General features: G+C 32.5%; 4 protein-coding genes and 1 non-coding gene across 6 annotated transcripts in view; 3 read left to right on the top strand and 2 right to left on the bottom strand.

Moving 5' to 3' along the window:
* The window catches only part of LOC119834704 (ATP-binding cassette sub-family G member 4), a 36,528-nt gene extending 34,546 nt beyond the window's left edge, over window positions 1-1,982 (top strand). The window contains exon 12 of one of the 2 annotated variants that reach the window (XM_038359162.1): window positions 1-1,982. This exon is cut by the window's left edge and continues 47 nt beyond it. In XM_038359162.1, the coding sequence (XP_038215090.1) occupies window positions 1-112 (112 nt within the window). In that variant the 3' untranslated portion in view covers window positions 113-1,982. The other variant, XM_038359163.1, reaches the window with a different exon arrangement.
* Window positions 1,983-4,382: 2,400 nt separating this feature from the next.
* On the bottom strand, window positions 4,383-6,603 carry LOC119834284. Its single transcript, XM_038358620.1, has 3 exons — window positions 6,588-6,603; window positions 4,987-6,347; window positions 4,383-4,424 (listed from the first exon to the last, which is right to left on the bottom strand). The coding sequence occupies exons 1-3, from the start codon at window positions 6,601-6,603 to the stop codon at window positions 4,383-4,385; spliced, it is 1,419 nt and encodes a 472-aa protein (XP_038214548.1).
* A 7,063-nt stretch (window positions 6,604-13,666) lies between these two features.
* LOC119834418 (ATP-binding cassette sub-family G member 1-like) lies at window positions 13,667-46,642 on the top strand. Its single transcript, XM_038358775.1, has 11 exons — window positions 13,667-13,826; window positions 22,927-23,081; window positions 32,973-33,090; window positions 38,089-38,278; window positions 40,717-40,862; window positions 41,783-42,021; window positions 42,466-42,707; window positions 43,221-43,389; window positions 43,775-44,031; window positions 44,894-45,117; window positions 45,516-46,642. The coding sequence occupies exons 2-11, from the start codon at window positions 22,967-22,969 to the stop codon at window positions 45,706-45,708; spliced, it is 1,893 nt and encodes a 630-aa protein (XP_038214703.1). The 5' UTR covers window positions 13,667-13,826; window positions 22,927-22,966; the 3' UTR covers window positions 45,709-46,642.
* Window positions 46,643-49,768: 3,126 nt separating this feature from the next.
* Window positions 49,769-106,747, bottom strand: LOC119834457 (polypeptide N-acetylgalactosaminyltransferase 2-like). Its single transcript, XM_038358823.1, has 10 exons — window positions 106,655-106,747; window positions 69,690-69,925; window positions 68,411-68,509; window positions 67,082-67,149; window positions 64,542-64,729; window positions 53,984-54,097; window positions 53,370-53,548; window positions 51,643-51,849; window positions 50,582-50,751; window positions 49,769-50,173 (listed from the first exon to the last, which is right to left on the bottom strand). Exons 1-10 carry the CDS (start codon window positions 106,745-106,747, stop codon window positions 49,905-49,907), a joined length of 1,623 nt encoding a protein of 540 aa, XP_038214751.1. The 3' UTR covers window positions 49,769-49,904.
* A 36,514-nt stretch (window positions 106,748-143,261) lies between these two features.
* Window positions 143,262-143,345, top strand: Trnal-cag. The gene has a single exon. It is a non-coding gene; the product is annotated as a tRNA-Leu (tRNA).
* Window positions 143,346-144,179: the final 834 nt, after the last annotated feature.

The following is a 144,179-nucleotide window of genomic DNA, read 5'->3' as shown; positions in this document are numbered from 1 at the left end:
CATGACGGACGCGGACTTCACGCTCGACATCGCCGCGCTGTGCCTCATCTTCCTGCTCCTGCGCATATCTGCCTTCCTCTTCCTCCGCTGGAAGCTCAGGTCCACTAGATAGAGATGGATATATGGTAGCGTAGCGTAGACGTTGGGTACTAGACGCGTGATGTTAGCCGATTATTATTGTAGATATATTCCGACTATGGGCTTGCCGTCCGTATCGCGTGACGCTTTTGTAAAGTTCAATGTGTGGGAGAATGCGCACAATTATTTTAAGTGTTTTTTAGTGCTCAAAAAAAAAAAAAGACTCTTTGGGGGTATATTTTACTTAGCCCTTATGTCGTTCTAAATTATGAAAATATGACAAATACAGGACGATTGAACTTTACAAAATATCGTAGGTGTAACGTGTCGCTAAAGTGATTTAATTCAGTTGGCGACAGTCGGTGTTATTGTGATAAAAATGGATTCCAATGTGATCGTGAGAACAAGAGTTATTTCTTTGGACTGTAACGTACTCATAATTATATAAGTGATAATGTAATTATACGATTAATCGTCGGTGTTGTGCTCAATGTATTTTTTTTTTCGCATTTTCTAAATCACTTTCGGTACAGCAGTTTCGTCGTATCGTGACAATATTTGTTCTACTCTGAAGTGCCTTATTTAAAATCTGACGTAACTGGTATGGTGGCTAAAGATTTTTTTTTTCATGTTTTGTATATTATAGTCTTGCTTAGTGGCCTTTATCGTTGAATCACGAATTTATATTTAATATTTTATACATTATAAATATGTATTGAATTTTAAGTTTTACGAAAAAGTATACGAGTTGAAGTATATTAATTCAGATCTGAAGGTCACACAATTCGTAAGCTTATTCCAAAAAATAATTCGCTACATACATACGTAGGTAAATGTGTAAAAAGTTGAGACATTTTTATTATAATTTATGACAATTTAATTAACGTAATTTTAATTTATTACACTTGGTTTTAACCGTTTGAAATATTAATATCGTTTAATAGCTGAAATGAAACCTTATTACATGAATATCGAAAAATAACTTATAGACGAGTATTTTTTAAAGTTCCATTTTCTATCTAGTTTTTAAATTGAAATCTTTCTGAGGGCTTTAATTAACCAGCCTTGGTATGTTCAAAAAGATGTTAGTTTTAGATTTATTATTTAATTTGTTCATTGTTTACAAAAGGTCAAATGGAAATGTAAATAAAAACAGTTTTCATTTATAAAAATATTACAAACGGTTTTAACGTGTATCTTATTGCTCATTATTCATATATTATCTTGCCTCCAGCTTGCCTCTGGGTGAACCAATAGGCGATTTTGTGTAATGGTTATGCGATTTATTTTATATGCGGGTAGATTGATGTTTAGAAATTTATGTAAAAACTTACTGTGATTCTCCTCTGAACTTGAGCTATACTTGATTTATAGATCTTTAACTTATATTCAAGTTTATAAGTAACATTTTTTAAACAATTGACTATTGAGTGAAACATATTTAATAGCGAACTTGACTATAGTGTATAAAACTATATTTAAATATTTGCTGTAAATATGGACTTTGATATGATTTTTACAATGATTTTTAAGATTAAACAGTGGTTTTACTTGGACTTCGCTTGTTGGCGTAATCGGATTTAAGGTGTCTCGTTAATTTTTCAGACTGAAATTTTCAGTGTTAGTTTTGAGAATTGAATGATACGTGTAAGTGTGTCAAACATTTAAAAGTAGTCCAATTTTATATGTTGTTATAGGAAAATTTATTGAATATTTTATAACATGACAATGATATAACATAACCATTTACATGGGGGTAATTAAGTGTAAGTAAAACTTAATTAGGGATCACGGTTATATATAAAGTGTACTTAGTTAAGCAAATTTGTAGATTATGGTCCAATAATGTTATGGTTAAAAAGTATGTATGTTATTTTATATATTTTTGTAATAAATGGTTAAAAGTAAAGTTCTCGTTTTATTTGGTCGTTATCTTTAAACTGTTTACATCTTTATATCTCCGAAGGTAGGAAGAGATTAATAATTAAATTAATGTGTAATTATGTCATTTGATTTTATAGTAATTAATCAGGGGGCTTTGCAAAAAAAGTAATTTAAATTAACACCTTATTTCGTGGTGGTAATGTTTTTTATGAATCGTCTTCTATTTTCGCTACTAAAAATAGAAGGCTACCCATAGGTTATAATAGTAACAAATTCCGGTTAAGGATCACAACACATTATTCTTCAAAATAAATTATAAACTATGTGATTAACCGCAATGGTGGCTCAGTGGTGAGGACCTCGGACTTAAAATCGATAAGTCGATGGTTCGAGACCAGGCATGCGTGCAGGAAATAAATTGATTTTTCAATTTATCTGCGATGTGGATAATATCACTATATATAACGGTGAAGGAAAACATCGTGAGGAAACCGGCCTGTCCAAGAATCAAAAGTTCGTCGATATGTGACAACTCGCACATGGACAGCGTGGTGGATTATGGCCTAAACCCTCATAGGAGGCCCGTGTCCCAGTAGTGGGAACATGTATGGGCTGATGATGATGTGATTAAGATAAACGTACCATTAATTAATATTCGTGTGTGTGTGCGTGCGTTTGTGTGTGTGAAACTGTTTATTTAAATAACCGTCTACTGTAGATTAATTTGATACAAATGTATTTGTATTACTCTTTCTTTCTGCTTTCTACTTTCGGTTTCTTCACACTTTTGATACACAACAGTTTGTTTTTTACATTTGAGACATTGCTTATTTGAGAAATATCTAATGCAATAGCATAGTATTCAATTAAAGCAAACAAAGCAATAAAAATAGCAAGCGTTGCGTAGAGAGTGAGAAAGTAGGAATAAAGTCTTATTTATCCACGATTTTTTTTATTACCGAAACTAAGCCCGCGCGTTAGACTAGTTATACATTGTATGTTGTTCCGAAGGTGTATTGAACCTTGAGCTCTTGGCAAAATTAGTAAGGAATAAAGCATGTTATGGTTGAGATTTGTGGCATATTCAGAAATATCAAGTTTAATCGTCAACGTACCCAAACGCAGTCGTCGGACACACCAATCGCAAATTCAATTTCATACAAAATCAGTGATAAAAAGTACGTACGTTTTAAATCCTACTAATTCATGTGCGTAGAGTTAGTAGAGTAGAATTAATTTGATGCATATTGACCAGTTTAGGCCACCTTTTTTTTGATTTTGAGACGTTTTTTTTTAATATATCTTAAAGTAATGCTAATAAGCTCGATTATGGTGTAACGTTTGGTTCTTTCGATAGAATTAATTTGACGGACACATGTGAGGACAGTTTCAAGTTCGTTTTTGTACAGGTTTTTGTATGTAATTGTTTGTAGTGAACGAATTTTTAATGTATTATACTAGTTTATATTTTTTACTCAAGGTCTGCACGGGTATTCAAAAGTTGGCGTTTTATTTAAGCAATATTTAAATATGGCTAGATCTGGTGTTATGATCTTGGAATTTTCCAAATAATTATCTTTAATCAAACTTAGAAAAGTTTTGAAACAAGCTGCAGGCTGCAATCAATTTCCGTTTCCTGGTTTATTTTGCTTAGTCCTTAGTATTTTTCTTCTATTTAGACTTTTATTTAAAGTTGTAAAAATGCTATATTAAAATCATATACGCATTAACTTTTGCTTGCAATTTCTAATCCACATATATCAGTTATGAATTATGCCGAGAATTTTCTTTTCCCAAACATCCGTCAGGTCACAAGTGCAGGCAGGATTTTAAATCCAATCTAACCTGAACTAGTTAAATTAGTATGCCCATTCCACAATCTAATGAATTCACCTTTTTAGATTATTGTAATATACCTAAAGATAATGCGCTAATTAGTAACCAGTTCCAAATCTAGTCACAGATCACATTTGCCTGAATACTATCTCTCAGGACTGGACTAACGGTGTGTTCAAATTTACAGTGTCATATAAACTGATTAAAATTCGAGCTCTTGACGATTGTTCTCGGTAGAAGCGACATTCTAAATATTCATAACATTCGTAAGAAATCACATGAATAAAAAAGTTTAAGGATTTAGTGCGTGGTGACCAGTTTGACTGCAAGGCCGCTTTACAAATTATATAGTATGAAGTAGTGATTTATTTGTAGAATACTGTTGTTTATGTATTATATTGTATTTGTCATATGGTTGAGCAAATCTGAGTTGCGAATGTCAACAAATAACATATAATTATAAGAAATAACACGTGTGATTTCATCTAGTGTTTCTCAGTATGACTTAAGCCTTAGACTATACATATGTGCCAGAGATTTGAGATTCGTATTCATGGTAACATTTGTTCCGCAACACAGTTCAATCACTGTGTTGCGGAGTTGCTGGCGATATGCTGCTGGCAACACTGCGTTTTGTAGAGTTGATTACGCATGATGAAAGGTTCTCAATCGAGGAGTAAGTATGGGTAAATTATTGGCAAAATTAAATGACATTTGATCTTTATAATCTATATATCTTAGTCTAAATTCTAGACAATAGATATGTAAGTATACATTTAAAATATGGTTTTTAGTATATGTGTATAATTTATAATAAAACCCTGCACTGCATAATTATTATTCTTGCAGTGTGAAATAGGTATAATAATAGGTAGTATGGTTATTGTTGTAATAATAAGAATTGATATTCAAATTTTGAAATTTATTGTTTGCAAAAAATCTCTTCCATCAGACCTATATTTAACTGACCGAAGAAGATTGAAGAACGATATTTTGAACGTTATTTTACACAACTTATTATGTAAGGATAATTCCATTTCATTTATACTTACGCAGTAAAAAGTGTATAAATAATTCTATACTGAACACAGCAGATGCTAATAAGTTGCCCGTAATAAGGATGGACCACGGAATAAATATTTTCATAGGTTTGTTTTTCTTCCAAGCTCTAAATTTGTAGCGATTCACTCTCTCCGCCTGAAGTCTACTTAAATGATGAGACAGTAACCCAACCTCTCCAACGCGAAGGTAGTATTCCTGCAATTTGCTATGCATAGGGAACCCCTTGAACAGGTAAGTGGCATAGATAATCTTTGTGATCGGTGGCGAGATCGTGTATAATGTTGGTTTACCGTGTGCGTCGTATAAGTCAGTTTCGTAATACTTATACATGGATAACAGGGAAACAGTGAACTTGTTCCTCTCTCTACGGACTATTCTAATGCTCTCGAGCTCATCGTCACATTTCTTTTCATCTGCATTCGGATACGTGAAGTTAAGTATATTATAAACTATATGCCGTACTGACCGACTGATGCAGGGTTTTAAGTTATGGCTCTTGATGTCTTTATCGCTCGCTAACTGATATTCCAAAATCGGGTTGGTCATGAAGCTCACCAAATTCGATAGGTAGTAACAATTCATGAGATACGCGAACACGATCCAGAATATCAAGACGAATCGTGACTTATTGCCTCCTCTTATCTGGCTGCTCTGAAGTAGGAGATACCCAAACAGTTTAAGTAAAATGACACCTTTGCTTTCGTTTCTGTTTATTAATAAAAATAGTGCTGAGTAGAGCACGAAAACGAGAAGTAACGAAAGCCACACTATGCCGCGGAACTCGTCTAGAATATTGCTGAGTTCCCCGGCCTGTGCTCGAGCGACTTGAATAACAATGTAATCTATGGAAATGTAATTATCGCTGATATAGCTAAACACTCGCGATCTCGGGCCCGTTAGCAGCATAACTCCGACCACTACGTCGGTCTTGTTCGTCTGCAATGCCCTGAGAGGGCCAACGGCTATCGAACCATTGACAATTATTGAAAATTCATCAGCATTGTATTTATATGTATCATTTATAGTGAAATTCTCTTTGTCCGCTATTATCGAGAGTATGTATTGGTTCATGCCCGGTAACGAGAACTCGCTAGACGAAGGGTCGATAGCATGTGGTGGGAAATGGGTATACGTGACCCTGAATGTACATCGATTTAGGCCCGTTATCAATTTATTATAAAATAGATCCTTATCCTCCGACTGTCCGATGCATTGTCCAAATGCAATTATTCTGTCGTATTGTCTACCACATCTATAGTTTTCGTACGGGTTATATGTGAACAGATCGACGGTTGCTGTATCATTAAGTAGTAAAACATTGACCACGTGCAGTTCCAGAAGCAAATCGAAAATTTCCTTTATATCGCTATAACTGAGATATTTCATCACAATCACAATTTTCGCGTTTGGGTCCCATGATGTAGCTCTAGTTAATTTTATATAAGATCTGCTGAACGTCTTCGAATCCTTAGCAAAAATAATGTAACCTGAATAGGGATGATATGTAATTTTCTGAGCGGTCCTTGAAATTATAGCAACATGTTCCACCCCATGAATAGTTTCTATTAGATGTCTTTCATCGCTATTCAAATCAAGAACTGCTACGTCAGAACCCCGTTTATAATATTTCTCTAAAATATATGCAAGACAGGTAATAGATGAATTATCTTCAGTGTAAATGAAAAACTGTTTGGATAAAGCAATATTGCTTAGAAGAAGCAACACACGTGCTTTTAACACCATGGTGAAAAAGTATGTTTAATAATTGTCCCACGTTTAGAGACATTATTATACCTACTGTTTAACGATGTAAGTTAATTGCTAGGTTGTTAGACAATAAGACGAAACGAAATATTATTTTATCCATTATACCGAGAATATCTTTATTACATGGCACTGCAAAGTGTTATTTCTAAGAATTAAGCCATTTGTTTCTGCGTTATGTAAAGTTTTAAGAAAAAACATGTCGTGTCAACTTTGATGGTAAGTATGTTCAAATATAATGTATAAGCAGTCGAACATTCTCTATCTTTCACAGACAAATACCGACTGTCTGGAGTTGCTTGTCACCTTATCCTCATCACTCAACTTCGGACAGTTTATTGAATCCAAGGTTCATCTAGTCGCTAAAAAGCTCGGAGTTCTGAACAAGGTTAAGCAGTACTTCACACCGGGACAACTTCTTTATCTTTATCAAGCTCAAGTGCGTTCGTGTGTGGAGTATTGCAGTCACTTGTGGGCTGGCGCAGCTAAATGCCACCTTGGAGCTTTGGATTCAATTGAAAGACGTGCCAAACGTATTATTAACAACTTTTGCGTAGTCGAGTCTCGTCGCTTAAGCCTTGAGCACCGTCGTAAGGTGGCATGTCTTTCTGTGTTCTACAGGTTACATTTTGGTGAGTATGCACTAGGGCTGCACAGCTTAATCCCTTCATCCCCATTCCTCAATCGTACTTCGAGGCGTACCGAAGGATTCCATCCTTTTATTGTTGATATCCCACCTATTCGAACTCGTCGCTTCCAGTCTTCCTTCATCATTAATACAGCTAAGGAATGGAATTCCCTGCCTGCCACTATTTTTCCTAACCAATACAACGTGGAGCTCTTCAAAACCAAGGTGAATAAGCTCTTTCTAGGTAGACGTGCACCCACGTAGACCACATCTCCGCTTACTATCAGGTGGGATTGTGGTCAAACATCTTCCTATCGATTACAAAAAAAAAGACAAATTAAATTAAAATTATCAGCCTTCAACCTTCTTCTATATTCATGAACACAAATTAACCTTTATAAGCATATACCTGCTAATAGAACGAGCTTGATAATTAAACATACGTCTTTGAATAAATTCATTATAACATTGAAAATATTCCGCACTACGCCTATAACAAAATCCTTATCAGTATTACATTAACAAATAACAATAAAAAAACTTCCTAATAATCCGGTTTGTTTTATTTTCTGTCAGTTTAATAAATGACTTCATTTTATTCACGTCTTAAAAATTTATCACGTTTAATTATCTCTTATTTATTTTTCTGCGGCTCTTATGCTCTAAGTTTTTATGTATAAAAAGATTAATCTCACAGGTCATAACATTAATAACCTCTGCTCGCATCAATCATTGTTCTATGATCCATCATCGTTATTAACCTAATCCTCATTACCACTGATGAACATTATGGTTTAATGGATCGTGAAAGCTGAGTAAATTTTCTTGTTTCCATTTATTATTATCAATTTAGAATTAACTAATACATCATTTTTTAATAACTAAATATGCTATTTAATAACAATTTGTATAGTACACAGCAAAACCGACTAACACAAGAGTGGGCGATAGAGGTAGTTAAGACATGGAGTGAAAATTTTATTGAAATGTCTGTTTCTCGTAAGTAAATAATTCATTTAGGGGATAAAATATACTATTTTAGAGTTTAATAATGCCAAATTCACTATACTATACCTACTTTATGATGAATATTTAAAAACAGCAACTACAGTTTCTTGCCGGTTGTTCTCTGTAGAAACTGCTTTCCGAACCGGTGGTAAACTATACAACTGTGTAATATGACGATTTAAAAGTGCTACTATAAGAAGTCTAGTTGAATGAAATTTCAGTTTGAGTTTGAGATTATTATATACTAATATTATGAAGACGTAACGTTAGTGAATTTGTGACGTCTTACGGGTTATCACTTTTATCAATATCTTCTGAACCTATTTAAAACTCTTTTAACATTAGAAAGCTATGTTATCTGTGAGTGTCATAGGCTATATTTTATTTTGTTTTTATCTTGAGTGAACTCAAGCAGAACCGGGACCAGCGACTTGTTGTTATATGAAATTGACTTCAAAGTGGAGCAAAAGAATGTATTAGTCATTATTTGTTTTGTTATTTTGTTAAATCTCTTATTTGTATTAATATGTTTATTTTATATACGAAACTTGGAAGACTTCTTCCTACTTATATTATAAATGCGTAAGTGAGGATGGATGTATGCATGCAAAAGCTGCTGCACCGGTTGCAATGAAATTTAGTAGATAGCTAAGTACTAGTAAACTGGAATTACACATAAACAACTTTTTATCCAAAGGAATACGCACTTACGCGGGAGAAACCGCTAGGCGCAGCTAGTTATAGCCTTATATCTTTAAACGAGCAATTCTTGTATATATATATATATATATATATATATATATATACAAGAATTGGAATCTCGGAATCGGCTCCAACGATTTTCATGAAATTTAGTATATAGAGGGTTTCGGTGGCGATAAATCGATCTAGCTAGGAATCTTTTTTAGAAAATGTCATATTCGTGTTTTATTCGTGTTAAACTTACTTTATATCGACTTAAACTTACTTTTTTAACAAATAGGAGGCTACTCAAAGTAGTCCCAATTTATTATGAAAAATATTATTCATATTTATATTTCATCATTTCATTAGTATGTAATTCGTACTTAAATATAATTTCCAAAAAACACAATTTATAAAAACAAAAAAAAAAAATACCGAGAAAGCTCAGTCATCATATAAATATGAATTGCTCTTGTTTCGTATTTATGTTGTAATTTTATAACTGTGTGAAAAGTTAGGCGCAAGTATAGAATAAAAACAATTCTCAAGTTATAAAACTTATTTTATTTGCTTTTGACGAAAACACACGTCGGCTTAATTATTAATTAAATATAAGATATATACCTGTTGTATGTCAATATAAAAAATAACGCTTTTTTGCGAATATGTAGTCCAGAGTCCAATATCTTTTATTTATGTAACACAGCAAATAAATTATTGAAATAAATGCCATTTCATTGAAACTATGTAAAATAAACATTTATATATCCTCCATATTATGAGTTTTTTCATCTTATATATAAATATTCTATACAATATCTGAGAAATTCACAGAAGAGGATGGATGGATGGATGTACTTTCATGCAAAATCACTAAACGGATTTTGATGGTACTTGGCAGTGATGTAGTTTATGTACCAGCATAACACATAACCTATGGAAATATTTGTTTTACAGAACAGCTAGTATGCTAATAATTCTTAACCATGTAACCCTCTTGCGTTGAAGATTTTGGTCTGATTTATGAAATACGATTAGAATAAACAATTATTGACGACTAGCGGTCTGCCCCGACTTCGCCCGCGGTACATATAAATAGCCTATAGCCTAAAGTCTTCCTCAATAAATGGGCTATCTAAAACTGAAAGATTTTTTTCAAAACGGACGGAGTTCTTGAGATTAGTGCGTTCAAACAAACAAACAAACTCTTCAGCTTTATGATATTAGTATAGAAGTATAGATAAGGCACATACGTACATCACATCATACCTACAAAAATTGCTTATATCTTTTCCCGTATAATTATAGAAATATCAACAAAAAAGAGATTTAGATATAATGCAGAAGGATATATGCTACTTCTGGCACAATACCCGAAACTTTATTGCCAACTGCAAATTGTATCGTGCTTCAATAACTCAGAAACGTGACTAGTAACTGTGTGTTATAGATAAAAACATTTCTGCCGTGATTCTTTAACAACGACAACGGTATTTTTTGTGATCGTAGTTTTCTGCGCATGACTTGCTTAAATTCATGGTATCTAAACCATGGAGCGGTTATCGTAACCGATTATGTCTCGTTTGTTCCTTTTAGATAAGAGAATTGGTATTTACCGAAAGGACGTAAAATTAAATAGTCATTTATGCTGTGGAAGCAAAAGGTGGAGTTCCTTCATCGATTAAGGCAAGATTCTCTAGCAGCTTGCGGTTGGCCGGCCGGTAAGAACCCGAGAGAAGTTGACGGGAAGATGTATTTCTTCTGTCTGGTATTTTATATTTAATTTCACTTGCGCGCGACCTAGCCTTTCGCTTTTGCGTATGAAGTCTATATACCAAAGATTTCTATTTTTATTTTGAATCTTAAGACTTGAGTAACTTCGTACATTCATCTCCTTATGTGCATAAATTGATTTTTATCAATAGATTTCCTTATATCAGTTTTCAGCCAATTTTTATCAGCGTAATCATTTCCAAACTAGCATGTATGCCAGTGAATCAACGAACATCGTGACCGTCTATGGACCGGGTTAAAACGGTTCGTGTTTTTATAGCTTCAGGTCATTGTCTGTGTCAACTTTCTATCAAATTCATCATAACCATTGCGCAATCCGTGGTCGATTTGACTTTTAGCTATATCCGTTGTACGTAATATGGAACTTCACTTTTTATTATGTATAATAAGTCACGATACGTATAACGTAATAAAGCAGTTGTGGCTCAATATGAAATTTCGAGGGTTTGAAATAAATCTAGCGATAATCGATGAGGGAAAATACCGTGCTGAAACTGGCTAGTAAGAGTAATTGGGGTTACATTAACATATTAGTAATTTACGCAATACTTCTGGGAATATTATGATGCACATGGCATACTAATGCATGCATTCCCTCAAGACTCACACTTATTTTATTTGTAGGTAAGGTCTGCAAACGATCTTACGCCTCTGCAATTGTATATATGGGCGCTGGTTACGCTTGCCATCAGGCGACCCACCAGCTCCTTTGCCGACGATGAAATAAAAAAATATCGAAGTGACCTTGTTATGGAAATCGTATTAAATTATTAGATCAAATTTGATGAAAATTAGCAATAACTTCCTTAGAACTTCATACAAATGTTCATTACAGTAATTGTTTATTGAAATTTGGTCTAACGGACTTAAATGGTTGTCATATCTGTTGTATTTATATATAACTATACGTTTAAGGTTTAACATTAACTTGTCTGTATTGTTTTAAAGCGAAACAATAGCAGTAACATTAAAAAAATATTTAAAATATCAGAAATACTTCGCAGAGAAATGCTCTGAAGGTGTAATCCTAAACTTAAGTCAATAAAATTACTACAATATATGAATACTTTCGTTCTTTACCCAAAGGTTACCTTATGTTGCTATATAGTACAAACAATGTAGTATATACTATAGTCGAAGTTTTCAGAGATATTGTGCTTCTGTTGCCGCTATAACAAACAATAATAAAAAATCGAGGCTAAGCAACGGTTGGTCGGTCAAACTTCGGTCAAAATTTCGATGAGCGACCAATTTTTTTTGTAGATGAAGTTACTTGTGTGGGTGGGGAAGTCTAATCCGATTCGCACTTGACCGATTTTTCCTTTATGACTGTATTACTAGCTGCGCCCCGCGGTTTCACCCGCATAAGTCCGTAACCCGTAGGAATATCGGGATAAAAAATTGCTTATATGTTATTCCAGTTGTCCAGCTGTCTATTTTAGTACCAAATTTCATTGCCATTAGTTCAGCAGTTTTTTCGTGAAATAGCAACAAACACACACACATCCTTACAAACTTTCGCATTTATAATATTAGTATGATGATAAAGTATCTTATATTTACCAGGTTTCACGAAATTGTATAAACTGAATACGGCCAGACTCTAGTGTACTTGATTCTAATTTAAAATGTGACGAAATCTCGTCTTGCAAATATGTCAAATTAAACAACTTCCTTCATTAATATTATTGTTGGCTGATATTTACCTCTAGGTAAGGTTTGGTTAAGCAATTAAACGGTTGACGTCTCCTTTGTATTAATATTTGCTTATTCTATGTTTAACGGCAGGTGAGAAATATCAACATGGAATTCTAGGTATAGAATAGTTGTCCAGCTATCTACGTGCTAAATTTCATTGCTTTCGGTTCTGTAGTTTTTGCGTGAAAGAGCAACAAACACATACACATCCTTACAAACTTTCGCGTTTATAATATTAGTAGGATGAATTACCATTTATACGAATATTGTTTTGTATTTAATTATTTGCCTTACAAATGATTTGACTTTATATTACAGGATTTTCAAAAACTATATACTCTATGATAATAGCTACATAATACAAATAAAATTTTACATAATTCACCTTAAATTAGCAAGAGACTGTTAATTTTTGTGGAACATTAGACAATTTAAAGATATGTATAGAAACATATTATATAAATAAATACTACTCGCTGTGCGCCGTGTCGTACTTGTCCTCCTCCATAAATTGACTATATAACACTGAAAGAATTTTTTCAAATTGGACCAGTAAAACCGAAACCAGCACGTTCAAACAAACAAACTTTTCAGCTTTACACTATGAAGTATATATAACAATTCAATTCTAAGCCACGCTATTATTACGTATTTGCCTATAATTTTAAATTTTCAGTCGTAATATTCCCTTACATACAACAAACCGGTTTATAATTTATGATAAATGAATTGACTTATGTATATTTTATTCAAACAAATAAGAAATACAGTTAAAATAACTAACAAACTCGCTATAATAATAGATTCAAAGAAAATTGACTCACTTGCTCACAGAGTATACATATATGGAAATTTTTTAATTCTGTCGATCCTAATCAGAATAATAAGATAAACTCACAAAATTACTATATTGTTATTGATCCATTCATTATAAATGTACGCAGCTTGAATTAAAAAGTAGGTCAAAAATTAAAACCGAATACAAGGGAGTCGGTTATATACAAACATACGGGTATTGTACGAACTAGACGTATTATAAATTTAACCAGCATAGTTAACTGTACGTTTCCTTTCCACAATAAAAAAATCAACAAATCTCGTAATACGCATTCATCCCTTATATCTAAAAACCACAATACAGTAAAGCTCCCAAACACACGTAGTTTTCACACGTGAATGTGCAGCTTCACGAATCATTTCATAACCAGATGTATACATTTTACTACAGTTAGTTAAACACTACCGATCAGTTAGTCGGTACGGGTTGCAACGGGAGAGAGCCGTGCGTGCGCGTGCCGGTCCGGATTATTATATTTATAATATATAATATATAACTAAACATTTAATTAAAGGATATTTGTTGTTGTGTGTGTAGTGGTGTCTTTCTATCGTGAGTATAGAATATATTTCTTGTTAATTGGTTAGTCTTTTGTAGGATAATTCGTGGGTATTATGAATCAATTGAGAGCATTTCAATTGTTAGAACGTTTTTAAGATATAAAAATTGTACTTGTGGCATTATTTAATAAAAATATTTAAAAATTATATAAGGATAGAATGTAATCTATCTACTCATAATAAATATATTTAAATAATTATCTTTAAAACATTTGATATGACGACAAAAAAATATTTAATTTAATTAAATAAGTTCGATTCCGCAATATTAATATTCAGAAAATTTTTATTTAATTTTGACTTGTAAGTACGTTGTATAAAAAGTTGTTTCAATGAATTAATTAAATATTTTTCGAACTCAAATACTATTTATAAACAAACGTTTGTATAAAATCATGTATAAACTTCGAATTATTTAAAGAACGTATCTATAAAGAACCTTCTTCTGTATGTAAATAAAAAAAGGCATGGAAAAAATGACAAAATTAATAATTAAATTTTTCGTGAATTAGTAACGAGGTTAAGAATTCATGGTTACATTAATATGCCATAATGGTTTGTTTTTCATAGTTTTTCTAAATGCTTATTCAAGTAGGTAATTAAAATATAAATGTTCTAAATTTTATTGATAAGCATTTAAATTATGTTACCTTTATTAGGTCAAGGAATTATTGTTTTACTATAGACATACTAATTTGTATAGAACAACCGAACCAAAAATTGAAACCAATAAGATAATTAAAAGCACAATTTATTGCTATCTGTGTCGGCGATACTAAAATGAATATTTGCAAAAATACACATATTTATGATTTATTAACGGCCAATCTAATAAAAAAAATATTTTACCATGTATTAATTAAAATATACTTAATAAACATTGATTTTATGTACATAGTACATAAATATTATTTAGAATAATAACCAATGCTTGCTTTTCGCCCGTCAAACGTGATGGACATAACAACTGCTTTAAAACTACACTTAGAACACAATATAATAATGAAATTACACATTTCTTGCTTTATAACTCGATGACTAATATAATAAGGCACATCATAACTACGATAAAAAATAGTACTTCTGTTTTTATAAGCTATTCTTCATTTTTTATCTATCTTTAGGCACAGTAATTAACGTGTTTAAGGCTTCCGAATAATACGAGTGTTAGACAAATAGACGGTTAGACAAATAATAGGTACTTCCCGCGGCTTTTCTTGCTTGCACTTATTCTAACTTCATTTTATTTGTCATCCGATGTTCACATCAATTTCAATTGCTTATTTAGATTTATTTCCATATCGTTTTTTCAATCCAGTTTCGTTTTTGATGATATTTGTCTTTATCTAATATTCAGGGACAATTATTGCGTAATGTTATCCTATAAATGTCATATTATAAGTATCTTTATACATTTCATTGCACTCTTTTAAAAAGTTCCTCACACATGGAAATCATAACATTTATTAAAAATTACCATAGTTTCCTAATCTTACTATCCTATTATCCTACTAATCCTACTAATATTATAAATGCGAAAGTTTCTAAGGATTTGTGTGTGTTTGTTGCTCTTTCACGCAAAAACTACTGAACCGATTGCAATGAAATTTGGTACGTAGGCAGCTGGACAACTGGAATAACATATAGGCAAATTTTTATCCCGATATTCTTACGAGATACGGACTTACGCGGGTGAAACCGCGGGGCGCAGCAAGTAATTAATAGTGAAGGTACGCTTACATTATAACGATTATGAATATTGAAATAATTTCACATTCTATTATATATTAATTGGATTTCCAATTTTAAAGAGGACAAGCAATTTTCTACTATTTAGTTCACATATTTCATCTATTTTTTCCAACGAAACGCATTTTGCTAATCTCTTGAAAACAGATGATATAAATTCATATTATCGTATTTATATTATTGGCAATTTTGGCGGGAAGGTGTGGATAATGGTGATGTTATCTGTGAATACATTGAATTATAAGAACTTTTTACTCATTCCATCCTACACAAATATAATTCGTTGTAAAATGACTTCCGCAGATGTATTCAGTATTTTTAAATAGAGTTCATTGAAATGACGAATTTGCATAACGTGCTACTAATACAACGATTATGACATCGCGTGCGGATTTGCAAGCATAACGAAGTCCATTTCACTTTACATAAGAATTCGCACAAGCGAATGTTTGATTATTTAATATGAATAAAGCAATGTACATCCCCGTTTCCAACTGCACGGCAAAATTCGTAGATTTGCCTGCAAACAGAAAGGCGACGTACCGTATTCTAGTGGTGTTATGAGTTTAAATACTTTCTCTTTTTAACAGACGTTCCCAAAAACGAAGTAAACGCAGTAGGTTCTCTCTATTCGACTTTATTTTTTGGATTTGTTTAACACGTTTCGTGTGTTTTCAACATGATTTTATTGTTTGATAAGAAAATGTCATTTAGTCCCATTATAGAATCAGAGTTGACATCTCCCGCCGCAAGGGCATAAGTGATCTTTTTTGAGGAAAAGATTAATTTATTGCACAGTGCAGAATCTTATTTGTTTTTTTTTTTTGGATTTGTGATTACTTGTGACGAAAATAAGCTATACATACCTATTATTGTTTGCTTTAAAATTAAGCACATTAAAAGAAAATGAGATAAATAACTTGTTTATATCCTAATCTTCTTTCACGTAAATAAGAAAAAAATGCATAATGTACTTTTAAAAGTCATAATAACAAGTTATGTAAAACTTGTTATTGTAACATTCAGTATTAATACACTATTAATGTTTGTCCATCTGTTTGTGTTCGCTTAACCTCTGAAACTGCTGGTTCAGTTTTGATGGGACTTACGAAGAGCTAATGTTTTTCCAACTGCTTATTTTGGAAATAAAACTTAGCAGTAATGTTCTCTTAAAAAATAACTTGGTTAAAATATTAAAAGAAATGGTGTTCATGTGAGTTCGAGTGTTAATTGTTCACGTAAAAGCTTAATTAATTTTATTAAATAATTCTAAATATATTTCGACATAAATGAATAGATTTTTAATATATATTAACTTATATATTACATTAACTTATACATTTGCCATGCCACGTCCCTATAACTTCGTTATAATCAAATTCATCAGTGGCGCGTATCCAATAACCTATATACCATTTTCCTAATTACACTATAATATATGATCTTAAAATAATCAATAGACAATTGTGTATACAGTCGCCCTTGATCCCCAGTTCATAGGTGTAGGTTATTAGGCTATGTTGTAATTACAATTCCGACGGATTTACTCGCTCCCAATTTGCATTTGTGATACATGGAAGGAATGTTGTAGAAAATTTTGTAGTATAAAAAATGTATTTTTCAAATTAATTGTTCGTTTTTAGGATTTAAAACAAAGCTTTAAAAAATGTATTTTCTTTAATTTTCAGTTTTATACCATTTTATAGTAAGATAGGTAGATATAAGTATAGAAAAAATTGGATTACAAAAGAGTAAAAGCAAAATGAGACTGGATCACTGGTGGCCGACAGGTTTGGCAAAGAGACGGGTTCGAATCCCTCCTCGTCATTGAATTTTTTTCTATTTTTTTAAAAATTGCTCAACTGTTCAATCGTTTTTAAGCAGAATCATTCCTGTATTACTATGCCAATAGATAAAGTTACAAAGACGCCGTTTTTTTTTGTTCAAAGCCGGTCTTCTTATCAAACTATCACTTCCTTTTAATTCGTTTCAATGTACCTTATTTACATTAAATGCTTGATATATTATGTAAGTCGATATATTTCTCACTTCTTAGTATATTACACTTTTTTAAATATATAATATATACTAGTTTAGTTAATATTTATCACAAATCATTAATTATAATTTCATACATATTTTGAATAATAATAATCACATAATATAGATAACGCTGTGATAGGTTGGTTTACAATGTCGCGATTTTGTTAAATTCTACCCACAAATCCATAAAATAGAGGATGAAAGTTTATAATATGAAAATTAATTTTGACAAACGGATGAAGATGCGGGCTACAGCTAGTACTACTGAACGTAAAAGCACTGACTCAATTAGCATAGATAATTAAGCACGCCATTGTGTGAGTCTAGAAAATTCAACGAAAAGTTGTTTCATGTGTTGAGTATTATCAATTTAGGCCGTGTACCGTGATACCGCAGCTTCCTGGAGCATTTCACGATAGGGGACAGATGTACAAAATACAAATTACATCACTATATAATTTAGCTATTTGTCATTGTTGGTTTAGAAGCAAGTCCACAATTGATCTTTTTGAACTACAAATCTTGGTTATAGTTTAATTGCTCTGATTATAGAACAATTAAATCCAGTTAAAAATTAAACACTCATTTTGACTTATGTTGTGTAGAATACGGATTCAATTAAATATGCCTGAGTAAGTATGTATGTAGTCTTAGCGATGAATATTTAAGCTTAAAATACGTAATACTTTTTACTTCTAGGCAATAAAAAAATTCAATTTTCAATAAAATCAAAACATTAAATTATATTTCAAATTTGGAATCTAGACACGACAATCTTAAATACTCGAGCACGTCAATTTTATATTATCGGGCACAGATAACATAATACTATCCCAATATCGGGTTAATTACGATAAAGAAATTCAAACCGTCTACACGCATAAGTTACCTTTTTTTGTTAAATTTCTTATGACAAGTAAGCTTTAAAAATCATTATATATGTATTATAATTGGTTGAATTTGGCACGAAAAGGGCAATAATATGATGACTTAATTTATTCCAACAAGTTTCGAATTACGTGTCTATTAAAACGTTTTTTTTACAACAAATGACCATAATAATTACTTTTAAAGCTTGTTTAAATATTCACACGTAAAAATAAACTCTATTTAATAAACGTTATTTTTTACTTTGCATTTTAATTAAAATTTTCCATTTTATTGTGCTTGCTTAATTGTAATAGTAATTGAAATAATTTGTATTTTCATATAATTTTTTAATAACATTTAACATCTTTTCCAAGGTTGTGTATTTTTGGAAATATAGATAGATGTTGGGTACCAAGTGGATACTAAAATTAGATAATTTTTTGAACAAGTCTTATTCACGAGTACCTACTAGTAATGTACTAAAATATTAGATTAATTAAAGTTTCCATACACACATTTACCACTTTTATTTTCTTGATTGTCTATGTTTATTGTTTGAATATAATTACATATAAATAAATGTAATTAAAATGATAATTATTCGTTTGTGTGATAATTGCTTGTGGCGCACCTCTATACTCGACATTTTTCTTTATTTTCAACCGACTTAAAAAAAATGTAATACATCAATTCGACTGATAATTTTGTGGCTGTTTTCTCATAAATGTTTGCTCGGTGAACAGATTTTTTCGATTTTTAGCATCACTCTCAACAGCTCGGTTGTCCGCTACGATATAAAAAAGCTTATTACTTATTATATTTCTTAATCCTAATTATCACGATCTCTGTATTAATAATATTCAAAGAATTTAATATTCCGCTATGCAGAATACTTGATTTTTTAGTAAAACGAAAATCACGTGCTCGATGTTAAATTTTATTGGTTGCTACTCGTATTATGATTTATTGCAGTTTTTGTCCTAGGCGCTAACGATTGGTATTATGAAGCTATCGTGAGTAATGAAAGTGCAAATAAAAGAATAACCAATATATATATATAAAACGATACATTAACTACATGTAGAAGGATAAATTATTTCAATTTACTAAATAATTTATATAAATGATATTTAAATAGCGCGTCGAAACAAAGTCTAGATGAATAATTAATTTTCGAATTTTGTCATGTAAACCCGCGGTTTTAGCTTGTAAATAAACTACAAGCTTTTCACCCGCAACTTCGCCCGCGTTGAATTAGTTATAAGATATTCCCATATGAAGTTTTTATCCCGGAATTCCTACAGGAGCGGACACTAACCTACCTTTTTAGAGACACAAACTACTTACTTACTTTCGCATTTATAATATTAGTAGGGATAGTCATAGTTTTACATGTTAATGAGTTGCTTTCACCATGAAGCTGGCAACACTATGTACGTTACAGAGTGGATATCGACAGTTTCTAGCAGCATTATCAATCGACTGTTGTTCTTGTTGTTATTGTTGTTCAACAAATATTTACCATGAAGCGAGGCTTACCACAACATGATTCAAGCAATTATTTTGGAATTTCAACCGGTCTAGTGTTTAAATATAACGGGTAGTCCGACAGCTACAAATGAGTCTTGTCTATATTAGTATTTTCTTGTGTTTGATTTTACGCGAGTATTATACATTTAGGGAGAGTGGGAGACTGTCACCCCGTGACCACGCTCGCTGTAAAGTGTTCGAAACGTCGGGTTAATAATATAATGAATAAATCGCGTTTAGAATCCGTTTAAAAGTTTTAAATTTCTAATTGTCTATATTAGCTGCAATTAATGGCAGTGATTGTTGACGTTAAATGCTTCTTTTACTAATAATACAGAATCGGTTGTATGTAGATGTAGATGTGATTTATCGTTCGAGGACATTTTTAGATATTTTAACCGTCGTTTTCAAAAACGAAGAAGGTTCTGAAATTGACTGTATTTTTGTGGGTTTTCGTTACTCATTCGATAACTCTGGATTTTCTACTTTCTTGATTCTCTTTTTGTTAGGAAATGGTTTATTTCCTATCACATAATATATATAATCTGGAGTGTGTTATCCACCGTTGACCGTTAAAAGTCTTTAATTTCTAAACATTTTTTTCTATACAATTAAAGAAGCGAGTCGTCAATAATTTACAATAATAAAAGTAAATACTCATTGTTTTACCAAGTTGGGATATGACTGTGTTAGCCTAAACATTTAACTCAATCTCAAAACAAATAGTCAGCGTAGGTCTTGAAATCTAGGTCTTCCTCTTTTCGCAACTGAGGACGTACAATTACGTAACAGATAAACAGATAACACATACAATTATCTATACCTCTAACCTTGTACTTATATTATTGCCAAATAATTTTCGTTTATTTGTTTATTCGTTTCAACGCGCAAATCTAAGGAACTACTCAACGATTTTAAAAACAATGATTTCGCAAACAATTAAAAAAAAATTATCATCTTATAAAACTTAAAAAAGTGATTTATCATAACGAATCAATATTATTATTAGTATATGGATTTAATATACTAAATTGAAAGAAATGATTAAGAAATTTAAAAACAGCCTTCACCCTAATCACTTCAACACCCCCAATTTATCCTGGATCTCTTATCCCTCCCCTCTAGATCTACAGCGTCCACAAGGTATTTATAAAAGGGGGCGGTATCGCCCGCTTTGATAAATACTGCAATATACATGTACCATGGACGAAGTCGGGGCGGATTACCAGTTTCATATAAAACAAAAAAAATTATGTCAATCGGTTGATAACCCACGGAATTTTTGAGCTACTAACAAACAAAAAATTACAGTACGAATTAGGAACGTCCAACGGTTTTTAATTTTTTATTAAAAATGTAAGACTCATAATAATTCATTTATATGCGGAAATAGGTATATTTTAGCAAATTGATTTTTTACTTTAATTAAATTCGCTAAAATATATTATTAAATAGATAAATTATCATTATCGTTTATTTTGCAAATAGATTGGCGTTTTATTATCTAGGAATAGAAATAATATATATTTTATACATATATTCTATTTATATAAAATTTACATAGGCAGGTTCATCACGATTATCTAAACAGGTTTGCCAATAATAAATGTGAGCTAAATTTAAATACACTTGTAAATACTTTTAGTTTATTATACATTTTGACAATTGATAAATAATTTATATTCTCCATTTTCATTTAATAAAAACTTTCACACAACTTATTTCATTTGTTGTCAACACGTATGATAAAAATGTGATTGAAACTTAAACATTGCGGCTTTGCCCGCGTAAACGCAGGAAAGATAGAACCGGGATTTATCTCGCATGTTCCTATTCCCGTGGGATTTCTGGGAAAAGAACTATGTCCGTCTCCTGGTTCTAAGCTACCTCTGCACAAATTGTCAGCCAAATCGGTTAATCCGTTCGTGAGTTATAAAAAGTGTAACTAACACCACCTTCTTTTATATATATATAAAATTATTATGGAGGGTAAAAAATGTGCACAAGTTCACAAGTCGATTTCATGATGTTGCTTGTTCTCTTAGTTCATCTTTATGATGTTATGATTTGTTTATAACGTTTTTGTACATTTCTATGGCCATAAACAGCAATACGTCATATTTCTAGATCTGCTCGATAGAAATGTAATATATACCGTACAAACGAAAAAGTTTCACCCAATTTATCTCCAACTAAAATTATCATTTATACATACGTAATTTACTTTTAGATAAATTCATTATGAAGAAGTAATTACGCCTACAATGCGCCTTGAGGAAATAATCCATTTTAAAAATAACGATTAATTTTCATTCATTCCACATGTGTGATCCCGTCAAACCGCATTATTCCATAATTATTTATATAAACAGTGCAATTGAGCGCAACGCAGTAAAATAATTGTTTGCAGACAGTAATGGCCGGCCGGTATCCATGCGTGCTATATACTCACAGTATACTTACATATCAATTATATAATTAGATTTAAAAACTATACTTATATTGTTGCCTAGCGGTACGCCTCGGCTGCACCCATGGTACTTATCCATAAGAACCTACCTTATCAATGAAAACGTTTAGAAAATAACCTAATTGGTCAAGCCAATCTCGAGTTTTAAGCTTACACTTTTAGCGATTCGTTTTTATGTTATAATAGTTAGGAACGATGAAAGAAGCTTAAGATTTCACTGCCAGTTTTCACTAACGATCCATCTTTGACTAATATCTTCTTAATGTTCGTTTTAGATTTATATTATCTGTGGTTTTAGGTAAAAAAAAATATTGTTCAAGTCATTAAATATTCAAATTACATTTATTACATTCGTTTCGTAGTTGATTTAAAGAATAGAGATAATTAGAATTATAAATATATTAAATTTAAAACAATTGTATTGTTACAGAAAAATCTTCAGAGAATGAAAAGATAATCACACAAATACTATGGAACCATTACTCGCATCCTCCCTGGGGCAGGCGCACTTGTCCCACTTACCCCAAAGGCCCCCGGTGAACCTTAGCTTTCAAGACCTCTCTTATGCAGTTAATATTGGAAAAGGTATGTTATAAATGTATGTTTGTATGTTGTCTACAGAGATTGTTTGGTTGAGACATCCAAAATGAAATATTAATAAATACAGGTTCAAATAAAAAAAAAAAAATACTCAAGAATTAATAGTCCAATGGGCTAGAAGTGAAGAAACTACAAAAAGATCAATTCCAACTAAAACGATGCGCGGGCACAACTAATATTACGAGTATAGTATTATGTTATCTGTGGTATTACTGAAATATTTTGCCTGAAAATATGTTTTGTATTCGTTGTGTCCTAGAGGGACAGAGGCAGGTCGAGGACTGACTGACATAAATAACTTACAAAGTTCTTGTTTTTATACACAATCGCACTAATTGTTAAGTCATATTTTGTAAAAACCGTAAGCTTTTTTTATTAGATCGAGCGGTTCGCCACGATTTCACGCGTGGTATGTTTTTTTCAAATTTTTCTTGTTTTCAAATTAAAATGAATAACGTACATCTAGACGAACCTCCTTGTTTTAGTTTTTGGAAGTCGGTTAAAAATTGCCGAATTGGTCGATCCGTTCTCGAGTTTTTTGTTTAGCAACACACGATACATAAATATATATATATGTATATGAATTGCTTTGCTTGTATATCGTAATCGTAAAATATATATTTTAAAAGCATTATTTATAATTCACTTTTCTTACATCTAGCAATTAAATAAAAACAATCTAGTTCGAGTTGGTTTCTTAAAATTCATTTTAGAACTACGTAAAAAATCACTAACTCAGGTTGAAAATTAACTATGTCGTAACAAGTTCAAGAGGTTTAAAAGAGAACAAATAGTTAATTTAAGTTTAGTTGCTTTTTATTTGATACTTTAGAAAAGTAGATAGCGTAATACCAATTTTATTTTATTATCTTCTATATAAAATTTAAAAAATAGAGATACACTAGCTGCGCCCCGCGGTTTCACCCGCGTAAGTGCGTATCCCGTAGGAATATCGGGATAAAAAATAGATGTTGGCCGATTCTCAGACCTACCCAATATGCTTACCAAATTTCAGAGGAATCGGTCAAGCCGTTTCGGAGGAGTTTGGCAACGAAAACTGTGACACGAGAATTTTATATATAAGAAGATAATGCCAGACTGACTGACTTTTTACTGCAAAAAAAAACAACATGAAACTATTGCAAAAAGCGGTTAATTCAGCGTTTGTACACGATTTTTTCGGTTCATTGTCGCCGGAAGTTATTTGAATTGAAAAATATGTTTTACTATGTACATTTACATGTCAAAATTTAATATACAGAGTCAAAATGTCAGTATTATAAAAGCTATTGTGTAGTTTTTATGACTAGTCATGTGACAATAATAATTAATAATTGGCTAAATTTTATGAAAATAATTAACATATAATTTGCACATAATATATGAAATATTTGTTCAAGGTTTGTCTTTACGTGGTTTCTCGAATAATGATCAAAATTATAAGATTGTCGATAACTGTAAATAAATAAAAGATTTATTTGTTTACACTCTTTACTGTGCTGCGAAAAAATAGCAAAAAAACAAAACTTAAACTCAAACAAGAAGGAAGACACAGCACAGAAGGCGACCTATAGATTTATCTTTGTAGTGGGCAAGTCTAGCACGCTTCGTTACGAATAAAGCCAACTCGGAACGGGGAAGGTAACACATCCTTACAGGTAAAACGTTTTAAATAGTAGCATGCTACTGTATTTCGTTTGGCGAGTGGGAAATCCGAAGGCTCGTACCCATTTCTTCACCCCAGTCAATAGCTTTATTCACGTCGCAAATCCTTTCCTTAACCTTCACCCTGCAAATGTTCATGGGTGGTGGTGATCGCTTACCATCATGCAAGCCACCAGTTCAGTTTTCCGCTATAAAAATACACTAGCACCCACGCCAGTGCAGTGTTAGCAATGAAACTACAAACAACCCTAAGCGCATTTAGAAATTAAAAAGTTTTTAACGGATTTTAAACGCGATTTATTCATTATATTATTCGGGAAACGTCGGGTTAATAATATAATGAATAAATCGCGTTTAAAATCCGTTAAAAAATCAAACACAGGAAAATACTATAACCCTAAGTGAAGTTGTCAAATATTCGGATGTAAACAATACCTTAGAGGGGTCAACGACCTGCCCTACGCGATCCAAGGTTGGCACTAATTCTAGTCGTGCTTAGTTGCTCAACCGTTTTAGAAAGCTTACACGTGACTGCGGTCTAGGTATCGGTTCACTTTCACGTGCAGGACATTTATTTAAAAACATACTAATATTTGAGCGTTGCATAATGTTTACGAGACGTCTGAGCGTTTTTGATATGCTGTTATGATATTACTTCCTGCCGCCACGATTTTGTGAATAATTATTTCATAAAAGCTTATTAAGTCACGTCGATATTGCATTAGTCATTTCGAAATAGAAAAAACATGCATTTTGAAAAAGCTTCGTTTGTATGATAGTTCTTTCTATTTAATATCTCTATTAAAAAAAATATTTCATCATTATATACAAATACCATAAATAAGAACCATGAAGGTCGGCTACCATTAAAGAGGATTATTAACTCCGTACAACTAAAATTATCCATTAAAATATAGAAGGATACCTTGTGTCGAAAAATTGAATAATTTTTCTCATCTGCATACATTGAGTGTCAAATAACTAATGTACATTAAAATGTAATTCAAATGTACATTAAGAACTTAAGTTAATAAAGCGAGTGTACATATAGCATATACATGTCAAAATAATGATTTAACTAAAGAGTAATAAGACAACACAAAATGAATATTAATCTGGTGTCGATGAACGCAAATAATAGAGTGAGTACATAGCGACATCTATTGACCTAGGTCGATACACATGTGACTTCCTTAATAAAGTAATTTAAATGCAAAAGTGTGTTTGTTTGTCTTTCTCTAACGCTGCAATTGAAGCTTATATAGACTACTTTTTACCTCCGTGAATCATCTCATTCCTATGGGTGTTGCCGACACAATTTTAAAGATAAGGAAGGAGGATATTCATGAGGAATAAAGGAATGGACTGGGAAGGGAAATTCGTTCGCTGGTGAACGTGAAGAAGGGACAGACGGACAGACGATACTTACAATTTGTAATATTAATGTCTAGGACATTTATATAGTCCAGTAAGTCTTAGAATAACTATTACAATTAAAACAATGTATGCATAAAAATTCATAAGTTGCAGCAAACACCAACATTCCGCACCAAGAAAAAATATATTACACCATAAATTATGCGCTTAAAACATATTATATTTACATTTAATTGGGAAGAAATCCTTACAAAGTCGTGTTTTTTTAAATATAACAATTAAGTCATCAATTTTGATAAAGATTTTAGAATTCTCGCTAGAATAAGCTGCAACTGAAAATTCTCACAATTGAAGTTAATTTTACAAAATATTATTTATTTCTACTAAAACCAAATTTATCTCTTTTTCATTCACCGAGCAATTATATTATTACAGCCTCCAGCGGCTATCGTATGACCATAGATAGAAGTCGGTCCTGGCTTCTATTCCCGGCGGGAAACCAACGATACGAAAACGTCACGGTCTGGCACTCATCGTAAAGAAAATATTTCAATGAAACAAATGTTCAATTTATTTACGCCATGCTTCACAGGGCACACGGGAATTCATTTCTCCAATTTCCAAATAGAATATCATTATTTTTGTCTATATAAATAACAATTTATTGCCAAATTAAATAACATTTAGCGAAGAATTTTGACGTCTATAATAGATTGCTTAAATAATAGTGTTTATGTGTTGCATTCTTGTTTCTTCCAAATCTGTGACCAGAGTCGAGAGAAATAGGTAAATCGCAATTTTACGACACGAGAAAGTTTTAAGGCAACTGTCGAAATAATTAAAAACCGCTCTCTCTTCGGCTGAGGCTATAACGATGTTATGATAATAATTTTGGTGCTTATTTATTATATTAAATTGACGTATGACGTATTAGCAAGACTACAGTTGTATTAAATTTGAGGCTTGGTTAAACATACTAATTCTTATCGATGCTATCTTGTTAAAAAATGACTACTTTGAGAAATTATTATGAATTTGAGATTAGGAATTTACTTCACTTTTCAATTTCCGAAATATCACAAAGAATATCATTATATAAAAATCCTATCCAAAGATTGTCTGGCAGTGATGGCTTATAAGCGATATGGTCACCTATTTAACATGGTAAATGTTTCAATCTTTTTTGTTTTCTTCTCTGTATTGGTGTGTGTGTCTGTGTGTGTGTGTGTGTATTGTATGGTATTATAAAGATTAATTATTTTTGACACTTCTCGAATAAAATAACTTTAACTATAACTTTATTATTTAACTTTATAATACACTAACGGAGAATACGACTCACGACACACATTTTAATAACTGAGTTCGATGCGCGTGAAATCTTATTGTGACATAAATAACCATTACCATTCGAATAACGGTATATTTACTATTAAATAATAGCTCATGTTTTTATCCACTCTATAAACTACTACCTAAAACAAACTCCTAGTTCAATTTGGTAGTATTTTAATACTCCGAAGCGAAAAGGGTGTTCTGGAAGGTACATCGCCTGCGGAATCAGGTAAAAGTAAAGTGAAAGACAAGAATCAGAAGTATTTTAACACACTTTTATTAGCTGCACTTGTACGTTTGTATGTAACCGGCTCTTTTAGACACGATTTTGGCTTCGAACGGACAGATTCAATTCAAACGGCTCTTCTCTGTGAAAACTGCTTTCCGAACCGGTGGAAAACTGTATAAAATGACGATTCAAAAGTGCTTCTATAAGAAATCTAATTGAATAAATAAATGTTTGTGTTTGATTTTGAAAACTTTGTACACTTATCAAGGATCGCTGATAAATACAATAAATAAATAGTCACGAACAGTGTTTATTACCTGTGGTCATAAGTTTATCTTATAATCCTCCTTAGGATCGCTAGGATTAAATAATTTGATTTAAGAGAAAACAGACAAATTTGTTGATTTTGTCATTGTAGCGTGATTTTAATTTTTAACTATATTTATTTATTTGTACATTCGGCCAATATTCCGACGCGTCGTAAAAAATAAAAACACGATTCGCTACAGCTACGTAATCCATCGCTGGTTATGTGATAACACTTGTTCATTCATACAATATAGTACTATATACGTATGTATGTAACTCGAATATCCAGCGAGCAAGTCGTCCGTCATGGCAGCCGGCTCACGTGCGCCGGCGCCCTAAATACGGACCAGTGCACGCGAGTTAACAGCTCTATGAAAGTTCCACTTGTAGCTGTATAATACACCAATATTTTAAGTGGATTTTTAACGTGAAACGTGTTTAAATGGACATTTATGTAACCAACGAACCATCGGTCGTGGTTTGCTCTGTCATACATATTACTCGCTTACGTATTGTGCTCGGGAATAGGAATACGTGACTGTAAAAAGCATATCACTATTTAATTACTATGTTACTTGAAGTAATTTATTGGCAATAGCTCTAAGAATAAGAAAGAAGTATTTAGAGGTATCTCTTTTTTTCGTTTTCTATCATTGTTGAGAGCGTGTGTTGTGTGTTATTTATATCGTATCAAATTTGTAGTCTTATGTTTTTAAATCAATACTAAATTAGCATATATCCTGAAATAGATCATACATTTGAAGTGAAGTCGCTGTAGTATGTTGCCTGCTGTGCCCGCGGTAGTACCCAAATTAATTCAAGAAAAAAAGACCACACACAACATTTTATTACGATCTATCATATTATGATTATTTATCAGCTTTTTTTGTCAAAAAATTTAATTCAAATCGATGTTTCGTTTAGACTTAATAGCGCAACAGACGCACAGACCTTCGCATTTATTAGAAAAGGACACAGATAAAATAAAAGAGTGGTATAATAATACGGGTACATAAAATAATACCAACTAATTACATTATAATGTACAATGAAACGTAAAACAAATACATGTGAAAACTTAATCTCTTTTTTCACTTTACTACAATTGCACTTATAGCTTTAATTAAATAAATAAATAAATACTGGAAATTAAAAGCCCAAGTGGAAGCATTCATTTAAGCTGTGCTCAGATACTCAACGGTATTCACTTTTGCAAGAAGACATGCCAGCTCCATCGCAACTGCAACTAATAGAATATCCGGTTTGGGACACGTAATGTTTATCTCACTTGTGATTGTTTCTTGCACGGATGTTGGATGTTTTGTTGGTGTGTTCGATAATATCTTTGCAACAATATGATTGTAGTTTTGTGCATTTGACATCTTGCTAGAAGTAATTACCATTATAAAAACCAAATCGCCTTCAAATTGACAGAACTAGAATTGTTACTGCCGGAGGCACCAGCTTTCAATTAATAAAGAATCATAACAAACGATTGACCCCGTCGAAAGCTAAAATATACAGACATGCAGATAACCTACTCCTTTTTTAATTCGACTTAATACCACTTATATATATTATATTATAGTATATTATGGTTATTATTTATAACATCAGTTATCCATCTATGCAAGTTCTATCAAATTTGGATTAAGTTTATTCAGTACCTTCATAACATCGGATTGGACGATGGGCAATTTAAATTTCTTTTGTTTTACGGTATATCACTACTTTTATGTGAATTTAATAATGAGCTTTTGTTTTAAATTGATCTTGTGTTGGGATTTAAACTGATTATAATTTGGTTGTTGTATTATTTTGTGTGTTTCATTTTATTTCAGGCAACCCGTACTACAGTTAAAGGATCTTTAATAACTGAAAACTACGGCCCATATAAACTTTATGCTAAAAGAATATTTAAAGCTTCCTTCTACACTGATTCAAAACATATTAATTATTATATAATTAATGAAGGTTTTATTTTGTATACACAGTAAAATTAAGGTTGTGACAATATGTTTGGGTTAGCAACCTTCTTTCATTTGAAGGTTTTTTTTTTAACATTCACTTTACTTCTTAATTAAATTGGACATATATACTCGTAAGAGCTGTTGCCTGCAACTTCAGTCGCGTGGTCAAAGTCAATTCCCGTTTTATCCCATGGGCCTTGGAACCCAAAGCCCTTTGTATGTTATATCCCTTTTTTCATTTAATAGTTTATGTGTGCAATAAAGAACATTTCATTCAAAGACACTGCGTAGATTCAAGTCACATTAGACATACATAACATGATAATATATGGAGTGCACTTCATTACCATTCTGTGAACCCTTGCCCCCAGATATACCTACCATTGTCACGTTGAATGAAGCTTGATACGCTTACACCGTTCCACGAATATATTTAATTGCATATATTAAACTTAATTGTTCAGCGCAAGATATTTCAATTAGTTTAATCTTGAATGAAGTATTTAATTTATTAAAGTATAAAGAAATTGATCACGAGGCGAGGATATTTTTTCCTTAAGCATTTTAAACGTTTAGACATAAATAAGCTCATGGTTACGCCTATTATATTTAATCCAGCTGCTATTAAGTATCTTTGGAGTAATAAAGTTGTATCTATGATGGAATATGAGACGGCATGCGATAACTACGATTAGTATCTGAAAGTATAAGATCGGCCTCGGCCCAGATAGTCCCGATTGTTATTTAGTGCTTATGGAATTTCAAAAATCAAAACTTAACTTAGTAAATCGCAGTTCCTTTAGTGTAAAGTAAGTAAAAATTCATGTTAGTCTGTTCAGAAGGTTTTAATCTGATTGGTAATTAGCCACTCGCCAGTATCATACTTGTCTCTCAGTAAGAAAGTTTTGATCTTTCTTTATTTGCTGTGGTATTGATGAAATTTTGGATATGGGGATACATGACTCATACAGTCACAATGAAAAAACAAAAACAAAAGGTTAAGGGTTAATATATTATGTTAATGTAAAATAAAGTTCACATATCTATCCAAATATAACACACAAAAATCCGTAAATAATAATCCATTTCGTAATCCGTATATAATAGTCCGGTCAAAATGGATATGAAAATAAACGAAAAATGCTTTGGAGCAAAATTATGAAGATCTTCGCCACTAGAAATAATCAAATGTCCCTCTCGATGTGCTCGCATGAAAGACTATTTTCGAAAGCGGTGTGTTTCAACAAAATGTGTGATAACATATTTTTAGATCACAAAATTATCTTAAAAAAGCGCACTTTGTTGTTTTTCCAAGAATCACCACGGGGAGACTGGACAGAGACCAGGAATGCACCTGACCAGGCACTAAGGCATTTTTTCAACCACTAACTAGCTTGTTTTATATGCATTGCAGTTTCCGTCTTTTTAATTTAATCACAATTTCTATTCCTCGTTTGACCGGACCATACGAAGAATTTTGATTTAATAGATAAGCGGGTTTTAACATTAATCGAAGTTTTTGCTCAATAATTAATAAGATGTTATTAAAATAATAATGAATTTGTTATAAAAAAATGTGTCAACGTGACAGTAATGTATTATATAACAAAATTTAAATTGCAGTTTCTAGGTTCACAAGTTCAATTTTATTAATGTTTTTAATGGCATTTCAAAATTGTTTTGAGTTATTACGTCGTATTAATTATACGTTTATATATTTTTATTCATAATTATGGAGATGACGACCATATTAAGGATGGCGATGTTTAAATTGGGTCGACGGATGCACACATACGGCAGTTATAAAATTCCACGAATATAATTGTCATTGTTCAAAATGTTATGCGTCAAGAAAAAAGTATCTTGAGTTACAAAATCATTTTCAGCGGCGGTTTTTATTAATTTGAAGTAAAACGCTTAAGTATTTTCTTGTGTTTGATTTTACGCGAGTATTATGTTATTAACTCGACGTTTAGAACACTTTACAGCGAGCGTGGTCACGTGGAAATTGAGGTGTTACATGTCCCTCAATGAATAAATCGCGTTTAAAATTCGTTAAAAAGTCTTTATTTTCTAAATGTAAAACACTAAAGTTAACATATCTACCTAGTGTCGAGTTATAAAGTCTAAACATAGGCAAAAAGTAAGACGCATAGATACGATCTTCGTTTCTATTTTGGACGTCGGTTTACTAAACATCCAGCTTTCAACCTATTATTGTTGAATATATAAACAACATCCTACGGAGACTTAACACAAATCAACTTAAATTTTAGCATTATTCATGTTTTCCCTATGTTTTAAATTCATTCAACGTTGTCGGCCTACAAAAGTATCAACTAAAAAGGTTACTGCATGTTTAATTTGGCCTCTTTCCATGAACAACTACGCAACCTACGATTTTGTCTAATACTTATGAATTTTGGACTAACTATTTATAAGTACATCAGAGAGAGACGCTATATTTGATACTTTAAAGAAATTTTATTTATACTAGAAATAGTGTAGCTTTAAGTTACTCTTACCTCGCTCTTAAATCTTAATGCCGCATCCTATAATGTGAAATGTTTTAATTCCTCTAATACTTAATTATAATCAGGTAAGGTTTTTGAGTTTGTTACGTTGTTAGGGATAGTCTCTGGATCTACTGAACTGATTTTGAATATTCTTTACCGAGTAGTATAGGCTAATCAACATCATCATCAGGCCATACATGTTCCCACTGCTGGGACACAGGGGACACACTATGAGGGTTCAGGCCATAATCCACCCGGCTGAATAAGTGCGGGCTGGCAGATGTCACATGTCGTCGAACTTTGATTCTCGGACATGCCGGTTTCCCCACGATGTTTTCTTTCACGGTTTGAAAAGTGGTGATGTTATCCACATGGACGGTTAAATTGAAAAATCAGAATATTTTCTGCATGCTCGCCCGGTCTCGAACTCCAACTAATCGATTTTAATCTTCAATAATCAATGTTTTTGTTACAGTATCAAAGCTTATACTGCGGAGCGTCAGTGGCGAATTCCAATCTGGTCAGCTGACCGCGATCCTCGGACCTTCGGGAGCTGGCAAGAGCACCTTGCTCAATGTATTGGCTGGATATCGGTGAGACAGTCTTTTTATAGCAAATTAATATAAATATCCTCGACAGACAAAACAAGGAAGATCCATAGGAATTTCTATGCCTGTTACCGAAGACCTGAAGAATAATATGATAAAGTGAGAAATTTTGAAAGAATAGAAAAAATTTGATCACGAGTCGGGATTCGAACCCGTGTTTTTTGCCAAACCGTAGCAACGCTTAGCTTCTCGGCCACCCGTGAACCCCGATGCAATGAAATTTTTCAATTCTTTCTAAATTTCCCATTTATAAGCTATGAAACTAAAAATTAAATTTAACATGACGAAATTGTTTTTTATATTATTTTCTATTAGGAGGCGTACTGGAGGTAAGATAGACTATAACGAGATAAATATCCTTGATAAAAATAATAAACGAAACAAACTAACTCCATCCAAAACCTAGAAATATATTATCACATACATTGTCACTTGTATTTAAAGTTCATTTTGCTTCATACATATTTTCATATACAGAGTCACGTATCATTTTTATTTTTATTTTGTATTAAGAAAAACTACATGTGTATTTCATCATTCAGTGCATTATAATGCCGCAGCTACAAAGATAATATTAAAGTAATTGCAAATATTTTTTGCAACAGTACAATCTTTTGACCTTCCTGCATTTAACGAGAGGTTAAAGGACAGTTTTTCTTAATTAAACATTAAAAATAAACATGGTTATGTCTGTTGCAAAGTTTAACGATTTATCTATTATTATAGATGAACGAAATAGATGCTGGTAGTTATTTAAACAAGCAACCACTAAACCTATTTGGAAATCGCTAATTCGCAATTTTTGAAGTCGGTTCGTGTATAAAATTATTAGCTCGTTATAAAACATGAATACGCAACCGAGTGAGATGATTGCTATAATTATATCATATGTTGTTCGCAATTTGTATTGTGTTTAAAGTTTAAACCATTTATTAACACATAAATAATGTTCTTGTGTTTTGCAATCAATTACCTCCGAAACGGTTTGACCGTTTTTTTATTTCATTTGTATATCGCTAGGTGAATAGGGTAAAATTGTAGAAGAGCGTTTACCAATATTACGCTACAATAACAATTGTTAAGCGCTCAAGATACTACCATGAAGTTGCTCACTTATATCACAGATAACATAATAATTTATAATTGCCTGGAAGTGATCACTATCAAGTGGTAAGGCCGCCTAATTAACTAAACTGTAATTTTTGCAACTATCAGTAATAAGATTCATTTATATATAGTTTTATTAAAGATTTATAAATGAAATAAATACTATATCAGTACTAAAATATAAAGAAAGGTTCCGAGTATTTCTGAAATTTCAGGCTTTTAGAGCCTGGCCTAGAGACTTAGAGATCCGATTAGATCAAAGCTGGCAATTGGTCCTTCAACTTTCTTATTGTAGCCTTCTCTAAATATTTTTTCATTGACTATCCAACTTCTACAACCTATTCGACTATTCAGTAGACTAATGCAACAGATTGTTTATTGATGAACAGACGATTTGAACTCTTCTATTTGAGTGTAGTACCAATATGTAGGTGATATTTAAATAAAAATTAATGCGTGATTATTGTACTATAATATATGCTAGCTATGGAATACCTAGAGAGCTCATATCGAAACATCTTTTTTATCGAAGGGTATTTGTAAATTAAAAAAATAATTAAGGAATCTTTATTTTAATGTTTTTTTTTATGTCACAGTCGGCAATGGAGCTGGTGGGACGCCTGATGGTAACGCTACCACCGCCCATGAACATTTAGAGAGGTATTAGGTCCATCGCAGACCTTACGCCTTTACAAATGGATTGCCGACTTTGGCAAGGGATTAAGAAAGGATTGGCGAGAGGAATAAAGGGAAGGACTGGGAAAGGGAAGGAAAAAGATATCGGCCACCGGCTCCCCCACTCACCGAACGAAACACAGCAGAATGCTATTTCGCGTCGGTCTTCTGTAGGGGTGTGGTACTTCCTCAGTGCGAGCTTGCCCAATTCGTGCCGAAGCGTGCACCGTGACTACCGACTATCGTGACTACCACATACAAATGTGTAAGATTAATGTATTTTTAGTGTCGGTATGGCTTTTTTATAAGCATTAAAGATAATAACTGCAAAGCTACATTTCTTGGTACAGAGATCGATCCCCGATGATAATGTAAATGAGGAAAATATGTGGATTTCTCGGGGAATATTAATCTCTATCAAATGATGCCATTGATGACCAGTTATTTGTAATCTATAATTATCTCTGTGTATCTAAACTAATGTATTAAGAGGAAAAATTTGTGTATATACTCTATAGATGTGTGTATAATGTTACAATAATCTATACTAATATTAATATAAAGCTGAAGAGTTTGTTTGAATGCACTAATCTCAGGATCTACTGGTCCGATTTGAAAAATTGTTTCAGTGTTAGATAGCTATATGTACGAGCGAAGCCGGAGCGGACCGCTTGTGATTAATAAGAGGCACATATCCTTTATTCTTCCTCACCCTTCTCAATTCCTTTCTTCTTCCTATCAATCCTCTCATCCCTCACAGATTAAAAGCGAACAACGCATTTATAGAAACTTTTCTACTTCTGCAAATATAGCCCAATGGCTGTGGTGATAGCTTATCCAACGCAAACCACCAGCTCAAAAACCAAATCATCATCATCATCATCATCAGCCCATATATGTTCCCACTGCTGAGACACAGGCCTCCTATGAGGGTTCAGGCCATAATCCACCACGCTGGCCAAGTGCGGGTTGGCAGATGTCACATGTCGTCGAACTTTTAATTCTTGGACATGCCGGTTTCCTCACGATGTTTTCCTTCACCGTTTAAGCAGTGGTGATGTTATCCACATGCGCAGATAAATTGAAAAATCAATTTATTCCCTGCACGCTCGCCCGGTCTCGAACCCCGACTTATCGATTTTGAAGTCCGAGGTTCTCAACACTGAGCCACCACTACGTATAAAATTTTGGTTGAGTTTGAGAATTATTATTTGGTTGAGTCTAAGTGTGGAATTTTTTCACACAATCTGACAAATTAATCTTAATACAATTCTCAGTTCAACTAAACCTGTATTTATTTATTTTCATTTTATAAGCGGGTTCTCTTAAACTAGTACTCATTCTTTGAAGTAGGTCAAGGCAAGTCGGGGCGCTTGCCCTAAGCAATAACATGCATTGAATTTGTCGTTAAACTGTCATAATTATACATTTAAATATAATAATTATAAATAATTTACAAACCTTTTAAAAAGAGTGTAAATAAGGTTTGTTTTATAAACAGAAAACCATAGGTAAACCATATTTTGGGGGAAAAAAAACTTACCTAGATACCTACCACCCCCGGGGATGGAGCCGTGGGTTGCCGGATTCCTGAACACCATAAAGTGTTTTTGTTTGTCTGTTTCTTTGTGTCCCGACAAGCCGCTTGTGAAGGAGCTGTGAGTGTGAAACCCTAGTTAATACTTGTAACGTCTCTATCATTACCAATCGTTTATAAGTTAGCAGCTATTTATAAATCAATCTAAAAATTAATTTAAAAATCATCGTATAAGCCGCAGCAATAAATAATAATCAGAAATAGTCGCATTATATAATATCTAAAAAAGATGTAAGAAAAAATCGTCTAACACAGGTTTAAAAACATGTCAGTTTTTATAGTCATCATTTGTAGAGGCTCAAACTAGGTTATTGAGGATTTTTTGATAATCATAACCATACTAATAATTGATTAATGGTCAAGTATTGTGTCTGTACGTCTTTTCGTTTTATATTCGAGCCGGTATAAGCATTTGTATTAATTATGATATATAAAACGTCTTGAAAAGACTTTGCTAATTAACTTTAAGCCCAGTTTGTATTATATGAATTTTATTACTAAACATATAATTAACTTAAGGTTTAAAACGAAATGGTAGGATTTTCGGAAGTTTATATCTTCATTTATAAACAAAAAATTGCGTTTGGTCGTTAACATAAATATTTATGAGAAAAAAACATAGTTCTAATAACAATACCACAACAAAGAAAGTAAAGTCACTTTAAAACCCATTCCATTAATGGTCATGGAAGTAAAAGAATCGAGTTGCTGAAAAAAAATTAAAAGGCATATAACATCGATCATGACCACAGAATAATAAGTACACGTATCAAGAGGCGACATTCGAAACCGCGTAATTATGAATTATTAAACATGTTCAAATTTATAATTTAATACAATGTTTATAATTCTAGAATATTAATATGAGGTTGACTAACTTGACCTGAGCTCGTCATACCACCTAATTTTAGATTATTTTATACTATTATACCGACATAAACACCAGATGTGGAAAATAAACCTAATATTTAAATCTTTACCGAGTAGCATAGGCTATAAATTACAGGCATAGCATATGGTAAGCGGCTTGTTCTTTCATAAATTATCAATAAACAAACGCGAAGTTCCACAAGGAAACGTCTCCTTTTAAGTGGTGAGATCTTGCATAAGATACCCTCGATTCCCGCGTAAGGAGCAGAGAGCTATGTCGGATTACCAACTTCCCACCGTGACGTTCTGACGTGCTTCTTTGGACGAGACTGCGAGAACACATCATAATCTACCACGTGCGTTTTCCGACCTTCCGCTTCTTGACCACCCAGACGCGATGCAAGCTGGATACACTTCTACCTCAAGTCTAACATACACTTTATTTAACACACACATTAATACAGAAAAGAAAAGAAAAGAAACAATAACCATGTTAAATAGCGGTCTTATCGCTTATAACCGAATTCTGCCAAACAACCTTTGGATAGTATTATTTTATGAATAAGCAATAGTAAGGTGATATTGGAAATTGATCCCCAAGATATAGGCTGTCCTATTTTGGGGACCAATGTACCATGAAATAGTTATATTTGTCTATACCCAATAAACGATATTATTATAAATTAATTTAAGTTGTTTCTAGCAATTGATTCAATTGAAGTATTTGATTCCAGAGTTGCAGGTGCCTCAGGGTTGGTCAACACCAATGGTGAGCCCAGGGACTTGCCCCGGTTCAGGAAGCTATCCCGGTACATCATGCAAGAAGATCTGCTGCAACCTCTCATCACGGTCCAGGAGGCGATGTCTATGGCAGCAGACTTAAAGCTTGGCAATAACTTGACGAGGAACAAAAAAGCGGTAGTTGTAAGTACTTTTGGCTGTTATTGTTATCATAAATGCGCGGTAGTTAGGGAAATACTTATGAAAACTTCAAACAATTAATTCTTAAAAACTCTTACATAGTTTTTAGGAATTAATTGTTACTAACAAAAGAAGTCGGTTTATTTATGAATTACAATAATTAATTAGAATGATTTCTTCCAGACAAACAGACCATATATTTGTTAATATAGATACCTACTATCCATATGAATATTGAAACATTGAATTGTAACGAAAATGAAGGCCACAAGGGCCAATTGGTATAAAATATATTATTTATTATTTTGTAAAATATTTCAGGAATTTGAGCACAGAGGCCATGATCAATAAATTAAAAAAAAAAAACATACTTATACACACGACCCAAGCTGTACATATTAATACCTTTTACATTTTTAACTAAAAAGACTTAACAACATCGGAATTTTTTTATTTCATTTATACATAAAAAATCTGATTGCTATTCGTTTCTCTGGCAAAAACACAAGGATGACTGAGCTCAGGATTGTATAAGCGGTGAGAAACATAAACACAAGTAACGGAAAACATTTTTCACAAACAAATATAATAAACGAAGTTCATTAATAAATAGTCCAAAAAATAGGCTCTTCGAACTGCAGTTGCGAGCTGACTCTGGGATATTGAAAGGTCATCCTACTCCCGTATCTAATAATCTTGGTCTAACAGATGTGATTCTTGGCCAATTTAGCTACGTATATATTGAACATATATAATTCATTAATTAAAAGCTCTTTTTATATTTTCTTAATTAGGCAAGTTTTCTTTTGATGTGTACCTATTACTAGAACTATATTTGGTCTAATGACTACCGATTTTGTACTGCATTTGTGATCTATTCCAGTATGTTAAACATGTATTTTTTAATAATGTCCTATTTTATGGTATACTAGCCTTCCGCCCGCGGCTCTGCCTGCGAAGTAAAAGAAAACAATAGAAGCTCGCATTAATACAGAATTTAGAACTATTACGCATTAATATAGAACTATAATAATACATATCAAAGCTAAGATAGTTTTGATTATAGGTTGATTGCCTAAAAAGAGATCACTTACTTATAAGTGCTTATTGTTTTGTATTTTATGTCGGCATTAAATAAAAACAATGTTTAAATGAAAAACTAATTGTTTCATAAATAATAACGGTACAAATTTTATACGAAAAAATAATAAAATTTCCAGCCAACAAATAAAAGTATTTTTCACATTATTGTTAGATATGGCAACAATGAAAAAGTCTCGTTTGTTATACAAGGAAAAGAAGCCAAACGCAAAGTAACTTAGTAAATTAAATAACTAAAGGTGGTTTGAAAACTCACCTGTTTTCCTAGAGTCAAAAGTCAAGTTAGATTCATTGTACCTACTTTTAAACAATTATGAGCGAAAAGATTCTGCATAAAAATGTTTATTTTGATTGCATTATATTCTTTAGCATAAATAATTTATATAGGTACGGTCGCACGTATCCTTTTCCTTTACCTTTCCAGTCCTTACCTTTCCTCTTCTTGTTAATCCTTCCTTCCATATTTACATGCACAAATACACATGCATGAGTACATACTTACATAAATGTACAAATTTTCCATTGAAAAAGGAAGTTTCGAATTCAATAGGAAACATTTGTTTGTTTGTATAAAATTATTTACAGCGTCTTTAAGAATAATAAACGAAGACCCAGTCCTTTACTTTATTCCCCTCAATCCATTTTTACTCCGTTTCCAATTTGAAGTCCAATTGTAGATGCGTTAGTTCCAATCCATTTGTAGATGCGTTAGGTCTGCAAATGACCTTACGCCTCTCCAAATGTTCATAGGTGGTAGCGCTTACCAACAGGCGACTCTAAATAATAAACGTATGTTATCCGTTTGCGATACGTTTTTCAAATTATGACTACCTATTGCTTTTGATAATAAAGTCATAATTAATAATTCATTACATTTTATTAATATTTATTAATTAATTCATAGAAATTAATTCATTTAGAAAATATTATTGATATTGTAACTGCGTAAGCCGAAAAACAAGTAACGACGTCGCTGAAAACGTATAAATTATCGCAATTTACTAATTTACTAGCAAAAACTCGTGGAAGTTTACCTTTTGTCTCTCTGTCACTATAAGTACATGAACTTTGAAGAAAAACTTATGATTCTGATTTGTATTTATTTATTAAGATTTAAGAAGAACGGAGATTAGTATCTTTTTTCAATATTTAAATTGAACTGTGTTTTCTTTTAGGGTATGACACAATGAATTCCGAAACTGAACGATTTCTTAAGATAATTAATCAGCTTCCTATATCTAGATCGAGACATGAGGACCTTGGTCCAAGGATCTTAGGTCTCTCACCTATCAATGTATCAATGGTATAATGCTAAAATTAATGTTTAATATCGGTTTTAGGTTGATGAAATCATTCAGTTGCTACGACTGGGCAAAGCAAGAAATACGACAACTGAGAGGCTGTCGGGCGGTGAGAGGAAAAGGCTATCCATAGCCCTCGAGCTTGTTAACAACCCGCCCGTTATATTTCTGGATGAACCAACTACGTGAGTTAGATTTATCATTATATGACAGTTTGATTTTGAGTAAGTTTTTGTCTAAGTGTGTGCAATCAAGTATTAGAAATAAGAAAGTTGTGATTTTGAGTGACTGAAAATCGTTCAAACTTTTATAATAAGAATGCATTGCTTAGTCTGTTTATATACCTAGTAGGTATTTATTTTCTTCGTTATAACTTTAACCAATTATGCATATCAATTAGTATATAACATAGATTGTGTTACCTATTAAAATTATATATTTTAATTATAGATTTTTCTATCACGCTGCTATAGATTAAAGATTGAACTGATTTTAATTAATGCATAAACATAGTTATAAATAGGAGTTCAAACATGTACTAGATTTGTACTAGCTGCGCAACGCAGCTCCACTCACGAATGACTCACGGGTAAAAGCAAGTATTTCTTTAGGTGATGTGTTATTCTGATGCTACATCACTAAACAATCAACAGTCTCGTTTACAATATTTATAGGATGTAGCATGACTCCCATGTGATAATTTAATTGTAAGTGAATCGAAATTCGAAAAGCTAGTAGACATCTACCATGGCATCTCGGCTGCCTCGTTCGGAAAGTAGTTCCACAAGGATGAACACACAAGAAACTCTATGGTTGCTTTTACCTAAATTAAAATAAGTTAATTGTACAGAATTTATCATATTAAAATGCCAAAGGTCAGCCTGCGGGTTTTTAGGAGTAAAATTCATTTCCATATTCCTATTAATTAAAGTAATAAATATTTATACCATTTAAACGCAAACGTCTTGAATGTTATTTGTAAGCCATTGGCGCAATTGTAAGCCACATGGCAGGTCACAGTCGAAAACCTGCATATAAACCTTATAAGCTGTGAATCGCAATAAATCATTTTGATTTTGAATGTTTGTTTGATTTCTGTTCACAGTGGTTTGGACGACGTCGCATCGTCCACGTGCGTGTCGCTGCTAAAGCGCGTGGCCCGGGGCGGCAGGACCGTTGTGTGTTCCGTGCACACACCCTCAGCCCGGTTGTTCGCCGTGTTCGACCACGTGTACGTGGTGGCTGGAGGCCGCTGCGCGTACCAGGGCGCCGCAGCCGGGGTCGTGCCCTTTTTACATCAGCTCGGTCTGCCCTGCCCGACTACGTATAACCCGGCTGATTTTAGTGAGTACTTGATTATGTAAGACGTGCCGCACTAGCGTTTTGATTGTGAGAGTCGAGAACGTTTCGCCACGAATTGGGCCAGCTTTCAATGGGTAGTACCATCGCCACCGTACATCGCCCAGTACCATCACCATCACAGAAGACCGGCGTGAAATCGCGTGTTACTGTTTTTCGTACGGAGAGTGGTAGAGTCGGTTGCCCGTTTCCTTTTTATCATCCTTCCCAGTCTAGTCCTTTCGTTATCCCTAACCTTTATAAAAGCGGACAGCGCATTCGCAGAGGCACTACCGCCGCTAATGTTCATGGGTATATCCGAATATGTAAAGCCAGGCGGGTTTTAGTAAATATCATATGAAATTCAAGCAATATCTTATCAATATTGCTTGATATTGCTTGAATATTCAATCACATGAGATTTAACCATATACAACTACTTTTTTATAGTAATCGAAGTATCAAGTGGCGAGTATGGATCACATGTGGACCAAATGGTATCAGCAGTTGAGAACGGTAGATGCCAGCGATGGAGAAATTATGCTATCGAGGAAGCAGTTCATCAAGAAATGGATATCGAACAACTAAACAGTGGAGTGGTCGCTAAACACAACTACGAGTATGAAAGCACTGGGTACCAACAGTTTCAAGTCTTAGTGAGGCGAATGGTGCTTCAGACATTTAGGAATAGGGTGAGTTATATAAATTCAATGTAAGTACAGCAGGAATAATTAACATTGTTCATAAATTATGCAGTGTATCAAGGTTAAAAATTGATATTTTTCCTTGTCGATATATGAATATTTTATGCGTATTTGTATAATGATTTTATTGTTGCTATTTAATTGTGGAATATTTATAGGCCATGTATAGAGTTAAGAAATTATCGTCTTAATAGTTTGTTGTATATTTTATCCTTAGAACCTGTAACATTTAAGTAAAAACCAATAAATGCATATGTTTCATTGATCAATCAAAAGTTTTTTGTCTTGAAAATTAACTTTTTTTATATTTAAATGCTCTCACTTTTGGAGATACTAAAGGTCAGATTAAATTGTCCAATTTAAAATAATGAATACATACCTATTAAGATATGGAGAAAATAATTTATTGAAAACTATTAACCTTAATAGAGCTAAAACAAATTAATCTTTTGGGTTATAAAGTTTCCGCTTTTTTAATTGTTATTTGTCTTTTATTTACAGGACTATTTATGGCTAAGGTTCGGTCTCCACATTTTCATAGCAGTAATAATAGGAGCTCTTTTCAATAACATGGGTTTCGATGCTTCAAAAACCATATACAACTTTGGATTCTGTTTCGCCTGCATTATTGCTATGTTATACACGCCTATGATGCCGGTCTTACTTGCCTGTACGTTTATAATTTAATATATATTATTTAACACTTTTAGACCTAGACCTTCAGGATGAACAAATTGGAACGATTGGCCCTTAAATTTTTAAAATTCTGTTTTGTGTTTTATGTATTAATACTTAGCTATGCTAATGAAGCTAATGAAGCTAATGAAGCTAATGAAATAAATAAGCTAATGAAGCTCATTTGATTTGTACCTATGGTCTGTTATGAAAAATTTTGCTTTTTAGAAACGCTTTTAATGTTTGTTTAGTTTTTAATTTTCAACTATATCTAACTTCTAAATTACAAATCTGAAATAGATAACTTTTTATTAAGTTTCCTGTCTACAACCTTTTCAAATATATAACAGTCGATTTACGAACATAATTTTCATTTTCAGTTCCCCAAGAAGTGATGCTCATAAAACGTGAATACTTCAACAGATGGTATGGCTTAAAACCATATTTCGCCGCCATGTTTGTTTCAAGAACCCCTGCGACAATTTTCTTCTCTTTACTATATCTAGCTATAGTGTACCCTGCGACTGCGCAGCCCATGGAACTCTCTAGAATACTGATGTTTGTTAGCACTTGCATAATGGTGGCTTTGATAGCCGAATCTATGGGCACTCTGATATCTTCTACGTTGAGTATAGTTGTGAGTATGTCGATTTTTTTGCGTTTATCCGAATGTATTTTAATTGTGTTTTTCAATTAAAAAAGTCAAAAATCTTTCATCTATTTATTATATCACATTATCACAATCATTATAAATGTACCCGTTTGAAAGCAAGGCGCTGTTTTACAGGATTCGACATCTAACCAAGTTATCAGTAAAAAGTGACAGCTGTATGAAAATTACTCGTCCTATCTTATCTTATATCTTTAAACGAGCAATTCTTGTATATATATATATATATATATATATATATATATATATATATATATATATATATATATAATTGGAATCTCGGAATCGGCTCCAACGATTTTCATGAAATTTAGTATATAGGGGGTTTCGGGGGCGATAAATCGATCTAGCTAGGAACCTTTTTTAGAAAATGTCATATTCGTGTTTTATTCGTGTTTTTTTCCTGACATCTATTGGTGAATAATGATACTATAAATGCGAAATTTTGTGAGGATGGGTGCATATGTGTGCGTCTGTTACTCTTTCACGAAACCTTTTTTAGAAAATGTCATATTCGTGTTTTTTTCCTGACATTTATTGGTGAATAATGATACTATAAATGCGAAAGTTTGTGAGGATGGGTGTATATGTGTGCGTCTGTTACTCTTTCACGCAAAAACTAATAAAATTGAAATTTGCAATGAAATTTGCTTCGTAGATAGCTGGACAACTGAAATAACACATAGGCACTTTTTATACCGATATTCCTACGGGATACGGACTTACGCGGTTTCAACCGCGGGTCACAGCTAGTAAATATTAAACCAGAATTTGCATCTAACAGTATAGATATTGATTTTATCTTGTCTCTTTGCCTGTTCCCCTCCAGAACTCAATGTTCGTGGGGCCCGTGGTATCCGTGCCGCTGATGCTGCTCTCCGTGTACGGCATCGGCAATGGCGACGAGCCGCCGCCCGTGGTGTGGAAGCTCGCGCGCGCGTGCTCGTTCATGCGCTACGGGCTCGAAGGACTCGTGGCCGCCATATACGGCGCGCCGCGGCCCGACCTCGTGTGCCCTGCGGACGTGGACTATTGCGAGTACAAGAATGTCAAGTGAGTGCTTTGGATATACTTTTAATGCTAGCAAATGCGTCATTAGATATTCTGGTCGCTTTGTATGATAGAGTTGGCAAATGTGCCATCACTGCCTAGCGGCCTGACGCACATTTGTAGAGATAAGGCGTCTAAATGGGTTGCCAGAAAAGGATGAAGACAGAGGTTACCTCTCTGTCTTTAGCCCTTTAAAGGACACGGAAAGATGAAGAAACGGATTTGGACCTCTGTCTCGAAAAGCATTCATAACTTTTTTTTCTTTTGTGCTGTTGATGTCTTAACTTGTCGCGTGCGAGCTGGCTGTATAGTTGGCGTCCGTCCATCCTGCTGCAATAAACACTTGTTAATATAAGTAAAAATATTTTAGTGAAGAATTAAAAATGTGTCTTTTTTACCAGGTATTTCGTGAAGTTGATGGGAATGTCTGGGATATCTTACTGGGTGGATATATCAGTCCTCTTCGTGATGCTCTTGGCCATGAATCTCGCTGCTTATTATCTTCTGCGGCAGCGGCTGTCACCTAACTACGCCTTCCGGGCTATCAAACTTATTGGTAGATTTATTAAGAACAAAATGAGTGTTTCACATTAGTTTAGACATTGTATGAGAACTGTTGTTTAGATGATCTTGATGTTAATTGTTTGTTTGTCTATTTTGGGTTACTTAGGACCAATTGTTTACTAAATACACCTGTTTGTGAGTTCATTAAAATTCTAATTTATGATATACATAGTACTGAAGGTCAATGGATATTTTATTTTATGTTGAATCAAATGTTTATAATGCTTTTCAAATGGTACAACAAATTTAACGCCCATATCAAAAGAAATAACTAACAAAGAAAGAATATAAATATGTATCTATATAATAATACAATGGCAAAATTAATAATTTTCGCCATGTTAATTGAAATTTTAAAACTTTGTATAAAGTCAAAAAAATAATTAAAAATGTATTTTCTAATAAGTATAATGTATTTTCAACCGATGTTCCCAAGAGGTGGGTTAAATTTGTGTGTATTTTTAATGTGGTTTTGGTTCTCGATAACTCCATGGGTTATGACCGATTGACGTGATCCTTTTTGTCTGATTACCCCCCCCCCCTCCCCTTTGGTCCCATAGGGACGGGACTAGTGGGGGATCTTTTTCGTAGAATAGAATGACTTTCATTGTTTAGAATAAAAGTTTCCATACAATAATTCAATGCATCCAACTAACTTATTAAATGATCATTACAAATGTGATTCAGAAATTATTAAAATTTGTGTGAATAATAGAGAGATGTGTATTTCGATACTAGGTAATGTTAAATAGAATTTATAAACAGTTCTCGCAAGTATGAATGATTAATTATTTATGTTTTAACCTAATTATACAATGACTGAATGACTGACGGATTGATTCTCTTAGAACGTAAATAATCCAGTGTGATATATAGATTTTAAGAAAAAATCTTTAAATGTGATTTAAGCTGTACCTAAGGTTCATGTAGTGTTGTTTTATTAAGTTGTATTTCATTATAAGGAGATGGAATAAAGTTTTTTTTATATATTACTCTTTTATTTTTATTTTATCCGAAAATTTCAAAATTGTGAATGAATAAATGGTGCAATTTTAACAAGAAAAAATAAGACACGATCATTAAAATCGACTAGAAACAAAAACCAATATGAAAAAGAACACAAAACTGTCCTCAAACGTGTTTGAGTAAAATCCAGATATATCCACAAATTGCACCAAAAGCAATTAATTATCTAAAGCTCTGAAGTAGCTCGTGAACATGTCTCACAATAAATTCAACCTTACTCGGATGAGATAAAGTTGAATATACAAAGCATAACTTCTTCCTGGCGAACTTTTGGTGAGGACCACTGAGAATAAATATATTTTATCGTTAATTGTGACTAATGACAAAAGCTTTAAATAGATAAAAAACATGAGTACATTGCAATAGAGGCATCAGAGCCTTTGGATTTAATACAACACTTAATCACCCATATACCATCTAAGAAAACTTATCCAAACTAATAAAATAAAGGTGAATAAAAATAAAAGTCAATATATAATAAAACAAAACATAGATTCAATCAATAATCATTTATTTTCGAAGTAAACATACTTTTCTCACTAAAATAAAATCACCCCTTCGCTTGTTGAACAAATTATACAAGAAGTAATTTAACATAAAACCTGACTAGGGTTTCGAGTTATTTCATAGTTTTGTATTTTATTAGAGATTTTTTTGAGATTTTCGTATCGCCTACAAATAATTTAATGACATTTTGATATAAACATATATGATACATATTTTTGCCAGGCGTTTTAAAAGCAAAGCGTATCTTCATAATCCATTCATATACTATGATATTGTAAAATACAAACGTCATAAAATCACAAACGATAAGTATCAATTTAAAAAGCTACCTATTCATTATACATTTATAGGATTTGGGAATGTAATAATAGATAGGAGTAACTTATTATAACTTCTTAATGCATAATAAAAAATAAACTTTGTATTAAAATAAGAATTTTAAAACTCAACAACAATTTATATAATTGAAACAAAATTACATAAAAAATATAAAATAGTAATATAATTATCATTTTTACAACAAACTTTCATAATTGTGATGATAAAGATATATGTATGTACATAATAATCCGATTTGGCAGTGGTTCTTAAAATAATAGAAAATATCTTAATAAAAATAATGAAAATGAACTCGGTACAATAAAACAATTTCAACTTAAATATAACGGACGGTAAAGATAAGTAAGTTGTATTAAAATCAAATTTTTAACACTTTTTTAATTCGAAAAAAAAAACTTAAAATAACAAAATTTGTAGTCTATCTCCTATGTGGCATATATATAAATTTACATTTAAATAACCTTAAGCTAAGTGATAACTTGTACTGCTAAGGTACTATTGTATAATCGAAACCTAACGGGTGCATTTATTCCATCAACAAGTCTTTTAATATCAGTAGTTGAGGATAAATAAAAGAATAAAAAAAAAATAATAATAATTGAAATATTTTAAACATTGTAATAAGATTGGATTGCCTCTTTACATCAGCAAGATATTCTGACTATGGAATTTTTGTTAAGATTTTAAAAACCTAATTTCAAATATAATTGTGTACTAAATTCATACATGATCAAAATTGAATAAAATATAATAAAAGCAGTTCGTTTATTTTTGTCAAGAAAATTTAAAATCTCAAAATTGAATGATATTGTTTTCACTCATGTTTAATTTAAAATTGAAGAGAAACCAGATCAAATGAGACAGCGACACTGTTACAAGGAAAAGCGAATCTTTGTTCATATATTTTTTTATATTCGATGACATTCTATTCCCGCCAAATCTGTTTAAAATTTTCTATTAACTTTTTTATTTTGCACAGATACCATTGCTTTCTAAAGAGTAAATACTACAATAAAAATTAATATAACCAATTTATTACTTATAATACGACCTAATACTTCCATCTTCATTTATCATTCCACATTCCCGGCACATAATATATTTACACAGGTAACTAATTGCTATTTATTTATAATATATATAATACATCGTGTATATACATATGTACTAATGTACAAACTGTGTTCTTAGCTTACTTAAGTGAGATTGAGTCTTTAGTTTCTAAATTAGTGGAATGTTCAGTTATTTCCAATTTCACGACCCTTGGTTAGCTTATTTGTTAGTTAAAATGACAAATCTATCAGGCTATCAGGGACATTACCAGTAAGTGGTGAAACTGGAAATGGTATTTTAATATCTATAGGATACTTTATTATTGTTCTCTTATGTAACTGTTATAAAATGTAAATGTTGAAATTTTATTTAATTAATTGCTATTCTTATATAATTGGATCTGTTAAGTACATAAATTTAACTTTTATTAATTCGGGAAAAAACGGCAAATATTTGAAGTTTTTACAAAAGGAAATTATTAAAAAATAAACAAATAACGGTATCAATAAATAGCTTTCCTTATTTATGTCAGTATGTTTAAAACAATTCAAGATCTACTGAAAATTTGTATGCTGAGGCAATTGAGTTTGAAATAATGTTTATCCATTGTGCAATTTAAAAATTAGCCGAAATCTGAACACTTATAAATATAAAAAGAAGATCACCAGTAGAAAAAAACATTCTCATATTTTTTTTAAATGATGATTAAAATGATCGCAAAAGTAGGTATAAGTATGGTATTAACCTATCTAAGAGTAGTGCTTGTATCACTCTATCACACTATCACACTAATATTATAAATGTGAATGTTTGTTTGTTTAGATATTTGTCCGTCAATCACCCTGAAACTACTGAACGGATTTTCATGAAATTTGGCATACAGACAGGGTATGAGCTGATTTGGGTGAAAGGATACTTTTATACCGATTGAATGCTTCCTTGGGATAAAACAGGAACCTTCATATCCGGGCGATTATAATCCTATTCTCAATTATTTGAGAGATAAAAATTAATATTTTGTAGAATTTTTTTGCAAATAATAAGGCATTATATTAAAGATTTATGAGGAAATATCATGAATACAAGTTCTCGTTTTTATTTTATTTTGGACAGTTAGTTTGGAATTTCACCCTGCCTTGTGCTTACTTAACCGATAGTAAAATAAAAAAAAATGTTCAAGATTCGAAAACTATCCTTCATTCGAGTTAACTCTTCATAGTCGAAAAACACAACTCTCGTAACTAAAAACTTCAAACAAAAGCTGAATAAAGTAGCGCTACCAACCTAACCATCAGACCAGATCAAAAGGAGAACATTTGGCTCGGTTTATTCACATCACACTTCGCTAAGTACAGAGTAGACTTATCAGAATCCAAACATGCGTCCATCTTGAGGTGTCTGATCTGCGACCCCTTGGCCTTCCACAGCTGGCTCTCGTCGGTCTGGTCGCAGGGTACGAGCACGGGGAGACCCGCGGGAGACAGCGAGATGCAGAGCGAGTGGTGTCTGATCATACCGTTGTCGAACACCCACTCTTGGTTGCCGCCTGTGTTGTGACACGGGTACAGACCTGGAAGGAGGGAGGGCTTTCATAAATATTGAGTGTATCGTGAGAGGTCGTGAGAGGTCGTTTGTAATGTGTGAAAGGGTATTTTTGTATAATAATGCAGATTTGCTGACTTTTTATTACCGAGCGATTCTTGTAATTTATTACGGTCTAAAAATATGAGGATAAATATGCACTTGATTGGATTACAAGGCTGTCTCATCGCAAGAGTGATTTGCTTAGACGGAGAGACTTTTGAAAAGAATTATATACCCAAACACCAGGTACCACGCCAGATAGCCTAGCGTGTTGGCAACGCACATTGCACTTCAGAAAGCTAAACGCATCGCTAAAGATTGAACGCTAAAAGCAGTAGCTGACCTTTGGTAATAAATAAGTCACTTAAACCGCAAAGAATATCTTCCCACTCACCAGGTGTTCCATCAGCGAGCTGCCCCATGGTGTCGAGGCACCTGGCACCCTGGCGCACGGCGCGCGCGCCCCCCAGCGCCGGAACCTGCAGCTCGGGGTACACGTGCGACAGATACCAGCGGAACGGCTTGCAGTGCAGTGCCGACCGGAGAGCCTTGCGTTCCGAAATACTGGAATAGCGGTCGAAAACAATTTAATAGTGGAAAGGAGTATTAAACCTTCAAGAGCATGCAATCAAACTTTAGCTTAAGAGTTCGCGTGAAGACAGGGCGTCAGCTAGAGTGAAAATGTTTTTTTAGACGCTTTTTATTAACTTCACCTGTATGTTTGTTTGTAACCGACTTCTTTGGGCGCGATTTTGACCCACTTTAAACGGCCAGATTTCGTTCAAACTTTGTATATTTATTGAGGACCGATGACAATACACTAATTTGATAAAATTATTCCAGTTTTCAATTTGCAAAATATGATTTTTGTTAAAGCGTGTTTTTTAGTTTTTTTAAACTATTATATTTTATTTTGTTCAATAGCTTGTAGTATAGAATGCAATAATTCTTTTTATTAAAAGACATTTGTAAAAACGTTACGAATCCAGAATCTCCGTTTGGTTTCGTAGAGTATCTTATATTATTGTCACATCGTGAAATTATATTATTAAGTAGGAAAAATAAAAAGGTTTAATCAGACTTCTTTTATTATTTTGATTACAAAGATAAGGTTTGGAAGCTTTCAGGTTTTTAACCAAAGGTCGTAATCTACGACCGACAATTTTTAAACGACTTTTAATCAGAAGACATTTTATTGTGTCGCATTTTAGTATACCGCATTAGTACTCAGTACTTTATGTAAAAGTAAGTGCCTAATGACTTCGAAATAATATATTTAAACTGCGGATAGATTAGATTGGTACAAGCATTAGGATTGCCACAAATTTCTCATTGAATACGAACAAAGATGCGGTAAATTCCTTTTATTCAACGCAGACAAAATTGAGGTAATTGCTACAGATAATAAAGCTTAATAAACAACAACAATCAATAAAAGAAAGAGCTCATACTCACTCTCCATACTCCACTTGCTTGGCCAGTGGCTGCGATCGATAGTACAACTCTTTGTAATCATCCATCCAAACTTCTGCCGCTCTCCTGGTGTTCCGGGCGAACACTGCTCCTGACCCACCAGGGAATGTGTAGGGGTGTCGCTTGCGGAAAACATGGCCTACCCGTGAACATGGTACTATCTCTAGCGAACCACCGCATTGCCACACCCTGGAAAGAAAGGATACTTAATTAATACAAAACTGAAATTAACACAACACAAATATAAGATGATGAAATAATCTTATAATTGTGTTGTGATGGTTTACGTTTGGATGACGTTAAAATATAATATAGAGTATTAATTATGATCACCAGCCCATATACGTTCCCACTGGCCTCCTATGAGGGTTTAGGCCAAAATGCATCACGCCAAGCCGCCAAGTGCGGGTTGGCAGATGTCACATGTCATTGAACTTTTTAATTCTCGGACGTTCCGGTTTCCTCACAATGTTTTTTCTTCACCTTTTTAACCAGTGGTGATGTTATCGGTCTCGAACCCCGACTTATTGATTTTGAAGGCCGATCTTCGCACTACTGAGCCCACACTGCTTTTTTAGAGAATTAATTGTAATTCGATTAAATTTTTATAGAGACGCTTCCATGTCCGCCCATATATTATTATCTGATAAACTGTCCATTCTAGTGGTAACCACCTCTCGGAATGAAAAAATTAAATATAAAATTTTACCGACTTCAAAACCACTCAAAAGTGAAAGATATACTATAATTACTATAAGCGCTACCCATCAATTTGAAGTCGGTGCCAACCAAGCCAAGCAGGTATGTAGTGAGTTACTACTTGTGATACTATGTTGTCAGGAGGTAGTCTATTTTTTTTATTCATAAAAGCACCTTACAGCTGTTAATAAGATAATTATTCTAATTACATATGACATATATCAATCTATTATCTACTACTATTAGATTTGGCTGTGCGACTTCAACAGATGAAACCTTTTAATGAAGTACGAGATAAATTACTGCTGAATAATACACATTCTACCCCGTCACGTTCTTTTAAATACAATCAAGGAATCAATGCTCAAAACAGAAACGTACATTGAATTTTAGAAGTTTGTGGTTTCCATGAATTCAATATGAAAATAATAAGGTCTTGTTTGTTCTTTAAACTCATTTTAAACATTTCAACGATCGTTTAAACTTTAACGGGCCACCCACGAAAGCAAATTTTCAACTTTAAAACCTCGGATTATTACTTTGCTTGTTACGTAATATTTGTGGAACTACCTTTTATTTATAAACTAACTTTTATTCATAAAATATAATGGAATAAATGTACGATAAAATTGGAATTTCAATTAATAAGATTGGAATTACATTGGAAATTTCTTTGTTTAGTACCTGATAACTTTTAAGAAATTCCGTTTCAAAGTATTTAGAACTGGTTTTATCATAAATTTTCAAAATTAATAAAAATTAAAAATAATATATGCCAATCTCTGAAGGAAATCACAATGAGAACACCGGCATATCCAAGTAAATGAAGCCTTTATCAAACTAGCTAATTAAATAGTCTAAACCCTAACGAAAGCTCAGTCCTTGAAATATGAACAAAAATGTGCTGATGATGACAAAGTATATTTAGAAAAAACTTCATAACATTTGAATGATCAGTGCAGACAGCCTACATATATTTATTTCCATACAATTATTTTTCAGTTACTTACCTGAACGAGATCTCAAGGTTCTCCCCGCCCCACACGTCCATCTTCATATCGTATTTACCCAGCTTGTTGAAGTAAGCTCGGTCCATGCTAAACAGGCCACCAGCTATCATTGGAGTACGGATTACTTGAGTGGGATCGCTGAGACGGCCGCTTCTCTCAGCGTGTGAGAGATATTCCCACTGAAATTATGGGAATAACCATGAATTTTACAAACATAAGCGTTCAGTTACAAATTGCTATTGTCGCGATAGAAGAGTTATTCGGTATCACTCACTTGGTTATGTAAGTTTTTTTTCAATTTTAATATAAATAAAATATGTTTTGAAATAAAAAAAAACTAAAAACGGGTTCATAGAAACTTCTTATCTTATTTATACAATGTGATTGTATAAATAAGATAATCTAAATACATTTTATTATCATATTATGCACTTAACAAATTTAAAATTATTATTCATACAGCATGTTAAATATACAACGCAACAATATTCGGCAAGGCGTTTCCAAAACTAGAAAATTAATGGATTAAATTTTAGAATTAACTTAATAAAAAAAGGGCAATAAGCGCCGCCCCTTCTAGTGTTTAAAAATCTCCAAAACAATTGGCGTCTCACCTTAAACACCAAGTTCCAATCGAATCCACCCCGCAGGTCTGCTGATGCACCGATGTACTGGAAAGTGTCCATGCTGATCACGTCTATTACTGGGCACACCACCCGCGTGGGATCCTGGAAAAGATTGAGGATCGTGGTCAATAACCTGGCCAGCGGCTAGGCTAGCTAGCTAGGTGAATTTAAGTCTATGTGATTTTGTAGTTATTAATTGGATAGCTTTCAACATTCCTTTCATGTGCTCGTAAAACAGCATGACAGCTGAGAATATATGAAATTATTTTTGTTTTTTAAAGGTAAGGTAAAAAATATTAAACGTATATATAAATTTAAAAACTAAAATTTCTGAAAGGAACTGAAAACTAAATTAAAAACTTTGATTACTGGCCAGTACACTAATATTAGTTAATTGTATAAAAAATAGTTTATTCTTAGACACGCCGAATGTACAAACATTTTCATAAAAATTGTTCAAGCTGTTTCCGAGGAGTATGGTAACAATACGACAATTTTGTAATTATACATTTTGCTTTGGTGCCCTTTTATTCTAACTCCATTATTAGATAGCTAGCTACAAAAATAAAGAGAGCTAAAGAAATCTCGGTTAAAAATTAATAAAAGTTCTCATACTCGTAAAATAAGCAGCACTGTGTGCGTTACGAATAAATGACCACATAAGTAAATCGTTTTACTGGTAGATCTTGAGACTGGCAACTATACAAGGAGCACTTCCACTAATCTGATTGACAGAACCACGTATGGGCACGGATTTAAAAGTCGGATGTCCTCATATGTGCATATATAACGGAAGTAAGCGTTAATTAGGTATGTTGTGGTCTTGAAATATCTTCGGTGATCATATTTTTTATGTTTTTACGTTTATTAATGTTAAAAAAGTTTAAACTGTATTGTAGTAATATATGTAGTAAAATAATATCGTAGTAATATGTTAGATGATAGTACACATCAAAAATTCTATCGAAATAACAATTATTATGAGGAAACTTTGTTTTCACTTATTTTTGGTAGTTAGGCTACATAGATAATATGTAAAAAGTGTCGGTTACAAAGAATAAAAACTGACTTTATATGAAGTTAGAATTGAAAAGAGCATAAAAATTAGTCCCATTATATGAATAAAACTCTTTTATTATGTACAATACATGAAATACATGCATAATACTAGAAAGAAGCCATTTTTGTTTATTTCTAAAATTTTACACAATTTGTATCACACACTATGTACCTTACCTTAAATATTCTCCAAACACTTAAATAGTCTATTAGCGATGTTATAGCGAATTATGTTTGTATTATTATGTATTATGTATTTATTTGTAATTATGTATTCTTAAAAAATATATTTAAAGCAAACATCATAGAAAAAACGTTACCATTACCCCGTTGTACATTTGACCGTGACATAAACACACAGAATTAACATATTATTATGATTTATAAATCAATTATCATAAAATTTTGTTGCGTTAGATGAAATTCGAAGACCCTGACCGTATTCATGAGGTTTGGTTCACTGTGAAAGGAGGCCGTATACTTAAAACAAAAAATGCACTGCAAATTGAGTTTCTGCGTCGTGTTTTGGAACGTGAATGAAGTATTATCTACGCTAGGTAATTTTATAAAAATGAATGTGATTTAATGTCAAATTCAAATGGAATTTTTTGCAGAACACTTATTACAAATGCATCTTAACATCTCCATATAAAAAAAGAAATAAAAATAAAATTCACGTGTCACAATGTTAGTTACCGAACACCTACGAAAATGCTGGACTGATTTTTATCAAATTTTGTGTGGATATCGGGTAGCTCTGATAATCGGCTAATATCTATTTTTCATAACTCTAAATGATAAGAGTAAGGCAGAACAGAGTTTGCCGGGTCAGCTAGTATAATTATGGGTAAAGCGTTATGGGGGAATTTTGGTGATATACCAAAAAAGTAGAAGAAAAAACTTGGAGAGGGAAATAGATTATCTTAGAATTGAAGACAACAGTTGAAGATGACAGAGCGTTTATATATTTACGTAATTTTTAAATAATGTATTATTAGACGTTATGACGAGTTTAATTCACATTTTTATTAAGTGTTATTAACTTCTAAGATATCCTATATCCATGATTAAGTAAGACAAATAAACTCGAATAATACAAACAAATCAAGAATCTGTCATTACGTTTTGAATATTTATTTTATAAACTCAGAAAATATTACCTACATATCCAAGTTGTTAGTCAGGACTGTCTAGCAGAAAAAGATGAGAATACAGTTTAATAAGGTCGAGTATTCTTTAACACGAATTGGGTCAGATCTGTATTGATTTAGCACGTTAGTTTAGTTTCTTAACCCATTCTTTTGTAACTACTGAATTTCTAGAACATTTTTGTATGATATTTATCATGTCTTTATGTCTGTGATTGTTGGAAAGCGCCTTTTAATGACAAGGCGCCATCATAGTTACGATTATACTCGATAAATAAATGTTTCTTTCTTTCTATAAAAATCTTTGTTTAATGCTAGTGTTTAAGGTGGCTATAGAAAAACCCTGGCTTCAATTCCGAGGGATTATGTACTATTCAGCTATTGGTCGTAAAGTAACTATACAACTTTACATAGTAGTATAAGGGCTAGAACAGATATAAGATACACTTGTCTAACAGAATAATAATCGTTAACAGAATATCCAAATCTTCATTAACATACCATTTCAAAATTTATCCAATATCGTCCAACGCTAAAATTCCTTTTTCGTTTTACTTATCTCATTCACATTGTTTTTAGTATGTATATGGATGACAACATAATATTGACATGCATTCATACACATTCCGACTTTCTTGTGTAACTCCTGCCATGGACAAGGTTACGTATTCGAAGACCGATGAATGAAGAAAATGTTTTATGTCAAGTGTCAAGGTCGCACGGTCGCGACATAACGCGTCACGGATCATACCGGTTTCATCCAATACTGACACGGGTAGCTGCGAACGAAATTAGTTATAATTACAGGGGCAAAGAGTCCGATTTGGCCAGTTTTATTTCAACTACGAAATTAGAGGATTAGGTTACAAACGGGGTTAATTGGCGACGTTTAAAAAGTATGGAAACGTTTTTTTAATGCGTTTTTGGAACTGGTTTTGATATCGAAATTAGATAATCGGCAACTGTATTTGGTAGTGGAAATCATACAGAAGTTATGGAATATTCTAGACTAGAGTTCCCTTTTGGGTTTTGGTGATTGGTATGAAATACGATTGTTATTATTGAGAGGCCTAGATTCAATCCCCTATGGAGAATATTGTAAGGATAGCTCGATCCGGCTGGGCATAGAAAGCCCATCGCAGTAAAGAATATAAAATGAACTACATAGCTTCCTTAAACAGACTAGTAGTGTTCAGACCACAGTTTATACATAATGAGCGACATATACAAAAGATAGAACATGCGAGAAAATTAAGGAGGATCAACTAACACTTATTAATTATCTTCATTTCAATTCATTATATTCAGGCAAAAATTAAAAATATAGCATTCTTGTTGTAGACAATTATATCAATTTACTTTGTTTCCAAATATTTCTTAATGCGTAAATCGGGTTTAATCTTCTGTGTTTTTAGATATCATATGTCAAACACAAAATGTTATCTAAGGGGTATAAATTGAATACTAGCAGTTCTTCCTTGCTTCAACCGTGATACATTATTTCCATAAGATCTTTCCTCGTGTCCTAATAAAAACGTTGAAAAAATTAACCGATTTGGTCGAGCATTTGCCTAGTTCCTTCGAGGAACACATTTAGGGATTTATGTTGATATTACGTATATATATGTTATTAATGCAATATATTAGATATTAAAAACACATTGAACATAAAATTGCGAACGAATTTCACAACTTTATTGTAAACTTACAGTCCGCCCCGGCTTCGCCCTTGTAGCGTATATAGCCTAAAGCCTTCTTCAATAAATGGGCTATCTAAAACTGGAATAATTTTTCAAAACGGACCAGTACTTCTTGAGATTAGCGTGTTCAAACAAACAAACAAACAAACTCTTCAGTTTTATAATATTAGTATAGATGTGGTACCTATGCAAGAGATTCCTCAATGTTATGCATAAGTATCACGGTTGCAGCGATTACAATGAAATTTAAAATAAGTGCCTGAAAATAGGTTTTGTCTTAAATAATAATTTATGTACGCAATGCGACGATTATGTTTTTCGAATTTCGAATTTCGCTGACCCAAATAACTATGGAAACCACTTAATAAAATTCAAATTATTATATTACAAAATATTTATGTCAATTGCACCACATTTTATCAAAGCAAGTAATTAATTATGAGTTACAAATTGAATCGTCAAGCTATAAAGCGATTGAATAAACAAATATCGAAATATAATGAAATCGGGTCATTTTATGCTGTAGATATGGAACCTTATTATTATTAAGTTTTATAATTCCTTTTTTTAATAAGGTGAAAAAAAAAATATACCGGATATTTAAAAATTTTCTAAGTGACCGAAACCTGATTATAAATGGCCACAAATTTGACGTTTTTTTTTTTAAATATTAAACATGATATTCCGGAATATTTTTCCTTCGATCTTTGCTGTACATATTTTACGATAAGTAAAATTTGAAACGTATCTATCTCAATAATGCTTATATACGGATGTTTGTTACCTTTTCACGCAAAAACTGCTGAACCGATAGCAACGAAATTTGGTACGTAGATAGCTAGACAACTGGAATAACACAAAGGCAACTTTTTATCCCGATATTCCTACGGGATACAAACTTAAGCGGGTGAAACCGCGAGGTGCAGCTAGTATATTATATTTAGTCACAATTTAAAATGGCTAATAATTATGTAATTACAACTGCATTTAAAATACAACTTCAATATTTCATGAAAATTTGAAAGCAATATTTCATGAATATTTCACGAAAAAAACCAACAATGATGCAATAGTAAAAAATATCTGTTAGTTAAACATTGGTTATTCTGTAACTTTAACATTTAAGTCAGACATAAAAAACGATAACTAGTCGAAGCATCTCGACCACTGCGAAGTTGCAAAAGCGATTTACTTTGAAAGTAAGTTACCTCACGTACAGATATACCGCATTACTGTATCTGCGTACAAGTTATAAGCGGAAAGCGTATTTGTCATAGATTTAACTGCAAAATTTTCATGGAAAATTTTACAAAGATTTATTGTTTATTGCTCTTTAACAAAGATTTATTGTTAAAGAGCCCCTTATGAGAAGTTTTTCTCTGTATTTTTAACATTGAATTCTGCATTATTTCTTTACGCCAAATTCAACGAGTTACTATCATAAATTACAGGTACTTTTTAGTGTGTGGAAATCTTTCATCACGGCCCCTGAAAGAAGGAAGGCATGGGAAGGAGCCGTGTGTTATTTCGGATTCCTACGGACTAAAAAAACGCCATTAAAGTTTTAGTAAGGGGGTTGCTGTTTGTTGGTTGTTGGTTAATCGGGTTACACAGGAGCTGTTTATTACTCGTTTTCGACCGTATTATCTTATAAATCCGTCAATTACTGCTAGCACAATTTTCATATGTTAATTAGGTTAATTATTTACTCGAGAAATGTCCGAGTGCTATTTATTTATACCGGTGATAAATGCCCAAATATTCATGTATTGTGGCTATACACATGCTTCTAAAAGGAGTTTAGTTGCATAAATAAAGGTTTAAATTTGTAATAACACGCGTATAACTCATCCCTCGTCCCACCTTCAGTTACTCAAGCGTGGTGAACGGAAGATGCAGGCGGTTGCGCAAGCGATCATCTGAGTTATCCCTTCACCCCTGCGGCCTGTAACGATACTCATTGTTTGCTAACACTGCAATTCTGGATTGTTCTAGCAACATGGTGAAAGAAGAGGCGTTGTTCTTTATATTGAGTACTTGATCATAAATTACTATAGCTTTATTATACAATAGTATTCAGGTCCAACAGTTTTTGGGTAAAAACGTTACAAACATACAAAAATACAAAAGTTTCCTCTTTATAATATTATCATCATCATCATCATCATTATCAGCCCTTTGATGTCCACTGCTGGACATAGGCCTCTCTCATGGCACGCCACTGAGCCCGGTCGTTGGCTCTTTGTCGCCAATATTATAGTGTAGATTAATTACATATACAAGTATTATAATAATATTTTAATTAGGCACAGGTGAAGCGAGTTTATATTTAGTTTTAAGTAGTAAATAGACTAGATACCTTTTCCGTTTCATGTTTTACTTCATGTAATTTTGGTTTTCACATTTATTTCCTAATGAAAATTCACAATTTTAATCAGGCAGGAACAGTGATAGGACTTAATGTATTTTGTAGAAATAAAATAATAATTTAAGTTTGTGAGACGATGAACATTTGAAATGTAAACGCGAGGATATTATAATAACATTTTGAGGTCGTTACATTTTAAGATAGTGTTACATACAGTCGAATAGAATTATAAAAACTTATTGCACATTCTGCAAGAAGTATGGCAATGCGAAACTAACAATCTCTTTCGGTTATTTTGCAACTGGCAACGTTAAAGTGTTAAATATATTTGAAACACAATTCGCTTGGAAATTCTTAGGTAGTTATATATTGGACTTTTATTAGTTTTACATAAAAACGAAGAAGTATCGACATTGCTAAAACAACGCTTTATTTTACAACATTGTGTGCGCGTGCGCAGTCGAGCAACGCGACGTGAGATTATTTAAGTTTGTTCTGAACAGATTGATTAAAGCTTGATTTAGGATTAATTCATGCCATTCGAATATAGGCTTTATTTCATTTTAGGTAGTGGTCGATATCAATTCAAATATAACATGATTTTATATAAAAGTCACGCAAATTAAAGACTAATAAATTTGATTAAAATGTCTTTGATTGTTGAAGTTTCGTCTTGACCTTTAAAATATTAAATGCAGGTGGTGTTTGGTTAGTTCGGTCGTATTATGTAAATCAGGTATGTTCCTATATTATATTTTATCAAATATCGTCCGACTAAAATATTAACATAGCAACATAAGTTTTTCATTAAGTCATATCCAAGTATCATAGTAAACATATAAACGGGCATTATACGCTTTGAACCATGCTTTTCCTTTTGGCTTTTTACTGAAATTATAATATGAAAAGAGAAGGAGGTATTAGGTTTAAGAAGCAAACAATGAGGCAAGTTGTCATCAATCTAGCGAACAAAGCTTCTTCAATATGTAAAGATATGTAAACCAAGAAAGAAGGATAGAATTTCCATCAAATTTTATCTCAATTTTGTCCCAAATATCTACATTTCGGTGCAGTCTAAAAGCTCTCTTTAGATAGTTATCCATCAAAAATTTATAGAACATATTTTTAGAACCCGATCGCTATACAATCGAATATGCCAACAGCATGAATCCTTCGGTCCAAAGTTCAAATTTGCCTTTACATGTTGGACGCTGTCCATCCAAAATTCATAGAACAGTCTAGAACGAGATCGAATATGTCAACAGAATGCGTTAATAGGTGAACGTCCAAGTACCAAGTCCTTGGCATTACCACGCTAGTCACGTCGTTGCTTCGGTAATCGAGGCGCATAGTTTGATAGTACCAACTACAAAATAGAACGTAGATGGGTATTGGGTATAATGCATTGTTTTGTATTTAGGTAATCGATATATTTATCCTGTACTCTGTTGTTTTTAGACAATTGTGCTGTAGTAAAATAATGTATTTTTCGGATTCAGAATGTTAAATTCGTCATTAATCTTGTTTTTTTATGACAGTTGAAACTATGTTGACATTTGAATGTGGATGGAGCTACAATCCATGTATATATAAAAGTAAACCGTCAAATGTTTTCTAAACCCATTCGGTCAATTAGCAACCGCCTTCAAAAAAGAACGATGTTATTTTTTTAATGGTTTTATTTACAAGCAAGGTAAACTTACTATAGAAAGAAAGAACGTACCATGGAGGAAGCCGGGGCGGGGCGCTATTAATACAAATATTAATTACTAGCTGTGCCCCGCGGTTTCACCCGCGTAAGTCCGTATTCCGTAGGAATATCGGAATAAAAAGTTGCCTATATGTTATTCCAGTTATCCAGCTGTCTACGTACTAAATTTCATGGCAATTGGTTCAGTAGTTTTTACGTGAAAGAGTAACAAACATCCATACATCCATATAAACTTTCGCATTTATAATATTAATAGGATTAATAGGATTTACAAAAAAAACGACACTTTCAATTCATCAGAACTAGACCAAACTTAAATGGGAACCCATAAAAGACACAATTTAAAAAAAAAACAATCATCAAAAATGTTTACCCAGTCGAAAATAAGATACAAAAAATGGCAGCGAATTGAGAACTTTATAAATTTTTGATGTCGGTTGAAAATTTTGTATATCTCTAATATATAAAATTCTCGTGTCACAGTTTTCGTTGCCATACTGCTCCGAAACGGCTTGACCGATTTTGATGAAATTTTTTGTGCTTATCCAGTATCTATGAGAATCGGCCAACATCTATTTTTCATACCCCTAAATGATAAGAGTAAGGCAGAACAGCGTTTGCCGGGTGCAGCTAGTATCCATATATTATTATAAAGCCTATGGAATCTTAATGAAAATATCGTAATACTTCTGTTTAGTCCTTAAGTGAATCAGTCTATTAGCTCTAGGATGGTTGCCTTCAAAGTTTAAAGTTTAAACTACAAAATACAAGCAATAAACACGTCTTATCGGAATCTTATTGTTTGTTGACGTTTCGTTGAAGTCATAAAGATGCAATTAATCGTCACAAGTCGTTGATTAGCTTCGGTAATTGGAATTTTTAATGGGAAATTGATCTGAACAAGCGCTTGTAGAAGTTAATTATAAATAACAAACAATTGAACGTTTGAATCGTCGAGTGATATGCGAAGTATTATCACTTGCTACCAGCTAATAAATGTAGTAATTCTCACTTGCAAATTGCTAAAATAATAATTATGTTATATGTATTACTATAATATGTTATGTAGGCTAATTATTCGTTAACAATGGTTCAATACGACCTTAGTATATTTAAAGGAAGTGAAAGCCATATAAGAAAACATGGACCGGAGGAATGCGGTATTGTGATTTTATTATTTGTAATCAAGAAATTCGAACTACTTTCAATTTCTTTGAGATTATGTCTCGTTTACATGTGTACTTTGTTTAATTTTATTATTTGTGACGTAATTGAGAAGTTTCATGAATTCGAAAAAAGTTTTTGAACGAAATTTTTATTTAACGAGAGATAATTAATTAATGCATATAAACTAATTGTTATTTGTTGAATTTGTGATGAATAAACATAAAAATACAAAATTTCGAATGCGAGTTTTAGAACGTTAAATTAACTATTATGAATAAAAATCATCCACCACTAGGGGGCCAGTAACAATTATCAAATAATAAACATCAATTGTATATTATATAGGTATCTAAAAGACGAACTCACAGACAAAAGCTGTTCACGTATATACGCTATATCTTTCAGTACATGTTTGAGTTACAACACCCAATAATAAATCCCAAAACGTTAGGCAAGGCGTATTTAATGTATAAATTGCTGCATGCAGTATTGACCCCTTGATAAATTAAACATTTCCCGTTAGATTAATATGTTGAAGCTGGCGGTTTTCTCTGGTTATCTATACGTTAATTGCTGTTAAATTATGGTTTTCGGGCGATATATGGATACTGGATGTTACAAATTATTGTGCAGAAAATTTGCAATTATATTATGTAATGCTAGCTTTCCGCCTGTGGCTCCACCCCCTTGTTTTGAGGATCTCCTCGCATAATTCTATTTCTCGTAGGATTCCAGTATAAAAACTATTTGTTATCCTTTCTCGGTCACCTTCATTATCTATAACTTTATCCAAATCGGTTATGTAGTTTAGGCGTAACGAAGAGACAGACATTATAATATTATTAAGGATTGAATGATTAAGTAGTGTCTTAACACTTGAATGTGCATGTTTTATAACAAATATAATATTTACAAAGTATCGGTTTCAATAGCCTCTTGCAGACGAAAGAGGTTTTTGTTAACTTATATAGGGTCATTATAGTTTGAACCCTTGATCGATTCGGTCATGCTAGTTCTCACGTCAAGAGTTGAATCAGCTTTCTTCCATCCTTATAAAGCATATTTATAGGTATTTCATCCAAGTTGGTAAAATTAATAATCATCTCCGATCAAAATATGGTATATATTTTAGAAAGTCTAAATAGTTGTTTACGGATACAGACTTAGTTTGATCTGATTTTTGTTTTTATAACTGTACTAGACTAAAGTCCAAAATCTACTTAAATACATTTAAATTATAATTATTATGTGCAATATCTTCAGCCTTTTATTTATTTACTTTGATTTTTACTTTATTTAATTAATACCATACCAAATCGTCTCTTTCATTAATACTATCATTTTTAATCTTAAACTTCTAAATATCCACATTTTCTTATCTAGATCCACTTACCTCCTTCACCCTCTGCAGCAGCGGTTCCAGCCAATGCACGTTGCACTCCACGTGGGAGTCCAGGAATGTGAGCACTGGCGCCGTGGCCGCGTCCGCTCCACGCACCCTGGACCGCATCAGACCTTCGCGCTTCGAGTTCCTGATGACTCGCACCTTTCGTATCGCTCGAAGGGCAGCACCATCATCAGCTGTTAAAGATATTGGCAATTGTTTTAGAGTCTTCTACTTTGGAGTCAGATGAAAATTGGGTTTCGTACTGATGGGGGGCAGCGTCGGCAACGAATCGAGAATCTTGTCTTTTGAAGTTAGTTAGGCATTTACAAATTAATGATCGGTTATAGGTTATAGACAAAAATTTAATAATCTACATCGTTATTTCTAGTATAAGTTAATAATGCTATTTATATACAAAATTATAGGCTGATTTCAACGAAATATTTGTATGATATTTATCATTGGCATTTGAAGGAAAAAAGAATGACAACACTTCATTATTCGTGTTAATGTGTTATCTTTTAAACAAGAATAAAGCGACATGTGAACGCTTGAAGTGTATATAATTTGCAATCGCAAACAGAACTACCATTTTGGTACAGGTAAAGACCACATTAGGATGGAGTTCCATTCGCTCTTCGTTTTGGAGATGAAAGCTTAACTAGTATAGACAAATAAAGGTGACGGTTTTATGTGTTGCGAGCAGTTTAAGCGTTGATATAAAACTGAGGTTCTTAATACAATGATCAGTGTATACTGAATGAAATTGGCTTAAATTTAAGCCAAAAGTTACAAATTATTAAAGAAATGATTATTCGAACCCATCAGTCACTAGGGGAAGTGTATAAATAATATCTATTAGACATTTGAAAAGTATTGTTGTATTTTATTGTAGGAAATGTAATGAATATTTTTTCTCCAGATCGCATACATTTTTTTATTGTGGGAGTCGAGCACGCTTCGGCACGACTTGGGCCAGCTCGCACCGGGGAAGTACCACACCCCCACAGAAAACCGGAGTGAAATAATAGCTTGCTATTGTGTTTCGTTCGGTGAGTGGGGAAGCCGGAGGCCCATATCCTTTTCCTTACCCTTCCCATTCCTTTCCTTTATTCCTCTCATCAATCCTTTCCTAATCCCTTCAATTAAAGTCGGCAATCCATTTGGAGAGGCGAAAGGTCTGCAATTGACCTTACACCTCTCCAAATGTGTGGGCGGTGGTAGCGCTTACCATCAGGCGACCCACCAGCTCCATTGCCGACTATGACATAAAAAAAAGTCCGACGTTGTCGAGAAGGCATGTGGTCTTACGTGAGGGCAATTATATGCCATTTTCAATGCAATGCTTAAAAAAGGGGGGAGGTTATAAAAACAACTGTTTTTTGTTTTTGGTACATCATTTTTTTTACTGGGTTAACCGATTATGATAACTTTTAACTTGAAAGTTGTTACTCCCATGTCATCCCATATTAATTTGATTTAGTTCTGACAATAAATGTCGGTTAAGTTTTTGTTAAAATAATAATTAAAATAAGAAGTATTTCCCTTCCTAAATGCCTTTTGCAGTATGAGAGTAAATTTCTTGATATTAGGACCAAAGTTTTAAATACCTTATGCGATATGCTATGTTGAAATTCTGGGTTATGTGTATAAACCGTATTGTCTCGTATACAATGTATGTGAATATATCATGTTATTCGTTTAACACCAGATTTCATAATGTATAACAATTATCTCATGAGTATATATGTGGTTCTCAGATTTTCACAAGCGATTTTTCAACAAATAATAGTTTTGTCTAATTAATAATTGTGCATTGTTAAAATGGACAAGTTTCGACAATAGCTGATTTTAATTTATTTGCACAATGGCAAAAATTAGGCAGAGGAATAAAACAAACCAAATTCTAATGTTTGTAGCGTCACATATTTAAAATCATTAACTGACAAAGTTGTGCTTTTAATTCTTCCCAAAATTATAACAGTAGTAATCGACCTCTTTGCATAACTGTTATTAAACACATACGAGTACCTCATTAGCTTTGTAGATAAATGTTAACCAACGTGAACAATGCAGATGCTCGCAGAGGCAATAAAGAAATGTAAATATACAGATTAAATTGACCATTCGCACCACGTAGCCACATTTTCCACGGTACGAACACAGAGTGAAATAAAATTGCTTTTTAAACACATCGTTATGTCAAATTGCACCTCATATTTGATGATTGCATAATACAAAGTTTATTCATTGAGTGTGAAGAGCTGTAGTGAAATGATTGAATCTGAGCCGTTGTCTTTATTTTGAAGAGAGTAATTAGGGAAATTTTATAGTAGGTTGATATCCAAATATCGTTCATATCATTACAATACTTACTATTTAGATTAGGAAAGCATCTTGGATTCATTTCATAAAAAATAAACTCATAAACTCGACTAGAAAAATAGTTCATTCATAATTTATAACTTTAAGTCTAATATTTTTTTCAGTACAGATTATAAATTGATTTATGATAATTTATAAAAAAACCATTAAAAAGTACTTACGGTTGTCACTAAAGTCATCGACGAGAATAATTTCTTTAATGAGGTGCTCCGGACTTCGGTTGAGGACACTAAAAATTAAATGTTTGTTTTTTTAATTTCGAATTTTTTAGTCTATGTGGTACAAACGAACTAGAGATCTAACTATGTCTACAAGAAATTAGAAAATAATCATTACTCCACGTGTTTATAGTATGGCTTCGCCCGGGTAGTCTTTTATAGTAATTGAAATAATATAAAATATTCTATCTTTTAAGTTGGATCAAATTGCAGATGGTGTGCAAATTTGATTACCGTCGGTTGAGTAGTTTAGGAGTTCCTCGCGGACAAACAGCGTGACACGTAATTTACATATATTAATATATTTTTAAGATATTCAAATCACGTTCATTAAAACAGAACTGTATAATGGAAGTACACTGCTTCATATTTGTCAATTCACAAAATATTCACGTCACCTTTACGAAATTATTTGACATCAAAAAAAACATGTAATACAAAATAATAATTCTAGTAATAGCCTATGTGATTCAGGAAAAATGAAGCTTCTTGTTAGTGTAGTAATTTTTCAAATGGATCCAGTGAAAATGTTTCCAACATACACACAACAGCACAAATGACATTGTGTGTATGATTATATTATTAGTTCATTATGACATTAGTTTAGACATATTAATTATTTAACCTACATGAATCCATCATTAATGAGATAAAGAGAGAGGGTTACAAAAGCACTTATCAGTCATTCGTTAAATAAAAGGCGATAACATCATTATGTTACCTACCACTACAGCCCCAAAGCAATTTTACACAGACAAGTGCCTTATAAAACATAATGATTTCATTGTTTTTTTTTTAATTTCTAGCTCAGTACGAAACGTCTCTTCACTTTCCTGAATACGATCTGTCATAAGACTTAAATTGCCATATCTAGGTATCATCAAGTTGACTATAACTTTATACTATGTTAAATGAATCGTGGTTTAGGTTTGTGATCCTTATCGTGATGGACATAGCTTTTCTATGTTGGGGTCGGACACGCTTCGGCACGAATGAGGCCAGCTTGCACGGGTAGTACCACACTCTGTGTTTCGTATGGCGAGTGGGGGAGCCGTAGGCCCGTTTCCTCACCCATCGAAGACTATTAATTCCAGCCGACAATCCTTTCCTTATCCCTTACACTTTTAAAGAGGGCAGCGCATTCGCAGGGGCACTAGCTTAGTGAATGTTGAAGGGCGTAGGTGATCGCTTACCATCAGGCGAGCCACCGGCTCAGTTACCTATAACATAAAGAAGCGATAAGTTAAGGTCAATAACAATATAGCATCTCACCTGACAATAGTGCGGAGTAGTGTGGATCGTGCCTCATTGTGAAATGTTATGATGACGCTCGTTTGAGGTAGGTCTTCGTCATATTTCTTGAGGCGACACCTACAATGTGATAACACCATTGTTGTCTTTATAGCTGTATTGTTCAAAGGAAGAAACTGATTCTTTGCTTGATTATCATCCTATTAACTAGACTTGCTGTTAAATAGTCTGTGGTAATGTTTAATGTTATGTGCATAACTAATGCTAATAATGTGATTTGAAATTAGGAGTTGTGTTTGAAATTTTTACCGTAAAAATTTGTGGAAGTCCTACCTGCGTAGGTATTAGGTACATGATACTTATTACTTCCATGGGGAAAAAGCAGTTGGCACCGATCACGTTGACGTGCCTGTCATATGATAGTTATATATGTGCGTAAAAACTTCTGTTTTATATGTTTTTTGGTAAAAAACTTGCTAACCTTAAAATTAAACGTATAAACACTCTTACCTATAAAGTAAATGTTTAAAACGTATTAACGTATGAACAGTTCAGTAGTAGGTATTATTAATTTGGTTTATTTCTTCTTAATCATTCATTTCATTTAAAGAAATCGCTCCGTATACGTTTTAAAAACTGGACTAAGACCTTTACCTTGGTGAGTGTAACGTCCTCGCGATCGATATTAAATGCTACTGTAACCTACATTCTCTGTAATAATATTAATGTGGGGTGTTCAGTTACGCCTCATAGTCTTTATGAGTCTCGTTTATTACCAACTTCAAGCAGAGGTTATCAATTCAAAATAATTAACAGAAATGTAAATGAACTATGGTCCTTTTTAATTGATTATATTAATTTTTTAACACACCTCATTGTTAAGACCACAGCAACACTTTCGCTTTTGCGAATGATCCCAATTTAATTCGTCTTTAAAAATGTCGACATTCGAAAGATTACACACAAACGTTACGTCACATACTCGTAATGTATGCTAATCATTGCATCTCAATTCTCATTTTTTGCCAGACATTATATTACAAATTTAATTGAGAAATTTTAATATATAAAAAAATTAATACGAGGTGGGATTTGAACCATAGCAATGCCTAGCCTCTCGGCCACCTGGCCACCCTCGACATCATTCGCATTTCTTCTAGTTCTTTTGTTTAAATATGTCTAACTAAACACACATCTCAGTTTGAATGATATAAAATAAAACATTAAAATTAAACAAAAAATGAATTCATTTAAACAGAAAATTGCATACCATTTCCAGACATTATTAAAATTAACTTACATAGCATTTCTTGTGTCAGGCACACCACGGTTGCTAGGCAACGCGTCTGAGGCAGCCTGATTGAATCTATTCCTGACGTAAGGATCATTATCCTTATTCCCTCCCGCGACGTACCCCGCCTCGTCGAAGTACCTCCCTGTGCTCCCAGAGCCATACTCCTCGGGGGAAGCTGGACTGCTCTCTGGTTCCTCAATATCTTGGTGTTGCTTTATGAGACGGAGTGCTATGTTTTCTTCCTGTGAAATAAATATATTATTAGATATTGCAAACAAAAGTGTTAAAAGCGTCAATCTTTATTATGACTCTATGGTACATTTTAAATAAAACTTATATGGCTTGGGACTTATTTTAAATTGATTTATTTATTTTGGTATTGGATTTTTTTGAATATACACCTGTTTGGATAGAATATATATCATTTGCGTCTGTTTAAGCTTTTCCAGGTCTACGCAGTGGTCTAGGTTTAAATTGAAGTGAATTAGCACATTATAATATATTTATCCTCTCAGTAAATATACACCGCAATCTAGTGTCTTCGGCTGAAAAGCTTTTCTAATCTAAAATGGGTTAGTTAATATTTATTTGAATAGTTAGTACATGGACATGCTAACAATTAATTTTTAAAATATATAGGTTAAATATATAGGTTAAATATATATATATGATAGGTTTTACTATATCTCCATAATTTTAAATCGTTACATGTACAACAAGCTAAAAGTACTCAAAAATATTTTCTCCTAACCCTGAATTTATGAAAATTTCACTTTCTTGTACAAGAAATGCCTTCATTGTGTTTATGATCCAGCAGGCAATGCTTTACATATTTAAACACCATTTGTTCAAGTTGCCCTAACATTATACATAATAAATTTGAAATACATGCTACTTGGCTGGGGAAAATGATTTCATGTTGTGTGAATTTCATATGTTGTTAGGGCTGTCACAATTTTGTTCGATTCTTTGAACTTTTGATACAAACGACTCGTTTATTAAAAATCAGCATTCAATTGAATTTATATATATTTCTTAACAACTTTGGCCTACCTAACAAAAATAAGTCCTTACCTAAGGTATGAATTATCAAATAAATATTTTTTTTATTTTATTTTATTATAAATAAGTTTTTAGCAAAAAAGATTTTGGTCTGGAAGTGTTTTGTACACTTTTTTCACACGCTTTCACATTGATCACACGCTTCTCTAATGCTATAAATAGGTATGATATAGCAAGAAAAACAGGTTTTCATTTGCTCTTTTAGTCTTATCATTAGGTTTAGGGTTATTTTTGTGATCTTTGACACCGTAAAGTTCAATTTAATTTCGTAAACTAACGTTTAGCAACCCTAAATGAGGCGGTATACGCGTGAATATTTTATAAAATGGAAGTGGTACATTCTTTAATATTTACCTTACATACTTTCCATGTCTACATGTCTATAATATTCTTTCTATTTACTGCTAAGATCATACAACGTGTTTTATTAATTTTATATATTTGATTCCGGGCTTTAGAACTACTATAAAAGCTATTAAGTTTGAGAATTTTTTATGCTACAAAAAAAAATGTAAATAAATGTTGTTGTTGTTGTTTCTTTGGTTCCCGTGTCGTCTTAAAGCAATACTCATTTCAGTGTCGGAAAATGACAGCTATATGGGACTGGAATTAGTACTACTTTAAGGCGTCACAGTAACCCAACTGAATGTTGATTTACAAAATTTCATTTTGTAACTCCTAGTCATCAACTATGTCATCATTCATCATTGCAAATAGTACGAGGCTAAGGCTAAAGTGAGTGTGTCAAATGTCAGTTTCCGAATGATCTCAGAGATGAGCCGTGACTGATCTTGTTAAACCAATTACAGATGAATGAATGTGCGTTTATTTCAATGCTTACTGAGTACCTGAATTTTGGAAAGCATATACAATAAGATATGTCATCATATTTAATTTTAAGTTTTAAGGGAAGAAATCAGAAAGAACAAAAATAAAGATACTTCCTAGTTTCATGAGTAAAGCCAATTATTATTGTATTGATTAAAATTATTTCAAAGCATAAGTAATGATTACATGTTTGTTGTTTTAAATGTCGCATTTAAAACATTATCACACGTCTATTAAGTAAAATTAACACATAATTTTTAATAATTAATTGATTCTCGTAATAATGTATTTATACAATAAGAATTATTATAACATTTATTTAGATATATAATGCATAAAAAACTAGTCATAACCGACAGTCCATTACAAACCAGACAATTTCTATTCACAACCAAACGACCACATTTCACCAAACCTAGGAAATATGTTAATGAAAAGTTATTAATATTTAATGGAACATATATTCCCGTGATTGAGGACACATCGCGCAGCATTTAATTAAAGTATACTGGTTAGATATGCAATGAATACTATATAATTATCTAGATATTGCGATAAATATCCTGGTATATAACGGGTGGGTGAACCAGGTCTGCCTATATAATTTCTTTGATCTATGTTGTTAGAGAAAGTATCGGAAGTCGTATGTCGTACTGTAGATTTTAATAAATAGGCGGTACCGTCAGCAATGAGTCGATCGACTATCTCGAAAGTCAAATAAGGAGATGCTGCCACTACTTTTGGTATTTGAAGAACCTTATTACTTTGCCATGAGCATATCATATTACAGGAAGCTTCATAACGAAGTCCATAAAATAGTTTTAATAGGATGACGAGAAGTGGTATTCGACAATGAATCGCCTAAATTGGTAGCATAAATTATTCATATTAGATGAATAAAATAGACGAATACTATGAATAGAAATTTGTTGATAAAGTCTTAACTGTTAAACAAAGAAGACAGTGTAGGAAATATTTTAAACTTAAAGAATAAAGAAGAATTTTCTTAGGGTGAAAAATTAGTTCTGGTTACGAGCACGATTATTTAATAATGAAACAGATACGGAAATATTGAGTTCAAATGTATGATATACGCATTATAACATGTGACATAATGAAAGTTTCACATTATATGGTGCGGTAATGTTCAGAGCGAACCGTGACGGATTCGCTGCGTGATCTTGAAATGATAGGCCCAAGAATTAGGCTCATAGTTCAATGTCCAGAAAGACTGTAACAATATGTGTATAAGATTGTTTTCGTGACATTTATATGTAATTCCAAATAAAAACGAGAAGCTAAAAACTGTTGTTGGACAGGATTCGATTGCTTGTCTTTCCATTCACTATATCTTGACATTTCTAGCTTTCCGCTCTGGCTTCTCTCGCGTGAGAATATGTTTTACCGCCGTAAAAGGTAGTATCTAGCCTCCTAGCTACCCAGACCCAAAATCATATTATAGAATCGATCGGATGTTACGGAAAAAGAAACAAACAAACACATTTTGGTATTCATAATACTAAATTACGAATATAATACGACGAAGATAACATCGTTTAGATAAATAATTAGTATCGATTTATAAGGATTTAAATATTGCCTCTGGCTATATTAAATACTAGCTTTTGCCCGCGGCTTCGCACGCGGTAATTCGGTGTGGTTTAATAGATGTTACATATAAACCTTTCTCTTGAATCACTCTATCTATTAAAAAAAAAAACCACCAAAAAGCCAACAAGGGACAGATAAAGCGATTTTGTTTTATACTAATTATTGATGATTTTTATTTGCTTATCTAATATTGTTTGTATTAAACAATTTGATTGGTATTTTCACAATTTGAGAGAGTAATACCGCATTTCCAGATCAATCGTTCATTGATTTCTGAATACGATTGCCTAAAACCGAACCAGAGGCACAGAGGCCAGGCTGTCAGCAGCAGAGGAACAGATTAAATAGTAAAATGCACTTGCGTTTCAAAAGTTTTGATCTCGATACAAATAACCGGATCCGTCCAAGGACGCGTTCACTTTCGCAACACTTACGCAAGTGGATTAGTGATGTAATACAATGCGAGCCTTTATATGTATATTAGAATGGATGTTTGAAAGAAATTCCTCGTAGAAGAGGTTAAGGTGTTAATTGTAAAGTTATTTTACTTTTTATTCGGATGGTTTTTTTCTTCTTCAATATGTTTACTTTTAGTTAGGCTTTGCAGAGGTTTAATTGTAGTACTAATATTGTTTAAATGTATTTAAAAACAGGCATTGTGGTTAAAATCTAAATAACTAATTAGCACAAACACGCCTATTCAAGTAATCAATATATAAACATTGATAAAAATTTAAGAAATCAGAACATTTCAAGTCTCTAATGAAAATTAAATAGTTGTATAACTACCTACTACTTCTTAAATAGTATAATGTTGTATCATCTAATTTGATTGTAGTGAAATGTAATTATATGGCCCACGTATATTTTCTGTTTGCGGTCCGCCTCTGCTTCACACGTGGTACATAAATAGCACACAGAGATCCAACGGCGAAAGAATTTTTGAAATCAGCCCAGTAGTTCCTGAGATTAGCGCGTTCAAACAAACAAACTCTTCCGCTTTATAATATAGTGCAGAATTTAACAGAAATTCAAATATTTCAATTTGTTCTAAATTTAAACTGCTTTATATAACTGAGTTTACTCTATTTCTAGAGTAAGCGAGACTATTTCGCGTTACGGTATGTCATTTCACGAGAGTATCCGATAGTGGACACTCCCTGAGGGATGCAGCTATTTTCAGATAAGTCATTTTCTTCTATTTCTAAAAATAATGTTATATAAAGTTTATAAGTTATATTTAGATAAAACCGTTACAATGAACAGATTTTCGTGGAAATTTTGGATGGAATTGATTTAACTAGATATGAAACAACCATTTCGGGATTATACCCTTTTAAATTAAATATTAGTACATATATTCTTGCAAAAGAAATATTTGAAAGTGAAACATACAATTTACAGAACTCAGTTAAAGACGTGTAATATCCCATCCCATCACGTTTAACAAGAGGTCTTTGTGATATGTTTTAAAGAAAATAAAATTTGATGAAGAAACCTTGTAGCGTAGATTTCAACCAAGTAAGGTCATGCGGCATATCAAAATTCATCCAAACGATTGTTCGTTAATTTTTAGTTGCATTCTAAGTTCTAACCTTGCAGGTTATATATCGTTCTGTGGTCGAAATCCAGCCTTGCCATAGTCTCTCACTTGTTCCATTACATCGGTTATCATGATAAAATATCAAACATCGGTCGGAGCCCGAAATTTCGGAGGGGCTCAGTAATATAAAAATATGTTGACACGGCAAATTAGACTTTATTACTCAGTTCTACGTGTGAGAGTTGATTACGCTTAGGTCGAATTCTATCAGAAATATAGAAATTCAGCGTGACTTAGTAGCATGCTAATATGTTTCTTTCGGTTATGTTTCTTTCGGCCTGCATCCTTTTGCTAACCTTTCCAGTCCTTTTCTTTATTCCTTCCATCAAGACTATCCTTATCCATTATCCACTTAAGCTCGCAATCTATTTGCAGGCATATATCCTCTGCGAATGTTTATGGGCAGTGTTTAACGCTGACGGATCGAGGTTAAGGGACCCACCAGCTCTTCTGCCAACTATAAAAAAAAATATATGGCACACGTTACACAACAAATAGAAGTCTTCTAATTCTATTGGGGTAATGTGATAATATTTTAGTCTCAAATATTAGCACTGTTAAATGCAGTAAAATATAGAATGCATCGCAATTATGGACTATGGAAAAGGTCATTCATTTTGACGAATAAGATTTGGGGGAGGAGGGGGGAGGGTCTCTGACCTGCGTGATTCATGTGCGCTTTAAAATAAGGAAGAAGATAACCCCCTGCGTTACATTACCATCCATTACTTTACAAATTACATACGAATTTTCATACTGTAACGTGTATTTGTTGATTTGTCCTTAATTCACAATGCAACGTATTGAACAAGAGATTTTTGGCATGATTAATAATATAAATAACGAGGAATGACAAGGAATATTTGGGTACGAAAATAAAGTAATGCTGAGTCTTTATCCTTTAATTAAATAAGGTAATAAAAGTAAGTAAATTGGGAATTATTCAAATAGGAAACTCTGGAACGAAGAGAAATAATTTGTATACTATTAGAAAAATATTTAGCAGAGCGTTTAGGATGTACATCCTACGTATGCGCGTTGGATTTACCTTGATAACATTAATTTGTTACGTTACAGAACGTCTTGTTTTATTTAGGTTTGATTGTTTTCACTTATTATTAAAAACTCGCCTTCAGACCGCGTCTTCGTCCGCTTAATCAAAGGAAAATAGACAGACACGGGTTTTTCACGGATCGCCGTCAATATCCGGTTCCCGTAGTTTCTGTGATAAATACTATCCTTGTCCATTCTCCCCAATCTTTTCCAAATCGTTGCAGTCGTTAAGAAGTGGCAGTAAAACTTACTTTCGCATTTATAATATTAGTAAAGATAAGTAATCCTATCCCACTAATCCTACTAAGACGTGTGTGTATTTGTTGCTCTTTCACGTAAAAACTGCTGAACCGATTGCAATGAAATTTGGTACGTAGATAGCTGGACAACTGGAATAACATATAAGCAACTTTTATCCCGATATTCCTACGGGATACGGACTTACGCGGGTGAAACCGCGGGGCGCAGCTAGTAATTAATATATTTTATTATGACACAAATTCTTATTATATTGTTCTAACAGTAAATAAGTGTTTATTGCTCTATTATCCCATAGCAAGCTTTAACCGACAATGCTTAGTAACGATCAAATGCATCTTTAATAATAAATCAGTATTAAAGCTGTGCTTCGTACGAAAAGCTTCGGGCTAGAAATTATACGTAATTCCTAGTCTACAGCTACGTTTACATTCACGTATTACAATGTGAGTTTGAAAATTCTAATATAATTAATTAAAACTTATTCGATGCTACCTACTATACCGATATCATATAATTGGTGTGTTTGCCCTCTGCCTCTAGTTTGCCTGGAAGAGATGGCTTTGATTGATGATTTTTAAGATAAGGCCGCCATTTGTACTATTTCTCTTTTTCGTGCTAAGCTAAGCTTTTGCTTTACAAAAAATAATTAATTAATGAACCATAAATTATCAAAATCAAACATCAATCAATCTGAAATGGAATGGAAATGCAAGGTAAGGTTTTATATGTGGGAGTCGAGCACGCTTCGGCACGAATTGGGCCAGCTCGTACCGGGGAAGTACCACACCCCCACAGAAAACCGGCGTGAAATAGTGGCATGCCACTGTCTTTCGTACGGTGCGTAGAGGAGTCGCTATCACGGTAAAAGGTCCACATCAAGAAATTCGTGTTATGGCTTTAATGAAAGCGGTCAACACGCGAAAAATCATGTAATGTTTGAATGGTATTTCTTCATAGCCACAACACGTCGTGGTCGCGTCGGCCGCTATACGAATGTGTTCGTTCTTTGATTGGCACCACGCCGTGAGCGTTCTTATTAGTCACTATCTTTTGCGGCTTCGCACGCCTTAAATGCGGAGTAGTTATATAGATTTTATTATATGCAAACCTTCCTCTTGATCTTCTATCTATTTAAAAAAAGCCGTCAAAATCCGTTGCGTAGTTTTAAAGATTTAAGCGTACAAAGGGACATAGGGACAAAGAAGGCGACTTTGTTTTATACTATGTAGTGATGCCAGGTTTTCGCGTTGTGGACTTTTACTGCGAACAGAACGCGTTCTGAGCAAAATTTTTCGGTCAATGAGTGATATCGGTCTATTAGCGTTGCTTCTATAAGAAACTTAAGTGAAACTGTATTTTGATATTCCGGTGAAACTTCTGTATTTATACTTGTAAATAAAAATCCTATTAATGTGAATCTAGCTTTACAAGCCTTATGCTAAAGCGATATCTACACCCTGTCTGGAAATGGCTAGGATTTTACAAACGAGTTTTGAAAGTACGTAGGTTTCTAGTCACGATCCCGTTTCGTCGATATTATTGATTTTACGCGGAAATAATCTCTATTCCTCAATGTTTTGGTTGCTTTTCCCGTGCTAAATTTTGGAAAATAATTGGATAGCAATATGAGACTATAATTCAGTTATATAACACAAGAAATGTGCAGAATAATTTCCTCTTATACAAATAGTTTTACATCAATATGCTACAATAAAGATGTAACGAATGTCTGGTAGAATTACTCAATACTGAGTATTCACGCCGTCGACTTGTGTTGCGAATGAATTTTCTTTAATTTTTTATCACGATTGTGTATGTTATCGTATTTTCCTGTATTACGCGAATAGTTCGTATACGCATAGAAATTAAAATACAAGAGGAAGTCTTAAATTTCTTACAATAATGAGGATCAAGATGAATACAGAGAGAGAGAGAGAGAGAGAGAGAGAGAGAATGAAAAGTAGCCTATGTCACTAGCCGTCTAGCTATCTTCAAACACAAAAATTATACCATAAAATTGCTCCCTTGTGACGTAAGCAAGACAAAAGAAGCACACTTTCATATTAATTATAAAATTAGTTAGGATAAACATAGGTTGAGTAGATAAGAAAAGTTTCGGAGTTTAGTTAGCGCTTTAACGTGTTTAATAGCCTGAATTAGCACATAGTTTTTTACCCGGGTACCACGCGATTGACGCTTTGAGTTTACAGCTAGTATTAAAAAGATACAAATTTTTATTAGGTAGAATATCTTTTATAGAAAAAAACGATTCTTAGTACTGTACAGTTCATTCCCGAAAAATAAATAAACAAATTCCAGCCAACCAGTTATTGTCTTAACAAACATCGCCACTACAATGTTGTTTTCGACCTGAATTAAATTTAATGAACGTTTAATGTCTTTTAACGATATTTGTGTCATGCTTCCTGTAAATATATGCAGAAGTTGGCCTATATTTTATATGTGACTTCATTGTGAGTCATTGCTCATGCTTTAATATATGTTATGTATATTATTTGTGTTATTTTAATTGTTTCTCGTAAAGTTTGTTATAATGATGTATCAAAATAATATGAAGTCTGCAGCCGGTAATTAAATTTTATTCGATGTTTTAATTATTTTAACATTCCAAATTGTTGTCTTAATTTCGTTCTTAATTTAATAATTTTCAAGTCAAGTGTGTTAAAAATATTGATTATATTTTTAACACACTTGACTTGAAAATTATAATGTCGTAATCACTACATAGTATAAAACAAATTCGCTATCTCTTTACCTAGATATGCTTAAATCTATATAACTGAGCAACGGATTTTGATGGGTTTTTATACAGATAGAGTAATTCAAGAGGAAGATTTATATGCATTATATACATATATTAAAGAACTCAGAATTAACGGGTGCGAAGCCGCGGGCGAAAGCTTGTTTCCTATAAACAAAGGTACACAAAATCATGCATACTCAGCAAGCGATACAAAATTTTCGTCTGTATTCTTTGCTAGAAAATCTTTATAAATAAATAAATCAACATTATGCTCCTAACAACACCATCTCATGCATAACAGCAGTCCGCCCCGGCTTTCCCCGTGGTATATAAATAGCCTATGTCACTCAATGAAGATGCAGCTTGCAAATTGTGAAAGAATTTTTAAAATCCTTTTAATAACATTAGTGTAGATAGCACTCAGGAATCGCAGATAGATTTCAGCATATCCAACGGTGATTTTAACAATGCTATATTATTAAAATCTGTCCAATCCTGCCCGAGATTAGCACGCTCTATTCATAGTGTTCCACACTGAACGATCAAACAATTTCTTTATTCAAACCGCAAGGGAACATGCTTCCTGAGTCTGTGTTCCCTGACGATTGCAATAGTGGTCTTTAAGAGAAGAGTGAAGGCATTTAGGGAAGCGCGCTCCATCTTAGACCACATCTCAGCTTACCATCAGGCGAGATCGTGGTCAAGTGCTGCCCTATCATACCAAACAAACATAAAAAGACAAACAAAGAAACTCTTGAACTTTAAATTGTTAGTACAGCTAGAATAGATAGGTATCATGTTTTCGACAGTGTCTACATACTACACGCGTACTCTCTTTTTAAAAGCAATTTGTTAAATATATGTTAAGCTTGGCTATATTAATTATAGGTAAATGGATATAGCACTTTCACTATGCTGTTATTAATCGACCATAAAAGTAATTTCACACTAATATAGAGGTAAGTGTAATTGATAAATACCACAAATTACGTGGCACGAGGAATTCAATGCTATTTCCGAGCGAATGTTTAATAGCTGTGATTAAACAAAAATAATAATAATACACACAGATGAACATAGGAACTCCTCCTTTGGGTTTTTTTAATCGGTTATAGATTAAAAAGCAATTAATTGTTATTGTCATTTATCTTTATTGAGTATTATTTTTATCATCACAAAGATTTGTTAACATAATTAAATATTAGTTCTTGTCAATCGACTGCAAAAAAGGAGTGTTTATCAATTCGACTGTATTTTGGGTTTGTTACATCATAACTTTCGACTGGGTAAACCTATTTTGATAATATTTTTTTTAAGTTGGTGCATCCCATCCCATATATATTTGGTCCAGTTCTGGCAATTTTAAAGCGGATTAATTTTATTTCTTCAAAGTTATTATTACATAACACACAATGAATATCATCGTGTATTTTTATTGAAACAAATTACAAGGCAATATCGTTTTTGTGGAGCAAAAATTATGTACAAACTCATTATTTATATAATATAACAGTTACACGCGAGCGCGTGAACAAATTTTGATTGAGCGTAAAATAAAGGCCTTGAAGGAACATGTGGAGCTACAATCCGTTATTTTGATGATTACACCGAACTATTTTCTTGTGTACGATTTTACGAGAGTATTATACATTTAGAAATTAAAAACTTTTTAACGGACGGACGGACGGTCACGGAGAGACTGACCTGTCTCCCCGTGACGCTGTAAAGTGTTCGAAACGTCGGGTTAATAATATATTGAATAAATCGCGTTTAAAATCGCGTTTAAAAAGTTTTTAGTTTCTAAATACAGCGTACTATTTTCAAATTTTACTTGCGTGTTATGATGATCGTATGATTGCATTGTATGATGATTCTATTTAGCTAAATTACAAGCGAGATTTTCATGGTTAAGTCCTTTGGCTTTCTACTATCTGTATAGTATAAACATACGTTGTTTAAATATTTTTTTTTTAATCAAAAATGGTACTATTTTTACACATTATGTCTTTAATTTTATTTGTATACTGGACGCTTGTCCCGGCTCTGCCCGGATATCAAATTAACTGTTTTATCCCAAGGCAGCAATCGGGATAAAAAGTATCCTATCACCCAAGTCAGCTCATACCCTGTCTGTACACCAAATTTCATCAAGTTCAGTAGTTTAGGCGTGATTGATGGACAAACAAACAAACTCTCACATTTATAATATTAGTGTGATTAATTTCGTTTTCACAAAAAATAACAAGGATATTAGGACTATTTATTATAAACTTCGGTTTCCTTATTCTCATAATAGCTTTCCGCCCGCGTGTTCATCCACGCAATAAAGGAAAACACACTATGTCAGTCAGTCAGTCAGTCAGTCAGTCAGTCAGTCAACTTTGATTTTATAAATATACTAGCTGACCCGGCAAACGCTGTTTTGCCTTACTCTTATCATTTAGAGGTATAAAAAATAGATGTTGGCCGATTCTCAGACATACTCAACATGCACACAAAATTTCATAAGAATCGGTCAAGCCGTTTCGGAGGAGTTTGGCAACGAAAACTGTGACACGAGAATTTTATATATTAAGATTTATAGATAACTCTTATCACATCTAACTACTTAGTACTTAGTGCTAACTACTAACTACTATCACGGATATTAATACAATCTACTCCAACAGCACAAGCTTTACTCTCAGTATCACTTAATTTACTCTTTGTTAGTAACAGCGAAAGCGAAATTGAAACGGTTTATTCATAAGCGACCATGTCATAATATCATTGCTAACGTATCATTGAGTGTTTATGTAATGTTTGCCTAATGAGGGGCTATTTCCTATTGCACTAGCGGGAACGGTTCAATTTGTGTGTAATAGAATAGTCTTCCGTATGGTTCTGGTGGTATTATTGCGGTATTAGTGTTCGTAGATTATTTATTTGGGAATTAATCGTTTGGGACAACCATACGCCAATATATTAATACTTCAACAGTCCTTTTTTATGTTATTATTTTAAATTTTGTATGTTTTATAAGATACTAGCTGCGCCCCGCGGTTTCACCCGCGTAAGTCCGTATCCCATAGGAATATCGGGATAAAAAGTTGCCTATACGTTATTCCAGTTGTCCAGCAGTCTACGTACCAAATTTCATTGCAATCGGTTCAGTAGGTTTTGCGTGAAAGAGCAACAAACGCACACACATCCTTACAAACTTTCGCATTTATAATATTAGTAGGAAGTAGGATTTGCATGTGATGTGTCCCTCAAAGGCCAGAAAAGCACGTATACCACCACCAGTTTTTATGAGCGGTGGTGATCGCTTCGCACATCAAGTGGCATGCTCTTCTTTAAAAGATTATATACCTCTCATATAAAAACAGTATGAAATTGGGCACAGTTTATTATAGCTGAAGATTTAACTAAGATCTTGAGCTTATGTATTTAAATACAATACAATTAAGTCAATTATCACATTAAAAAGGTGAGTGGGAATGTTCGAAGAATGCTCCTTACATCACAGCTAAGAGTTGAGTCGAAATTTCACCTAGCCATTTCGGCCATGTAAGATATTATCGGTTTAATAATTATAACAATTAATTTATAGATTATCACGTATTTATTAATTATATAGTATTAATAACGATCAACCATAAGTGTCATAACGATTATGTGTTATTATATTCATAGCATATAAATATATATACGCACAATTTCGCGTATAAAGTGTCAATCAATATATCTGTTTATGGAGCCAATTTTTGTTCAGTTCTTTTGTCACAAATAATTTTATGCCGAGTATTGTTTGCAGTCATCATCAGCAGCCCATACATGTTCCCACTGCTGGGACACAGGCCTCCTTTGAGGGTTCAGGCCATAATCCACCACGGTGGCCAAGTGCGGGTTGGCAGATGTCACATGTCGTCGAACTTTTTGATTCTTGGACACGCCGGTTTTCTCACGATGTTTTCCTTCACCGTTTTAAGCAGTGCTGATGTTATCCACATGTGCAGATCAATTGGAAAATCAATTTATTTCTTGCACGCTCGCCCAGTCTCGAATTTCGACTTATCGGTTTTGAAGGCCAAGGTTCTCACCACTGAGCCGGCACTGCGATTCTTTGCAGTACTTCATGAAAATCAGTTCAGATGTTTGAACATCATCTGCTCTTTTCTAGTTAATGAGAAGTTTCATCTATTTGATATTTGACTTTTATGTTTTGTTTCGTTTTAGCTCTGCGTGATTATTTCTCTGGCACCAAGGCCTCAATAAATTACTATGCTAATTTAATTGTATTGAACAATACGTTGTGTAAAATGTTATAACTCAATTAAATTTATGTTGTCATTATGGACGTCATTTTCATTTCAATGCAATAAATATATAATGTTTTTCTACGTATTCAATTAATATCATACTTTTTTATGTCTTGAAAGTGAGATATTTTGAAAAGCATGCCAATGCTATAAAACCAAAAAATTAAATTGTCTTTCTACCACCACTTTATTTTCCACTAAATTAGTCTTTCTAATCTAATCCATATACCAAATTAGCTCAGCATCAATATACCGACATCTTGCATGCGCAGGTCCGCAGGTCACAGATAAGTGTCAATTTAGAATTTAGATCGTGACAGTGAGTGGACCTTTGACCCCGACAGCAAAAATCGTGACACACGACCTAATCTCTATTGCCGCAATGAAGAATTAAATACTTTCGCTGAACAAAAAAATATTTATTCATCGCCTATATTTAAATTTTCGTGCTTTAAAATTCAGTAGATCAATTTATAGCCTATATTACTAAATTAGTTATTTAGTAAATTCGTTTTATCCAAATGCATGTTCGCTTGCTGGTGATTTCTATTCAATTAATTATTGTCATAATTTATTTATTGGGATTCCAACAGTACACATACAGAACATTAATACATAAACATAGAATTATATTACATAATATTAGAATATTAATACATTAACTTAGAATTTAAAACCTCATTTTTAAACTTTTTAATTTATATTACTAAAATATATATTTTGTTAATGGCTGTTTATTTAAATGTTAGTTACCTTACTCCTCCGAAACGGGTGGACGGATACAAATGAAATTTTGCGTGCATATCGTGCAGGTCTGAGAATCAGCCAACATGTATTTTTATAACCCTAAATTATAAGAACAAGGCAGAACAGCGTTTGCCGGGTCAGCTAGTTATTTAATAAAAGTTAACTAAAATTGATATTCGTCTAACTGTCAATCAGCGTCCAAGCGTTCACGAGTAGTTATAAAACAATTTGTTCAATTTTAAATAACATTGCATAACCCATTGATTATTGTCACGATGTGTTTTGGCACAATCTATTCTGGGTCAGGTCTTTGTGGTAAAAATATAATAGTGAAGAGTTCCACTTCTCCTAATTGTTCGATTTAATGTTCGGAGTATTTCGTAAATAGATTAAATTTTAATGTGATCTTGTGTTTGGTTTCACGCGAGTATTGAAGTTATTTTAAACTGACAACTGCAAAGTGTTCGATACGTAATGATAATTAATATAATGAATACATAAAAAAGCAAAGAAGAACTGGTTTTCCATGAGAAGTAGGTATAATTTGTGAGTGTTTCACAATTACATCGTAGGTAGACGTATAAAAAAAAATAACTACTTTATCTACCTTTTACATTTTACATGTTTTAATTTTCTCCAAGGACACATTATATTAAATATCAAACAATTATGAAAGTCTTATAATCATTTGAATACGTTAATTGTTCTTGTAATTTGAAATAAGACTATACGATTTTGTTATTTTATATAATTCAGTGAAATTTTCATAATTAAGAAAAACCTACATACACACTTATTCATAAAGACTGCTATAAAAACATATGACATATAAAAATACCCACTTAACCAGACGAAGTCAACTACATGGCCTAGTCTACAATTAATGTCTTCATTACAAAACAACACGCAGACACGATAAAACTAAAAGTAAATTTTAAATCAAGATATGAATGCTGACAGACGCTCCACACGCAACTGCTAACTGCTAAGCACCAGTTAATTCCCACGGTAAAGTAGGTCACGCCGTAGATTAGACCTAGGTATCAAGGATACTTTCTTTTAGGTTTAAAGAACTATACTATGAGAAATTACGCCTTTACATTGTAATTTGCAAATGGGGAATATGTTCATCTGTTTTGTTACATTGTTATCGTATCTTAAGCAGTGACGTAATTAATTGTTAACTAGCAGCGCCCCGCGGTTTCACCCGTGTAAGTCCGTATCGCGTAGGAATATCGGGATAAAAAGTTGCCTATATGTTATTCCAGTTGTCCAGCTGTCTACGTACCAAATTTCATTGCATCTGGTTCAGTAGTTTTTGCGTGAAAGAGCAACAATCACACACACATCCTTACAAACTTTCGCATTTATAATATAAGTAGGATTGGTAGGATATGTCAATGGAATTTTCGAGAAAGACATACACGGTTCTTCTTCTTGTCCTAGAAAAGGGTCTGGAAATTTGCCTGCGGTACGACTATCGCACTATAGGTAGTGTGAAACTCAAGTGAAGCTTTGGCTATCTAGATTATTTCTGCAATGCCACCAACATCTTTCAAATGGCGGAAAATTGAACGTTGAATTGTTGCTGTAACTACTTCAAGTGCTGTGTGTTTTATTGATATATTTCTTAATTTTAACTATTTAGTATGACGAAAGCTATTAAAAGTGATGCCCACGATATTACACTTAGCGACGGTGACGACACGTATCGTTTCAGAGATAATTTAAAAGTGTTTTGTATGTGTAGTCGAGCACGCTTCGACACGAATTGGGCCAGACCCCCACAGAAGACCGGCGTGAAATTGCATACTGATGTGTTTCGTTCGGTGAATGGGGGAGCCGAAGGCCCATTTTCTTTTCCTTACCCTTTCCAGTCCTTTCCTTTATTCCTCTCGTCAATCCTTTCTCAATTTGAAGTCGGCAATCCATTTGTACAGGCGTAAGGTCTGCAATCGACCTTACGCCTCTCCAAATGTTCATGGGCGGTGGTAGCGCTTACCATCAGGCGACCCACCAGCTCCTATATTTGATCATAGACTACACTCAATATGTATAAATGTTCAAAGAATAATAAAATTCATGTATAACGAAAACAAATAAAACAGTATGGTAATAAAACCTAATAAAACAGATGCGAAGTTAGATAAAAAAGGCAAATTAGAACAATAAAATGGAGATGATATTGTGTAATTTATCGAAAGTATTCAATTATGGGTTACACGCTTACGTCAGCTGTTATCAAAATCACACAAATAGAGGCAGTGAAAGTAAAATACGGCATATACTATATAGTAACGGTGCTTGTCCAACACGCGTGCAAGGCCACAAACCTTAGCTTTATTTTTTACTTGCTTTTGCTCGCGGCTTCGGACGCGTTACATTCGGAGTAGTTTAATAAATGTTTTTATACATATAAACCTTCTTCTTTAATTACCCTATCTATTAAAAACCCCATCAAAATCTGTTGCGTAGTTTTAACGATTTAAGCATACATAGGGACGATAGGACGATAAGATATTATTATTTCAGCGCTATATTCCGTATAATGAAGATTGAAAAAAAGTTAAAAATATTCGGAAATAGAATAAAAAATATTGACTTTTAATATAACATTTTAAAACGTTTCATCATATTATTAACACTATTCTATATAATGGAAAGTAAATACACATTGTCCTAACCACTTTCCCTGTTTAGAGCAATTTGATGGTATCGCTTTCACTAAACCAACATTTTTTTAATGTCAGTTATCAGACACAGATAATAAATGTTGAGAAAAAAAGATAAAGACAAATAGTTCATAATAAAATTATATACACTTGAATTTGTAGTTGAAATTAGTATTTTATTATTCATCGCAAAACAAATTAAGAAGTGCTTTAATTTACGCAGTATAAATACTCAACCGATTTTGATGAAATTGCATTTGAACTTGATCCCAAGTTAGGGCATGGGGCAAATTATAATCTTTAAGTTATACATACAAGCAAACAAACATACGTATTTGCGAAAAACGACGCACGTGTTAAGTATCTGTTACACACTAACATATCCAAAAACTGTGTAATTCTGACAACATAACATAAACAATAATAAAAAGTACGAATTAGCCACCGCTTTTTTGAAGTCGGTTAAAAAATAAATACAGAATGTCGTTACAGACTAAGCCAATTACACGTTATATAAAACAGAAGGGTTATAAATGAGATTACAATGTGAGCAGTAGTTTTTATACTGTGGTGTTTGGCCTACATCGCTAAGTAAAAGTGGCCTATACATTATGTAATAATTTAAGGCGGACTCGGAAATTGAAGCGGATAATCTTGTTTCTTATTTATACAGGATGTCCTATGCGGTTTAGTGAAACGGTATAAGATATGTACTAGCGATGTAACTTAATAAATATAAAGTGATGAGATTTTTTTTTTGTTTTCGTACTGATTGGTTTTGTATGACTTGACTTTTTTCGTTATTAGCTGGATCCATTTTCGAATCACTGCTACTAATAAAAAAACCGCTAAAAATGTTCATTGAACTTTGATGAAGTTGTCTAGTTTGAATACAAAGTAAATGCGAAATATTTTAAGATTTAAGAATATAGAAATAAATCCTCCAGAACATAGGTCCAATATTAGAACTGTCATGAATGTTCATATAATATTCATACATGCTCTTATTAGAATAAATGAATAAAATATATTTCATAAAATGAGCAAAATTTTTTTAAACCAAGCTTATTTTTTAGCACAAAAAATTTAATCAAAATCAGTCAAGCCGTTTCGGAGGAGTATGGCAACGAAAACTGTGACACGAGAATTTTATATATTAGATTGTGATGTTCAATTGTCAACTCCCTGTATAAATAAAAACAATACTTCAGATTTCTAGTTCCCATAATGCATAATTAATTTGTATGTATCTAATGTACTACAGAATAATTATAGTTTACAAACATTTCGTTTTTGTTGGAAATTGTTTGAAGTTATTAAAAATTTTAGTTTCCTTACATACATGTATTGAAATTTATAGTCTTTTATGCCCCAATTTGGTATTTGAATAATAACATTTCATTAAATTATTTTGGTTTATTCTGTCCTTATGGTCAATTATTATGTTTCTGTAGTATGACAAATGAAAACGCGTCTAATCGAAGTCTAGTTGAAGAAATAAATGTTTGAGTTTGAGTTTGTGATAGTATCCAAAATAATTATCTTGAATGGAATCATACGGGAAGCAACATTTTCAAAAAAGATATTAATCATCAAAATCGGTTTACCAAGTGGACAGTTCTGAGGTAGCAAATACAAAAAATAAGATAGGCGCCGTCAAATTGAGAACTTTCTCATTTACTTTTAAGTCGGTTGAATATATATCTCTGTCCACATAGAAGTATGTATAATATTAAGACATTCATACAAAACTCATCAAATATTCCTGTCATGTCTATATTTGTAATTCATAAACACTTCGGTTTTACTCAGGCCAAACTCATCCAGTTACCTATCTTAATATATATAAATCTCGTGTCACAATGTTTGTCCTCAATGGACTCCTAAACCACTTAACCGATTATAATAAAATTCGTACACCATGTGCAGTTCGATCCAACTTGAGAGATAGGATAGTTTAAATAATTTTAATTACGATAAATGACAACCCGGGCGGAGCCGCGGCGTGCAGCTAGTATGCATATATATTTGCCATAAAATTCTTATTCTCTTATTCCAATATTCACAACAGCAAAAGTGGTTCAAGACCGTTGAAAGCGTTCGAAACCAAGAAATGAGCAGTTTCTAAAAGAAATCACAAGTATTGTATGGGTTTTGAAGTTTTTGCCGCGTAATATGAATTGATACAATTTTGTGTGAATTAAGACAACAAGCACCGATAAAAAGTAATTACGCCATTGTTACTTACATGTAATTGTACATTGTCTTTTGACATTGGCTAGATTTCAGTACAATTAGGTAGGTATAATCGGTGTACATGTGTTGTGACGTTCGGGCTTCTTCTAGTTAATTTGTCTACACTAATATTATAAAGAGGAAAACTTTGTTTGTTTGGTTGTAATGAATAGGCTCAAAAACTACTGGACCGATTTTAAAAATTCTTTCACCATTCGAAAGCTACATTATCCACGAGTAACATAGACTATATATGTACCACGGGCGAAGCCGGGGCGAACAGCTAGTTGGTTATAATTTGAAATAGTTATACTATTAGAGGTTTTTTTTGCAGGGAACGTAATTGCCCCCTTGTTGTCCGTGTAGTTTTTTGTGTATTTGATTGCTGTTTTCAATGTTTATATCCTTTAGAGTATTAAACATTTCGAAATTAAAGACTTTTTAACGGATTTTAAACGCGGTTGATGCATTATTATTTAAACCCGCCGTTTCGAACACTTTATAGAGAGCGTGTTCACAGGGTAACTGTTAAGTTGTTTTATAATATAATACTCAAATTCCTTAACAAAACTTGATATTTGAAAGATAGTTTATAATTTTGGTTTCATATGGTTTTCATAAAACCTAACCAGAATATTTCGCCAAGTAACCAAAAATTCAATTTAAGGTTTGCGGGGCAAACAAGTTTGGTGACTTTTGGCTTACAAGGTTAATTCTTGGTTTAAGTAGTTTAAAACTAATACATTATTTGTATAAAATATGGTAGTCGAGTACGCTTCGGGATGAATTGGGCCAGCTGCACCGGTGCAGTAACACACCCACACAGAAGATTGTCATGAAAGCCATGAAATAGCATGTAAATGTTACTGTGTTTAGTATAATGAATGGGTAATCTTGTATCCTATTCGTCTACATTGTTTCCTATATTCCATGTAACCTTTTCCTATCCCTGACCCCTAAAAACTCCCTAAAAAGTTACATAGACCTAAATAACACCCATTTGCTTGAAAAAAATATGATTTTTAAATTCTTCGAGGCATCGGAATTGTATCGAATTACGAGAGTAGGGAAAATACCGATCACAAAAACTCTTCCAAATTTATAACAGTGCAAGTTCGTTTGAATGTTTAGTCTGTGGTTTCAACGCCATTCTGGTTTTACCCAACATAATAAATTATGCACGATAAACCTCCAAGGTTATGCAAAAGCAAGCAACTTGTATTAATAAGTTTTTGTAAGACTTTGACGTCCATGAAAATACAGCTTATACTAACGTAATTAAACGTCTATTTGGATGCTGTTAATATTTCTCCAAGTGTGTATCTACATGATAAAATTGTCTATTGTCTCTACTGATAATGTAGAGCGGGACGGTTTGTTTGTTTGAATGCGTTTACCTATGAAACTACAGAATCGATTTCAAAATTATTTTACCCGTGGATGTGTATGTGATGCCTTTGTGCTATTAAGTATATATAGGCTATATATATATTACTAGCGGTCTGCCCCGGCTTCGTCCGTGGTATATATATAGCCTACAGCCTTCCTCGATAAATGGGCTATCTAACATTGAAAGAATTTTTCAAATTGGACCTTTAGTTCCTGAGATAAGTGCATTCAAACAATCAAACAAACTCTTCAGCTTCATAATATTATTAGAGATGTGTACCATGGGTGAAGCCGAAGCATGTGATATATTTCTACATTCTATGGGGCTATTAAACAAACGAAGCACCTTCAGATATACAAAAAGTAATTCATTCATACTAATTATTGTCATTATTAATCATCAATAAATCAAATGTAGTTTATAATCGAAAAGAAGAATTTAATTAAATCAAAAATAAAATGAAAAATCGGCCTCTTACCTTTTCACTATAATTAATGTCAGATCAATATTAGACGTCAAAAAGTCAACTTGTAAGTACGAATAATATAAGTTCAGAGGTTTTTGAAAGTGATTTTTACATTAAGTACCCTGTTATTAAGAAACTTATCAATGTTTGTTATGTTATTGCATAATTATTCAAATACGTTTTTAATAGTTTTCATCTAGCCATAAGAATTGATATATTTAAAAGTGCTTTGAATACGCATCATAATGATTATGATGCGTATATCACCCTTTGCAGTGAGATATTTCGCAGCGGTAAAAAGTACCCTACATCGTTCTTTAGTCTCCCATTTCTAGACACAAATAGTATTAGAAAATTGCTCTGTTGCGATGTGAATGACAGACAAACAAATACGTTTTGCATTGGTAGTATTAGTTAGCATTTGAAGATTTTAATTCTTTACTTATAACTAGGAAACTTTTGAAAATTTTATTGAATAATAGAAAATTTTAAAACTGTACCAGGAATCGAACAACAAAACCACAGAAATATCCTTAGAAACAACATTACCTATCTTTCTGTCTAAGCGTCTATACTGTATAGGGACACCATGATATCCATAAAAGATTAACAGTCTTACCACAGAACCAGCTCACTTGATAATTTAATATTGAATGCTTTCATACTATAAGCGTAAATAACACTTGCATTACTTTTGCTGTCTACATTTCTCATTTAATCTCATCATAGTTGAAACGAATGAAAAAAAACACGCTTTATAGCTGTGTGATGTAACCGACATACAAACGTACAGGTGTAGCTAATATAAGCAAGTTAATGTTATTTTTGTACGAACGGTCACTATCTTCAATATGGCTAGTAATTATTAATTGAAACCAAATACCTAATGGTCACGAAAGCCATGGAAATGTTATATAGGAGTGACCACCGAGCTTAGTCTACCCTTGATCATTATTATGAAAATTAACACATTAAGATAATAAATTAAACAAAAAGTTCCTTCCAGCATCAGCAATTTACGTATTAGTTAATTTATTCAATTTAACAACAATGTGATACATTATATTGATTACATTTGTAGTTTAATTTTGAACCAATAAATATTGGTAAGCTGATGAAGAGTTTGGATATTTGTATTTAATTTAGTATATAGGGCGTTTCGGGGGCGATAAATCCACATAGTAATATTTTTTAGAAAATGTCATATTCGTGTTTTATCAACTTAAACATACTTTTTTAACGAATAGGACGCGTTTGAGTAGTTCCAATTTATTATGACTCTTTCTGACATCCATTGGCAAATAATACTACTATTTTTGGCGAATAATTAAGTTTTTAAAACACAATTTATAAAAAAAAACAAAAAAAAAACCGAGCAAAGCTTTCATACCGGTCATCCAGGTACTGCGTATATCATGTAAGCATTATTTATGAAGCTAACATAATCTTAATCGACACACGCAATTAAGTCAATTTTACTACTCATAATAATTTGTAATCCAAACTAAATAAACGATGGGAAAACGATCTTGATAAGAAAGTTGTTTTAACTATAAGGACGTGGAACGAACTTTCCTCTTTGCAATTTGCAATTGCAATTGAGATAAGGATAAGAAAATTGTAATGATAAACTTGTTCCAATAATAATTGGCGCTAACAGGAATCCAAGCTTTCTCTATGAACTTTTAATTAACATATTCAATGGTGAATATAAGCGCTTTATGTAAGATCTAGTTTTCTTTTACGGGAAAATGAGTATTATGTAACAGAAATTAAAGTAGAAAATCAGAAACGTGTACATAGCTCGTTTTTAAATGATACCAAATAAGATGTAGACCGTGAACTCTAAACCAGTTAAAATAAATTATTTTTTTGATTCTAATTAGGTATTACGGAGCTCCGTGAATGAAGACTCATTTCATCATCATCAGCCCATATATGTTCCCACTGCTGGGACACAGGCCTCCTATGAGGGTTTTAGGCCATAATCCACCACGCTGTCCAAGTGCGGGTTGGCAGATGTCACATGTCGTCGAACTTTTGATTCTTGGACATGCCGGTTTCCTCACGATGTTTACCTTCACCGTTTTAAGCAGTGGTGATGTAATTCACATGTGCAGATAAATTGAAAAATCAATTTATTTCCTGCACGCTCGCCCCGGTCTCGAACCTCGACTTATCGATTTTGAAGTCCGAGGTTCTCACCACAGAGCCACCACTGCTTTTTTGAAGACTCATTTAGCACCCTTTATATAAATTAAAAACGAAATATAGGTAACAATGAAATGTATTTCTTCGCAACGCTCTGATTATCTAACAAACAATTGGTTAGAAGCATATCTAAAGAGATGGTGTCAAATTTATTCACGGTTTAAGTGAGTCTGTCCATAGAAAGCTGTACACAAGCTATTTCAAAGCTGTACGTTACTATTAACGATGTTCGTTGCTTATTGCATACCTAGATTCTACAAGTCAATATGTGATAGGAATCCGAGTTGTTAAGGCATTTTTGGCCGAAAATGTGACGATTAATACGTATTGAATACTAAATTTATATTGAGAAAACATAAAGAGTCTGTTATTTATATAAGTATTTTATTTGCAATAAATTTTTAAGTTAGACTAGTACCGATACCGATATTTATCAATTACAATAATTTAAGAGTCATTTGATAGACGTTAGTAAATTGAATCAATATATAATCAATGATGTAATGCCTAATTTAAGATGTTTGAGACGAGAGCTTTCGCTTCGCTTCTACCCTGGTGTAAAACCCTTACAACGGACGTTTGTACAATAATTTTTTCGTGGTATTTTCGCAGTCAAGCGCTTTTTGTGATTTTAATTGATCGTAAGATTGTCGGCAACTTAGCAAAAACTCACTTCAAGATGAAATGAAATTAATGGCTGGAATGGAAGATAAAAACCGTATCGTTTCTTAGTTTTGAAAGAATTGTAATTATTCTTGATTTTTAATTTTATTAATTTAATTTTGATTAAAACGGTTACGAGTATCGTCTTAAAAGGTTCGGTAATTCACAGGAGGAATTACAAAATTAGACATATATACATTAATATAAAATAAGACATATCGTTTTTTAGGAAATTCTTAGATTCTCTAAAATATTGGGCAGACAACGTCGCGGGCATTAAATAGTATCATAAAAAGATTTCATTCCAAGTTCGACATTCACTTACGCGCAATCCAATTCGCTTCAACAGCTGTCTAAATGCCTTGTATTTTACAATCATTGATAATATTTGTAACTCACAAAACCCCATTTAATTTCTCAATCTAAGGTGTGACCGACTTTTCATTTCCTGGTTCGAAGTAACCTACAAGAATTGGATCTGTCCAATCTTACGCGTGGTTTGAATACAAGTTGCTTATAAAACTCACTTTCAAATTCGTGCTAAGAATTCGCTAATCCAACGCAATTGATCCGCATTGAGGGCGCTGTATAATTATATTTGAATTTAGAATAACATGTATGTATGTATCTTCAAATATGTGTGATAAAATACGCAGTGATGTTTTGGAACGATTTTAAATTATATTACAAATATTTGGTTGTTGATATTAATAGTGAAGATAAGGAATTGTAGCGGTCCAAGCTAAGAGCCTTGTGCGACACATTGAAGTAACTGTTTGTATAAACGATGAAAAAGTGTGAAACTTTATGTAAGAGCAATTCTTTGTCACTGTTCTGAGCTTATTAGATTTTCGGATGGTCTACATCTAGAGCAGCCACAAGGTAGCTATTAGATATATTTTGATTTTATGCTTTAATACTATTAATATAGGTAACAGTATAAAAGATTTTCATGGACAAAACCAATGTTTTATATGACTGAATGATATTAAATTAAAACACAGCACACCATAAGCATGGAATCGCGACATATTCGATAAACCTGTTTCTGAGATTAGTTCGAACAAACTTAAAGGCAAATGAATCAAAAAATCCTAAAATGTTCGAGCTTTATTTACAATTTTTTTTAAATAAATGTCTCGATATATAACTTTTATATGCAGAGACACCATTTTATATTATGTTTTTATATTTTATCAAAACGGGAAGAAAAATTATGTTGTTTTAATTCTGCAATAAGCCATATTGCAGAATTAAAATATATAATTATTTATATGTAAGGATGTGTGGGTGATTGTTGCTCTTTCACACAAAAACTACTGAACCGATTGCAATGAAATTTGGTACGTAGACAGCTGGACAACTAGAATAACATATAGGCAACTTTTTATCCCGATATTCCTACGAGATACAGACTTACGCGGATGAAAGCGCCGGGCGCAGCTAGTATTACACTAAGACTACTATAAGATGCAGTAACCCCCCAGTTCTTATATCTGGCCAATTTAATAGCTTGTTAAATCTCTTTTTCTTATTTTATCGTCATTGGACAATCAGCATTAGAATCACCAATCACATGAATACTAAGCAAATATTGCATGCATGTACATTATGCAATTCATAGTAAACAACCATTTACTTACAGCAATAAAAATAAACTATACGAGATTATGACGGTAAATGCATCAGGAAGATGCTACATTCGTCATGTGAGGTGATAAGAGAGCCGATAAGAGTTTATTGGCCCACATTGTCAGATTGCTCATCGGATTTTTTATATGGGTAAGTGAGATTTCAAAAAGTACCGTAACTAATGTCTTAATTGTTGGAGATTTGATATTAAATTTAATGTAATTCTAATTAAGTACTTTATCATTTATTAGCTTTTGCCCGCAACTTCGCATGCGTTAAATTCAGAATAGTTTGATAAATGTTATTATAAATATAAACCTTCCTCTTGAAACACTCTATCTATTAAAAAAACACCATCAAAATCCGTTGCGTAGTTCAAAAGATTTAAGTATACATAGGGACAGACAAAACCGACTTTGTTTTTTACCATGTAGTGATAAAAAATACTTTATCTTTGTCTGTTTTAAACGGAATCTATATTAATTTATTATGTGATTGATTAACAAATCTACAAACTTTGATATCATATTTAGAGCACATTTTATTTAATGTCACAGTCTGCAATGGAGCTGGTGGGACGCCTGATAGTAAGCGCTACCACCGCCCATGAACATTTAGAGACTGGGAAGGGGAAGGAATAGGATATGGGCCTCCGCCTCCCCCACTCAACGAACGAAACACAGCAGAATACTATTTCACGCCGGTCTTCTGTGGGAGAGTGGTACTTTCCCGGTGCGAGCTGGCCTAATTCGTGCGTGCGAAGCGTGCTTACACTACCACATACCAAATGTTCACAAATTTTATTTGATTGATTAAATAATGAGAAATTTATAGGAGGTCAAGAAGTAAATTCAGTATCAATACCGCTTAAAAAAATAACCATTATGGATTTTAGACACGAAAAACTACGATCGTTCGTTTACGTAAAGTTATTTCAAATTCACCCCAGCACAAACATCCCCTGCCTTATCGATCTAATCGTTCTTAAGCGGGACCACGAAAATAGTTACATCTCTGTCAAATCAATACACCCGTCTCTTTTACTCTTGAATGGATTGTAAAAATACGCACTGTTTTGGTATTCTTTAGGGCTAGGTGTTAGAATGGTTATAAATAATTAAGTATAGTTCTAGTAGTATATGTTTTATATGCTCCCAATAAGCGAGAGACCTCACAAAATTGACGATTTTTAATATAAAGGCCAGCTCTTTAACTTTTAAAATTTTACATTTAACAGGGATCTGTACATAATTCATAATATAAATTTTTATTAATTTTTTCATCCAAACAAGTATAAGAACATTCAATAAATTTATACAATGTGCTTAACTGTAACTTCACTTCCCATGATTGCAATATAATTTTAATCCTTTATAAAAAAACTATTGTAATGTAAATATTATATAGACACCATATTTAGTATCTAGATTAAGAAATTATTTTAAAATTCTTTCACATCCAGTAAAATAAAAAATTATAGACTATGTAACATTAATATATTTTTTCTTCCTTGGCGTTGCTACGGTGCCTTAATCCGCTTACTTGTATGGAAGGTCAATAACCGTTTTTCAATCTGCGGAAGGATACGGAAGAGACATTTTTATTTTTTCCTATAATATAAAATAAAAACACCTATTGGACAAGACTATGCAATATTTACACATACATTTTTTTCAAACAAATTTTATATAGGGTTATAATAATCAAAATCAAAAGTTTTATTAATTTAAAAATCTAATTTAAAAAAGATATTCAGTTTATACTCCAATATATTTATTATGAGCACGTTAATAACTCGTTTCTTTTCCTTTACATCTTAACTTATTAAATGTGAAACTGCATTGAAGTAGTTCACTCATCAAACAATTAAAGAAACGGTCGTGAACAATAGAAGTCTGTAAGATTAAAAAATGGCGGATAAAATGAATGTTAATAAATCGTGATAGTCGCGAAGATTCCCAAGAACAAAGCTAAATAATGACTGTTCGCGTGTTATAGCAATTATTATTTCAAAATGGCAAATCTTTATAAATATATATAATTTCGCAACTACCTATGTAAAAATGAGATATCTCTCAGAACAGTAAAATGTTTTATTCAACGAAGTGATTTAACGTTGTGTTTTTATTTATTGATGTGTAGATGTGTCTGTATTGTTTAAGAGGTAACCTATTTCATTTTTCTATTTGTTCCATGTAGTTAATAATTGAATTAGAGCAAATATACTGGGAGACTAAAGAAATTAAACTTTTTAATGTGTTATTTCCACGCTTAAGTCATCGAATCTATCTGGATGCAATTTTGGATACGGACAGAAATCCCAGGAGCAGGGAATCTATGTCGGCACTATTTGTTTTTCGTATCCGGGCGAAGAGGAAGAAATGTATAAAATTCATTCATAAGAATAACCTTCGTTTTACAAGTCATTATCTATCTGTGTTCCAATTTCAGCTAAATTGATTCAGCTTCTTATAGCATTATCATAAAAGATTATCAAATGACTTTTTATCCGAAGTAGGTATTTCATTATTATGATGAACTATGAATGAAGTTGAGGATGAGGTCTACTGTGTACAAATATTAGCTCTTTGCTCCGGCTCTGCCCGGTTCCACCCGGGTTAAAAACGTATAATTTCCAATCACCATCACCAACAAACATCATTTAGTTAAGTATTTTCTTGTGTTTGATTTTACGCGAGTATTATACATGTAGAAATTAAAAACTTTTCAAACAGTCTCCCCGTGACCACGCTCGTTGTAAAGTGTTCGACACGTCGGGTTAATAATATAATGAATAAATCGCGTTTAAAATCCGTTAAAAAGTTTTTAATTGCTAAATCATTTAGTTTGAGAAACTGTTGAGTTTGTTTAAACGCGTTTATCTAAGGAACTACTGGATCGATTACAAAAGTTATCGAGTTATATATAGGCTATAATAAGTTCTGTGTGCGATGTCAGGGCGACCCGCTTGTTAATCATATCCAGTAATGAGAAATTTAAAGGCATGACCTATATTACTATCTAATCTACAGAATTGGCTTCTGTGTATTCTGCCGTTATCTTGAGCAAATAACCAGGTGACAGATGACGCAACTTATAAAGAGAAGGCGATTAAAATGCGTCTTTATGATTACGAAATAGATTTCAATTCATTGTTATGACGCTTATGACTTTTTGGTTTCTGTTATATGGAAACTTCTTTCAGGAATCCACGGATCTTAAAGCAATTACTAACACGAGTATAATGGTGTGTAATTTATTGTTTACTAGCTGCGCTCCGCGGTTTCACCCGTGTAAGTCAGTATCCCGTAAGAATGTCGGAATAAGATTGCCTATGTGTTATTCCAGTTGTCCAGCTATCTACGTACCCAATTTCATTGCAATCGGTTAAGTAGTTTTAGCGTGAAAGAGTAACAAACACCCATGCATACATCCATCCATCCATACTTATAAACTTTCGCGTATATATAGGTAATATTAGTAGGATATTCATCATATTGTATGTAGATTGTGATATTTTCATGTTAAATTTTAGGGCATTGAGAATCCTTTAGAAAATATGAAATCTTATTATCAAAAATAGCAATCGGGGATTGTGTCTAAATATCTAGCTGTGTAATAAAATTATTTTCGAATTGGTTGAGTGGTTCCTAAGATTAACACGTTTAAACAAACAAACTATTCATCTTTCTTACAAAATATATGACCAGCCAGCTAGACACAATCTCGCTGCAGTATGTCTAGAAGTTAGTTATAGAGATATAGACATTAAAGATCTATTATGATATTACTGTTTACTTACGAATTCATTACTATAAGGTAAGATTATTTTGATCAAAGCTTGAATCCAATTCGCAGAACACGCAAAATTGTATTATCTTGATTGTTGGAGAAACTTTAGGTATGCCTTAGAGGTTAATAAGTACTGGTTAGACCTAAAACATTCATTTATATTTTCTGTGATTATTTTGAGAAACCATCCTCAATATTGACGAATAATAAAATAAAACGATTGAGCCATTTCCGATGTGATATTAACGTTTATATATAAGTTACGTGTTACAAGAAAGTAATTAATATGCAAGTCTTAAATTTTAATCGGATAAAACAAAACATTATTTTTATATTTTAATGTTAAAAAGGGTTATTATAGAAAATGTAGAATCCTTACTAATACTACAAATGCAAATGTGTGTTTGCTTGTTTATTTGTTTGTTCGTCTTCCTTTCACGTCTTAACAAAGCGATTTAAAGATATAATTTTTGAGTCTCGATTAATTATCAGAAGACTAGAGAGTGAACTAGGCTATTTTTTATGCGCTGAAACATCTTATTACCACGGGATTTCTTAAAACTATGCGGGTGAAGCCCCGGGCTATACTAGTCCTACTATCCTACTAATATTATAAAAGCGAAAGTTTGTAAGGATGTGTGTGTGTGTTTGTTGCTCTTTCACGCAAAAACTTCTGAACCGATTGTAATGAAATTTGGTACGTAGACAGCTAGACAACTGGAATAACATATAGGCAACTTTTTATCCCGATATTCCTACGGGATACAGAGTTACGCGGGTGAAACCGCGGGGCGCAGCTAGTCGTATATAATTCATTAAACATTAACGTTATACGTAAAGAGTATTGCTTTGACTATGGCATATTTATGTAGATGCATGCTAAGTACGCAACAAAAAGTCGTTTAACGTGAATATCATTACATAGCTTTGTTATATTATCATATGCAAATTTTATCATCTAACAGAACTTTGTATTAAGATAATATTATGTATGTTTTAATCTCTAGCTATATTATTATCTTTTTTATTATTCGTTTTGTAGAACGTCGCCTTCATTATAATTGTCTGCCAGTATCTATATCTATATCTCTGAATATGGAAATTAATAATATCAAATACGACTATAGGTACCATTATTTGTCGGGGCTTCTGGCTACACCTATAGAAACTCCATCATTTTCCGTACCAGAATTTCTTGTAGTATCTTATTATACACTAGGAATAAAATACCCTCAACAAACCGAGGAAGTAGGCAAGACCGGTATAAACGCAAAAGATCATATCACACGTAATTTGTCTTCACACATAATCATTTAACTCTTGATACACTCGCTGTGTAGCATTAACTCGATAGACATCTGAGAGTGGAAATAATTACATGGGAAGAGGGAAGCGAAGAGCCAAGTATTTATTGTTTATGCTTTGGCATTATGTGAGGACAAATTCTGTATACTTGTAATACAAATGTTTAAACAATTTATTTAAATACAGCCTGGGTGTGTGGTAACATATACTTGGAACTCCCCTGAAAAGTTAAAAAAAAACCTGTAGTAGGAGAATTCCCTCTTCCTCAATTGAAAATTACATGTGCTGTTATTAATGTTTTTATTCTATATGCGGGTTTGTTATGCTTTAGACCTTTGATATGTAATTCTGGTGAGAATTTAGGGGAGGATGTTTGTGGGCTAAAACAAATTATATGTGATATATTATATAGGTTATTGGTGTCATGTCAGGGCATATATTTTTTTTATGTCATCGTCGGCAATGGAGCTGGTGGGTCGCCTGATGGTAAGCGCTACCACCGCCCATGAACATTTGGAGAAGCGTGAAGTCGATTGCAGACCTTGCGCCTCTACAAATGGGTTGCCGACTTCAAATTGGAAAGGGATGAAGAAAGGATTAACAAGAGGAATAAAGGAAATAACTGGGAAGGGTAAGAAAAAGGATATGAGGCTATAAAATAATAAGATAATCTGCTTTTATTTCTAGTACCTTTTTTCTATTTGTTAAGTTTGGTATATCTAAAAACAAAATTAACATATTATATTAACTATCTATTGTATCATAGAAATATTACTCCTGAGTGATATAGGATATTTTTTGTATGCCGCCCCGGGTCAAATGTGATGGTATTGGAAGGATGTGATAATTAGATGGGCAGGCGGGTGACTGCGTTAGGAGGGTATTGTTTTTCGAGCGCACGTATGTATTTTTATTTCTTTGACACGTCCCTGCGAAAGAGATGGACAGATTTTGACAAATGGATTGTCGTTGGAGAAATCACAGTTGTAGTAGCGACATAGACAATGTAGAACATAATATAGGCTGTTAATATACAATGTGTTTTCTATTCTTACCAATAACAGTAATAGCAATATGGATATCAAATGAAAGATAGTAAAAAGACCATACACAACCTCAAAAATTCTAATAGTATAAAATATGTATAGCATTTTTCAACATTTTTTGTATCCTTGAAGTAAATCCTAAGATTTACCACGTGAATAGTGGTAAAAATTTGAAATAAAAGAACTGTTTGGATTTACCATTGAGAGCTAGTAAATCTTAGGTTTTACCGGTGAAATCTTAGGATCTACCACAGTTCGGGGTTTTACTGTAACATAATATATACCACATATAACTTCGTATATAGATTAATTTCTCAATATTGAAGGCATACAAGTTTATATTCTTCAGTTCGATCTGGAAAGTTGAATAAAAGGTACAAACGTTTATTTAACGTAAATACAAGATTTATATCGCTTGTTATGAATAAATAAGCGCGATCAGAGATCCGCAAAAAAGCAAAGAGAATGTTTTGGTAAGCCTATGTTTATACAACCGAATTAATTTATTATATTATTTCAGTATGGGTTTTTTCAACTTCTATTCTGGATGCGAGTTTGATTAATGGCGTCGATTTCGTATGCACAATCATTGGGTAGAAATCTAATCTATTTTTTTAATACAAAATATGTCATATCATGATGGAAGTATGTTTAATGCAAGTGTGTTATGTACCAAGTAATCAAAATTGGTCAAGCTGTTTTTCTGATCGTCGCAACATTAGCCAGAGAAACGACAGACTTTTTAAACTATCCATATAATTTTAGCAGGTCTATAATGTCCAACAACGATCTGATATTATTTTTTATTAACATCGAACTTGGACTGGTAATTTTATACAAATAATATTATTTATTGATTAAATATTATTTTGTAAACATCCAGTGATGTATCGAAATTTCCTAAGTTATGAAAATATTTTAACTCGTAAAGTTCCAAAGGCATAATTTTTTTTTGACCTATACATCGAAGCACGATCTCTTATGCACAGACCTTAATTAAAAAAATACGAAAAAAGGTTCACAATAAATTCAACAGAAAAGTTGTGTAAATCTGCTTCTTTTAATATATATCAGGTTCGAATCGATCTGAAAGTGCAAGGCTGTAAATATTTTATCGTGTGAATGTGTGCGCACGCGCTTTTATCCGATCTCTGCAATTTAAGAGTTTTCTTGAAAAAATTTAATTTGTTGTTATTTGACTCTATTTTCATTGTTGCCAATGTATTTTAGATAATACGATTTGATGAGATAGTTACTTCCGAGGCCTTTATTATAACCGAGAAAAGTGTAATTTTACAATAAGTAGGTAATAATTCTGACTAAAATATAAATTTATTTCTCACCTAGTAGTATTATTTATAAAATTAAACAAACAAGCGATATAATTGAGATAGTTTTAAAATACACATTATTGTGCATTTAGTTCACTTCAACAGTTGAAGAAGGAAAAGATAAAGAAATATTCAATATACACAAATGCCGATACGAGCCAAGTTCACCGAGTTATCTGTTAGGTCATAAATGTAATTCTGTTGGACAAAATAGTATCGACAATTACTGCAAATCCATTAGACCACACCTATTTACTACGTAAAAAAATCGCCCATCTATTTGTTTTACCATTAGCGACATGAAATAAAAAACCGATACATACAGATATTTTGCTATTGTATTAATTACCTATGTATTAACCTACAAAGATTCATATTTATTGAATACTTTTAAAAGAATTATCGTTTTAAATAATAAACGGTTTTATTATCTTTATTCTTTCAGAGTTACGTTTTTAATTTGGGATTAATTTTATTACCCATCCCGCACAATGCTTTTCGCATACTATATAAATGTATTTTTTTTCCTATTCTTGCTTAATTTTAATATTACGTATCCCTAAGTAAATGAGTTCTCTAGCTTGATTCACGCGTTCAGACAAACAAACTTTGTAGCTTTATTTTATTAAAGTTCAATAGTATTAGAATGGATTGTTAATAACACAGCCATTATTATATTAATTTTCATTTGCATACCTCTAAAGCGTCTTCATAATATCGCTCCACTTATTTATGCAATACTTGGCAGCCATTTGCAACTAACCATAATTTGTCCTAGTTCGCTTAATTAAAACTGGCGTAGATCGTTGCAAGCATTTTATGTAATATCGGATATTGTCTATGCTTTTTAAATAGGTCAGTTTTCAAAATTGTTCTAAAACTAAAAAAATGTTTACTTAATTTGGTTGGGTTATTATTTTGACGTTTTAGAGGCATTCATTGCATGAGTTCATTCTATGAGTGTTTTTTCTAAAACGTAGCACATTTAAAGACTGGTTATTAGAGGGCTTGTGGAGTTGTTGAGATACATACTTGTCACATAATCTCAACGAACATGTTTGACAGTATATTTATTTACCACAGATAAAAACAAAAACAACTGAACTTTTAATTATCCAACTATAAAGCTATCGATATCAGTAAAAGATTATCAGATGCTAATATAAATATTGTATTATGCTTTTACAACTGGGCTTACACGTATATTATATAGCTGGTCAAATGACAATATCAAGTTATAGTCGATATAATTCGATTGCAGATGCCCTTGTCATAATGTTTCAGAAACACAAGAGGTAGGTTGTTGTTGTGTGTTTGAAAACTGTATTGCATTTATTTGTACAACAGCTGGTATATATAATTTTCTTGATGACCCCCAAATGCTACAATTCATCAAGAATACTTATTTATATAAATATGTCGTTAAATGATAATATGGTATGATGGATATTCACAGACAAGATATGGTGCATAAAACATGGAGTAATGCATTTATTTACTGTTTATAGATAAATTATAATTAATAATGATATACATGTGTTTGTTTATATATTTTATCTGTTCATGAATACTGTATAACTTGTAATGTCCATATATTGACCAATTTCTTCAATGCCCAATAAATACTTAAAGCTAGTCTTTAACATATCAATCCTATCCTATCCTTATTCCTACTAATATTATAAATGCGAAAGTTTGTAAGGATGTGTGTGTTTGTTGCTCTTTCACGCAAAAACTACTGAACCGATTGCAATGAAATTTGGTACGTGGACAGCTGGACAACTGGAATAACATATAGGCAACTTTTTATCCCGATATTCCTACGGGATACGGACTTACGCGGGTGAAACCGCGGGGCGCAACTAGTTTCTTATAATTTAATACTTATTTTCACACGTTATAACTACGAAATTCATATAATTCGAGTATGTTTTTACTTGCGTCTTTGTTCCTTGTCATATATAACACACAAAATAAAATCGTTTTCTTATTTAAGTTAATCAATCATGATTAAATCGTGAATTATTTTAGATCTAGTCCATATTATAGTTTCGTCTTCTATGTGGTAATAGCTAAAGGAAATAATTTCTTAATTAATGAACAAATTCTTTTTGATATCGCCTCTAATTAATAATATTACCTAGGTGATACATGTTTAAAGCAGTAAAATACTAAACAATTATATTTTATACGTGTGTTATTTATAAAATTTTCTTTTCCATACATATGTATTTAATCAAATTGCACTCTATTAAATGTTAATTTTTTTTTACAAACATCGAAAGTAATGTTTTTAAAATACACGAGTTTCTTAAACATTAAAACTCATATTGGTCATGCAAGATTTTAAATAAGTATTTTTATATATACTATAATATATTTTAATACGTATTTATTGATGTGAAAGCAAGTTTCTGTATCGTTTGATGCATAAACAGCTGTGCAAAATTTTAAGAATTTTACACTCAATTTCGATATAATAGTGGATTTTGTTGCGATGAAATAGGAAAATCGTGAGAAAAAAATTTCTTTCAAGCACGCTAGAGCGAATGTAAAGAACAACAAAATATTTTTTGTAGGTTTGTTTTCATTGTAATATTTAACATCTTGATTGTTTATCGATATCGATTATCGATTGATTTTATAGATCAATTTGACTGAAAAAAAATCATGTAGAAAGCAAGTTCAAGACTATTTATATATTAAATACATAGTGGGAAGATACTGTCGTCTAAGATACAGGCTCGGCCTAGTATAGACGACTAGTGTTTTTATTATTATTTTATATATATATTTTTTTTTTCAAAGAAAACAGTAAGATAAAAATAAGATACTCGATTGGTTCCCTGCAATGTCGATATATCTATAAATATTTTTTTCCTTCATAATTAACTTGTTGACGGAAACATCGGGAATTGAGATTATTCATTGAATATACATTTCATATGCTGCTTTGTCAATGAAATTAACAAAATAATCAACCAATTAAATCAACAAAACAATGAATTTATATTTTAAACAATCCATTATTATATACTATTAATTTTTATATTACCGGGTTTCAATATTGCTTTAATATTTCCTTTATCTCAATAAATCAAAAAATTTATTATAATTTTTACAAAAAATATTAGACTCAAAATTTTCTAATATGTCCTAAGTAGGTAATGTAATCTAAAAATGTAGTTAATTTTGAATTTATTCAACACAGCGGTTCGTCTTTTTTCATTTAAAACCTAAGTAAATTACCTTAACCAAGTAAAGGTCGTTTACAAGAAGCAATTCTCACATTTACTTTATAAAAAGGGCATAGAATTTATAAGGCGTGAGTAGCCTACGTTCTAAATTAATTAGATTTATATATTACACAATTCTAGGTCAAATGTAAAGCTTATAAAGCAACTAATTTTACACAAATTACCTTCCGAAATTAACTTGTGTTTATCAAAATTTTTTTTGGATATAAATTATTTTCATATAGATTAATAAAACACTTTATATATTTACTAATTTACTTTTTACGACATTAATATGCATCGTAGAGAAGTTTTAAATGTCAGTATTTGTAAAAATAGTAATAACTGTTATATTTTACTGTTTCGTTTTATTAAATTTGTCCATGTACAGAGGAAATTCATAATAATAGAGTTGATGAGAATTTTTTTCTATACATTCAAAATGTCTCTTTTATAAAGCATTTCAATGCTTTAAAACCTAAAATTAAATAATTGAGTTTTGCGTTCTATCGTTTGAAACTCACAGAAAATTGCAAAATGCTGATGACTCTTATGTACATAATTATTCAAACGATAAAATAATCAACAACATTTCAAGAACCTGTATCTTTTATTCATGAAATAGTTATTTAAATATGTTTTACCTATGTTCAAAATAATACCATTGTATATTTGATTACAATTTACCATAAATTTCAGTTATAATTTGTTTTAAAAGAAAAAAATTATCTAACACCGCATTGTCCTCCACAAATAGTTTACCTTATTCTGTGCTGTATCTGGCTGCATGTAATAAAAAAGAAAAAACATCCAGGCGGCGCCAAGGAGGAACAATATTTTCAAATTCCGCCTCATTTTAGCAAGCACTGTTCACAACGCGATGCGCGCAACCGCGCTCTCTGCCGCGCGGTGTCAAACTGGAGTTTGCGTTCAGTTCGGTACGCGCATGCGCACTATCGGTCGTTGATTTAAATGGAATTGCATGGGTGCATCTGATAAGACTGTCTACTACCTTCCGTTGGGATGTTGCATGTTAATTTTGGATGTAGCAGATGTATGAATTTGATAAGAGATCTGATGCTTATAAAGTATATATTTTAGTCTCTGCATGCATTGCAGGGGGCAGTGATGTGGTTGCAGTGTTATCAAGGACTCAGTATATTTGTTGTAATTTACAATAATTTCGTTAATCGCTATTTAACTACAAATTCTACCACGTTAGACATCGAACTCTGTTATGGAATGTAGTGTTCTGCAAAGGTTTTTGGTAATTTTGAATTATGTTTCAATATAATTATACGGCAATATTATTAATGTTAGCGGAAAGTGTGATAAAAATTAAATAAAAATCACTATAATTTCGCGCTCTATTATTTTCTATACACCATCTAGGTAGACTTTAAAATTGAGTATTCAAATATAATAATTTAATTTAGGTTGAAAATTATTTACACTTAGTGGGAATGTCGCATAACAGAGGTATCTGTTGTTAATATTAATAAGTATTGGAATGGATCAAATTGTTATAAACATAGATAGAAACTCTTGCATTTAGCGTTCCACTCTATCTATAGGTTACAAGAGAAAATGCTTTCTCTTCGTAGTATGTCAATGCTTCGTTAGTATATAAACCCGTCGCTAGATGGCGCTTTTCAATATATTCCATAACTTCTTACTCGTATACACTTATAGATCTCAATATAAAAAATAAAGTATATCGGGGTCCAGTACTAATGCCTACCTAATTATAGGTAATAAGTACCCGGTAAGACACCACTTCTTCACAGAATATCGGCGTCAAATCGATATAAATAAGTAACTGAATACTTTTCCTCACCCTTCCCAGTTCTTTTTTTCCCCCTTTTGTATTTGTTATCCTTTTGAGTCAATAATTCGTTTGCACTGACACAGGGCCTGGACTGGCCTGAATGTTCATGGTGGTGGTAGCCGGTAGCGCTCAGTATCAGGCCCTCATATCTTATGCCCAGTATTACATATAAAAGCGTATATAGCAAAATTGTTTCTTCGTACCTATTCTTGTATAGACCTTATAGGAGGTCTGTGTTTCAGAAGACTGAACATATGCTGATGCTGATTATGATGATTCTTGTATAGAAGTTAATGTAAAAAGTTATTTATGTTTACATAAAATATCAAGCATACATTGTAGGTTTGCAATTGCAATAATGTTTTATCTAAATAACATAACACAAAGGATTCTAAAATATCAACAGTTTACGAGCCTGGTCATTTTCATTTCCTTTATATCTCAACTTCCATAAGTAGATAAATATTAACTTATATGATAATGTGTTTATTTATATAATAAGTTACTTTTAGAAATTAAAGAAACTGTAAATAGATTCGAGAGAGATTAAAATAAAAACGCTTAATTCACGATATCCAGTTTTATTTTTGCAGCTAGTGATTCTTAACACGCTTTTAAATATGTTTGTATATTACCAACTCCTCTAGACTCAATTTTGATAACTTTAAGCGAACAGATTTTAAACTTTGTACACCAATAATCGGTGACTATACAATAATTTTATGAGTCCATCTTATCCTAATAAGGTTCGATAGTCTTAAATAATTTCCTAACGTATACGGGGTATACAACGTGAGAACAAGTGTGACATTTTAGTTGATTCTATCATTAAAGCTTGTTTTATAAGTTTGTAAGACAATATCTTTTTTTTTGTAAATCTTGAGCCCAGAAATGCAATTCCATTAAGATTGACAGAATTACATTGTAGTTAGACAATATAACACAAAGGAAATTTTCTTAATATGTTCCTAATATAGACTTGTAATTAAGAATAACATAATAGCACAGATAACATAATAATAGTAATAATAGTTAAAGTCTAAACTGTAAAACATTGTGACTTCCAATAATTATCAGGCTTTTTATTTAGGAAATCAGGAATTGGAAAAAGGACGTTTGAAATGTTTCTTAAATAAGTCGGATTTGTTTAGAACTCCCAATGGTATACTTGGATCTGTATAATTTAGTGGTTTAAGATTAAAGAGAAATAGTATATATTATATATATGAGGTTATCGTGTATTGAAATATATTATGTTGTACAGTTTTTTTAAAGAAGTTTCATCGCGAATTAATCCGGGGCGAAACAACAACCGAGGCCTTTAACATAATAAATAATATTTGTAATTAGACAAGTTGACTATTAATGTGCAATTTCATTTCTAACAAGTTATTATTCTTCCTAGAGGACACAAATTCAAAAAAACAAATTTCGATTAAATTAGTTCAGTTTTTCTTGAGTTATAGTTGTGTTACGTGACAGTCGCTTTCGTAGTCAAAGAATAAAGGCAGCCCGAGGTTTAACATGTTTTACATACAGCATGGTTCCCGTTTCCGAGGTACATCCTGGATAAAAACCATCCTATATCCTTTCACGAGTTTCAAACTATTTCTCTGCCAAATTTCATAGAATTCAGTTCAGCAGTATTGGCGTGAAAAAGAGACAGACTGAATTACGCTTTACCTTACGCCTCTTCAAATGTTCATGGGTAACGCTTACCATCAGGCGACCCACCAGCTCCATTGCCGTCGATGACATAAAAAAGCTACTTTCGCATATAAAGATTTTGTACCATATCTAACGCCGATGTCAGTAATTATAAATTACTATAGATAATTTGAAGCACGATCTTAGAAATTAAGAAATTTTTACTTCTGGGCGTATGTGCTAAATTAAACAAATTCGATTACCAAATAAATTTGTTCCTAAAGTTATTTTCTGTAATCTAAAAAGTCCCCGATTCCCATATCCCGCATCCTTTTTTTTCCCGCTAAACGGGGCATAGTGCTCGCGCGCTGTGTGCGGAGTGGACGTGTTGTCGGTTGAGTGTTTGAACTTGTTTCGTATTTCGCGGTATTATATTTTACGATGATTTTTTAATTCCATCGAATGTGGGTGTATTTGGGGTGGATGGTGAGGTTGATTTTGTGTGTTAATTGGTAAGTTATTTTTTTTATTCTGTTTTAAATATTTTTATATACTCATTCACTTATTTATAATTTGATAGATGCATCTTCGTTTTATATCGTTTTTGTGGGTGGTCTATCAATAATATCGATATTTTTTGTTGTAAAAATTGCGTCGTGTTAAATTTAAACTACAAACTTAAAAAATGGAAGACACATTTCTTATATACACATTATATTATGTACATAGATTTGCAAAAATGTATATAAATTTAGCTTTTATTTATTAAATTTAAAACGCAATATAAATGCTGGAAACAATTCTCAAACATAGACTTAGGTAGATATACCTGCCTTAATTTATCTATAATCGAGCCTGGATTATCCATCAGCGAGCTTTTAATACTGGTAAAGCCGACAAAGGAAACAGCTACATATGTGGTAAAAATATTAGGTATTAATTCATTTTTAATTTTGTTATAAAGCTTATAAATATTTATAGGTTCAAGAAAATATTGTAGATTTTATTGTACCTAATTTCTTGATTTAGAAAAGTTTAAAATGATAAATAATACTGTATTTATAGCTGAGTGAAGAATCTATAGTACTAAACTTTATTTCTAGATTATTTTTTGTCATTTTTTAGATTTATGACGAAATTTGTTATAAATGCAAACATTCGAGTTACTGGAATGTAAATAACAACGAAATTACTTTACAATAATTTATTGCAATAAAATATAAATTAGGTAATTCCATACTTCATTACAATAATCTGATTTCATTTTTATTATGATTCTATCATGCCTTTTCATTTCGCATTATTTTTATATATGTTGCTGATGCATATAATATAAGCCTTAATGGCCAATAATATATGCTTTTCTCTTTCAATATATATTATTGAAATAATAGGTAGTTATTTTAATTTGCTTCTGAGATCTCCCGCACCGAATATTGAGAGACCACTACCACGGTTATTGATTTAAAAATGATGCTAATGAATTATAGTTGCACTCTGTAAATCATAAATTGTTCTTTCATATGCTTACAAATACATTTAAATTGTATTTACCTACATTTTTTAGTGAACTGATACTTGCTCAACCGTTGCAATTTTGTCTACAAGTAAGGAATTTTGATAAAGTATTTATTTGATTAATGTTAGATAGATTGAGCAGTGGTTAGGGGCGGTGGCTCAAGTTAAGGGTCTCGGACTTTAGTAGAAAAGTCGGGGGGTTCGAGATCAGGCAGGAGTGCATAAAATAAACATATTTTTCAATTTATCTATACATTATTCACATGACCATATTCGAAATGGTAAAGGAAAACATCATGAGGACACCGGCATGTCCAGGTAGCAATAGTTCGAACCATGTGATAACCGTCACCACTCACTTGGCCAGCGTGGTTATGGATTAAACCCTCATGAATTATTATTTCATATTACTGACGCTGTGAAACAATTGAATATTTTGTCAACATACGTAAAGCTCAATAGCAAATAAAAAGCCAGACCCCAAGCATATCGTACTGGCGCAGATTTGTAAGAGAGTGCAAGTGACGGCCTGCGAGGGTCGCGGCAGAGTAATCTATGGGTAGTATTTTAAAACTGTAATAATATATACTTATTGCAAAGAAACTTATTTGAAACTCTTTAGACTCGGTATAGTACAGTGATTCTGTAAACTTACCTATATTTTTATTCAATCAGAGTTCTTATAGTAGCACTTTTGAATCTTAATATTGCCACCGGTTCGGAAAGCCGAAAAAGTTTGAATTGTTTATTTGAGGGTAATTTCGGGTGATACAGAGCAATTAATAAATGCTTATCATTTTATATATGACGAAATATTTAAGAAAGAACATTTTAAAGTCACATTAGGTACCTACCAATACATCAAATCACAAAAAAAACATCAATTAAATTTCAAATACAGTCTCTGTTTACAATTGCTCTGCAACGAACATTGTTAGAAAAATCGATAAACAAAATATTCATTACCCTCTCTAAATGTAGTACTGTTGACCTTGCCTCGTCCCACGCTGGGGCATGGGGCAGGTATTTACATCTACACCCCTGTTGGCTTTATTACTGGGATTTATTAACCGACAGCGAATAAGAGTTTGAAGAATTGATGCTAATTTGTCATTTACGAATATCGGCTTCATTTAAGAATAGCTAATCTAATTTGGTGATCTACGTCCATGACGAATTTGATCAAAATTAGTTCAGCGGAATTGCCGTGAACGAGAAGTGACATGACAAACTTTCACGTTATAATATAGATTATTTAATTTATCTCTTTTCCTACGAAATGTCCAAAAGTTGCTACGAAGGAAAGTTATAGTTAAAAGGCGAATGACGAAAACGAATTATATTTTTCGCTTCGGCGATATTTCACATACTCCCTCATAAATAACGGCGAAATCATATATTGGACGCTTATTGCAATTTAAACATAGTATGATAGAAATTGATTTTAATTTTATTTTCAATTATGATATACTTTTTTTTTAATTAGGTATGTATGAATGTTATGTATGTGCCGCAGCTAATTAATTTAATCAGCCGTACAATTAACATCCTAGCTTTATTATGAGGCTTTTTAAATTAGATACATTTACGACCGAAAAAAATGCGCCTCTCTCTAAAACTTGAAACAAAATAACAAAAAATAACTGCCGCGGGCTGTGTTCAGCAGTTACGTATGCAATCTTTCCAAACGGATTTGATATAATAGTTTATCATGAATTGCATATAATGTTAATATTATGACTAGTGATATACATGTCTTCTCATAGCCAGAGAAACACCTCAGTCAAATCCTACTATAATCCCTACTAATATTATAAATGCGAAAGTTTGTAAGGATGTGTGTGTGTTTGTTGGTCTTTCACGTAAAAACTGCTGAACCGATTGCAATGAAATTTTGTACGGAGATAGCTGGACAACTGGAATAAAATATATATACTTTTTATCCCGATATTCCTACGGGATACGGACTTACGCGGGTGAAACCGTGGTGCGCAGCTAGTCGATCATAAAATGTTGCGACATGTTTGAAGGACAAACAAACAAACAAAGACTTTCGCATTGATATGAGTGAGGATTTTTTCGACTTGTCCAACCGAAAAAAAACAGTTTAACGCGGGCATCAGTAAGTTTAATCTAAATAGCAGTCTAGGCACAAAATAGGTATAGGTATCTCTTAGTGTTATAACCCTCTGTTACCAGTAACACTTGAAACCTAAGCACTGGAAGGGGCTTGACTTGAATTTCTCGTTTTAAAAACATTATGGTGAAACATTTACAGCAAAAAGTAAAAAAAAAAGCTATTTTGTAAAAAAAAAAACACTCTTTTTATGGTGATATTGAATCTACTTCAAGGGAATATATAATAAACGTCAAAGCTTTAATGTCGCTACTGATTTTATAAATGTCTGTCTGTTTGTTTCTTCTTCACGGTTAAACCACTGAACCGATTTTGATGAAATTTGGTACAGAGATAGTTTGAGAGCCGTGCAATGTTAAAACATACTATAGTTTTTTCCTCAGATTAATCACACGAGAACAGGTGGTGGAACATTGCGGTGTATAAAGCCCATATTTAGCCATAGGTCATATAAAATATACCTGAGAAATTATTCTATTTATTTAATCTTGTATTGTTATGTATTTTTTTTTCCTCAGTTTCTTATGCAATATTATGTAAAGATGGAATGAGACAGCCATCTCTGAAAGTATTCTTTTATTATAATTGATAACTTCATAAATAAATAATTTTCATAAATATTCGAATTCTCATTATTTTCAAATATAGATGTTTTCAGTACAATCTTATACTAAAACAGATACTTATATGATAATTATAGACGTACAGACAATCGTCCCCATTTGTAATTAACTGCGCTTTAGACTCGACCCCACATAAAAGCTAAAACGTTATTAATATTTCATTTCAGACCCTAGCTTTGGTCAAATATTTTATTTGATACTTATCAAAGAATTTGATATATTAAAATTGTATTTGAGGGGATTACGATTTGAATATTGAGGAATATTTATTGTATAGTAGCGATGGTTTAAATACATATATTTATACTAATAATATAAGCTGAAGAGTTTGTATGTTTGAACACGAAACCTCAACTATCAGTCCGATTTGTAAAATTTATTCAAAGTCAAAATCAAATAGCTCATTTATTGAGGAAGGCTAGGTTTAAAGATTGACATAACATAAACGTATAACTCTATTACGCAATGTCACCTTTCCGTAGGATGCCTAATTATCTATTGTCTGAATGTAATGTACTAAAATTACATAATTCAAATTATATAGATTCGTTTTTGGCTTCCTGTTAATTTTAAATACGAAAGTTTGAAAGAAAGCATGGATAATTGTTACTTTTTGTCACGCAATTTTCGCGGGAAAACATTTTATGTTATCTGTATGAATTCTGATAAAGATGGATTATAGTCTGTATTAGCACATAGGCTACTTTTTAACCAGGTACCACGTGAGTGACACCGCAGGTTGCAGCTAGTAGTTCATACAACAAAAACGGCTTGTAAAAATATCTTCAATTAATCTTTATTCAAAGACAGAAGTCATGATTAATCAAAATTGAAATTGTCACGCGAGTCTCGCATTTCCTGAGCTAATTATCAATTTAATTGTATGTTTGAATTTGTGTTTTAACTAAGATCAATGATGAATGTGAGATTATAAAAACCGAAAACTAAAACAAATTATAATAACCAAATTGTCGAATAATTGTGATCCGTGTCGTTCGCTTAGAATTATCCTTCGCTAGACTATTAGTATAGTTAATACTAGTCTAGTATTTGTCATAATTCACAGATAAAAAATACTATGCTAGTGGCATTATGTTACCTGTGGTAGACTATAATGCGAGTACATTTTAGCATTTATAAAGCAGTGTGTTATGCAACACAAATTTTTAATAGATTATAATCGGGAATTCAACGGTGACATATGAAATGACTCATGGATTCTGTTTTGGATAACCATATTTTAAACCTACACATAAAATTTATAGTTAAAAATTTTAATAATGCTACAATATATCAGAATTATTGATCCATCATTTTTATGTATCAAAAATTATGAATTAACAGACACTAATTGCAAACTTGAGATATTACGTAGTAACAGTTTTAAAACTAAAACATAACCTCAAATCATTTATTTATTTATACTTTCATTGCGTATAGGGTAATTCCAATAATCTTATTGTAAATACTCATTATATCGATAATATCTATAGTAGAAGAGATAAGTAGACTTTAAAAAGTAACCTAATAGTACTGAGGTTTCGGTGGAACATTTTGACAGATGCTAAGCGGCGCGTTGCATGTTCGTGCGGTGTTAGCGATTTCACAGTGCGTTATTTTTGACCATAGATTTATGAATTAATAGACATAATTGAATGATATTAATTTTTTAATGTGTACATGCCATATAGACTTTATGAGCTAATATATGAATTAATGCAAATTATGAAACGAAACCCCGTGATTATTTATTTTTTCTTATGACTACACTCTAGGCCATCTGTGATTCCGTCTCAACAATCAAGCTTACTCTACTCTTTTGCGCTTTGGATTTTTATTCTTAAAAAAATAATTTATAAAGGATTTGAATGCCATAAAACAAAAAAATAATTAAAACATACGTAATATAATTATTAAGCTGCTGAATTATTATCAATTACACATGTGTGCTCCCGCAGTGTTTAACTGTATATCTCACACAAATCAACGTATGATACATAGATTTTCATTTTCACACAGGACGCCATGCCTATACTTTTGTTATAATAACCTGGTCTATTATTTACAAAAGCTGTGGTCTGAGTGACCCCTTGACAAACCGCATCGGGAGCGAGACGAATTGCCTAGAACGAATTACTTTGCGGGAAAGCTATTTCTTGGCGAAGTAAAATAGTTTTGTCGTAAACTTCAGAGGTGGTCTACAAAATGTTATAGTTGCGGAATGAAAGCAATGTATTGATGTGAGGAATGGCCTGTTTTTGTTTAGATGTGTATTTGTTTATATATTTTATTGGTTTGCTTCGTTTTTGATTTGATTAGTTGTAGGTTATTGTAGATTTATTGATTTGTCTATCGGAGACAAGCATGCATCGGCTCCATCTTTACAGAACCGACATAGTAACAGAGAAATAGTAGCATGCTACTGTATTTCGTTCGGTGAGTAGGGGAACCGGAGGCCTATTACCTTTTCCTTAGCTTTTCCAGGTCTTTCCTTTATTCCTCTCGTCAATCCTTTCTTAATCTCTTTCCAATTGAAAGTCGACAATCCATTTGTAGAGGAATAAGGCTTGCGATCGACCTTACGCCTCTTCAAATGTTTATGGGCGATGGTAGTGCTTACCACCAGGCGACCCAACATGGTTATTTAAATATTTATTCACAATGTAACATCGTTTCTGCCTAGAAAACACTGGATTGTATTATATTGTAATGCTTGAACATTCTATCGTGTCTCAAAGGACGCGAAACTGGTCACTAATTGGATTCATACTTTTCCTCATGAGAATAAAATTGCTACAAAATGCTCCCAACTTAAATTGTATGTAATATCGTGATGCATCTGAGGAAATGTCGCTGTTATTTTTCTCTAAAGTGTAATGCAGTCTGGGAGTTACCCGACGTGGGATAGAGATGATATTATATAGGTTTTATATAGCTTCATCTCCCTCTAACAAGTTGTAATTGAATTACTCGTATGGTGTTGTAAAAAGTACCCTGACCTGACACGCATATATATAAATTATTTATTCAATCAGTAATAACTCTTTTCAAAAATGTAGAATAAAACTGTGTATTAAGAAGTCCTATTTGCAATTGAGACTCATATATTTGTGTAATGATTTCAAATCAATCTGCCAAATCAATCAGTCTAATTAGACAATCGACAACTAAAGTTCTCAATAGTGAATTATTTTAAACGATTCTGATTGATTCTTATTTATAACTTATAAGTTATATATTTATAAGTCGCAAAAATGTTATCGACGGATTTAAGAGTCCATTTAAGCTTTTTTATTCATAAAGCCTGTCTATTCTTTCCAAGTCTGCCATCAAATGGTGTTTCGTCCACACGCGCTTGCACCATTGATTCTTTACAAGTCCACAATGGATCCATTGAATCGTCTCAACAATGCTGGAGCTGTGTTTACACTGTGGAATTCCGAATTTCGCGCGACAGTTTGAAAACGGAACGCAAACATAGACTTCGAATGGTTTTTTTTTTTATTTTTTTTTTAGTGGACAGGCAAAGGGAATGTGTCATCTGATTGATAGAGAACGTCACGAATATTTAATATATGAGTGATAAAATATTTCTATTTATTCTTTGATGAAAATTAAAGTATTTTGCAGTATAATACCAAATTTTTATAGATTAAAAAGAAGTAATATTCCAGGCAATAGGTCATTTGAATAAAAAATATATTTATTATAAGTTGGCAATGCTGACTTATATTACTCTGTGTAAAAACGAAAATCCATTGCTCATTTCAGCAATTTATTGGACAAATTATCAAACCTATGACAAATTTTCGCAAAGAGACCAAATACAAATATAGCTTAAAACTAAAAAATGCACTCTAATGTTAGAATCAACTAAATTATCTAACTGTTAAGTGCCTTCAAATTGTCAGACCTAGATCATATTAAATGGGTATACCTTGGAGGCAACAGCTTTCAAAAAAAAAAAATCAGTTCAATCAGTGAAAAATTATGAGGCAAAGGTAATTGATAACCTCCTCCTGTTGAGAAGTTGGTTTTAAACCTCTTAATAATCACATTATCTATATAAATAAATAGGTATAAGCTTAGTACATAACTTGAACACTTAATGAAGATAAAATCATTATGACCTTGCCCTAACACATGCGAGTTAACCCGTCAATCACTCCATAGTGTTACCAGCACTTACACAAAAACCCTCTAACTAAACAATGCCTCAAAATTGCTTTGTACGGTCGATATATTGAATTTTTAATACTTTTTACAATCTCGATTGTTAATTTAAGGGATGTTAATAGAATTTGGTACGTAAGGGTTGAGATTTTTTCTGGGGTTTTATTTGATTGGGGTGGAGTATTGTTGCAAGTGTTATGGGTATTGGAACAAGGTTTTTCTAAATTCGATTTTATTGTGCTCACAATCAAATTTCGTTTTTTTTTCGTGTTAGCATAGAAGTAATTGCTAAGATGACTTATAGATATATCGTATAATATAATCCTACTAATATTATAAATGCGAAAGTTTGTAAGGATGTGTGTGTGTTTGTTGCTCTTTCACGCAAAAACTGCTGAACCGATTGCAATGAAATTTTAGATTGAAATTTTAGATTGGTACGTAAATAGCTGGACAACTGAAATAACATAAAGGCTGCTTTTTATCCCGATATTCCTCCGGGATACGGACTTACGCGGGTGAAACCGCGGGGCGCACCTATTATTAACATATTTTTAATGAGACCATCATCGAAACATTAGAAATATGCATTTTTGCTGTTTTTATTCAGCGGGTGCAATTATTTTAACTCCTCTGACATACTTACAATAACTTTAAATGATAGTCGACTGAGATTTAGTCATTTTAGATTTAAACGTTATGCAACCTTACCTAAATGTTTTAGAACAATCGTGACTTATAGGCGCCTTCCGCCATCTATGTTCAACCTATGTAATCCATTATCATATAAGTTTAACAAATATATGTATTATTTTAATATATTTGCATCTTATCTCTTCGAAAAAAAGGGATTCGAAGAAAGGAAGTTACTTAAACTTCACAAATTTTTTTTGAAAGAATAGAAAAATTTCGATCACGGGGCGGGATTCGAACCCGCGTTTCTTGCCTAACCGTAGCAACGCCTAGCCTTTCGGCCACCCGTGATCCCAATCACGGGATCACGGGTGGCCAGTCATATTCTTTCAAAAAATTTCTCATTTATAAAAGCATTTCAATGCTATAAAACTAAAAATTAAATTTACTTAAACTTGTTTATTTGCCTGTAGTTATGATTTAATTATGAGAATCTCGACCCCGCGTATTACACAGGATACTTACGGCCTACAAAATAGTGCACGAGTTATGTAAAAAGCAATTTTGATACGGTTATTGTATCCACAAGAACAAACATGCAGGTCAAAGGTCTCGTTCATACCATTCACACAAGTGCGTGCTATTGTGTGCGCAGTGAACTGGTTAACATTTGTTATATTGTAACCAGCTGGAAAGCGACCGAGTGAAAACTTTTAGGTTTTTTTACAAGCGCTGTAAAAGTAAACGAAAAACTTCAGTTTCATTTTAGTGGTGTGTAGTATTTCACGTGTTTTTGACGCATTCTTAAATAGCTATTTACCAGTAGATAGATTTTAGTGTTTCTGAAAGTACAAGTGAAATATATGAAAGTGGGATATTACAAGGAGATGAAATAAAAGCAGAGTAACAATAGATGTAAAAACAATTTCAAAAATAATTTGGCCCATTTTGCGCCAAAAGCCATTCCCTGTTTTTTTATTTAATCGGCAGTGACATTACTTAATTAAAAATTAAGAAGTAATCATACTATACTAGCTGCGCCCCGCGGTTTCACCCCCGTAAGTCTGTATCCCGTAGGAATATTGCTTATGTATTATTTCAGTTGGCTAGCTATCTACGTACCAAATTTAATTTCAATCGGTTGAGTAGGTTTTGCGTGAAAGAATATGAAACATACACATACATCCATCCTCACTAACTTTCGCAATTATAATATTAGTAGGACATTTCAGCATTGAATGGTGTTGTAACCGTCCTTTTATACAACTAGCGGTCCATCTCGGCTCCGCCCGTGGTACATATAGAGCCTTATAGCCTTCCTCAAAAAATGATCTAACACTGAAAGAATTTTTCAAATCGGACCATTAGTTCCTGAGATTAGTGCGTTCAAACCAACTCTTCAGCTTTATAATATTAGTGTAGATGTAGAATGTGATTAACAACTAGGTTTCATGTGCCTATTAAAACAGCTCTTGTCATTCTAATTAAAATAGAAGAGAGTTCGTTATATCAATCACGTAAAGATTTCCCGGGTTATTAGCATGTACGTGATAAAAACATACATATTCAATTAATTTGTTACCCGCCTCAATAGGGTTGCCACCACTTAGATGTTACCCCGAAAATTTTCTAGGGGATAGTAATGAAAATATTGAATTATCTTTTAACAAGACGGGAAATATTTATTAAAAATGCTGTTAAGCAATTTATTGGGCATGTTCCTTTTTGTGTATTTAACATTTCACTTAGTATTCAGTGAGATTATTTATATACCTCTTAAATTATATTTTCCAACGTTATAAAAGCTAGATAGATTCTGGTTCAAGCCTTGCGATTTTCAAGCTGAAGCCTGTATATTTTATTTGTCTTGCATGAACAGGTTTAAATCAAATTATAACTTATCCTTGAAATAAGTTATTGAGTTTATTTAAAAGTAATTTATGAAAGCATTAAATACCTCTTTCAACAATTCATTCGATTGAAGTGTTAATAATGTGCAAAATAAATAAACTGTATTTGAGAAAGTGCAGATGTCATCACATCTCATAAATGTTGTATAAATAAAGGCAAATGTTAATGGGGACTGAGTTTTAGGGATAAAGTGTGGTATGCACTGTGAATATAGGATAAATAGCCTCCATTAACGTGTCAACGAATTTAATATATTATTCAACCCTATATTTCAAAGTCATACGCTTCGTAAAACATACAATTCGATATGTATGGTAGCGAAAACCTTCGCATTTACTGGTCACATCAAAAGAGTCAAACGAGTCTGGTCACTGGTCAAAAGAGTCACTGAGGAAACAATTATCAAAGAAAAAAATCTATTTCGCTTAGAAATCAAGGAATGATTAAAAAAGTACTGAATATAATTCATAATTATAAAGCTAACACACAATACAAATTCAGGATTATTATTTTTTATTTAATTTCACGATACTACCAACCCTAGCTGTATCACAAGCATCGCTCAGTGCAGTATGCTTGCAAGCTATTAAAATTTTATTTGACAAAGGAATTTAAACTCTACTCTAACAGTATAAAGTTATATTTAAATGTAGGGGAGAAAAAGCGAAATTTTTAAAGTAGATTAACAGCTCGTTCGGTTACATTGACGTTTCGGAGAGCCATTTACATTGCCGCGCTAATAGGTATTGCTAAAGTTATTTTAAATCCTTTGTTTCTTTAATTAATTTGTGCGATAAATTTGCATTTTTATTTATTTAAGTTTTTAAAAGTTCTCCGTGAACTTGACTGGATTTATTTACCTACAATCTCAATTACTGTTGCAAATGAGTTTTAAAACTGATTAAGTTACCGTAAAACTTATAATTTTAGTCGTATATAAGTATTTAATAACTTTATAATAAACTAACGACCTGCCCCGACTTTGCACATGTGCAATAATACATGATATATACATTTTAACCTTCCTCTTGAATCACTCTACATATTATATATTAAAAAACTACATCAAAATCTGTTGCGAAATTTTAAAGATCTAAGCACACAGACACATAGACGGCGAAAAGCGACTTTGTTTCATGCTATGTAGTGACTGTTCATTTATTCTTGGTCGACAGTTTGTTAATAATAAAAAAAAAGTATTTTTCTTTATTAATTAATATTTATGTATAAATTAACACCAAGTAAGTACACAGCCAGTCAGAATGCATATCAATGCTTCACTAGCACAGTTATGCAAAGTTTTAGTGGCTTCATAATTCCCTGATTAAATTCAACACTAGAATGGGGAAATTAGAGAGTTTTCACAACTTCGCTTATAACCGTATAGCTTTTAATTTTTGTTCAGTTCATACGTGACTATTTACTGCTCTTGTGGTCTGGTTATTTAAGAAGTTAGAACCAGCTTTATCCGTAGATTTGCAGACATGTATATAGGACTTCATATCTCGTCTTGTTAATTGATTACACTTTAATGTACGTACATACGAATTAAACTACAAAGAAAAGAAACGATATGAAACTAGAATGATTTAATCAATTAGCTGCATTATCACTATACAAGTCATTCAAGTGAATGCGGTAAAAGAGCGAAATATATTGGTATTGTAAAAAGTTATTACATAGGTAACTAGCTGTCGAGGCTTCGCACGCATTAATTCGACGTAGTTTAATAGATGTTATTATACATGTAAACCTTCCTCTTGAATCACTCTATCTATTAAAAAAACCACATCAAAATCCGTTGCATAATTTTAAAGATTTAAGCATATATAGGAACAGAGAAAGTACTTTTGAAAGTACTTTGTTTTATACTATGTAGTGATGCTATAGATACATTACATGCTAAGTCACTGATGGATATAGCCTTCTGCGATAAACTATTAGTATCGAATGTTGAATTCATATCTTATTTGGAACCCAAAAGACTACTATACTCTAATACTACTTTTATTTTAATGTAAAACTTATATATATAAAAGTTCAATAGTGAATCGTTATAAAAGCTGCATTTTTCGCTTGTGACCGCACATCGTTTTACTAGTTACCAACTAGGCCATTCACGTTGATTTAAAAATATCTCTCTAATAGGAGGATTTCTGATTAAAACGTGGTAATTACTAGAGCTATGTAAACAATGCATCCAGAATATTCTCACGGAAATACACGCCACGTGGCTAGTGTTGAACTGAAGGTTTATCTTTACGCGCCTTTGAATCCGCCGGTATATATCATTTCGATTTCTGGAATACCAATCAATCGTTTTCAGGGCTGCCACATTGAGGTTTTGTTAAACAGTTATTTGTATAAATTTTCGCAGTAGGGCTGCCACCCTGTCCTGTATCTAGGTTTCGTGGTAGATAAGAGATATAATATTATTTTACGTATACGTTTAGATATAATATCCCAATACATTATTCTAAATTGTTTTTTCATTTCTTTCATAAATTTTGGGTATTTATAAAAATTATACAGTAGGTAGAACGTTATTAAAATAAAAACGATAATGAGGCGGGATTACAACCTGCGTCTTTCACATACTTTCAAATCACGTAAACATTTAATTAATGGCACTAGAATTAAAGACCTTTCACATGATATGAAGTAATATAATATTGGGACAGAATACGATCAAATCTTATAGCATACTAATTAAAATAGTTCAAACATTCGGCGTCACAAACCTCACACAAAGGTGGTATCTATTTGTTATTATAACCGTAGAAACCCCTGTGTTTATATGAATGAAACTCCATAAAGGTGTAAGAATAACAGCGGAGTCGTTGAACCGCTTTGTAGTTCGTACGAGCCGACTGATCGAAAAAACTAGAAACAGATGTTTATTTCATGAAATAATAAAATAGGGTAATGTTACAGGATATCTATATTTATTCTTGTGGGAAAACTACGTAGAACAAGTATCTTTTGTTCATTGCATCGTTTCTTGCTTTGTAAAAAAAAAAGTAAAAGTTTGTAAAGATATGTGTGAGTTTGTTGCTCTTTCACGTAAAAACTACTGGACGGATTGCAGTGAAATTTGGTACGTAGACAGCTGGACAACTGGAATAATATATAGGCAACTTTTTATCCCGATATTCCTACGGGATACGGACTCACGCGGGTGAAACCGCAGGGCGCAGCTAGTATGTATACAATAATAAATTGCTGTTTGTTAGTCTCGCTAAAACTCGAACGGCTGAACGAATTTTGCTCATCTTGGCCTTGAAAAGTCTGTGGAGGTCTAGGGAAGGTTTAAAGGTGAGAACAATATAAAAAAATATGTCAAAACAATATTCTATGGCGTTGCAAAGTTCGCCCGGACAGCTAGTTATAAATAAATATTGTATGAAAAAAATTTTATTTTATATATATTGGATCAAAAGAATTCGCAAGCAAATTCAATTAGCGTCCATTGAATTTCGTTGTATGTTAATGCTCAGGATGTGTAATGATTATATATGATGTTGATAAATGATTATATGTGAATGTGAAATGAAAAGATATTCTCAAACACTTGAGGGACTGGGTCTTTAAACAACGTGTGAATCGTGGCTTGTTGATGTTGATGAAATTTTTTCTACGTCTTTAAATAATTCAAGAAAATGAAAAGGTAATTTGGATTTAATTTCAATTGTATTAAGTCACTTTGTGCAATAATTAAATATACTAACATCCATAAATCTTTGCAACATGTGAAAACATCATTGCATAAAAAAATCGAATTCCATTGTTTTTTAAATTCCATTACACAAAATATCTAATTCCACAGCCTCATACAAATCATTGTAACATTTAATTGCTTTCAACAATGCAAAAGCAAATACATTGATACAATTGAATAAATTTAAAGTTAGTTCGACGTTATCTGCTGACGTTACAATTTTAGTATCGGCATGAATATTAACTCCTTCCCATGTTCATTATTGATTTCCATGCTATATTTGCTGACGCTACACATCCCCTAGTGTTGATTTTTTAAGCAAATAATAGAGTTTCGCTTATCGACAGCCTAAACAAATAAGGGGTTATTTGCAAGGTAAAGTACTGTCGAAATGCATCGTTACAGCACAGGGGCTTATTTTAGAAGCGATCGATAATTGTGTCACATTTAATATTGATTACGTACAAAATTTCATTTGTTTATTATACAGGAATTGTTAGGAGAACTTGTAAATTGAATAATCTAGGATACAACAAAATATAGTTTATGTAAAAAATCTAATACCAAATGTATTTTTACAGTAAAGATTAAATTACATTAACTATTTGTTTATTTAATGTTGTTACGAAAATGTCTTTAACAATTTATTAAAAACGTAACTTATTATAAAATATATTCCGCAATGTTGAATTACTACATTTAATTCATAGAAGACATGTAATTAGACATTCATAGACCTTAAGAGGTAGCGTCAACAGTGACATTGAAAGGATCATATTTTATTCACTGCGCCTTAATTAAAAATGCTCGAGTAATCTAAAAATTGTGTATGTTCCTTGTAAATAATTACTGCATTAATATGAGTAAGTTGTACAATCTATAATTTTAGTAATCTTTTTTATTATTTTCCGTTTACAATTACAGAACCTGTTAAGAAAAAGTCCTTTTGACAAGGGAAAGGCCCATTGTTAACAAACCTGTTTTGAGGAAAAAAACATAATTGCATTTTTATTAACTTATATATGCTTTGTGAAAATCAAATCAGAGTAAAAAGGCTTAAAAATATATTTTATCTTCATGTTTATAAATACTCTTTTACAGTGCCACCAACTTATCTCCGAAATAAAGGGTATCATCACCGCCGCTTCAGTGTAACCTTGACAATAAAAAGGAAAAAAGGAAGAATAAATAGACGAAACTCTGTATACGATAAAGTATGATTTTATTTTGACAAATGTTTATATTTAGCTTAAATCATGATCATGCGATTTTTTCTAATCCTGTTCTTTACTTCTTCAAATCAGCATCAAATTTTGATACGCATTAAAGTGAAATAAGTAGCGAGTGATATGAGAATAGTGAAACATGTTAGTGTCAAATAATTCACACTGCTACACAAGCTCGAATGATGCACACATACAGACTATCTAATGCTAATATTTCAAACAAATATTTACTGTAAAGGAATACAATTTGTTAGCAGGTACAATGAGAAAATAAATATGAACAGGTGTATTGGAATAATCTGAAAGGCTACAATCTACCGTATTATAATGTTATTTGAATAAAAAAATTATTTAACCAATAGGATTTAATTTTATAGTCAACTAGCTGCGCCCCGCGGTTTCACCGGAGTAAGTCCGTATCCCGTTGGAATATCGGGATAAAAAGTTGCCTATATGTTATTCCAGTTGTCCAGCTATCTACGAACCTAATTTCATTGCAATCGGTTGAGTAGTTTTTGTGTGAAAGAGCAACAAACACACATATATCCTTCAAACTTTCGCATTTATAATATTAGTAGGATAGTAGGAAGGATTTACATTTCAAACGACACTTCTACGATTTCCAAAAACGAAAAGGAGTAAGAAGGTAATATTATCTACTACTATTAGACTTGGTTGGCACCGACTTCCAATAGATAAGTGGGTAGCACTTGTAGTAATTATTAACTTATTTTTCAATTTTAAGTGGTTTAGAAATCGGTTGAATTTCTGTTAAAAATCATCATCATCAGCCCATATATATTCCCACTGCTGCGACACAGGCTTCCTATGCGGGTTAATATTATTTTATTATATTTTGCGCCATACCTGCTATAATAACAATAAATTCGTAACAATAATTCATAATTCACGATAGCATTAAATCTGAAACTGCAATTCATATTAAAGTCGGCATCAGAATAAGAAATTAATATCTCGCTGCAATCTTAAACGGCACTTAGCAATACTCAAAAGCGTGATGTTATCACTCGCAAGATGGCGCTGTTGCGTCTTCTATATGCATCGTTTGACGTTCAGTGTTGAGATGTGTTTGAGCTTTATTAATTTGTTATTTTATCATTAATGTACGCTATTGTCTGTGAGAGATCGCTGTTCAAGCGATAAGCCTATGAAGAAGACACTTTTTTCTATGTTGGTGCATATGCATTGTTTTTATATACATAGATAGCTGATAAGATTTTTTAAATTTAACTAAATTTTTCTATGTAGGTGCATAATAAAGAGCTTTTTGGTTATAAAGGTCGTGTCGATGCAAAATGCAATTTATAATTAAGATAAAAACTATTATTTATATACATCGACGTAGTGATGAAATTCAAATGTATGTTTGTTTGTGTATCGTATTATATTGCATGTATGTGTCATGTGAATGGAAAAACATTTATTTATGCAAGTTAAATTATGAACGAAGAAATAAAAGAATGTTAAATTATAAAGGCATAGCTATTATAAGGAAATATGCGTAAAATTTCTCAAAATTTGTTCTTTTATCATAAATGACGTATTTCATGACAAAGGTGTTAACAGTTTTCATGGCATTAAGAACAGATTAATTAACATCCACGTTCAACACCAGCAACAGATAATTATTAAGTGTCACTCCGTGGGCGTGGTCCCGCATAATGACGCTTCACTTGATTGGACATTATACCTACTGTTTATTAATGACGCGTTTTTTAATCTCGCAGGTAAAAAAAAATAATATATTATTATATATAAAATAAAATTAAAGTACTACACATCTATACTAATAAAATTATAGTATTATAGTACTACACATCGAATGTGTATACTAATGGATATCGAGCAGAGTATTTATGTGTTTTTGCTGGTGGAAATAATCGGTTAATTGCGAGTCGGATAGATGCAGATAACATGGTCACCCATCCAATCGTTGACCGTGACAACCGTTGCTTAAAATTATTTATGTTTAATTTTTATCTTATCGTGGCTTACGAGATACCGCCTGGTGACAGATGGACGGACGGACAGATAGACGGAAAGCGAAGTCTTCGTAAGGATCACATTTACACTTGGGATGTTCCATATCCAGAAAAAGAAAAATTTATATTAGACCAGGGTTTTTAAATATTTTGATTTATGATACAATTTTAATGCATCTTAAATTAAAGAAAAAGAAATATGTAACCTATCATTTAACTCACCTTTACCTTTAATTTTTAGTTATATAGCATTGAAATGCTTTATAGATGAGGAATTTTTTCTCAATTTCATCTCTGATCAAAAATTTCTCACGTTTACCTTGTTTTAGCACGTGAAGTCGGGATTCACAACTAGGTACCTACATATTAAAAAGCCTCCACGTCTCCGTGAAATGCAAATACGATACCGCGGGTTTGATTGCCAATCGCGGGCTTCTTATAAAACTCCAATAAAGTCGTTAAATGAGATTCAGGGATTGGTATTCTCTATTCAATGGAATTGCATCTAATTCCCTTTATCTTCCGTCCCTTTCATGTTGAAAATGATGGAGAGGGATGGGGAATCAATTGCTGAATGGTAAATATGACGTGAATAAAAGCTATTTCAGTATTATGTTTAAAGTTTAATATTTTACTAAAAGTGTGTTTTAAACGATAAGATGTTAACGAATTTTAATGATATTTTGAAAAGTTAAGGAATATATTACACAAGGTGCCGAAAAGACGTCTCCACATTCGAGTATCCATTGCAATGAAATTTGGTACCTAGACAGCTGGAGAACTGGAATAACATATAGGCAACTTTTTATCCCGATATTCCTACGGGATACGGATTTACGCGGGTGAAACCGCGGTTCGCAGCTAGTACACTACATAAAACGAAGCAAAAAGAAAGCACTACAGCGACACAGGCTTCCTATGGGGGTTGAGACCACCATCACCACCGACATTTTATTTAGAACATGCCGTTTTTAAGCCCCCAACTTTTCGATTGAGATTTCAATAGAAAATTCTGAAGTTAGGCCCTTACTACAGAGCCATTACTAGTTCAGATTCATAATATATTAATAAATAAAACTCTTTATCTCTTGCACCGCTCATAGAAGTATAAAAATAGATAATTAACTCGAGTAATCTGAAAAGCTTTATTTATTTTCGTAATTGTTCTCATTAGAGAAGTGCTAAGTTCAATCAGTTGGCGCTGGAATCATTGTGATAGCAGCCACAGAACAAGTCCAACGCATAACGCAATAGGCTAAAAATTGCGAAAAAAATTCAAAACCACGCGTTGCAGCGTCTGTATGGATTCGCACCGAGTTACTCGCTGCTCGACTATTGAGTCTCGGCCTTTGACACCTCACCCATTAAGCGATGAATCTGTAATGAGGCTGTATTTCATAGTTAACACGACCCCTAATGATACAATTTGCGTTTACCGGCCTCGACGATTGATCAAATCGTGAGTGCGACGTATTTAAATATCGCGTTTTGATTTTTATATTTTAACGGTGATCAAGTTGTTGTAACGTTTATTGTTTCGTATGTTATTAACTAATGTAGTTAATTATACATAAATATCGATATTAAACGATATACAACTAATTCAAAATTTATGTGGATGATGAATATAAAAATATTTAAATAATGGACGCTTGGAACATTATATAACTACTGTTTTATTGCAGTTCAAGCTTTATGAACATAAATTATGGTTTCATGTTGACATAAAAAAGACAGACAACACAGCAGAAATATTAGCAAAATTGATTAACTCGGACTATAATCAAACGAATATACCATACAGTAAAATTACCAAAGCGTTTACAGCCGAGAGATCCTTCTAGAATGCTAGAATATTTATTTGCACCTAAAGTTCAAAACTTGAGAAGTTCAGTCAAGATTGCGCTCGCTGTACAATTCAGGAAGTTTTAAATTAAACTGCCGAATTCATCAAAACTAACCCACTGCGATACTAGGTGACAGCGAACTTTGAACAGTTGTTGTTTGAGTTGTTTTTGTAAAGTACACTATGTATACAATAGTTGTTTTTATAGATGATACCTACATTTTTTTCTTATTTACTTGATTACTAGTTTTGATGATGGTATATGGTATGGTATATGGATTGAAATATTTCACATATTTCTAATATAAATAAACGAAGCAATTAATCACTACATAGTATAAAACAAAAGTCGCTTTCTCTGTCTGCCCCTATGTCCCTATGTATGCTTAAATCTTTAAAACTACGCAACGGATTCTGCGATGCGATTTTTTTTATAGATAATTCAAGAGGAAGGTTATATGTTAAATAGCATCTATTAACTCTGAATTTAACGCGTGCGAAGCCGCGGGCATAAGTAGTATTCTATACGATCTACTTAATAAGAAAAAATGATAAATAATTCCTCCAGACTGCGAGCAAAAGGCTTAGTAATGAAAAAGGATAATTCTCAACCATACCTCGTCTACCATTATTTCCGTAGTTCGCCGAAATTTTTAATTTTATTAGAGTTCATTGAACAGCAACTCTCGAACGCGTAGGAATACAGATTAAAAATTCCTAACGTTTGCAAATCGCATTTCGCGTCAAACGTTTACCACAGACTATACAGCGTCGAACGGAAAAGCTAGTCTGCTGTCTATGGTGCATCCCGCGAAGTGTCATTAGTGTATCAAACCTTCGTGCTCCTGTGGCTTCATACAATGTGAATACAATAGCGCAGACGTGTTGAAAACTTGCTTAATTAGTGATTCAAAAATAGGCCTTAATTGAATGCGATACGGGGTAAAAATGTATACATTGTTTGCTATTCAGTGTGGCCACCGTGGTTATTAGTCATGAATAAGTTGTGGATCGAGCATGATGTAATTAATTATGGAAATGTTAATTGAATGGTTTATAGTATTTCAATACATTGTGAATAGTTGATAGACTTAAATAGTTGAATTTTAATGATTTGTTGTCTATTAATATATAATTTGTAGGGTTTTGTGTTGACTTAAAAATTGCTTGTTCAAAAATAATAATGTAGTTGAATACTGATTTAATATTACGACAAATCGAACAGAGGTATGTTTATGTCTGCAAAGTTATTTATGGAACCTTTATATATATGGGTGTAGTTTTTCTTCTCTCTTAACAGACATTTTCAGTCATTCCCGGCCCACCATTCTGCCTTACTCTGATCATTTAGGGGGATGAAAAATAGATGTTGGCCGATTCTCATAGATACCGGATAAGCACAAAAAATTTCATCAAAATCGGTCAAGCCGTTTCGGAGGAGTATGGCAACGAAAACTGTGACACGAGAATTTTATTTATTAGATTGTTATTTTTTTCTGATATTGTATGTGCGTAAATGTATTTGTTTGTATGTACCGTCTCTTACGTGGTAATGGAGCGGCCTTATGATATGATTTTCCAGTGACCTAGGTTAGATTTTATCGCGGCGAAACATCTTTTTCCCGCTGGTAAATCCATTATGATGCTAATTTCATTACTATAAAAATTATATTGCTATATACTATAAAAATTATATGAATTAATTTCAAAAGATTTCGCTGTCTTGAACACGTGACATGTATGACCATTGTTAATTTACTTTGATCACACGAGCGAAGCCACACACTCCAACTAGTCTTATATAAAATTCTTATAATACCTCTCACTTGTCCGTGGCTAGAATCATACTTAAGATAATCTCCCTTTCGTATGTAATAAGACAATTAAATTTTATACAAAACCAATTCGAATAAAGAACACAAAGAATTCTAAAAGATATTCAGTCATAGGAAGATTAAAGTCTACCAAGAAGAGTCCTGTAATGAACTTCTTGGTTCATTGGACTTTGATCAAACGGCCCTTATTGGTTGACGGGCACATCGCGACAAAGGAAATTTCAATTTACTTTATATTATGCGAAATATTATTTTCTTCAATATTATCTATATGAAGCCCTGATAGCATATTTAAAAACTGGCAGGCATGTGGTAGCGTACTAACGGACGGATATGGTATGCTATATTTTTGTACATTATAAAAAAACATTTGCCACTTATTATTAGCCTCCTCGGAATATTAAAAATAACGTGGAACGAATTTAGAGACAATATTGTGAGTAAAACTTTTTGAATAGTTTTACAGACGCATACTCAAACTCAAACAAACATTTATGTTGGTATTCAATTTAACTTCTTATAGAAGCACTTTTGAATCGTCATATTACACAGTTATAACATTTACCACCGTTTCGGAAGGCAGTTTGCAGTTGCTCGTTTAAAATAAAATCAATTTTACATTTTAGATCTACATATTATGTAATATGCACATAACAATGATGCTAAATCTTTCAATATCATAATATCTAAAATCTAAATCGCATAATCTTATACAATAACAAGAGGAAACTACAGATCCGTTTACTCACAAAACAAGCAGCTGAAAGCTATTTCGTAATGATAAGAAAAAACTGGATTTTTGAGCAACAATTTCAATAAAGTTTGCGTTGAATTTTTTAATCTTTACAGAATGTAAGGGTGCAGTCAGACAACGCGGCGTTCGTTTGTATGAAACTCCTTAAGAATTTTTATTGCAAAGTTCCAGCTTTAATAGTTTGTTTATTTGACTCATTTAAATATTTTATTCATCAACTCATTTTCAAATGTACAAGTCTGTAACAGTATATTTTAGTCTACTATTAAGCTATTGAATAGATCATAGACTGCTGGCTATTCCTCGCTCGATTTAATATAAAACTATTTACAACATTTCATCCATTCTATTAACTAATTAAAACCATATAAACGACAAATGAGCACATTGTATAATGTTATAAAATATCTTATATAAACCAGGCATATTACATTAAATATGCTGCATTCTCTAATAGTCTACATTATTCACATACAATTACTATTTATCAGGATAACGTCTTCTATTTTTATAATAGTGTACAGTCTAAGTTTTAGTGCCGTCTAATCCAGCCCTAACTCCGTTTTATCTAGCAGAGTACACGAAATCATGTTTTTGTTTCAGCCCTGAATTGAGTGCGCTATGAACGGCGTGAGGGGGGGGCGGAGGATCCCCACTCCCATGCCCCCTTCCAAGGAGGGCTTGCATCACGCTAACAGGTATACTGTCCTAAAATTACCCTTTAGACACTGCTTAGACTGTATTAGACCCGAACTTTTATGTACGGTCAGAAGAAATACAAGTCTATTATTTAAAAAATGAACGTTTCAACCGCGATTTATCGTGGGATTTTTTAAAAAAAGAATGTATGAACAGAGTTTTTTTTTGGTTCGAAAAAAGTTATTTTTTAACATACTAACTATAGACTATTTTTATCACTTATTAAGTCAAAATCAGGTTTGATATTTTGGTTTTTTTAATATACAGTTAATAATGTATGTCATTTAAATTTAACGATATTTGAGAGTTTGTAAGCTGAGTTGCAATTTCATCGAATCATTTTATAAGTATAAACCAAACCGGCCTTTAACTAATACACTTTCTCGTATTTCCTTTAAAAATTTAAGAAAATACACACTTAAAACATATGACTTTAGTTCGTGATATGTCATATCAGCGTCATGGGAAACTGTCCTCAAATATTAATAGAGGTGGGAATCTCAAAGCCGCGTTTGCATTTGACAGTAACTGTCCTACTTCTTATTCGAAATATTATCAATATTTCTAGTGTTTGTACAACACTACGAATATTAGTATGTTATGTTTTCCATCCATTTTTTCAATAAAATCAGTTTGTCGGATAAAGAGTGAAGTCCTGTGTGCCCTCTTGGGGTATGACGCAGATAATACATATCTATTTCAATGATCGATTATCTTTACGACTTTTTTTGTTAGTCCCCACCGGGAATTGAACCTACGATCCCTCGTTTCTACGCTCACACGTTAAACGAGACAAATTTCAGCCATATTGGGAATGACCTATTTATTAAAGTGCCTAATTAATGAAATAAAGAAAAAATTCTAAGCTAATTTCAATAATCGAAATGAAATATCCCTTAAGAAAATTAATCTAAATTTTTACGGCTACGTACAGATAAGAACCCACAAAAGTTTTAACAGTAACAACCCAATAGCCTGTATATTAGCGCCAGCTACTCTCATGCGCTTATAAGCTAGTCTAATGTTACTAAACGAATCTCTATTACTTAACCCAGTCCGACTATGATTTATGTCGATTAGTCGTCTACAATTGATGAGACCGCTTGCCTCAGAGGTGTCCGGTGTCAACACATGTGTGTTTTGTATGTATCTTTACTTTGTATTCAATAAATTCTCAGGAACTTTTGTTTGTAATAAAATTTATAATGACAAACTGCTTTATAGATTCATCGAAATATGATTGAAACTGTTTTGTAAGAAGGTTTAATAAAACAAAATAAATAAATATTTTCATTTTACTTCACATCCTGTAGATGTTGTCTGGTAGAGATGCTGCAAGCGATAAGACCGCCATTTGTACTGTTTGTGTTTTTTTCTCATGTGTATTTATTATGTATATAATGGTGTAATAAAGAATTTATATAAATAAATAAATTTATATCCACTATTCCCCGTGCTCCCGACCTTCAAGCAGCATCCTCGTCATCTGCATACAAGAATCGTTATTAATGAATTTATTTTTTTGAACACAATGATTTCATATGCAAACCGTCCATTTGCCGCGACTTAACTCCAAGTGACTTCTAAGTATTCTCAAAGCATCATTCAGCCATTGAGTGACATTATACCAAGTGCGTCTGCTTAGCTAAGTACAACTTAATTTTATCCTTTAATTTCGTAATCCCATGCGTTCACATCAAAGGCAGCGTGCTTGACATAATTATATGGGATATGAAAGGTTCTTTAATATTGTTCTGTTAATATTGAGGTCGGCTGCATCCAGGTCCATTGTACTATTCTTTTAATCAAACAAATGATACATACGATTGAAATCAAGCACGAATGTATGAATATTGTTGTTTATTAACAGTACATGACCTACTTTTGCCCAGATTGTTCAGTTTTCTGTCGGTTTTATAACGTTTTTGCGAAATGAGTAGTGCGCGTGCGCATGCGCAGAGATGTTTGGTTCGAGTCGAGTGAAGATTATAGTTTTGTTAGCAGGGTATGAAATCGATGAGTGAACCGAGCGCAGGGACACAGCTTACCTAGACTTTTAGGAACCTTCAACTTCATTGAGTTATTTAATAATTATCATTGTTGTATTGTTTTGTCGATAGTTTATTGCTTTTTTAAATTGTAATTTTGTGGAGTCAAATAAATGTTTCTTTCTTTCTTTCTTAATCATCATCATCATCATCATCATCAGCCCTTGTATGTTCCCACTGCTGGGACACAGGCATCCTATGAGGGTTCAGGCCATAATCCACCACGCTGGCCAAGTGCGGGTTGGCAGATGTCACATGTCGTCGAACTTTTTGATTCTTGGACATGCCGGTTTCCTCACGATGTTTTCCTTCACCGTTTTAAGCAGTGGTGATGTTATCCACATGAGCAGATAAATTGAAAAATCAATTTATTTCCTGCACGCTCGCCCGGTCTCGAACCCGGACTTATCGATTTTTGAAGTCCGAGGTTCTCACCACTGAGCCACCACTGCTTTTTTTTCTTTCTTAATATTCTTCATTATTGTACTGGCAATATCTACGTTTTGGAAGCTTTGGTACCTTTGACTGATTTTTTATTCCTCTTTATTTTACTGGAATTACGTCATAATCTATAATATTAGTATATATTATAAAAGGATAAAGTTTATAGGGGTGGTCTCTGGATGTATAGAACCGATTCTAAGTATTAAAAATTACATATACAGAGATCTAGTTACAAAGAAGATGTAAACAATACCCGCGATCCTAAACTTTCCACAGAGGCTCCACGCACATTTCCTGCGTTGGTTCTCTGCTGTTAGGTTTTTTCTTAATATTATTATATAAGAAATTCACCAGTCGTCTCCTAGACTACACCAACAAGGAAGGACTTTTAAAACACCAAAGCAAGCACTCCTGCATTATTTTCTTGCAACAATGACATATAACAAAAGAACTGCTCCGCCCCGTATGCATGCGTGTGCATGTCATGTTGATGCAATGCTGAGGCGAATTGCACGTAAATAGTATTATATGGTACAAAGAGAACTAATGACAACGTATTTATTTACATGTATTTTTTGTATGGTTTGGATGTTTGTCCGTCAATCATACTGAAACGGATTTTGATGAAATTTGGTATACAGACAGTTTATAAAACAACTAGCTGCCCCCCACGGTTTCACCCGCGTAAGTCCGTATCGGGATAAATATAACAAAAATATGTTATTCCAGTTGTCCAGCTGTCTACATACCAAATTTCATTGCATGCGGTTTAGTAATTTTTGAAAAAATCGTGAAAGACTAACAAACACGTACACATCCTTACAAACTTTCGCATTTTTAATATTAGTAGGATTATACAAAAAGAAAATCACAAAATGTCACAAAAGTTAAAATATTTATATTATAGGGTTTTATATGTATAATAATATAGTAAAAAAGGTGGGGGGAAGGGGTTTTACTCCAAAAGCTAGTTCAAAGTATATAATTATAAGGCAATCCTCAAATATCCTCAGCACTTTTCCTAATTGCGTGGTAATGCATCGCATTATTAACGTATGACGTGCCCTGAATGTGGATGATATTGATTAGTCTGTACCATTCAGATCCATCCAAATGACCGTACAAAGACGCTTTGGCTTTGCGTTCATTTATGGCTTTTGGGAACTGCACTCACTGCACTGCACTGTGTGTTTTGAATGTGTGTGTGTCGAACACTGGCTTGGAACTTGGTTCATAAGTAATAGTTGATTGGAGTCTATTTTCTTCACCTGAATTTACAAATAAAATTGTACCAAAAATACATTATGGCCATTAGATGTTTGTAATAGGTAATTAGAATATTTTATTTATATGTAGTTACTAGCGGTCCGCCCCGGCTTCGCCCGTGGTACATGTATAACCTAAAGACTTCCTCAATAAATCTTAAACTGAAACAATTTTTCATATCGGACCAGTAGTTCCTGAGATTAGCGCGTTCAAACAAACAAACGAACTCTTCAGCTTTATAATATTAGTAAAGATATTAATGATAGCTTATGAGGTTGTGGGAATCAATCTACATAACTCCTGAGTGATTTTTATCTGTAAATTATAAATTTTTATCTAGAATGAACCCGCTTTCATACAGATCTATTAATTTAATCTCGCCATGATCTTCTGAATGTTACTTCATTTTATTATAATTGTTTTTATTAAAACTCCGTTCGTCAACGCGCGAATATTATTTATTTGGTTTAACAAAAATAAAACGATTACGTTAATAAAATGTATGTTTTGCATCTTTTACAATAAATAGAGTTTTACTTCTGTACAAACTTCGTGACTAATATTCACGAATAGTAAAAAAAAAACAAGCATTTGGCGCCCTTAGTCTTGCGGAGGTTTAATCTAATTTTATCACATACTACAGACGGTTCTGTATTATTTTAATGAATGTTTAACTAATGATCATTAAACCTGTAATCTAATATTACATCTGTATACTAATGAAACGTCGACTGTCTAGGTGTAAAAAATGATACTTATGATATGTTTAACAAACTGAACTTTACGACCTTCAGAAAACATGTAATGATTAAATGTTCTCGAATATTCTAGAATTTACCATCTTATCGCTATATTTAAGTAACTTTTTCTGTTCGGAATTACCGCACGAATTTATTAACTAAACTCATACAAGTGCGGGCTTGAATTACATAGAAATTTGTTAGACTTAGGGATTGTCGGAGTGAACGAAACTCGATACTAACCAGGGCCGCATTTAAGGTTTTATAATTGCAGAAATTATGGTTACATAAAAGAATTTAATACATAAAGATTTAAGAATTCAAATTGATATATAGTTCGGGATAGTTATTAAACTATTAACAGTCTGAAAAAGTAATGTATACCTATACTTGAATAAAAAATATTTTTCGTTGTTGTTGTGTGTGTTATTACAATATTAGACACAAAATGTATAATAATTGCGAAAGTGTGTTTGTTTGCTTGTCCTTCTTTCATACCACAAGGGAGCAATTTTACAATATGATTTTTATGTCTAGAGATCATTAGAAGGCTAGAGATCGAGCTTAAGTAGGTAGTAGTAGCTTATGTATTGAATATAGTAATTTAAAAGGTAAAAGATCTCATTCCCGTGGGATTCCTAGTAGGTGCGTGGGCGCATTCACGTGTGGAAAGTACACACATAGTATAATACTACAGTATTAGCGTTAACACTGTAATAATAACGTCACAGAAATATTTTTTTTCCAATACAATTTTGATTCTGAGTTTATCGCTTTTCATTTGTTAAAAAAAAAAACACACAATATCTCATAGCTACATCACATTCTATATCTGTTTCAGCGTGAGAACGTTTACAATAATATCTACAAAAATAATCTCCATATGATTTGACTTCCACAACGACAATATCATATGACTCCAGGGCTCCAAATCCAGCCAACCCGCCCAGTCCCACCCTGCTATAATAATTCTTTGTACGTTAGAACTGCAATCTTCAAAGAGCGCCGCCCTTTGAGTGTAACTATTTGATGATTTGAATTTTTCATATCTATTTTCTTGAACGGTAAGAGGATATTTTGTTGAATTTTTCAAGAGCGAAATTGTACGCGTTGTTCCATTCAATTCTCTTTATATTCAGCTTTTTGCTTCAGTACTTTATTTGAGACTTGTGTACCCATACATCTGTATTCTACACACACATACGTACACTGTACACTCTGCAATAAATATAGTATTATCACAGATAACATAACGTATTGTGTTATCTGTGACTTTACATTAAAATGTTATGTGTATTATAATGTTGTATGTACACATATTAACAATAGTTTTATGAACCGTTTTTCAAATGGTTTAAAGATATAAATAAAAGGAGGGAAATCACGTGAATTTTTCTTATGAAATTTTTTTTTTTTTTTTATATTATGTTTAGTTTGATAAACACGATTTCAAGCTTAAACTTAAGTTAAAATTAAGGAATTTAATTTTCAAGACCTCAATTTACTACAATTTAGGGACGTAAAGGGTGAAATTCAGGCTTCTTAATGAAACCCTAACAAAAGGGAACAAATTACAAACTAATTTCGCAATTAAACAGTTATTAATTCATTATACCAATGATTGTATTATTCTCTATTATAATCTTGTTAAAGTTTTAGATGTTTTAATGACAATGTAAATTAAATATTTCCCATAATTATGTATTTGGTAGCAACTTTATTTGTATTTAAATAATGGAAATTTAGTATTTTCTTGTGTTTGATTTTACGCGAGTATTATACATTTGGAAATTAAAAACATTTTAACGGACGGACGGACGGTCACGTGGAGACTGTTAGTCTCCCTCACGCTCGCTGTAAAGCGTTCGAAACGTCGGGTTAATAATATAATGAATAAATCGCGATGGCCTTTTTTATTTAAGTGATTCAAGAGGATGTTATATATGTACAACATCTTTTAAATTTCTCCAAATTTAACGCGTGCGAAGCCGCCGGCAAAAGCTAGTTAACATGTAATACACAATCTAGAATAATTTTATTTAGCCACGATTCGAATCCGGTTCCAACGTTACCACTCGACAACTAGAAATGTAATTAAAACCCGGTTAGCGACGACACAAAAGGATTAAAGTAAATTATTTTAATGGCCGTGTAAAAATACGTAATACATCATCCGTGGAACGAAGCCCAGTGCATTTTCGATGACAACAAATTATAAACAAGAGCACGTGTGCAAGAGGAAAGGGCACAAGGTTCAAGCGACAGCGGATTATCTTAACTTTGAACCAAGAATCCTACTATCCTACTAATATTATAAATGCGAAAGTTCGTTAGGATGTGTGTGCGTTTGTTGCTCTTTCACGCAAAAACAACATATACAAAGTTTTATATTACATATGTACATAGTTTTGTATTAATATATACACATTTGATTATATAACAGCTCTTAAACTATGTAACTACAGATGAAAAACCAATCTGATCAAGATTAAACGGATTTTATTATTTTTTAAAAAACGTTTGAAATAACCATAGAACAAACACATAAGCGTAAAAACCATACAGGTGAATATATTAAAGCGTATTAAAAGCACAATACGCTATCCGCTACGACTTACAATTTCAACTACACACTAAATATTCCATTGAAAGTGCTGCGTGCGACCTGCGCTGGTAACATAAGCAGGTACTAAAATAAACACCACAACATTTTTCATTTATGCCAATATACATATTATATTTTAGTTTGAATGCTTTTAACTGATGTTATGTTACCTCTATGCATATGTGATGTGTATATAGATAAAGAATATATAAAATACGATTCGGACACGCGATAGGGCTGAGCTACAGAGAAAAGGTCACCCATCCAAATGATGACCGTGCCAACCGATGATGAACTGACCGCGATTTTTTATTATTTTATTGTTAAAGCTGTAACGGAATTAGGTATATCGCTGAAAAATACAGTCTATATATTAGATACAACGTGATGACGAATGCAGTCTTAGAAACAGAGTTTCGTTTTACACTTTTGCAACTCAAAATTTACTAACACCTTAACTAATATAGCATCTAATCACAGATAATATAATACTATACTTGGCCAGCGTGGTGGATTATGGCCTGAACCCTCATAGGAGTCCTGTATCCCAGCAGTGGGAACATATATGGGCTGATGATGATGATGATGAATCAAACATGATGTACAACCAAGTACTTCGTTTACGCGGCCACCACTGCACCAAGATAGGCTGTCAATATTATTTAAAATTTTACATACAAATAAAATACAACACCAAAAGTCTTCAGATGACAATTTATATATAGAAAATCACTTACACACCTACCATGCCCACATTATTTATATGTATATATCTTATATCTTTAAACGAGCAATTCTTGTATATATATATATATATATATATATATATATATAATTGGAATCTCGGAATCGGCTAAAACGATTTTCATGAATTCGGGGGCGATAAATCGACCTAGCCAGGAATCTTTTTTAGAAAATGTCATATTCGTGTTTTATCGACTTAAACTTACTTTTTTAACAAATAGGAGGCGTATCCCAATTTATTATGACTCTTCCTGACATCTATCGAATAATAATACTTAAATATAATTTCCAAAAAACACAATTTATAAAAAACAAAAAAATAAATAAATACCGAGCAAAGCTCGGTCATCCAGGTACTATATATAAATGTTCATGTGTGTATAAGGCATGTGTTACATCTATATGACACACATACATTCATACGTTATTAACGCGAAAGCGTTTAAAACCCACTACTAAGACGTAGGCTAATAATTAACAGACTAGACTAAATGTCATTTCAATTTTAAATGAACGCATACCAATTGACCTGACTTATCTAGATTTCGTGCGAAGCTCGGGATATTGCCTAGCTTTAAACCCTACTCCTAGGGGACATTCAAGTACCATTGTAGGGAGTTTCTAGGATAAAAGACTACTAGATGTGCTGAGGATTTATCATATAAACTACACATGCTTAATTCATACTTAACCTGATGTGCATGCACATATAATAGCACGAAAGTCTTTCTATTTAATAATCTATAATATAGATTATTAAATAGAAAGATTTAATAATCTATAATATAGATTCTATATTAATAATATATAAAAGCTATGTTGATATTGTAAGGTTTAATTGTTTTCGTTGCTTCGCTTTATAATTTACTAGCTGCACCCGCGTAAGTCCGTACCCCGTAGGAATATCGGGATAATGTGTGAAATGCCTATATGTTATTCCAGTTGTCCAGCTATCTACGTACCAAATTTCATTGCAATCGGTTCAGTAGTTTTTGCGTGAAAGAGTAACAAACACACAGACATCTTTATAAACTTTCGCATTTATAATATTAGTAGGATAGTAGGATAGGATAGGATTAGTAGGATAATGCCTTATAGTGTAGGTATCAAAATATACGATAAATTTCAGGATAAATACTCAATTGATACTGTGTTGAAAACCTAATGCTACGAAACTGATACGATAGGAAAAGATACACCTAAAAAATTCTTTTTATGATAATATATGGGCAATCATTCATATTTTATGTCATATTATTATTCAAGCAACATAGTAATATAATAGTGATATGTTTGCTTAGTGTAATCAACAGATTTTTATTAAATCGCTTATTCTTATATCTCATCATAAATGTACACGTGTAAGGTGTATGTTTGCGTGCCGCCCTGTACACAGACAGAGCCGGAACCGTTGATTCGTTGATGGTATAAATGTGTGCGTATGTCAAACCTCTTGTAGTCCCCTTCATTATAGTGAATACGTTTTCTTATGGCCAATGTATGATTTATTTATGATACTCATATCTAGTACACCTAACTCCGTCATCCATCTTGCATTAAGCATTGAAACGGCCATAATGCAGGCACTTCGGACAATACCCAATATTTTGTAGCGGGGGTCTTCGTCTCCCCAGCGATCGATAACTTTCTGATAATAATGGTTGGATGGACGTGGATTGACAAAAACATCCATTGCATAATATGGTTTGGATGAATATTCACTTGTGTGACTATAAAACAGTATAAAAGATTATGTTCTAACTCTGTAGTATTGGCACAGATAAGACAATACTACTAGCTTCTATCTTACTCATTAATATGGGTATGATAAATAGATGTTGGCCAATTCTCAGACCTATCTGACATGCACTCAAAATTTCATGAGAATCGATCCAACCGTTTCAGAGGAGTATGGTAACCATAGTATTATTTTATCTGAGATGTAACTATCATAGTGACACGAGAATTTTCTATATATTAGTAGTATTAATTTAACTAAGGTGGAATGTAACCGATATTTGGAGTTTAGTTAAGTATTTTTTTTTTTTATATAGCGGGCAACTGAGCTGGTGGTTCGCCTGATGGTAAGCGATCACCACCGCCCATAAACATTCGCAAAGGTAGTACCTCTGCGAATGCGCTGCCCGCTTTTATAGGGTAAGGGAAAAGGAAAGGATTAACGACTGGAAAGAAGGAATGGACTAGGACGGGTGAGGAAAAGGAAACGGGCCTCCGGCTCCCCCACTCACCGTACGAAACACAGTGGCATGCTACTATTTCACGCCGGTTTTCTGTGAGGGTGTGGTACTTCCCCGGTGCGAGCTGGCCCAATTCGTGCCGAAGCGTGCTCGACTCCCACAATAAAAGTAAGTAAGCGTTGTCTTACTTATTCCTACTAGTAGTGTTATCCGCGAGTGGGGCTAGTGATCTGTACTACAGGTCTTTTTACGACCTACTTCAGACACTAGTCCTTCACAACGTTAATACTACTCAGTAGTAATGATTTGCGAAGGAAAATAAGGAATTTATTATTATTATTGTCTAAATAATATTTATTTATATAGCATAGAGTATTATAGGCATGTGATATTGTAAGTAGATATAATTACTTGGAATTCCATCACGATTTTATTCGTTTCCTTACTTCGTTGATTACCGTCTATGTAGGATGGAACGTCTAGGCAACGTTTTTTTAAACAAAAATTTTAGAATATATACCTTATTTATAAACAATAACATTCATGATAGAGTTTGCCCATGGCTTCGCTCCTGGTTAAATTTAAAACTTTAAGCATTCTCGAATCCACCTGAAGATATTTCAGTGATAAACACACGTAGAAGAAATATATATTCAAAGAAAGGAAATAAAAATGCTTACAAAAAGTTTAAGCTCATAAAAAAGATTAAAAATTATAAAGTTTATTTTTTAAATCTAATTATAATGTACCTTAATTTCGTGTATTTTCGTACCGTCAGGATGGCCGAGCGGTCTAAGGCGCTGCGTTCAGGTCGCAGTCCACTTCTGTGGGCGTGGGTTCGAATCCCACTTCTGACATATTCTCTTTTTTGGTTTTTTTTTTCTTTCACGATAATTATTATGATAAATAAAAGCATGTCATACAGTAAAAATTACACTTTGAGTATAATCTAATTGTATATTATTTATTTTATGATACAGTGTGAATTACTCTCTTAGATTTCATTCTCATTATATCCAAATACAAAATAGCGCATAAAAAAAAAGCTTCACATATCACAGAGAAACATAACCTCATACAACCATCCAAAGAATTTTAGGTCAAGTACATAAGGTCATGATTGCCACAGATAAAACAAAGCAGCCATAGTCTATTATCTCTGCTCTATAGACTTCAAATGAATCAGCATCTAATTTAGTACTGCGCTCAAATTGTTATCATACGTAGGATTTCTAGTCTCTAGAGTTATCTTTTTTGTGATTTTGTTGATACTGCGTGTATGCATTTTAATATATACTTGCTATAAGATAGTAAAAACCATTATGTTATAATCTTATTGGAGAGACTGCAAATTATTGAAAAATTGTGTTCCGTAACATAATACTTACAATTTAACGCATTATTTTTCAAAATATATTTATGGATGTGAGCAATCTTTGATTATAATATGTGCATTCGATATGATAGGTAAGGTTAGGTTTGATTCATTTAGAAAAATAAAAAAAACTCGCTTAAATATAATCAATTAAATTGTCTACCTGTGAATTATTAAATCCTGGCGATCCTTATCATGGCATAAATATTAATTCATGAAATTATTGTACGGTCAGTCATCTATCTTTTATATGTTTACAAAGTTTAAATTAAATTTGTTCCTTTAAAGTGGGTCAAAATCGAGTCTAAGGTCGGTT

The sequence above is a fragment of the Zerene cesonia genome, chromosome 19 (genome assembly GCF_012273895.1).
Source record: "Zerene cesonia ecotype Mississippi chromosome 19, Zerene_cesonia_1.1, whole genome shotgun sequence".
In the NCBI taxonomy this organism is placed as follows: Eukaryota; Metazoa; Arthropoda; class Insecta; order Lepidoptera; family Pieridae; genus Zerene; species Zerene cesonia.
The sequence above is the reverse complement of the archived record's forward strand: the minus strand, read 5'-3'. Positions and strand labels throughout refer to the sequence as shown.

Bases quoted from the DNA above. Each gene is read 5' to 3' on its own strand.
- LOC119834284 (XM_038358620.1), bottom strand. The intron at 4,425-4,986 runs GTGAATCGCTAC...TACAAAACGCAG, and splicing joins GTAGACTTCAGGCGGAGAGA to TGTTGCCAGCAGCATATCGC.
- LOC119834418 (XM_038358775.1), top strand. From the start codon at position 22,967: ATGGAACCATTACTCGCATCCTCCCTGGGGCAGGCGCACTTGTCCCAC. The intron at 23,082-32,972 runs GTATGTTATAAA...TTTTTGTTACAG, and splicing joins TGCAGTTAATATTGGAAAAG to TATCAAAGCTTATACTGCGG. The intron at 38,279-40,716 runs GTAAGTACTTTT...TATCGGTTTTAG, and splicing joins GGAACAAAAAAGCGGTAGTT to GTTGATGAAATCATTCAGTT.
- LOC119834457 (XM_038358823.1), bottom strand. From the start codon at position 106,747: ATGAGGCGGAATTTGAAAATATTGTTCCTCCTTGGCGCCGCCTGGATG. The intron at 68,510-69,689 runs GTAAGTTAATTT...ATCACATTGTAG, and splicing joins CCTGACACAAGAAATGCTAT to GTGTCGCCTCAAGAAATATG. The intron at 51,850-53,369 runs GTAAGTAACTGA...CTTTCTTTCCAG, and splicing joins AACCTTGAGATCTCGTTCAG to GGTGTGGCAATGCGGTGGTT.